We start from the raw sequence: 139,510 nt of genomic DNA, 5'->3' as shown, positions 1-139,510 counted from the left end.
CCAGGTGTGGTCACCTTTAAGAAGAAGTCTTTCTGGAAGGATTTTTAACAAGAAAAGCTGTGATTGTACACCATTTAAGTTCTACAGTGTCCAGGAGCAAATAGTTTAACTACATGGTCTATGAAGAACCACCTCTTTGTGTTCACTCTGACCTAGACAACAGCTGGGTCTTTCGCTGGAAGTAGAAATGCAGGTCGGTCCCTTCATGGCCTCTCCTTGACATTCATCATTCTTCAGATCCCTGGCATGTCTTCCCTCAGCCATTTTTTTTCCCAGCTGAAGGGATCTAGGCAAGTTAGCTTATTCTTTGTGCACGAGCTGGTCTGTGGCTTTGTTCCCCTTTCTGAGCCGTTTCCAGAGAGAGGAGCAGCACTGCAGGCACTTTGTAAGACAGTGGACACGCCACCCACCCACACCTTACACAAAAACCAACAAGCCTCAAGGAAGCCAAATTTTTCCTGGTGCTTTTAAACTGTCACGCTTGAGCAGGGAGAAGAGAAAACCTGGGAGGCGTCTGTGTGTTGGAGGGGGGGTGGTATCTTGTCTATATGGATATATATAAACCTGATGGGAGGGAGGGAATGAAGATGAGGGCACCAGGCCCTTCTCAAGAATGTGAACCAAGAGGACCAGAGGAAACGGGCACAAATTAACACTCATGATATTCCAGCTGCATATGAGAAAACAACTTTTTCCTGTCGGGATGGTTAAACCCTGGTACAGGTTGCCCAGGGAGGTTGCCTTGGAGGTGTTCAAAACCCAAGGGGAGATGGTCCTGGGCAACCTGCTGTAGGTGACCCTGCTTGAGCAGGCAGGTTGGACCAGATGAACTGCGCAGGCCCCTCCCAACCTCAGCCGTTCTGTGTGATTCTATGCTTTGGTTTGGCTCCTAAAGCTTCTGAACTCAGTCCTGATGCCTGCTGGAAAGGATTCTGGGACGAGGGATGATCCCAAAAGCCCTCCCTGAGGATTCATCGCAAAACAGCAGCTCTTGACTCCAGAATAGTCTACGGCAGACACAGTCAGAAGAGAGAAAACATCATTTTACTGGGAACAGCAAGCACGGGAGCCCAAGAGTCACGGGGGTTCAGCCACTAAGAGGCAACCGGCACCTACAATGACAGAGTCAGAAAGCACTGATAAACCCACAAAGGCAGGAAGAGGCATGACTTGGTTCCCCTTTCTTTGGGAAGCACAGTTGACAAGCTGTTTTCCCTGGAAATACGCACCGTGGCTAAAGACGGAGTCCTCTCGGTGGACACCAGCCAAGCTGGGGGAATGTCTCTAGCACGCATGCTGTGCCAGCTTTCCATCCCCAAGGCGCCGGAAGTAAGGCAAGTCCAACAGGAAGACAATTTGCTGGTTTTCCTGAAAGATGGAAGGAACCTCCAGCACCGAAGAGCCGTTCGTATCCTGCCAAGAGCCTCATGGGAACGGAATGAGTGACAGGCTTAGGCAGGAATGCTCAAGAGCAACACAATTGGGTGTTAAAGCTTTATCACGCTCAGGTGTTAAGGCTTTATCGTTGGCATACACAGCTGGAGGAGCACCAGAAAGGAGTCCTGCTCTGCTACCTATGACCTTCACCCACCGAGCGTCCAACACATCCGGGGACACGTTTGTGCGCACAGCCCTCCCCGTGGCAAAAAAAAAAAAAAAAGGATCCAAAGCCAGCTTTTGATGTCATGTGCTGGGTTTAATTGTTGACACTGAGCAATGCCTTGATTAAAATAGAAGCGATTAAGGGCATTAAAAACCTATCCCTTTTCAGGAAAAATGCAGGAAATCAGAGACGTTTACAAAAGTATTTTTTTGGTATTTCACACCCCAGCGAGAAACAGCATGGGGTCTGGTGGTGAATGCTCTAAAGGAAATTCAACACTTTGGGAAAAGGGGTGTAAAACCACTCTCCTGGGCAGCAAGTCACACACACACGGGGCCAGGCTGGGACTGGAGAGCCTTGGAGGGTCTCCAGGGTCCCAGCTTTCCCGCAGTGCTGACTGCTGTGGCCGCTGCCTGTTCTTTCTACAACACTGACTGCAGCCACCTGGTGGGGCCGTCCTTGGGGAGGGCACCAGAGCTGAGAAAGCCCCTGCGAGAGGTGGGGAGACAAGCTCTTCTCCAGAGATTTGTCAGAAACTCTCCAGAGCACCCCTTGTCCAGCCTGTGAGATGCTTTGTGTGACAAGGGGAGGTGCCCAGTGGTCCAATGTATGACACTCTGCAGGGCTTCCATCAGGGTCCTTTGACCTACCCATCCTCCAGCCGCCACTTCAGGGGCTGGGGGTCTCATGCAGGTCCCCTGACACATTCCATAGCCCCACTCAAGGTCTCACGCCCACAATGTGCTAGCAGGGCATGTTTCCTTCCCGCTGGCAAGGGCTGAATTCCAACTAAATGCCCCTGGGCAATCTGGAGCTAAGCGAACCTTTTTTCTACGGGTCACATTGCTTTGCAATCCATGTACATGATTCCTCTCCTGCATGGGAGCCGAGGACACGAGCTGACCTAGTTTGGAAACTGGCCTTTCTCCAGGCAACTCCAGTCCCCTGCTTTTCCCGTTGGCTTCTCCGGCCTGGTGATTTCCATCGTCGTCTTCTACCTATCCTACGTTAAGTGTCTCTATCACAGCTATTACTACAGTGACGCAGCACTAAAAATTGCACCAAAATTCAAATCACTAGTAAAGAAGAAGAAGGACACAGGAAAATAAAAGTTCTATTTTTCGAAATAGAAAAATCCCTTTTTTCCACCAGTGGATGAGGAAAAGGGGGAAAAAAATCAGGTCAGCAACAATGCTTGGTTTTAACTCTGAGCTTGTAATTTTGTGTCTGTTCTGGAATGTCTTACAGTGAAAGAAGATTTTTAAATTAAAACTGGCTTCCAACTTCCCTAGAAATGACTTTTGATTTATTTTGATGCCCTCAAACCTAGAATGGTTTCAGATGCCTTGATTAATTTTCCTCTAACACAGCAAAAGAAGAAAAAAGTGACGGAGTCACAAAAGCCTTTAGAGTCACTAAAAATGTATTCTCCTCCTCAACACGGGCAGCAAGAAAGACAAGGTTTGCCTGGCTTTTCTGGTTATGTCAGCCCTTGAAGAGCTGAGCACTGCACTGTTTCCTTTCTGGTTTGTGCCAGTAGGGAACCAAAAGATCAGACAGGAAAGCCAAGGGACTGCTAAGCGACCTGGCTGGGATGAGAGGAGGAACCTGCAGCTGAATTCACAATTAGGCACGGGCTTTCTAAATGTGAGCCCAGGAGAGAACCGGAGCACTGGCCTTTCTCTTCTAACTGTCAACTTTGACGAGCTGTCACGTCTCGCTATAACAGTTACCACAGCTCAATACCAAGTGGTGTTAGCATCCCAGATAGCAGACCACAAGTTATTTATGGAACAGATGGTCAGCGGGTTGTTTCCTGCTCAGGTTCTCCCAGTAGCCGCGGTTTTACAGGGCTCCACCATGTTTCCCAGCCCTGGGTGCTGCCGGGACAGCTGAGAATCCATCTCTGAAGACCACCCCATCTCAGCACTGCAGTGATTCAGAGCAGCACTGGGCCCCCACAGTTGCTCCAGTACAACCAAATTATTTAAGAGTAAGCCCCACTGGGGGAAGAGAGAAAGATCCTGTCTTCCAGGGCTGGGGACAGCCCCAAGTTAGGCTCAAATGAACCATCACCCCAGTGTCACATCTTTAACACCATCTCCACTCATCGGCTCCATCTGGCTCCTTTCTCTTCTCAGCGAGGCAACTGAAGGCGGTCAGTGGCCAGGCAAGTTACAGACCACCTCAAATAGGGGTCCCCAGCCACTCCACTATCTCTTAGCAGGATACACGATGGGTTAAAAACTTATTATTCTGAGAAAGATTGCAATGAGAACAGAAAATGGCATTGCATGGATCCATTCTTTTGATAAAGGTTGCAATGAGAAAGACAGGAGCGTTCAGGGTTGCTGTGTTAGCGCTGCAGATCTGTCCTCCTTGTCCTTGTCAGCATTAAGAAAGAAAATAACAGTTGCAACTTCTTTGGAGCAAAACAGATTTCTGGTTAGTTTCGCCATGAAGGAAATGTAAATATCTACAGATTTATTTCCACAGAACTGTGGAAACACTCCTGCAGTACAGCGGAAAGCCACCGATGTACTGGCAAAGCCAAAGGAAATACAAACTCCAAAGAGAAGCTGTGCAGCAGGCATCAAGCCTACCTAAGCAGCACCGTTTGCCAGACACCCACTTTTCTGCCTCCTCTGTGACGTCATGTAATTATACGACTCGGTGAATGACATCATCTTTCCCTGTTGTTTCCCTGCTTGGAGTGTGGAGCTGGCACCTCTCGTGCTTTCTGCAGCTCTCTTCCCCCCACCACGGCCCACTACAGACCGCCAGGTACAACTGCGGCCGCGTTCTCAGCCAGCTCCTCTGCCCCTGCCCGTCCCCTTCCACCGCACAAGCTGCAGGCACGCTGCCTGCCTGTGACCTCCTCCAAGCTGGGGCGAACCCAGTTCGTGGCAGGGTGGACTGTAACCCTCTTACCACAGCGGTCGCGGGAGCTGAGACTAGGAAGGGCACGCCAGGGTGTAGTGAGAAGACTAGATACAGGAGAAAATAAATACAGAAAGCGCGATGACGAGATGTGAATCCAGAACGAGAAGAAGGAAAGCTGGTAGAGGTCCATTCCTTTCCCCCATCTCTATGCCCCCAGTGAAACATCGCCAGTTTTAGATGGCGCCCAAGACATATTGCACGGTATATTGTAGAAATAGTGTCACGCACTTGATGGTACAGGCTCCTACTCTTTAGTGGCAGTTTTCCAAAAAAAGGCAGCTGGTTTTGCTAGCTATCAGACTGCTGGAAAGGCTTGTAAAAAATCTCTCTGCGCCTGCCTGAACACACCCGGAAGCCCTGACTCTTAAATTTTAAGGAAAAACTGGAAAACACAGCCGAAGTCAGTACAACTTTTCCGTAAGTACGGACAGATTTCAGAGAACCCGGATCCTGCTGTTGTACAAATACCTCCTGCAGGCTGAAGAGATATCAAGACAGGACTCTGGGCTGTAATCCAGAAGCGTGGGGAGCGGAGTGATGCTGGTATAAGGGCTGTGGGTAGGAGTCTCTTGCACGCTCTTGCACTCGCCTAGGGCAAGGTTTGCATTGAAACCCACGCCCGGGGCAAGCTGGGTGAACAGCCACGGGTCAGGGAATGGGCCAGTTCAGTGGCCCCCTTTCCAACCACGCTTTTTGCACCCAAAAGCCAGTGCAACAGCTAAAGCAGGTTCCCAGCTTCTCCTGGGAACGGGGCAGCCTTTGCAATGCTCTGACCCCATCTGCACTCCCAGTCTTTTCGGAAATGCGGAAACCCGTCCTTCCAGATGACTTCCACTGACAGTTTGCTTAGGGAGTTAGCAAATCTACATAACCACGTGAACACCAATTTACCTTTATTGTATATTGCACTGTTCGTGTCTATTGATGAAAGGGGCTATGGAACAATACCAGGTAATGAATATATTGAACCCAGCAGTAGATATATCTGGAATGTATAACTAGATTCTGCTTTGACTATTCAATTTTTCTGCACAAGCGTGGGAGTGCGGTGTGCATTCATCATGTACAATAGAACTAATACCAAGAACTGTCTGTTTGCAACATTTGTTACCTCTGGAGAATTTAAAAATTGAGTGAACGGAAATGTACTTTTGTTTGTAGAGTGTCAGCTGAGTCCTTCTGAATTTCAAAAGCTCAGACACAGGCAGGACCCGAAACATCAGCAACTCCTGCCTCTTTCTATACCTTGTTCCTTTCTTCAGAATTCAGATTTTTCTTTCTTCCTTTGTGGCTGTTGATTTCCTCCGCTGTTGCTGATGTGGGTTTCATCAGCAAGAAAGCTTTGAAAGCACCAGCATGGAGCTTGGATAGCCAAACACTCCAACCAGGATACCTGTAGGATACAAGTGCCTGGCAAGAAATAGATTGTTCCACGCAAGTACGCATCAACCGTGATACCTTGTTTTCTCTGGGTTTCAGAGGGCTGGGGTTTTTTTTTTTAAATAACAAGTTTTTTGTCCTTTGGGCAAAAAAATAACGTTCCTCTGTTATGAAAACAGAGTATTTCCTGAGCAGCTTCCACTTAGCTGGAAAGCCATGTGCCACTGAGCAGTATTTAGGTGGTCATCTGTCCTGCTCTGCCAGAGAGCTCATCGCCTGGGTTTTTCCTGCTGTTCCTGGCTTACATGAGCCACTCAAGCACAGCAGTACAGAAAGGGATCCGTTTGCTGCCATCCCTCGCTGGCCCCGGGAAGGAGGACAAACAGGTTCCACTTGCTGTGCCTTCCCTCCTGCGAGCCAGAGACGAGGAGAAGCACATCTGGGGAGAAAGCCAAAGCCGTGCTTCCCACCCCCAGCCTGCGGAAGGGATGAAGAGGAGGCTTTGTGGGTCATGCTCACAGGAGGATAAGGAGAAAAGGGAGAGAGGATGAGTAGGAGCAAGAGCACGGCCTGCACTTTATCACTAGGACAAGTACATCAGTGCCTTTAAAGGCTCCAGAAAGCCTCAGTGGGGCTCGTATCAGTTTCACACCCCCACCATCAACCTGAAATACTAGAAAGGGGCTCTTTGGCAGCTGTCTCGATTTGGATGAGGCACTAACCCATGTCAGACAGTGCTGGGCATGGCCAAAGTAAGCTCAGGCCGGCTGCTAAAAGCCCTGCGCAGCAATCACCGCTCTCCGGTTCCTGCTCTCTTCCCCGCCTTTTGTCTCTCGCCTTCATAGTGCCAACCCCAGACCCACAGGATGGGTGCTCTGCTGCACGCCCCGCTGTCAGCAACACTTGCCAAGCTAATAGAAATAAGAAACGTCTCTTTGCCTGGGGGTTTGGATCTGGTCACTCAAGAACCCAAGTTATCATTATTTAGGAAAAACAAACAAAGCAAACAAGGAAGCAGAAAGAGAGTCAAGCAATAGCAAGGCTCTGGGAATTTTGAGTAAACCACCTGGTATCAGACACGGGGAGAGCTGTCTTCCTCTCCAGCCATCAGCTCTGTGGCGAAAACCTCAGGGAGCTTCTGAGCATCCTTATATCCTGCACGCTGCAAATTCCAAAGCTAAAACAGCCCACGCTTGCAGAGGACTTTGAAACGCTCGGGTTTATTTCCATGCACTTGTGCTAAGTGTTTTTACTCTTGAAGATAATGGCTATTCATCCCAACGCAATTTTGTAAAAATCCAGTCATGGGAGGCAATCTTATCTCCAAGGATACATAGGTTTTTGTTTGAATACGATAAAACTACAGAGAAATTGATTTATTCTCTTGAAATAGTCTCTCTTTCTGTGTATATATGTACAGATATATATATATATGTATGTATGTATTTTTAGCTAATGAAACAAAAAGTACAAAGTTAGTTTAAAAATTCAGCTAACAGCATTATATGGTTTTATGAAGAGACAGAGCTTTTCAGCTCCTGCTGATTAGCATATCTCTGACTCTGATGGAGCAGTTTCAACTGGCTGAAAAACTAGCCCAAAAAAAGTGGCATTTAATTTTCTAACTTAATTTCAAGCTACAAATAGGACTTTCTGTTAGATTATTTACTTTTATTTTTAAATGATAAAGGAGTATTAAGGACTCGCGTTTTCCAAAATTTGTGGCTGCAGAAGTTCCTGAGACAAGGAGGCTTGGTTTTATCCTGATTCCTTCATGCGTTGCTTCTTGAAGGAAAAAAAAAAGACACAGGGAAACGAAGTTATTGAGGATAAAGCTTGAAGTGAAGATGAACACGCAACAAACGCCAAACAAAATAAGCAGAGTACGGCAAAGGAACTGCCAAGGTTGCCTTCTACAGGTTCTTAACATAAATAAAAAAGAGAAGTTTTTGCATCCTTACCTATTTCTTCTCCATGCTCTCTGTGGTGTTCCTTTGTGCCCAAAAGTTATACTTCTCAAACATCTTCCAGAATAACTTATTTCCCTAAGTTTCTCCAACTTTGGAGCTGCCAAGTAATCTTGTTCTCAGTATTAGATAAATTTTCAAAGTTTAGATATTTGAAGTCATAGAGTTCACCATGATTTTGTTGCAAAACTTCAAACTGCATGAAAATCTGCAAAACCCTCTGGTAAGTCAGACCAGTAGAGGGGAGCGTGGACAGAAGCGCCCACCAAGATCTGAGCGCTTGGTGCTGTGTATGTGTTTAGGAGAGACCGTATCTTCCTCCAAATAGACAGGAAAAGCAAAATAGTGATGGATCCAAGGACGTAACACCGCAGCTTTGTAGACAGGGCTTAGAGACACCAGTCACAAATAGGCTTCTCAGAAATATGAAGTTTGAAACCAAAGCCTCAGTCTCAGGAGTCTGGAAAACAGAGACTCCAAAATCACCCAGATTCTGCTGTAAAATGTCACCCCAAAGTGGTCCTCCTTTGCTTTACTACTCAGATGCAACACAAGCAAACAGGCTGTGAAGGCTTCCAGTCAAACCAATTCCACTTTCCAAAACAATAAAATACATTATGAACACACTCACATTCCCCCACCTTTCTTTCATGAAAGGTCATAAAGGTCTGGCTGTGCAAAGTCGGTTGAGGACCTGCTCCACCACCCAGTTTCTGAGGACCGCTGCCAAGAAAACAAGCAGAACTGCAGTTGTTTTGGTTAAACCATGCCTTTCTGATGCCAAGAGACGCTGCAAATTAGCTAAGCCTCATTCAGAGGAAATTTGGATCAATTTTCCGTCTCCAATGAGACCTGCGTGAGCAATTCCGGCTACGTGAAAAGGATGTTTGGCTGACAAATATCGTGGGAAGACAAGGGCCAAATGGAGCTGGCTCAGGCACCAGGTGAGGTGGTGGAAATATCTTCCCATAACACAGGCTAGCTGGAGTCCCACCAGGCTTTCCCCCTGGTCCTACAGCTGCCACGCGTGAACACGGCAAGGAGCAGACCCTGTGTCAGTGCCGCTAAAGCAGAGAAAACGCTTAAGAGATATTAGCTAATGTGCATGGGCAGCAGTGTGAAGAGCTGGGGCAGAAGTGTGCAGGGAAAGAGGGACGTTCCCAAGCAAGGACAGTCTCCAGACTTCCTCACACAAGGTGGTAGATAGGGTATAAATACCACAGACGTCTAGATATCTGTATAGATGTGGATATCAACACAAAACACACAGCATGGATGCTGCAGGCCTCCCCCCACTGCCTGAGGGATAAGGAGAAAAGCTGTGTCCCCTGTGGCGGTGACACCCAGCTCTGATGTATTTGGCCACCAAGGCTGGGCTGAAGACAGGCACGAAGCATTTAACAACAGAGACAATTAGTGATTTGGGGGGAGATATAAAAAAAAAAGGTCATTCGAGGAATTTGAAGTCACCTGCAGCTCCGTTTCCTAAATTGGTCTTGGGAAAGGTGGCTGAAGTTACACTTACTGCATCCAAAAGATGAACAAACGGGATTTCTGAGGTTGAAGGGAGGTGGTCTCCGAGGTGTTACCCACAAACATCAGCCTGTTCCTCTCCCTCCAGCTCCGCTATTCCCATGGGGCAGACTTCTGCTGAGTGAGAGATCACAAGCCCTCCAACCAGGCCAGGGAAGAAACCTGGATGTAGATGGGTACATGACAACAGGGTTAACTGGCTGGAGGCACTGCTGACCCATGGTTTTCAGTAATATCCACAAACAAGAAGGAAAATGGGTTTTAAAGTCCTGAGCTAAGGTAGCAGCCTCAAATTGTAGGCCTGCAGCTCCTGCAGGAAGAGGGGCTCGTAGCTGGTCAAAACCCCCGTGTCTCGGGGGCAGCTGCCCCAGTTCCAGCTGTTCTTGGTGGCATGTTTTCCTCCCATATGTCCTCTAGCTCTGGTGTTTGCGGCTGCTGCCCAAGTTAGGACGTACAGGTCATTAAAACTGAGCTCAGCATCATCAATATAAACCATCTGACAGTAATTTAGGCCATGTTCATCAGCAGTGGAGAACAATCGGTCATAGTCAGGTTATGTCTCACCCTGCAGACAGGGTGTCCTCTGCAGTCAAGTGCCTTTCCTCTCTCCCAGGCTCTCCCTACGCCCTGTGGGAAGCTCTGCTCCTTCTCAACTCCATGTGACATCTCCTGTTTGCTGAATAGGTGAAAGTGGGGAGAACTCTGTGCTGACCTCCACGACACCACATCCAGCTGCCTCTGACTGATGCAGGATAAGCCACCTCCTCACCTGTGAGAAGAGGCAGCTGTGGGGCACAAATTCCTCTCATCCCTCCAAGTGGCATGGCTGAGGCCACCTACACAAGACAGACCCTCTCCATCTAACGTGTTTCCACCTCTGTAAGTTGGCTGAACCTCTTAGAAGGGGACCCCGTCAGCATTCAGGTCCGACCCAGCCCACCTGATCAAGCTACGGGGGAGGCTGAATAGCAAAAGCCTTTGACTCCAGCATGAACACCAGCTCCAGCCTCCAGCGCAGCACTGCTGCAAGACATTTCCCTCTAATGTCTCCTCTACTGTGCGCCTTTCTCCTTCCCTAAGCTGCGTGTCTGGAAATTTTGACAGCCCACTGGCAATGAGAGAAGGTTATAACATACGAGACCGTTCCAGTAAGTAAGATGGGCAAAACCTGACCTCCTTTTGGCAAAAAAAAAAAAATAAAATCCACAAAGTTCTTCTATGGGAGACAGCCATCCCTGGTTAGCCTCCTGAGTGAATTTCCACCTTTCCCATGGCATCTTTTCCTCTCCCCTTCTTGAAAGGTGAAGGTATCTACCTGCCCTGCAGCCACTACCTCTGGTCAGAGGAGACTGCAGGCAGCGACACTAAGGAGGGTGAGAAGCTGCTCCGCTGAAGCAGCCGTGCCATGCGTCAGTATCTCAGCTGCCGCGTTAGAGCACATCAGCCTTCCTCATCTTTTTAACCACTGACACTGTGTACAGTGAGGAAGGCAACCTCTCTGCTCAGCCCTAGGAGGCATTATCCCAACGCTGGCATTTTTATGTAGCTTAGGGAGTAATCCAAAAGGATAATAGCACAAGTGGACAAAATAGCAGATTGGAAGAGGTCAGGTTAACAAGGGATTTCCAGGGAAAGCTGGGGAAAAAAAAGACATGGTCACAGGTGAACTTAGGGAAGTCTACACAGTAATAGAGGGGTGTGTAAACTCACCAAGCCTCCCTATACTGCTTATCAAAGCTGTCTTGCATCAGACAGCTGGGCAGTCTGCATCGATCGGGGTATTACTTTTGAACACACTGTGATCTTCCCTGTGCTGACTTATCATCCGGCAGGCAGGCAGAGAGCACATTATCCGTGAGGCATTACAACAGGTAATCTTTATTGACAGCTTTTAGAAGAAGGTCTCCTTAAGGCTGGCTTCCTACTGTCACTGCTAATGTGTTGGGCTTGGCTTTATTCTGGGCAGGTAATAAAGGTAAAGATGATGAGAAACTGCATTTAACGCCTTGGTTCCCATCAAAGTGAGCACCTTCATCTGGGTTTTTCTGGTTCACGCACTCCAAGAGACTAAGGACAGCTACAAATTGAAGAGCAGTCACATGAGTTGTCGATAATGCAGTAACCACCCATCATCCCCATCCCACCCCAAAGCCCCCGGGTTCTCAGTGCTATAAAAACACATCTCTGAATTTCTATTTCCTGCAAAACAACTGGCTTCAGTTCGGTTCCTTTCCATTCTCGGTGAGCATGAAACAGGTCAGATCGCGATTCCACCGCCTAACTAAGCCAGTCTCCTGATGCATCTGTTTGTCTTTCTAAGCGTCAGTTCATAGGTTACGTGACAAAGTCTTACCTCCAGCTCACAGAGGAAGAGTGGCAATAGGAAACACCAAAAGATACCCTTCCCCAGTTCCTCCCAGGGCTGTCGCAGGAGAGCCATCAGCTGGGGGGCAACCACCTCTGGGAGTCATAAGGGGGCTTACTGCCCAGGGGTACGGGACTCATTCAGGGTTGCAGAGAAAGAGCATTACCTGCTCTGTGAGGAGCCACCTGGCTCCTAGTGCCTTGGTGGGAGGTGCCCTGTGGGTCCCTAATATCAGGATGGCCCATTCTTGCACCTGGAGGACGCTGTACTTCAAGACGTGTCACCTTTCCTAAGCTCCTTTGCTCTTCAAACTGCCTCCCATGGCATCCCTTGTTCCGCTGCTCCGAGGCACTTCAGGGAGTCTGGTTTCTGAGAAATTACTTCTTCTGTCATCTCAGAGCAGCCCAGCCCGCCCAGCAGCCTCGGAGGGAAGTAATGTCTTGCCAATGTTGCAAAAACGCGAGCAGAGTGAAAGGGGTATGTAACATCAATCCAGGACAATGTTGTAGAAATCTCCACACAGGAGCCATTCTCTGAAGAATTAAAGAAGGGAATACAAGAAGGCAAATCAATCTGTTTTCATGGAAAATAGGGCTTGTCAAACAAACCCGATTTCACTCTGTGATGAGATTACAAATTTGGTTGATAAAGGGAACTGTCCAGATGTAATAGGCTTACATATTCTGAGGGCCTTTGACTTAGCATCAAATGACATTTGGTTTTAAAAAATTTGTACTATATAGCATCAATAAAGCATGAACTAAACAGATTAAGAACTGCCTACCTGACAGATATCAAGGAGCAACCAGCCAGGGGAAACCAGCATTAAAGAGGAACGGCTCTAGTGAGGTGGCACGAGGAGCAAGACTATGCCCGGAATGATTTGCTGCTTTCAGCTGTGCTCGGGGTGTCGATGCAGATAAAATTGGCCGGTGATGCAAATGCCAGCAGCTCAGCTGCTGCTGCTGACAACAAGGCTGCCATGCCAAGCCACCTGGGTCACTGGGGGAGCAGGGACCACTCACACAGAGGTGGTTTGAATACGCAAAGTCATGTGTCTAGCAAGCAGACACACTTAGGACTGGGACCGTACCCCAAAAGAGGGATTGCAATGACACGGGACTGAATGTGACCTCCCAGCGTGAGGATTTGGCAAAGAGACAGAATCCTTGTCTACCGATAGACCACATGTGACTTTTCATGCTGTGATGAGGAGACCAGTCCTGGGAGACTATGCAGCCTTCTGGCATCTGGAGATCAAGACAGCACAGAAAAGTCAAAGACAAGGTGGAAAAGAAGTCCAGGGGCTGGGGGACAGGGAGAGGAGTGCACTAGCAGAGAGCACATACAGCCAAGACCTTTGTGGCAGGCCCTCACCCTCACCATACGCACCCTCATTTCTTCTGAGCATTGCCCTTCAGCTTCAAGGACTCCTCTTTCTTCCTGATGGACAGCCAAGACGGTGACCAAAGGCCGTGTCCACCCACAGCCCTGTGACCATATGGAGTCTGCAGACCAGACCCAGCCTGTCACACACAGCTCCTTGCTGCAGGTAGGGGAGATCTACGGACGTCACTCGGAGCGCCTTGGTGATATTCAAGCATCAGCAGTGCCCAGTGTCACACAAGCAGGACTGGGAATAATGGGCTGTGCTACGTCTCTCTAATTTGCAGCATCGTAGCCATTCTAATTTGCAATTTTCCCCAAATGAGACACTTGCATGTCAATTGTCTGCTACCAATTACAAGATGGGCAGTGTCTGCCTTGAAAATGTAGCATCAGCCTCTACTGGGATCGTTAAAAGACAGCGTTGTAATCTCACCCAGGCATTTTAGGTGCTTAACAAACCAAAAAGGGCAGACTTTCCTGAAGAAAAGCAGCAAGAAGCTGCCAAATGTGTCTTTTAACCGAGTGGAGCTTGCCAAGGTGAGTTTAGCAGTGCTGTCTTGAGACCGCCAGACTGAATTACTTTGAAGGTTTCGTTGTTCCTTTGCTTTTGTTGCTTTTCTAAGGAAAAGGAAAAAAAAAAGATTAAGATAAAAGAGGAAATACAGTAAGAAAAGAGAAGGAGAATAGCAACCTACAGCCCTTCACTAAGAGAGCTGCAGCTCTTTGTTAAAAATACAAGCAGGAGGCTTTCTGGAGGACGCACAACAGCATCACAAGCTTGGACCCTGCAAATCGTTGTGTCCCTTATGTCATTCCATCCTTGCCATCCAGCTTCTTTACTTCACTTCTCCCACACACTCATCATATCTATGTGCCCTTCAGGAAGAGTTTTCCCTGCCTCAAGGCCATGAGGAGAGTGGAAAAGCCACCCTCTTGCTGCAGGTAGCAGAACAGGCTGCGGGGCAGGCAGGATGCTGTGCGCTTGGGTCACCTTCCAACACAGAGCCTGCTCGCTTTGGTTGTTTGGGATGTCATTGCCCCTTTCTGCTAGATGAAAACTCAGCTGTGAGGAGGCATCCCTCTTCCCACATGGATGGCCCTACCTGGGGAGCAGCGTTCTCTCCTTCTCCAGCTGCTGCAGGGAACAAGCCTTTAAGGTCCCCATGTGTGATGTGAGTCTTCCACTCCACTGGGCAGACCTCATGGATGCAATACGAAGCTCCTGGACCCTTGTTCTGCCAGAGAAGATGACATAAGGGAAATTAGGACCTCTGTGCTCCTCTTTACAGAAGTAGAACACTTCATGGATAGGGAGGCTGGTAATCAGCACATTTAAAAGGACAAGATGATTTTTCAGAGCATCACCCATGCATGGCTGGAGCTCATAGAATCATAGAATGGTTCAGGTTGGAAGGGACCTTAAAGGTCATCTAGTTCCAACCCCCTGCCCTGGGCAGGGACACCTCCCACTAGACCAGGCTGCTCAAAGCCCCATCCAGCCTGGCCTTGAACACTTCCAGGGATGGGGCAGCCACAGCTTCCCTGGGCAACCTGTTCCAGTGCCTCACCACCCTCACAGGAAAGAATTTCTTCCTAATATCTTATCTAAATCTCCCCTCTTCCAGTTTGAGGCTGTTCCCCGTCCTATCGCTCCACTCCCTGATAAAGAGTTCCTCCCCATCCTTCCTGTAGGCCCCCTTTAGGTACTCACCAAAGTCCTGGGCTGTGAGTCATTCCTGCTGGGCCAGCTGCTCCCCCAAGAGTCTGCGGGTCAGCGTGGCAATAACACTATAGTTCTTCTCCTTCTGGGCACAAAACATGCAACTCATGCACAGCAAACAAAGCTGAATGAGGTCTCCAGCAGCTCAAGCAATCACTGCTGCAAACTGTCCCCAACAACCGAAATGACTTGGAGCAACCCAAAGGAGGCTGAAATAAAACGATTGCAAGTGAAGGAAAAATGGGCACTATAAAGCCAAGTGGCTGCTTCTTCAAATATTTGAGAATTAACCTCCTTGTCACAGAGTCGGACAACAGAAGAGGTGAAACAGCAGAGGAACTTTGCTACCAAGCAGACCATGCCCAAATTTTGGCAGCTCTTCTTAACTGCACAACCAGGGACGAGGTCCTTCAGGAAGCTTTCATGTTTGGCCCTTCCTCATCAGCTCTCTGTTTGGTACCAAGCTGTCTGCCGTCCATGTCTTTCTCTCATTTCCCCCTCCAGCACCCAGGCTGCAGTCAGCATTACTTATGCAGGCCATGTTTTCCAGCAGACACCGACAACAGTTACTGTCTCAGGGAAGGCTAAATTGCAGTGGGATCTGCGGAAACAAACACGCTTGCTGCCCCGCAGTAATTATCAGGCATCACATCTTCATTATAATCAGGCCTTCATTGTTGGTGAACAATGAACTCATCACACTAGGGCACGTGTAGAAAATATCTCTGTTATGTCGGAGATCAAGTAAGAGGCTTTATTAAAAAAAAAAAAAAAAACCAAAAAAAAAACCATTAGAAATCCGACAGTTGCATTATCCCTGTCCGCGTGATTCAGGAGGGAATCGCATCAGGACTGGGCAGGTCACAGGACTGTCCATCAGGAGGAGTCTGGGTGGGATCTGCCAGAATTCAAATTCTAAATCAAAGCTGTCTATGGAGATGGCCAGGATGTTCTTCCTGCATATGGGTCAGCAGGGTTGAAATGGCAGCTGTATGGGATGATGCGGCAAGCTACGTCTGCATGCTCATAACCTGAAGCATCGCTTGGATGAAATCTTTTTTTTTAATCATACTTCTCATGAGAACAAACAGCTGCCCTATCGCCAGCCCTTGGACTTCCAAAACACGTGGTGCAGATCTTCCCTCAGGAACCTAAAGCGTAGAGCGCACAACACTGAAACTAGATGTTGGCCTGTACTTTCAAAATTCTGATTACAAATCCACCAAAACGTTTACAGAGGAAATTCTGAACATAATTATCACTGTAACCCAGGTCTCTTCTTGTTTCACTCATTTCTTGCTCAGTTTTAAATCTAGCCAACAATATTCACATTAGAAAAACCATTTAGAGCCATATTGGAAGTAAAAATATTACATTTTAATAGGGGACAAACAGGAGGAAACTTATTTTTCTTTACTTAATTTAGCGTGTGAAATCTATCATGCATGAAAGTCTTAAACCACTGTATGGTTTCGTATACTTAATAGGCAGCAACAGTAGACACTCCTGCAGGCTAGGACGGGTTTTTTTGACACCTCAAAGAAAAAGAACCTGAAAATATGAAAAATAGCTCTGAATTACAATAGCTTTTTAATGCACGCTTCTCTCGCAAGTAGATGGCATTTATGAAACATGAGTAAATACACACATCAAAAAAGCCTGCCTACTTCAGTCGTCGAGACTGAGCACGATTGCTTGTGAAAAGACCCTGCAAATCTTCCTCAGATGTTTGGCGGCCGATCGGCCTGAGAGTCAGCCCAGATTTCCAGTTTGCAAGCGATTTATAGGATGCTCGTAGAAGCTAAAGAAAGCGGAGTGCTAATTAAGTGCCTTTAACTGTCTGAACGACAGGTAGAACCCAAAGCGACTGCACTGCAGACTTTTTCCCTGCAATGGCCCACCGACACCTCCTGAAGGCTCCGGATGCAGCCAAGCTGAAAAACATATTTCTGCCTTTTGTGTTGTTCTTCGCTGGCTGAAGTGGCGGGGGCTGTGCAAAGCTGCGGCGTGCGTAAAACTGACTGATGCTCACCTACAAGCACAAAGGGCGGCAATTGCTCCTGAGCCATCGCGGATGGATTTCCCCTGCCGGAAACAAACAGCATCTCTATAGGTCTGAATTGCTATTAATAATGCGGAGAAGTCTCATTGTACACCATAAGGGCTCATTTGATCATGATAAAGACAGTGATGAAAGGAAGCACAGAGGCTTCTGAGCTCAGTGTGAATGCTGCACTTTAAATCACTAGAACAAATTAAATTCTAAGGGAAAAATGCTATAAGGCACTTGGCCAGGGTGCCTGAGCTGGAGGGTTATTTACACAGTTTCTTTCTTTCAACAAGTAAGTTTTCTGAGTGAAGCTAAGGCAAATATTCCCTGGAGAAACTAATTTGTAGTAGATCTTGAACACTGAAAAAAAAAGGAAGGCAAAGGAGATCAGACCTGCCAGAAAGAGATAGCTTCATCCATGTTTAAATTATTGAACCACTTTCTTCTGAATAAGCTCTCAAGAACAAGGCACAAAAGTTCAAACCAGGAAATCCAGACATGGGGGACACATGCCCCTCACACCGTACTCTATCCACAACCAACACGCTGCATTAGTGTATAGGAACTGAAGAAAGCGGGTGGCACTCTTATCTTCAAGAAAGAAAAGAAGGGGGCTCCAGGGAACAACAGGTCAGCCTCACCTCAGGGGTGTTCCAGCCACCAGAGTGGATGTTTCCTTGTAGCCTGTGGAGAGGACCTCCGTGGAGCAGGTATTTTCCCTGCACCCCGTGAAGAGGGCCACGCTGGAGCAGATATCCACACCGCATCCCATGGAGGACCCCACATTGGAGCAGATGGATATCCCCTGAAGGAACTGCAGCCTGTGGAGGCCCCATGCTGGAAAAGGTTCTCCTGACAGGAACTGTGGCCCGTGGAGGAGCCCACACTACAGCAGATTTTTCCCGAAGGATTGCAGCCCATGAAGAGGGCTCATGCAGGAGCAGCAGGAAAGCGTGAGGCGGAATGAGGGGCAGAGAGGAGCTGTTATGACCACCACAACCCCATTCTCCATCCCCCCTGCACTGCTCTGGGAGACGGGGGAGGCAGACGAGTCAGAAGCTGCAGTAAATTAGTTTTCATAAATTTGAGTCTATTTTGCCCGAAATGGTAACTGGTAAGCAATCTTCCTGTCTTTATCTCGACACACAAGCTTTCTTTCTAGTTCCTGGGGGTTTTGTTCTATTTTCTCCCTCATCCTGTTGGGGTTGGTGGGGGGTGAGCGCTGGGTGGGAGTTAGTCTGGGAGATCTGAAAGAGCAAAACTACCATCCCCTTCCTCACTTCAGAAAGAAGAGGATTATGACAAAAACACAACCTAAAACAGGACCGCTTGCAGGCTGCCTCTGAGGAACAAAAAGTCAGGGGCAAATAAACATGGTCTTCACAGGAGATCGAATAAGAGAGACCAAGGGCTGGACCAGTACACACACGTAAAGCAGACTGTCTCTGGATTTGAGCGATCCACGTTGAAGAAAAGAGAGACCCAACCTGGATCTCAAAGGTTCCCTCTGTTTCAGTGTTTCAGACGGCATTGGTTCAGGTCACACAGCATTGAGCACCTTGATCATTTTATCATTTGTCACGGGGCAGGGCTCCGTTCTGTAAGTTATCTGTTTGGGTTTTTTAAAATCGGTCTTCATCGGTTTGCTAAGGCACTTGAAAAAAATAAGTTGAAACTATTAAAAAATATGAAGCCAGCTGCTTAAGTGAATCCAGCAACTACAACTGTCAGCCTCAGAATAAAAACATGCTAACATGTTAAAACAACAACACAGCCTCAAATGACTCATATTCATAGAATTTTAGAACAGTTTAGGTTGGAAGGGACCTCCAGAGGTCAGCTAGCCCATCCATCTGCTCAAAACATGCCTAATCAGATCAAGGAATGCTTGTCAGCTCCTCATGCATATGCATTAGAGTCTATGTTTTCTAAAGTCTTTTCCACCCTCTAACTTCTAAGTTCATTACCGAGGAGAAGTCAGATACTATCCCTGCTATTTACAAGGGGAAACTGAGGAAATTTGGAAGAAACACAGTTTGTCTCATCAGAGCTGTAAACTAAACACAGGGTCTCCCCACGGTTTTATGTATCATCTCAATATCTGGTTCTTCTGGGTCATCCTTCCAAGATGACTGCTCAACATAAGATGGAGCTCAACATGGGGTGGATGCAATGACACTGGAGATGCTCTCCGGTCCTGCACCTTCTACATGCCTATCATCAGGCTGTGACATGACACCCAATGCAAGGCCTAGCACTCTTTGTGACCAGAGAAGATGATGGAGAAGAAAATCCAGACGTCAGCCTTTCATTTGATCAGAGCATCTCTCTTAGGTGCTGGTAACCACTAAGTGGGGTCCCAGAGCACAAAGGACTGAGACAAGAACTAGTGCTGCGATCACATGCAGCAATTCAATCTCCATCTTCTCCAGAAGAACTCAAGGTCATTAGCTAGTGTTGTCAAGGTTGTTAATGAGCTATTTACTTTCTTTGGTAATATGCCTCCCCACCTCAAAGACAGACTGGCAAAATAAATGGATCAAGAGAGGGAAAACAATGACCCAGTTATTTCACTTTTCTAATAGACAATGTCTCGCAAACCATGAGAGAAACAGAAAGGAGATAGAGAAGAGCAAAGAGCTCACCAAAAATAACCCTGTCTTCACAGAATGACAGTTTTCAGCAAAAACTTTGGCTGCCCTCAGATGAATTTTTGACTACAGAAGAAATAAATTCAAATCCAAACAAACAAACAAACAAAAAAAAGAAAACACAAAACCCCAAACAATTTCCTGCTGCTTCAGGCAAAATGGTTCTTGTCCAGCCGTAGGGAATACCAGATAGGAACAAAGCAGTTCTTCTAAATTATAACATATCCTGTATCTGTGTTTCCAGATGGAGGTTAAAGAAGAAAGAATTATTCACAAAAGAGCAAAAAAGCTCGTCAGACTTCTGGAAAAGGTGCCGTATAAAGAAAAATGTAGACCAAAGCTCTTGCCTGTATTAAATTATTTCGATGTGGATTATAAAAGTTACTGAGAAGTATGGATTCTTCCCTCTCCAAAAAAAAAAAACAACCCCAAAATACAGGTCAATACTGAAAGCTGAACACATCTAACAGTGAGGTAAATTGCTCCCTTGGCTGCTTCCCTCGGGACACAGCAGAATCACCACCACCTGAGGTCTACAGCCCGCTGGCTAAAGGATGCGTCCTAACTAAACCAGGAGCTATGGGCTGGATAGAGAAATTCCTGGGTAAAGTTTCAAGGCTTGAATCACTGTAGAAGGGCAGGATACAGACTCACAATGACCCCGTCCAGCCTTGAGATCTATGAACAATGCAATTACTTCTGCTTTCGTTTTAGCAGCTGCCATTGTCTTGGATGCAAGTCCCCAGCGCTCCACCGCGTAGACTGGATCTAAGCTGCGCAAGTGAGGATACCAGCTGAGGATACAGCTCACGGGATGGAAATTTACAGAAACGAAACAAATTAACAGCTTCCCAAGCTCAGCAGTATTCATCTGACTCTTCTGCTCTGAGTGCGCTGAGAAACACTTGCACTTTTATGGCTGTAATTATGCAGCCCTGCTCGTTGCTTCACTGCCTAGCCCAAGGTTTATAGAGCAACACGACATTTTTAGTTGTTAATCCTGGCTGTTAGTTACTGCTTTCATTTCATCTTACCACAATCACAACTGACGTTTATATTTACTACGTGCTTTATGAGGGTTTCGCAGTACTTTGTTAGGCACGGTTTCGATCTGGCAGCATTGCAGGCAAACCATCGTCCTTCTCACTTGGTCGGACCCTTTGACTCAAAGACAGGTTTGGAACCGCAAGTTGGGGAGATCAGCACAGATTCCCCATTCCTCAGGCCAACCTTGCTGGGCAAGGGAAGGCAATTCACCCTCTTTCCCATAGTCCAGTGTCTCTGACACTCCCTTTGGACCTTCTCCTTTCACCTAGCAGTTCCACAAGGTGATCTTCAAGGCACCCAGGACTGCTTCATCATTGCTTTGTAAATGGACACTTATCTTTTAATATCATGTGGTGATTGTACTGCAAACATGCATTACTCTTACATTATCAGCTGCCTCTGATTTATCAGCACATTTATTGCAGATCCATAACGGGCTCAGATTTATGCTTTCATCTCTTTTTACAGCTTAAAGAGACCAGTGCAGGTTTCGTTTTGCTCCGCTCCTGCTCTTCAACTGAGAGGCACTTCTTTCCTGCCTTCCAACCAGAGTTCTCTTCCAACCAAAATTTCCCTTGCTGCACAGGTAGTATACGCCACCGAAAGCAGTGCTTTTCTACACTGAGCAAATACTTTTGCCAAGAAGACAAAAAAAAAAAAAAAAGGAAAAAAAGGGAAAGGAAAAAGAGTCAAATGAGGAAAAATCCCAGTCACCACCACCCTACAGGCTAATGCGCCTAAGATGAGATTTGGGAGCCGCCTTAATTAACCACATCCGTAACAGTATTAATACCTCTAATTCAGCAGCTATTTTTTCACACATAAACCCCTACCCCTCTAAACTTGGCAAGAGAAACCCAACATGAAGCCGGGAGGGTTTTCACAACACATCTTTGTCCATCGTCTCACATAGCTCCTCAGCGTGAATTGCATCAGGAACCTCTGCTTGTTCCCATTTCCCCACAGTCTCACCTGAAACCTCATTTCAGCTGGGAACGGAAAAGAGAGCATATAGCAACGGAGACACAAGCCCCTTCCTGGATGTTCCTGGATGAAGCCAAGAGCTGCCAGGAAAGGAATGTCTTAGTGCTGCATCTAACAAGACTGTACAATATCAATTCCGGGAGAGACTGCAAAGTTATCCATCTCACACCGCTAGAGCACAACTGACTGCCCTTGGTAAGCTTAGGTTATGGTTAATAGACTCCTCTTTATTAAAGTATTGGAAATTTGTCTTCATTGCACTTCCAAAATGGAGAACGCCTTGATCGGAGTTTCTCCTCTGGCTTTAAACACTTCAGCATTATTTCCAAGCACAGTTTGCTCCTCTTTCCCTAGTGATTTCTCACTTGAGAAACACTAAATGCCTCCCCATGCTGCTCCCTCCATCAGCTGAATCTTTTTTATATGAGCATCCATCATTTCTCCCGTTCGCTAGATGGGTTCAAAGTCAAAAGGCTCACTGCCTGCCTGACAACGGAAAGCATTTGGGTTTTTTGAGAAGAAGCACCAGGGCAGCTGCACTGGGGCCCCATTTCAGCCCCGGATCCTGCTTGTCCTGGGTGCTGCCCACACGGTCCCCTTGCCCCGTTGGGCAGCGACTCTGAACATCACCACCGAGCTCCCCACGTACGTGCGGATTTTTGTGCACCCGTGGCTGCTGAACATGGAGAGGAGACGGCAGCGTGTTGGGCCCCTTCCTGGGCACCAGCAGGAGATGTCCTGATCTTTGCTGGGCAATGCCAGATCACAAAGACTGCTTTTAGCATAGAAAGCACCTCCAAATTCAATACCATTGGGCACGGCTGTGCTCCAGGACCCGTGAGCATTGCAATGAAATTAAGTTTACTCTTGCACAAGAAGGCTCACCACCGCTGCAGGCTCAGCAGTAAAACCCAGCCCTGAAAGGGAGTTTGGAAAATGCATTTACGCAGGGTCCCAGATGGGCCATGAGCCTCACCTCTGCGACGTCCCTGCTCTAGCAAAACTGACGTATTCCAAACCCACAAACCCTCCTGGCCCCTGCAAGGGACTGCCAGACCATTGCCACATCTACCAGCTGGTTCACACCGTTCCCTACCACTCAAACTGATACCATTAACCCCCAGCTGGACACTATGGGCCACAGCAATCAGGACAACCCTTCCGATTCAGCTGACAGCGGTCCACCAGGCCATACACAACACCATGGCCACACACAACACCATGGCCACAGGTCTCTTGCCCGGTCTCCATTAGCTAGCAGCTGGCCCGCTTTCCTGGAGCATGGGGTATTTATAAGTCTGAGAAGGGAAGACTTCAGTGGCCTATCATTTTACACATCTGGGGCTTCGTAAAATTCTAGGCTGAAGGCTGATTGCCTCCAATCACCCTAGACATCTATTATTGGTCCATAAAAACCACACAGTGCACCGCCCCGGAGTTGCTAATAGCAGCTCAATTATGAAGGAATTTGCACTGGAAGCAGAGAATCAGTCTCATTCTTGTGTGTGCCTCCACCCCAAAATTAAAGCACTTACTCGTGGCGCCCAGAATACATTTCCAGAGGCAGTCTATTCATTGGCATCTTACGGAAAGATTAAGAAGCTGCCTCTTTTGGGTCTTTCACTTGAACAAAGCATTCCCTCACTCTTGCTTAAAGCAAGCTGTGATGTGGGGAGCTGTCGCTTGAAATAGGACAGGTTCTAAGTACAAGAGACGAGGTAGGGCGTTTTGTCCACCCTCTGAGCTGTAGAGTCCTAGCTGCAATGCGCCGGGTGGAGGAAGCACATAACCAAACTGACAATAATCTCTGCAGCCGCCACCCTGAGACACAACCAATTGCACCCCATTGGGCTTCTGCTCTTCACCACCACTGCTGGCACCGGTGACAGACAGAAGTGTGAGGAGCAGGCAGCAGGCAACCACAAAGGAAAGGAAAACTAGCCAGAAATACCAATGTGGCAAGGAAGGAGAAAACAGTGACAACGAAGAGCACAACAAAGAAGTTTCTCCTGGGAGCACTGCAATGCAATACACTTTTTAGGTGGACATCCGTAAGGCACATTGACCAGGTCCCTCTCTGAGGTCTCTCTCCACCAGAACAACAATAAGAGATAGGCAGGACATTATTTTCATACTCTTCCCTCCACCAAAAAAAAATCAGAGTTTATAACAAACCAAAAGTATTCTTAGGGAAAGAGGCTGTTTTGATAACACAACTGCCATGTGCTATACCCACTCCTCCCCTTCCATCCTTTGCTTTCCGGTTTGGGATTGTTTCGAAATCAAAATGGATTAAGCTTCCTTTTTTAATCAAAGTGGGGGGGGGGGGGGATCAATGGCCAATTCCATAGCTCGTTGATTTGGGGTGATTCAGACAACAGCTGCAAAAATCCTCCACATTTCATACACAGAAATACAGATACTTCGGATATTTTCAGAAAACCTTTTCTCACCTTGTTTTATTTCCTACTTCTAAATAGAGGTTAGATTAGTTAAAATCAATAACACAGAACAAATATGAAGCGTTATCACCTTTCTTCAGCTGGCCTGAGCGATCCCTTGCCCTATTTCAAGGTGACAGGGAGTCCCCAAATAGCCCAGAGGGGGAGTGAAGATTGCTTCACCTTCTGAAGGGCTCACGCGTATACCTAACAGTGTGTACAACAAACTGTTGGATTTTATAGATGTTTGCATGCCGTACTGCGGCAGACACACAGAAGCTGTGCTTTCACAGGTGAGGATGCTGAAGCATGCAAAAACGCGTTTTCTTTCAACTGTCTTTCCCTGCTGCACAAAACTCAGAGCAGAGTCATGGCACCCATGCAGGGCTTAATAGCTTCAAACAAAGCAGCTCCGGTGGCGGTCCCTTGCGGCGTCAATTTATTTACGGCGTCAATTTATTTACGGCGTGACGACACAGGTTCTGGGAGGTATGCGCTCCGCAGCCCAGGAAACGTAACCCGTCTCTCAACACCCCTGCGTTCCCGCTCCCCTCTGGCCCATGAGCACGTGCACCCTCACGTCTGTTCACCTGTACAAGCTGCCACCAGGCTGTTCAGCCCCCTCTCCTCCTCCAGAAATCCTTAGCACAGTTCTTCCTTATTGCTGTTTTGGGGTCGGGGGAGAAAATTTTTGCCTGCCCCCCCACCCTTATTTTTTTTTTTTTCTTATGCTTTGGTGTGTGTTTGTTTCAGTGTGTTTTGCTCACTGCTCAATCGAGCCCAGAGAAGCATCGTGACAAGCCATGGCAGAACTGGAAAAGAACTGCCCGTTGCACAGGAACGCTCTCGGGAGCCTGTATTTTACAGTGGCTGCGATCCTCGACAGGCACAATTAAATCCTGGGGAAGCATAAGGCTTCCCTGGCTTCATGAGAAACTGGGAAATACTGAGTTTACTACCACAGGTTAATAGGAAGCTGGATTCTGATGAGACTACAGCCTTCCCTGAAACAAAAACAGGGGATGATACAATACAACCCCATTTACGGAAACCAGATAACACCCAAGTCAAGTCAGAAGTCACGAAACGGGGACACTGCTGACAAGGGTAATACCCAGCACTGCTGTTAGTGTGCAGCAACTTGATGCTTTTGGAGCCCAGAAAAGCAAAGGGCCTGGGACATGGCCGTTTCCCAGAGCTCCCGTGCAGTCAGGCTGTTCCTCAGAACCTGTCAGCTACAGGAGCTACCAGAGGCTTTCCATTTTCAATCCCGCAGTCTGCCTTTCTCTCCCAGATCTTCAACCCCTCACCAAAACTCCCACAGCGGTGTTGTCCAGAGCCCCTGGGGCAAAATTTCCACCTGATTTTTCTATCCTGTTGTTCCCATGGTTTTGCATGCTCCAATGTTATGAAGGGTTCCTCCTTACAAGCAATTGCCACTGGTGTGAGAATTACTCCCTCTGCCCCCCCTTTTTATTTGCCCCTTGTTTTGTTGCTTTTAGCTTACATTACAATAACACAAAAAATAAATCTTCGTCAGTAATAGTCATTTAAATCATAGAGTCATAGAATGGTTTGAGTTGGAAGGGACCTTAAAGACCACCTAGTTCCAACCCCCCTGCCGTGGGCAGGGACACCTCCCACTAGACCAGGCTGCTCAAAGCCCCATCCAGCCTGGCCTTGAACACCTCCAGGGATGGGGCAGCTGCAACTTCCCTGGCCAACCTCTTCCAGTGCCTCAGCACCCTCAGACTAAAAAATTTCTTCCTAATATCCAATCTAAATCTACCCTCTTTCAGTTTAAAGCTGTTACCCCTCATCCTATTGCTCCACTCCCTGATGAAGAGTGTCCCCCCATCTTTCCTGTTGGCCCCTAAAGGTCAGTACCTATAGGTCCTAGAAGGCTGCTATAACTCTGTCAGCCTGTCATCACAGAAGAGGTGCTCCAACCCTTTGATCACCTTCATGGCCCTCCTCTGGACTTGCTCCAACAGGTCCGTGTCCTTCTTCTGTTGGGGGCTCCAGAGCTGGACGCAGGACTGCAGGTGGGGTCTCACAAGAGCAGAGTAGAGGGGGAGAATCGCCTCCCTTGACCTGCTGGCCACGCTTCTTTCGATGCGGCGCAGGATACGGCTGGCTTCCTCTGCTGCAAAAATATCAAATGTTTATGTTGCCAGCTTTTCCTGCAGGGTCACCCACACTTGCCCCTGTCTCCTGCCGCACGCTACGGCTAACGGGGAGTCAGCACCGGGATGAGAGTGGGATGAGACTTGGGGGCTGCAGTCCATAGCTTGGCTGTCATTGCTAAAAGCTGACAACACTCAGTTTAGCACTTGGCCAGCAGGTAAGCGTCAGCGTCCATTGACTTTCACAGGCTAATTCCCTGCCACAAGCCAACGCAAGAATTAAAATTCAACAGCGGATCTGAGCTTTGCCTTTCCTTTTTCACCGTGTGAATAGCCTTTCAATAGCCTGTGAAAGGAGAGGCTGAGAAAGCCTCACTGCGATCTGAGGGGCAGCACGGAGGCAGCAAGAGGAAATCAGAGAAAACAAACAACAACAAAAAAGCCAGTAATGACCAAGAAGCGCAGGGGTTGGAAAGGAACTGCTGGTTTGCTGAGGGAACGGGGGTTGTTTAGCCTGGAGAAAAGGAGGCTGAGGGGAGACCTTATTGCTCCCTACAACGACCTGAAAGGAGGGTGTAGAGAGGTGGTGGTTGGTCTCTTCTCCCGAGTAACAGGCGATAGGACAAGAGGAAATGGCCTCGAGTTGCGCCAGGAGAGGTTTAGACTGGGTGTTAGGAAAAATTTTTACACTGAAAGGGTTATCAAGCATTGGAACAGGCTGCCCAGGGAAGTCATTGAGTCACCATCCCTGGCGGTATTTAAAAGACATTTAGATGTAGTGCTGAGCGACACGGTTTAGTGGTAACTTGCCATCGCTATGTTAATGGTTGGACACAATGATCTTAAAGGTCTCTTCCAACCAAAACGATTCTATGGTCCTGGGTACCAACTTGACTGACATCCAGGCCACGCTGTGTCAAGCCCAGAGAGGTGAAAGTCAATGAGCAAAGGGAGGCTGAAAGCCAGTTTAGCCAACAGATGCAGAACATTGATCCCCAGTTCACCCCAGGCCTAAGAAAGCACCCTCCTTTGCTGAGACCACGGCTGCCTGGAGCACCTCTATGAGGAAGCGAGCCCTCATCTCAAAATGTCTGCTAACAGGGAGGAGGATCAAAAGGCCATACAGACAGCAGGGAACAACACTAATAGGGAGGAGGATGGTTCAAATCCTCCTCGGCCATCAGCGGATGCAAAGCACTGCAGGATTATTGGTGAAATACAGCAGCCGGGAAAGGGCAGGAGGGCCCATCAGGCAAAAGGGAAACACCGTTGGGTTGGGCAGAGGGCTGGAGTTGTGCCTGGCCCCATCTGATGGGACACACAGCTTGGAGAGGATGAAGGCCTTCCATCTTCTGCACCTTCTCCTCCCTCCCCTACCTGCAAAACCTTGCCCCAGGCAATGGCTGATTAAACACCGCATACTGCATTATTTAAGACACTGTTGCCGTGATACAAACCTAACTTCTTTCAGAGGCAACACTTGACAAAAACAAGCATACAGAGATACTTAGAGCTCCTGGAGAAGGAATTTAAATTGGCCAGAAAGAGCCTCCGAAAAATAAAAATCAATGACAAAATCCATTTTGAAAAGCAACCCCATGGAGAACTCTGTTTTTACTCACACGATCCTCTCCATTGGCCTAAAATACACCCAAATATATTTTTTGTTATTGATAAGAAAAGCTAACTCAAAAAAGCCCATTTGCTTATGATTTTCTGGGTTTTCTGTAACTACCTAGAAATGAGGGAGGATACCCAAAAAAGGGACATACACCAATTTTATTTTTTTTTTTTTACTATGTCCACTTCATAATGCCAGTATTTTGGGAAAAAAAAAAAAAAACTTCAAGGTGAACCGACTAAATAAACTGCAAAGATTGCTGCAGGAATTATGATCCAAAACCCTTGGGGTAATTGCCAGGCGTGAAGGATGAATTCTTCCCTGATGTTAGGACAGGTCTGTTTGCTTCTGTGCGCCCCACAGTCAAAGGGCAAAGGAAAGCTTATAAGGGCCAGGGTCCGCGCAGGACAGGATGAAGACGGGAAGCTGATATGGAGAAAAGGAGGGTAAGAGGGAAGGTGGTCTCCCATTTTTGTTGTGGGTATATTCTGAAAATCAAGCTGTCTAAAGGTTTACTACCCACCAGAAACAGCATGAGTAGCTTAAACAAACTTCAGTTCTGCTTTCCTGCCATTTCCCCGTTACTAGTGGGCTAGCAGTCTCGCTGGAGGGGTAATCCCAGGAGACCAGCTCCTCAGGAACGGGGAATGCCAGCTGCACTTTTCCTCACCAGAAGTTAAGAAAATACATCAGACTATTTCTTTAAATCATAAGCTTTCCTTGGGTCACGACTGTCCCATCCTGAGCCTGCACAGCACTTATCACCCAGCTGCTAATTGCTAGTTTTGATTTGGGTCCAATAGAGACAGTTTGGAGGGAAAAAAAAAAAAAAAGAGTATTGAGAAGACAGTCACATTAACTTAGTTAGGTCAGCCTCTGAGAAGGGGCTGTAGCGCGCTCTGCACGGGTAATCGTGCTTCCCTCTCTCTTCTCCCTTTAACAGTTTTATTTTGTGGAGCTACAAGCCTTTTTTTCTCCCGCTGAGTGCTGGGTTAACAAATGCAGGAGGCATATATTAACAGTATTCTTTGGAGACCACCTACAGCACTGGGATGAACAATGGGCTTCGAACCGTTACTAATTTATAGCCCAGAAATATGGTGTATGAATATTTTTTAAATGTAAAACCATTAGTCACACTTAATAGTTTATTTGAACTAAAACCGTATTATTATCCCCTCATTATTTTACCTGGTATATTTTAGACCACTTATCTCAGGGGTTGCCATAGCTACCTGCTGAGTGCCTTTGACTGGAGTGTTTGCAGTAATCAAAATTAAAGACTTCTTACAAAAAGAAGTGCGCTCTGACTAAAGAGGAACCTGGGCAAGATTGCCCATAACGGCATTCTTTCACTCAGTGCTGCAGCTGTTGGGTGAGCAGTAGCTTGGTCCCCTCATTAGTCTCTGAAGAAGTATCCTTAAGGTACCGTCCTTAGGCACTGCCATAAAAATCACATGAAAATGAAAGTTCGGAAGGGCCTCTGGAAGTCTCTGGTCCAACCTCCAGCTCAAAGTGCGTCCAGCCAGGATCATGGCCTTGTCCAGACAGGTGTTGGAGATCTCCAAGGACAGAGAGGGTGCAAAGAAGATAGAGCCAGGCTCTTCTCAGTGATGCCCAATGACAGGAAAAGAGGCAATGGGCACAAACTGAAACACAGAAGGTTATGACCGAACATCAGTAAACACTTTTTCACTATGAGGGTGACCAAGCCCTGGCACAGTTTGCCCTGAGAGGTTGTGGAGTCTCCATCCTTGGGGATATTCAAAAGCCACCTGGATGTGGTCCTATGCAACCAGCTCTAGGTGACCCTACTTAAGCAAGGGAGTTGGACCAGATGGCTCCAGAGGTCCCTTCCAACCTCAAGCACTCTAAAATTCTGTGAGACTTCTAGAAACCCAAGAAGTCTATGTGAAGCTCTGCTCTGCTTTCTGAACTGACACAAAAAACACAGACATCTGATTTCCAGGAACACCTGCAAAGCAGCCTACACTCTCCAAACCACATTCAGCATCTCCCCGCGCCACCCACCACATATGCAAGGACACAGTGCAGGCCAGTTCCCAGCAAGACCCTCTCCAAACATCATATTCCTGTCCCCTAACGCTAGAACTGAGCATCTGGGAACCTTTGTCTCTGCAGGAGCCGAGCGAGGTAACTACACCAGCAGAGGTGGTGGCCTCACCAACAAGGATGCAGTCCCACATCTCCTAGTAAGGCTGGTAGGACAGACCCGGTGAGACCTTCAGCTTAAAAGCCAAATCCAACCAAAGGCATGGGGAGTCCCCACTGAGCTTCTTAGCAGCACCTCCTCCAACAGCTCTCTTCAAAGCCGAATGCCTGCACCTTACCTAAGATGACCCTGAACCAGGTAGCCGAACCCCGAGGAAGAGGGGGATGGACTCAAGCCCTGCCACTGCCCTCTGACACAGGGTAGGTCCCGGCCCTTCTCTCTCCTTCCGTTTCCTCGTCTGGCTAGCAGAGTGGACACCTCCCTGAGCCCTGACCAGTCAGCAAGCACTTGTGGGCATAGTGGGCAACTGCTTTTTTAGGCAGGGATTCCTGATGGTGTCCTGCCGTCTGCCAGCTGAAACCAGCACCCTTCTTCGGGTTTGGAGCAGAGGGTCAGAAGTTCAACCCCCATCACTTGATGTCTTCCCCTGTCCCTTGGAGCGCTGGCTCTAGGACAGCCCAGCCCAGGGGAAGTGCACCACTCGCTTTGCTGAAGTGCCATCCCCTCTTCCTGCTCCCTTTGCTTCAGCCACCCCTGCCCAGAGCATTCCCCGTGCAACATGAGCTGGGAAGTGCTGGAGCCCAGTATCACAGGTCAGGGACCTGGAGATAGCAACAACCAACCTCAAGTCCCCCAAGGCAGTAAGAAGTGAGGTGCCTCAGCTCTTCAATCCATCCCATCCCATAGCAGCGTTTCAGGATACCCCAGCATTTCACTCATGCAAAGAAGCGAGAGGAAGAAACTTAACACTTTTGGAAAGAAACCAGTCTTAATCAGAGCTAGCAGGCACTACTGGAATCATCCAAATGAACTGCAAGCAATTAGACAATCAAAGTGAAGGTCACTAGAAGTACACACTAAGCAGACATCCTGACAGAGCATTTAAATACAGAAGAGCTGGATACTGCAATTAAAACACTTTGCACAAACACAGCTCTGTTGGATTAGGGACTGGCTTCTCTAAACCCTACAGGAACGAATCAACAAGGCAACAGGATTCACACTGGTCGTACGCAGAAGACAGACTCCTTCCCTGCTGTGGCTAACAGCAGGTCTAGGATTTAGTGGATTTGAATGCCAGCAGCTTCTCCCTCCTTTACACACCCGGTTCCTGCACTGCTGGAACATCGCTTCCTTAGACAGAGTCATACGAGAAACCTGCCAGAGCGAAAGGCATTTGTCCCTTCACAGTTAACCAGTCCTATTCTACCACGCGGAAGAGCAGGGTGACCTTTCAAAAAAAGGGAAGATCGGGGCGTGGGACGCCAATGTTAAAGAGACGCTTTATCTCAAGTTTCACAGCAGACACCACTCCCCTGTTTGACCAGAGCACTTTTTCCCTTTTGGCTGGGGGGAGTGGCTTTGCCCCCCCCACGCCCGGTTTATCAGGAGTGGGTAAGTTCCCAGAATAACATGTAGGAAGACATGGAGAACGAAAACTCTGTAAAATCACAGTCACTCTCTTCTGGAGGTGCCCCAACTTGGGATTGCCGACCCTGGATCCAGGCATCCGAGTAGCAAAAGAAACCACCATCTACAAATTCTCTTCATCCTGCCCTGCAAAGATGTGACTAAACACCCAATCACTGTGACAAAGGGCAGTGGAAGGACACCCCAGCTCCTGATTTTGTTCAGCCACCCTGCTTGGAGCTGTGATATACTCCATGGAGACAACAAAGCTCCCAAGAACAGGCAGACTTGACAAAGAGGAAATAATGTCAACACTTTTATAATTTTCCTTTGCAACATGGTTGCTTTGCACTATAAAAGTCCAGTTTTCACCATCATAGGTTATCAGAGGAAACACCAGTCAGGCACCAGGATGCTGTTGTGCTAAACACCACACGCATGCACCCCGAAACAAGACACGTGGCTTGCTATGATTCCCCTTGGACAAACACAACTGATATCCTCAGGAATACTTCCACCGACAGTGCCTGGATCCATTCACCCAGCAAGATGTGGGGCTGGATTCCGCCCTTTCCCAGCCAAACCAGCTTGCACTTGTCAGAACCGACGTGCTCCCAAAGCACCTCTGAAATTCTCCCGCGGAAGCTGCAGAGCCCTGCTGTTTCCCCCTCTCAACTTGAAACCTCTCCGCACATCCTCGCTAGCGTCAAGGGAGCCGGGAGCAGATTCTCCGCTGGCAGATTCTCATTGCAAGAAACAAAATCTTCATTGCCGTCTGTCTCCTTTCCATCCCACAGGATTTAGAGCAGTCAATGACACAGAGTTCAGATTGGGTATATATGTGAAGCCATGCCTGCTACCTGCGCCTATAGCACTGTCTGGGCAGCTGGCGCTCTGGCACGGGAAAGAGAAGACAATCCGTGTTTCTCCCCAGGAACTTCAAGGTGCATCTTAAATGGAGACCGAGCAAGAACCCAGGGGTCTTGGCTGGCCCCTCCAGAGGGAGCCTGTCTGCCAGCGGTCAGGACATCCAGTCCCAGTTAATGTTGTACATCGAGAAACTGTTAATCTCAGAGGCTGAAGAGTTCAGGCAAAGCTCCTGCTCACCAGTGTGACCCATTCAAGGAACCTCTCCTTGTTGCTGGAAGTCCCGCTTGTTCGTAGGTGCTAGGTGACCTATTGATTTTAGCACATCTGAATGTATCAGAGAGCCCACACTCCTGGAGAAGTGTCAGAACCCTTTTGTATGCCCACCACGCACCAGGCAGCACAGTGAAGGGAAGCCTGCATGGAGAGCTAACGTTGATAGGCGACCCTGCATGGCATTCACCTCGGGGAGCCCTGGCCAGTACCGAGGAGAAAGCAGCCTCCGGAAACATACCCTTACCCAGAGCAGGAGACATTAAAAGTTTCCTTAATTTTACCAGATAAAACGCTTCACGCAAACCATGACAAAGCAGCCAGCTGGCAATGTGGGCAAGCAGGGGATTGCGACTCCCTTGGGGGAGAGCAGTCCCAGCTTGGAATACTCGACAGGTCCCTTGGCAGAGAACCGGACCCAGGACTACACAGCGCTGCCTCTCTCTGCCTTGTTCTGGAAGGAGCCACTTGTTCTTTACCTCCATTCAGCCTTTTGGAAATTTAAAAAAAAAAAAAACAAAAACAAAAAAAACCAAACCACAAAACAAAACCCAACACCTCTGCAGATTGTGTAGTTATGGGGCCTGACACATTAATAAGGCAGAAAAACATTTTCTGCTCTAAAAATCCGGAGCACATTTGTCTCCCGCCCACGTTAACAACCATTGTACCAGAAACAAACTATCTCCTGAAAGTCCTCTCCTCTGTGTGGAGTTTAGCAGCCCCAGCCACCTCTCCAGACTTGCAATCCCCAGCCGGCCTGGTCTCTAGACTGCCTGAAATTCCACTTTCCTCAGGCTTCTTAGATTACTTGCTTTAAAATTAATCTGAAGAGCACTACTGTGAATTACTCCTTGAAATGAGCTTTTTTGGAAAGTTAAATGTCAGCCTTTCCCAGTGCCCACTTCAGCACAGACTTTAAAAAGAGTTATCGCCTCCCCATACCAACGTAAAAAGCTAATAATCCTCATTCGGTTAACCCCTGCCATGTTGCCAAAGAGCCTGTTTGAGGGATTGTCCCAGTGAGGAAACCCTGGCACGTTCCCCAGGTCTCGTAGAGATCTATGTCCAAGGTACAGCTTGGTCCCAACAGCCGGGCGGAGGTTGTCACCCTGGCTGCCACACAAGTGCAAGCCAAGCGTGCAGCCCAAGCAGGAGTTCCAGCACCCTCCCGTGTCCCCTTTGTCCGGGTGACCAAGGCAGAAGCAGCCAAAGGCCCAACCCTGCACATGTCCAGATTTACTAAAAGAACCCACTGACCTGGTTCTTTATTTCACAGCCTGTTTGCAAGAAGCTCGTATACCCTTTGCACAGAGGAGAAGAGGACTCATTCATGAGTCTTTCTGCTCCCCGGTTGGTCAAAGAGCCCAGGGCCAGACGCTCATTAATTTGTCCTCTGCAGAGTCACGTCTAGACTTGCAAACCAGCTGTGCTTTGCCTGTGACACACCAACTTCAACAATCTTGCTGGAAAGCTCAACCCATTTGGCTTACTCATGCCCCTTGAAGCAAAGGAACTTGCGCTTCTACCTTCTGACAGATCCCATTGACTAGGTGACCGACAGAAACTCCTGCCGAGCCTCCCAACGTGCGCGGTGGCGCTGTCGAAACCATCCTGCTCCGTAACGTAACAGCAACCCCGTGCTCAGCAAAGGAAACTGGGGTGCAGACTGCTATGGGGCATTTCAACAACGAAAAGCAAGGCAGGGAAACCACAGCCAGCTGCTCCCTGTCTGGCATCCCTGAACCTCCCAGCCCCACCTCTGCTTGCTTGTGCCAAATCGTGCACGGCTGCGCAACACAAACAGCCAGTGAACCATCAGCACGGAGCTGCCTGCTCTTTGCAAACAGCATCAACACACATGCAGCCAGTAAGACTTCAAACGGTGCCTGAAAATCCAGCCCAGGACGTAGCAGTGCTAGGGATGCCTTCTCATCCTACTTCTTCGTGAAAGCAAGGCACTGTCCCAAGCACAAGACCGATCTAGAAAGGTTTCTCTTCTCATCGTGCTCCAAAGCGTATTTCTTCGCTCGCTCACTGCGAAGAGCACAGCCCACTTGCTTCACATAATGGGATTATATGGAAAGACTGACACGTCGCAGGAGATGGATTTTCGGCACGTGCTCAGAGACGCAATTTGTCCTGTCATAATCAGGAGCTGCTCTACCACATCTCTCAGCCCCGCCACTGAAATGCTGTTGTGCACCGTGCAAAATCCAATTAGCCACAGCAGAAAGTGAACTGCAACAGGCGCTGAAAGGGCTTCATCCTGATGAAGGGGGATGAGCAAAGGAGACTTGAGAACTCATTTGCCGGTGGAAAGGTGCCTAATTAGCGTGCAGTACCAACGCAGGGAAGGGAGGCCGGACTGCATTTTCTAGCCTTGTGTACCAGGACTGCATGATAATCCCGATGGCTCATCCAGCTGCTGGCCAAAACCCGCTCCATGCAGGAGCTGGTGGGTCAATACTTCTGCTCGCCACGCTTAATGGCTGTGGGGCATAAGGATATTACTTGAGGGGTAGAAAACATCCCATTGCTATCCCATGCTTTTACCTCCCTAGACTATTGGAGCCACTGCTGAGGGAGGAGGAAAGCAACATTTTGAGAGCACTGCTGTCACTGTGGGATGGTAGGAAGAGCGTATTTCCACAGCTCCCACCAACTTCTGAGCCCTGCCCTGTCCACCTCAGCTGGACTTGCCCAAATTACTAGAAAAAAGTAATTCATTCATCTTCTCCACCATGGAGAAATGTACTTCCAGCCGCCAGTTCAGCTGGTACCAGCCGGACCCTGAACCACTGCAGGGGATTTCCATCTGTAAGGGCAAAGCTTGGGGCTGCATGCAGGAGATTCAGCTTTTGTCAGTTTTGTCCCAGGCCTGGGTCTCACCAGCAGAAACAAGCATCTTCTAACTCACTCTCCGTCACGGGTGTCAGGAGCTACCAGTGTCCAAAAGGAAAAGAAAGGACACTGAAAGAAAGGGCATCAGGAAGATTAGGGAAGTTTTCCTTCCAGCACAACCTCAGTGAGTGAATCAAAGAGGCAGTGAGGAAAAGACCCCAGGAGCCTTGAGCTGAATTTTTCAGCCTCCACATCCTAGAGAAATTGTTCATGACCACAGGGCAGGCTCAGAGGACAACCCCAGGCCACTGAAGTGACTACAGAACTGATTGCTATCACTGAGAGTGCGAGGCTGGGTCAAAAGTATGGTCAAAAACTTCAGAACAGAAAAAAAAAACCAACACTGCAGCTTAAGTATTGATGGCCTTGCTTTTCCTCAAGTTGTCTTCCCCCTTCAGCCCAAGAGAGATTTGGAGATTACATTTTGTTAGGGCAGGAAGGTTGATCTATTCTGGTCAAGCCTGGGACCCACGACACCTGGGTGGGGGGGGTGTTTGATCCTGCTGCTGAGAAGATGAACTCAGATGCTCACGGGTGCTCGGAGGCTAGCCCTTGCTAACAGAGGGATCTCCAAAAGAAACCAACAAGGCTGGTCCCTTTTGGCTTGCCCCAAGAGAGATTTGGATGGAAATCTCCAAGAAGGGTCTTAATCCCTACAACACATAAGGAAAACAACAACAGCAAAACTCAGTCTGAGTTTTCACCTGAATATAAGGGAAAGGAGGTAACGCTCAGGCCCTAAAGCAATAGTCATTCAGCGGTCCATGCACACGACAAGAGTATTTCATGAAGATAAATGAAACGAGCCAGTGAGAAAAACTATAAATTTGTTCCTCTCAAAAATATATACCTTGGATTCCCAAAGAAAAGTTCTCTTCACAGTTCAGAAATCACCCAGGCTAGCCTCAGGCACTGAGAGCATAAATCAAGATTTCTCCACTTCCAGGGCTTACACTCTTGAAACAGTTGGATCTAATGGCTAATCCCTAAAGCAACCTTATGTATTTCTCTTAGGACACATCATCACAAGTACTGAAAAAAAATCACTTCGGAGTGAAACAGAGAGCAACTGAAATAAGCAAAAACTGAGTTTGGTAAACTGCCAAGTGACATTACCATTACACCGATCTAGAGAACATTAGTTTCCAGCAGTACCACCACTGTAACCTCATCTTCAGATGTTGGTTTTGTTCCACTTCTTGGCTCCCAAGGACAGACACACATCAAAGTAACTCGCAAGAACAGCGACGGAGGAAGAAATACTGAGCTACAAATAGACGGTAAACAAGCACATTTTTCTGGGGTGCTTTCCCAGGAGCTAAGGGTGTTCAGGCTTGGGATCTGACCCCAGCAAGCCCATGATCTGCAGTCCACATACCGTACAGATGAGTTTCAGCCTTGCTTATCCATTCCCACACTTTTGAAACTGCCCCTTGCGCTACACTGGCCACCAATCTCTCCTTAGCCCTTGTACCTTACACAGACACAACTGTGCGTTTAGGCACCGTGGAAATCAGCCCCTTCTTACCCCCAACACAGCAAGGCGGCCACCCCCTGCACTCCATGGAGGCCCATGGCTTCCAACGCACACCCACCCTGAGCCCCAGCTTTGAGACTGCTGCAAAAGTCTTTTACCCTTGACTTCTAGAGAACGGTGGCCATGAATTGTCCCTGCAGGAATCATGAAGGAACAGATGCAGATGAAGAAGGATGAGTCCAGGCTTTGGCATACGTTTGGTCTCACTCTTAGGTGTCGTAAGGTAGAGATAATAAAGCTGGTCTCCAACTCTGGAAAAGATCAGAGGAGAGGAAGAGTGTGAGCATAGGCTCACAGAAGCATTGGTGGGAAGGACATCTGCCAGGTCTCTAGTCCATTGTCTCTCTCAAAGCAGCACTAGCACCAAAACTAGATTGGATCAGTTGCAGCTTTGCCCAACAGAGTCCTGAAAACCTCCAAGGAAGGAGATCCCACCCCCTTACTCCCAGTCACCTGCCCCCAGGCTGATCCTGAAACCGACGCAACCTCTCACATCTCAACTTGTGGACGCTGTGGACATTTTCACGTTGTCCGGCGCTGCCTAAACAATTTAGCCCCATCATCCATGTAACTGCCCTTCAAGTAGCTGGTGGGGAAAATAAGACAGCAATCAGAAACTGATGTATATCAACAATCCTTATTATGAATAAACTATTCTTCACCTGTCACGGGTGAAAGTAGGACAGGGGTTCAGGAAAAAAAATTAGTCTTTAGTGAGCAATAATTTAAAGTAGCTAATAATTGTGACAGGCAATCCGCATATACACAAAGTATTTTGTATGTATTCAAGCATCAGCTGTTGGAAAACAATGTTTTGTTTTCCACACAGGAGGAGGAAAAGATAAACCTGCGCAGTCTGTTAAGCGCCTCCATTATAGCATGAAAACAGCACGGCAAGAGAGATTGTTTATTTAAAACAGCTTAACTGTAACATAACACCCAAATCTTTTTAGCTGATAATGGAAATGGCTTGGGCATGAATATCCATTTTAAACATGTTTATGTCACACTTCACAGAAAGGTCAAAATTAATGTTATACCAAAAGAATTTTTCAAAGTACAATTATCTTGACTCTTGGAGCAAAGAACATTCCTATTAGGTTTACCACCTGGGGTTTAAATTTCACATTTTTTATATTTTATTTTTTTTTAAACTAGATACCTCACAGATTATATTGGGAGCTGCATTAAAGAGATTTTATAGCTTCTAGCTATAAATGCCCACTAGCTGCTTTTCCCCACTAACCCACCAACCCTAATTCTCTGGGCGTTCACAAAATGATGTCTCCAAAGACCATGTGGAAGTTATTTTTTTGTCTGATTAGTCTGCCAGTCTCATTGCCACATTTCTTTTAGTTTAACTCAAAGACTCACGTCTCTCCTCTTGTAGGCATTTCCCCAGAAACAGTGGGAAGGGAGCAGATTGAAAAACCAGACGAACCAATCTCACGAACGCAACAGCCACACAGAAAAATCGTCATTTTTTCCTACACCCTGGAGCTTGCTGTTTCCCTCCTCATTTTCACAAGCTTCTCAAGACTATTTGTTGACATTCTTACAGCGATCCAATGCTCTCTGTGAGCAGATGGCATCAAGCTCAGAAATCTTACACATGCCATGTTACATTAAGCCCTGGCTGACTCGAAGCTAATCCCAGAGCGATATTATTGACTTTCTTGGAGGAAGCAGTAAACCCATCTTCGGAGTTTTTCAGGCTGTTGTATTAGCAAGAGCAAGCAAACTCATAAGCCAGATTTTTCTTGGAGGCTGATCTGTTTACAAAGAGCGTATCTCAACATCGTCCTTCTTCAAAGCACAGTTCAGAGAGAAAACAGTTTGTCTGCTAATTCCAAGCCTGCTTTTCCATCCCGTCCTCTGCCCAAAGAGTACGGTTGTCTTTCTCCGCTCATTACTACCAGAAGGATTCTTCCTTGCCTGTCCTCCACCTCTCTCTCCAGACGAGTTGTCTCTTCTCTCCCTCCTCACCCAAACAGACATGAAGATCATTGTGACCCGCTCAGTCCTCAGCTCCCACACCTTCATCCAGCCTAGCCTCTGGGTAGTAGCTTTCACTCATTCGGCCGCCACTGTGCGGAAAAGAATTTCATTGCTCCTTGCTGTCTGTGAAAGATACCCACAGGGACACATCAATATCAGCAAGGTCTACATTTGCAGATGGAAGAGAGCTGTTCTAGTTGGGACCCCACCACGACAGAGATACCTCTAAAACAGGCCAAACAAGTAGTTGAGATACTTCAGCACACCCCAGCCAGGAATGAGCCCGAATATAGCACAGAAACATCTCCTTCTTTATCACAGCTCTGGATGCGACTGCTTCTTAACCCATCAAACGCCATCTCAGATGTTGCACTTGCCTGCATTTTGGCACAGGAGTCATCAGTGTAATGCTCTCAGGAGCTAGGCATAGCGGAAGAAGAAAACTACTCCAGGCCTCTGCCCTACTGCAGTTAGTGCCTTACCAGTAAAGCAGCTACAACCATGCCGTGTTTGACCCGAGGAGGCCTGGCCAAGGTTTTGTGTGCCAGATGAGCGTCTAGGCCTGGGCTTTTATCAGCTGCATTGAAATGCAAGTAACAAAAAGGTGGTGAAGTTCCACATAGAGGCATCTACGCAGCCAGGAGGAGGTTGGAGGAGAACAAACCTGTGTTTGAGTCTTCCGCCTGCTCCATGATTTCCCTGCTCACAAACTTGGAAAAAGAAAGGCTTTCCATCTCCACCACTTGGAGTTTACATAACACCAAAAAAATCAGTCCCAGCTGCTGTAACAGAAGGTGCAAACAGATGTTCCAGTTTGCACAGAAGAGCACACAGAAGGGAGCCAGAAATTCTGCTGAGGACAGCGTATGTGTGCTCAGCAGTGGTGGTGATGCACCCCAGGGCACAGCCCAACACCAACAGCAACAACTACTCCTGGCACATCAGAGGCCTCAACACAGGCTGAGCTCCCAAGGAAGGATGCAGCACCACAGCACGTGCCTGGGGCCCCTCAACGAGGCTGAGGCAGGGGAAATTGTCGTCTGGCCTGCAGAAAGTGAGCGTTTGTTGAGGAGCTGCAGGAGGAGGTGGGAAGTCTGCACAGCATCAGAGATTATGAAAGAGGACAGGATCTTCTCAAAGATCCTGCAAGGGCCTGAACACCCAACTGTACAGATGGAGGAGCATTCAGAGTCTGTATTCATTGGGTTGGGAAAAGGAGACTCCCGTGATGGAAAAGGATGGAAGCTGGTGATTTCTGATACCAGGAGGGAGGCTGCTGCTCCACCTGCAGATCAGCAACTACAGAGTAGATTTGATGCCATGGTAGCAGGTGAGGGGCTGGGAGCTCTGTTCAGAGCAGCATTGGAGCCACCTGAGCCCAAATCACATGGCAGCACCAGGAGAAAGTGGTGAGTAATAGCAATAGGAGACTCCCTGCTGTGCAGGACGGAGGCCTCCATCTGCCAGCCTGACGCTACCTAGGGAGATTTGGTAGGATCCAGGACTTTGAGGATATTCGGAAGGCCAGAAAAGGCTCAGAAATCTATTATCCCCTGCTGCTTATCCATGTGGGCAGCGACAAAATTGCCTCTGGAGACCTGGAAAGTATCACGCAATACTACATGGATCTGGGAGTGATGGCCAAGGACATGGGTGCTGAAGTGGCATTCTCCTCGATCTCGCCTCTAAAAGGGAATGAGGAGAGGGGGGAAAAGCTTGAGGAAGAATGGATTGATACTGCAAATCAACAGCTTGTTGCAAAGCTGGAGATGACAACAGGGATTTGGCTTTTATGATCATGGACCCTATCTGAGGATAAAGGGCTGCTAGAGAGAGGTTGAACCCACCTAAGTGGAACAAAAGCATCTGTGCCAACAGGTTGGTCAACCTGCTGATGAGAGCTTTAAACTAGGAAGGATTGGGGGAAGGGGGGAATGACAACCTGCAGCTAAGAAAGTGGTGTAGTGGGTTGACCCCAAAGTCTGCAGGGTCATACAGACAAGAAAGACCTTATAATTAACAGTGCAGGGCTGAAGAGGGCTCAGTCCCAGAGTATGCACACAGTGAAGGAAGTTTCTACAGGACAGTATCATGGAGAAAACTCTTACACGTTCTCCCTTGAAATCAGCATGATGGGGTTCTTCTCTGAAGTGCCTGAACACTAATCCATGCAGCGTAAGGAATTAGAAGTCTGTGTGCAGTTACAGGGCTACAATCTCATTGGATCATGGAGAGACGGTGCCTCATGTGGTACCTCAAGGCTCACGTGCCTGGAGGACCGTGATGGATGGATACAGCTCTTTAGCCTGATCTGGCCAGAACAGCAAGAATGAGGAGATGCCTTTTCATAGAATGTGTTGAGTTGGAAGGTACCTTTAAAGGTTATCTAGTCCAACCCCCCTGCAGTAAGCAGGGACATCTTTAACTAGATCAGGTTGCTCAGAGCCTCATCAGGCCTGGCCTTGAATGTCTCCAGGGATGGGGCTTCCACCACCTCTCTGGGCAACCTGTGCCAGTGCCTCACCACCCTCATTGTAAAGAACTTCTTCCGAATGTCTAACCTAAACCTACCCCGCTCTAGCTTAAAACTATTGCCCCTCATCCTATTGCTACGTGCCCTTGCAAACAGCCCCTCCCCGTCTCTCCTGTAGGCCTCCTTTAAGTACTGGAAGGCTGCTATAACATCTCCCCGGCGTCTTCTCTTCTCCAGGCTGAATAACCCCAACTCTCTCAGCCTGTCTTCGTAGGAGAGGTGCTCCAGCCCTCTGATCATCCTTGTGGCCCTTTTATACAAGAGGAAAGCAGGAATGTATGAAGTTGTGCTTTGGGATGGATGATGAGCCAGCTGAGAGCTAATGGGTCAGGCCCTGAGCGACCTGATCTAGTTGATCCTGTTTTGGGACTTGGACTGGATAGTCTTCAGAGGTGCCTTCTGTGACTCTCTGATCTGTCAGCACATACTCCTGCATATTTGTCTAGGAGAAAGGCCATACACAGAAAATGAGACTTAGCTTCTCCCTACATACAGCACACGTGAGCCTTAACCTCCTTTTCTCCCCTCGTTCATAGGCTTTTTTTCTCTTTGGCTCCTTTCTGCTCAGAAAGGGAGAAAATTAAAGAACATGCCGTACCTGCTGAAAGAGAGGACTCCAGGGGACTCATTAACCATCCAAACCTGGGCATATCACACAGAGTTCTGCAAATGACGAAGGACAGTAGGTGTTCAATTAATTTGATCACAGGCTCAGAGAGTGTTCCCTACACAATACAAAGGTGAGGCCGAACACGTCATTTTAATGACCATGCCATGTGTGAACAATACTGTCTATTAGTTACACAAATCACAAACACGCCTACAATTTTACAGAGAGTTTTCAGAAGTCATTTTTTTGCGGGGTTTTCTGAGAGGTCTCTGTAACTGTATTCTTTACCCACCAGGTGCTACTGTCTGGCTAATGGACCATAAGAGTTATTTAAAGGTGGCTCTTTGTTACTTTGGCCTTGGCTTTTACACGTACAGTATGTACCTATTTCCCATTGCGCACGAAGCGTGTTACAGTAAAGCTAATGCTCCTTGTCAATAACGAAGCAGAGGAGCCAGCTAAGAAATCCTAATTCTCCAGGGACATTCATGTAAAAGTCTTCCACCTAATGGCTTTTGGATAAAATAGACCAAAAAGAACAAAATCACCAACCCCCCAGTTCAGATCCAGAAGCTTAGCACAGGTGGATATTTTAAGGAAAGGTTTTTAAGATCTGGGGTTCAGTGAAAAACAATGAATGATGCAATACTTGCTGGCTGGAAGGTTTGAACTGCTAGCCCAAGACACACAAAATGGTAGTAATTTCACCTCATGTATATTGTCAGGGAATCTGCTCCTGGAAAAACAAACCAAGATGGACAGATGACCTTTGAATTCACGAGACATGCAAGAAAGGGGAGTTATTCAGAGTTATTTGGCACACAAAGGCCTACAGTAATCACTACACTGAGAGAAGACAGGCTAACGAACGCCTACCTGGTACAGCCGTACCATCTGTCTCAACAGGTCCTACCCTAACTGCCAGAAACTGGGAAGAACCTTCAAAGAGAAATGACTGTTTGTGCACCTCGTTTCTTCTAGCCACTTCTGGTCAGAAAGAGAAGGTCGGGTCCACAAGAGCTCCCTTTCCTCAATATCCTTTTTTAACAAGGACAGTCCCACAATACCTGACGAAGGAGAGCAGAGCACATCCAATGCGAGCATCCAGGGACACCAGTGATTACCAGACACATCTGTAGCGATGAGAGAGGTTCAAGGTCAAGCAGGGAAGTCAAGTCAACATGGTGAGGTCAGGATCAGCAAGGTACAGGACCAGGCACAGGCACACCTACAGCACAGCTCAAGGAAAGGCCAAGGCAAAGAGCTCGAGCTTAAATATAACCCTTAGACAAAGGAGTGGTCTTTCCTACTCAGCTGTTTTCCCAACGGCATGATCCCTGGTGGCAGCTGCAGCGTATTGGAGCTGCTCTTGAGAACAAGCAGTCACACTCACAGGAGGAGGTGCAGAGTTTGCAGAGCCCATTTCTGTTTGCTCAGGGCAGCACTAGAAGCAAGAGAGAGTAACGATACAGACGGCATTATGCGGTGCCCAGGTAGGAGATATTCTGCAGAGGTGAGAGTGACCCCAGATCTCCCGAATCCTGATTTTGCCCCTCTACCAGGGCCTCTGCCACAGTACTATCTTAGCCAACTGGTACTGGTTAGAAAGAACAAAATAATGGTTCTTAAGATAAGGAAGTACAGGGAAAAAATTCACCTCACTTTTCTTGTCTCACCCCTTCACAGAGGGTGAAGTTATACTGCTTTGCATAGGGAGAATGGTACTTTGAGAGTACTTTGAAGTTCCTTTTATTATTAATGTATCAAAAAAGAAGTGTGAGAACTTCAAAGAGAGAAGACTGCAGGGCTGAAAGGACTAATTGGAGACAGATGGTCAGACATAGGCTCTTAAAAGCATGAAGACCAGCTAAGAACATCAGTCAGTCATCTGAAAATAGCTTGAAGTACTGAAAGAGGGAAATCACATCTTTCACCGTCAGTGCCTTGAATCCAGCTGCAGCCTCCAGTTGTAAAACCCAGCGCAGCCCAGTAGATGCGAATTTGGTCCTAACTAGCAAAGGACCACAGACTTTATGCTGACCTGCCAGTACAGGGTCTCAGCAAGAAACCCGTGAAAGAGCCAGCTGCTGTTGTTATTCCCTACTTCACCCCACCATTACCATTTTTAGCTGTATGTTTATATACCCGCCTAAAACTTCTTTCACTTTTCTTTCACAGTTAGCTTTTGGTTCAGATCTGTTCAGAATGACTTTAAAAGGACCAAAAGCTGTCACCTCTCGCCTTCTCTGAGCCAAGTCGCAGGGTGGGGGGAGCAAGGGACGGGGGGAGTCACCTGAAAAAGCAGCCAGCCGTGAAGTAAGCCCCAGATGCCTCCCTCGGAGCATGGCAGCATGGCTGTCTCCAGCATGCCTCACAATAGCCTTTGCACCGAATTTGGGTCTCCTCCAACTTGAAGTTAATTTAAGGGCACTGCTTCAGGCCTCACATTTTTCATTTGCTGTCACATGAGCTCGCCCTCTCCCATGGAGCCAAAAAAATTTCCCACTTAAATAAAGGCAGGCACAGCCTAAGGACATTGTGTGGCTTTTTGGGTCTCGGAAAACGGTTAGACACAACTCTGCACACTGGCTTTTCATTTAGCTATAAATTCTCCATGCTCTTTTGTTCCCCTGCACATAACCTTTCTTATTCTGGGGCCGAGTTAGTAGAAATACTTCAAGAGCATTTGGCACGAGCCCAGGAGCCTCATGTGCGATGTCTGTGTGAAGCATTCAGCCACCGGGACTGCGGTGCTGAGACTTTCAGCCCCTGATGCTCTGTGCTTTCCCAGAGAGCCCTAAACCCGCAGCAGGTCACAGTTGTCTCTCGCGGTCTGTACCTCCTCCTCAGCAAAGCTGCACCCTGCTATCCACCACTGCCACCGCAGCCTGATTCGAAAGGTCCACCCAACTTTTACACATCTGCTCATTGGAGAAGGGGTGACAGCAGGCCAGTGTGGACTGACCGTCCACCAGCCAAGGGAAGCGCTTCCCAAGTGGATTAAGACCCAGCCTCATGGGCAATACAGTGCATGTGGAGACTGTGATAGCCCCCATCAGTAACCCCATAACCTCCTGGACCCAGTCACCTTTCTGGTCCCAACCACGAGCACAAGGCTAGCTCTGCATTGAGACAACCACACGGTCTGGGACAGATGATATGGACTCACTCCTCCAGAGGAAGGTCAGATCCGCCCTCTCCGCTCCCAGTCTTGCTGCTGCTCCGCTGTCCTGGTTTGAGGTAAAACAGAACCAACTTTCTGTTCAGTAATTTCACTTCTTAGCTAAGCCTCTTCTAACGCTCTGAAACAGCATGTTGTGTCAAAAATGGTCCGTTCTCAGAGTGATGAGACCAATGTTTACAGTTTGTGCCAGGGAACGGCACGCAGAGAGGCTCTTGCTTACACTTATTGCTATAACAACCAAGGTCAGCTAATTTCATTATTTGCCCCATTGGAGGGTCGGAAATGGAAAAGCATAGAGGGGTCCCACCTGCAGGGAGGAGCAGACAGGACAGGGGACCCAAAATTGACCAACAGGGATATTGCATCCCATCTGCCCCATGCTCAGTATAAAAGCTGAGGGATAAAGGGTCAGCTCTCTCTTCAATGGCTGACACCCGAGGAGGACCCTGTCTGTTCATCTGCCTTTGATCCCAGTCTGTGGGTTCCTGACTCCAGCTCTGGAACCCAGTTCCCACCCGTCGCTGAGTCCAGCCCAGGACTTCCCCAGTGCCTGCCGGTGACGTAATCCTGGGAGCTTAATACGGTTTTGTATATACTGTATCTATTTCATTATTTTCCTTTTTATTTTATTATTAATATTTCATTAAAGTAGTTTAGCTTCTTCTAAACTCGTAAATCTCTTTATCTCTCCTCCTCCCCTCCGTGTATGAGAGGCTGGGGGGGAGCATCTGTCAACGGCCACTGGCCAATTTGGCCAAAACCACAACATCCCTGCAGACAACACCCGTACGGGACTGGGATTGCACAGCCAAGCACAAGGGATCCCAAAATGAAGGATCCCCACAGGCACTCAGTCACTGGACCAGTGGAGGAGAGGGCTGCAAGCGTCCCCACAAGCAGCACCGGAGATGTGAGGCTGCCCACGTCCCCAGCACGATGCCCAGCTACGGGAGAGCAGGCTCCCCCCCGGCACTGCCGCGCAGGCAGCTGCCTGACGCCTCCACAGCAGCCATAACCCCAGAGACGGGAGACCTTCGCGGCTGCAAATGGCACGGATCTTTCATGCTCCGAATGGGACAATCAATCTTGGGCTAACGTGGCTTGTTAAACCAGCAGCCATCGCTGATGAAGCAGCACAGCTTGTGTCCCGAAAGACTCAAAAGCGAGAATGTAGTTTCCTAGCTGCCACGTTGCGGGGGATGAGCCCAGAGGTCCCAGATAATTAGGCTACTATACAAATCCTAAAACACAGCAGACAAGCCTTACCCCAGCATCCCTGCCTACTCCCAAGGCTTTTTTTCCTCCTCCTTGTATTTCTTTGGCTATGAGCACACGCTATACTCCCTCCTTCCTGCTCCTGTGTTTAGTACAATTTCAGAAGCAGCATCTGTCAAGTTCACAAGTCAAATCCATCCTGGCAGAAATCTATAGCTCTTTGTAGCACATAAGACACACTGGAAAATCCTGTGTATTAGATTACCCCAGTTATCCCATACTACACTGAGCTTAGGGAAGTGATGCTGATCCTTTGGAGCCAGGCGGCCAAAGACCCAAATATGAGAAAGAAATATTACCAGGGAAATATGACCACAGCACAGGCAGGGGATGAAGCCAGAGCAAAAGGTATTCGGACATATAGACAGATCTGCTCTTTCTTGGTAGGGACACTGTGCCTGCCTGCCTGATGCTAATGCCTCTGCCATCCAAGATTTCTCTCCCCTCTCACTCCTCCTTCAATGTTTTCCTTTTGTTTGAGACTCCGTGCCATCAGACTTCCAATAGCGTGAGTTTCTTCGCAAACACACTGCTTGTCATGCTTCTTTTTGAAGCTCCTGTTAAGGATGTGACACAGCTCTGAACTTCTTCTTTTCTTTTGGGGGTGGGGGTTAATCACCAGATTTCAGATCTTTGCTGTTAAAATCCATCAAACAACAAATGAATCTAGGTAATGAGACAAGACTGTCACTTTGTTGGAAATCAATGTCATGGTGTTTTAGAAGCGAAATCCATTTACAATTACATTCCAAGAAAGAATATATCTGGGCCACTTATTTCAGCGTTGGTAATGCAAAACATTACCTTCCCAAGACACGCACCGTCAAACACCAGGTATACAGCACGTGCAGAAGATGAATATGAGCACACCATTTAGGTTTGGAAAATACAGTGCTAGACTGCCCTCCCCAAGATTTTCGGATGTGGACTTCCTGGGTTTTGTAGCTTACCAGTCAAGCTCAAAATTTTAACTGCAAATGGTCCCTGTTTAGTCCGGTTCCACAGGTCAGCTGGACTTGTTACCTTGTCCCGTAGCTGCAGCAAGTTGCTGATTCCACCTTGGAAATGCCTGTTCTGCAGAAGTCTGCCGTTCTTGCAACAAATCCTCCGTGAAAGCCACTACAGTACCAGGCTGAAATACATTCCCCAAGTGAGGAACTGGATTTTCCAAAGCTGATTCTAACAAGCATCACCTTAGGAGAAGCTGAACGCAGCGGGCTTGAAGACCCAAGGAGTTCCTCCTCACCAGTCTGCTTGCCACTTCACCAATTGGTGAGTGTCTCCACACAGCAAAGCACGTGGTGTCCCAAAGAGGCAGATGCACACAAAACACACACAACGGGGCACACCGACCAAGAGGGACAAAGAAGAGTGCCTTTACTGGCCCCCACCAAACCATCAGCAGCACTCACGTGAGCACAAACACGAGCAGCCCCACCTGTTCCTCCCTTCCCCGGTCCCCCAGTCGGGACTGAAGGTCACCAGTGGACACGCACGGTTCCTCACTCTCCTGATCCACAGGCACTCGTGCATCAGCAGAAACCTCCGACCCCAGACACTTACTCCATCCAGACTCCATACCAGGATCACGAGTCTCGCTTTCCCTATGTCCAGCCTTGGGCTTTCACATTCTGCTCTTTACTCACCAATTAGTCGAGCTTGAAGTCTGCCAGTGAAACGTACACATATTCACACGTACTGAGACAGAGAGAGAAAGGAAAAAAACTATGATTCAGGTTTAATATGAGGCCAGGCCAGGCTGAAGTGCAGACACAGGGCTCAGCCAGAAAAGCACACGGATCAGCAGCCTGCTTACACACAGTTGGACCTTTTTATCCCCTCTACTACCCATTCTCCCATGCTCGTTCCCCCCCAGTTTGCTTTGACCCCTCCTTTCCCCATCTCTGACCCTTCCCTTAAACATCCCATCATGTTCTGTACATTCTTACAATCCCCTTTAAGCATCCAATAATAAGCTTTACGCGATCCCGCTCGCCTCCTGAAACGGCCCATCACAGGTTTACTCTTTCCATGAGACCCACGATAATCTTCTTCCCCCTTTTTTTCAGTTACCAGGCTCGTGACTGAGAATTAAGCGCTAGGTTGGCCTTGGTCAAAAACCACATTGGGAATGTTAAAAATGTAATAGTAAGAGTGGCGGGAGAGTGCCTGGGAGCGTTGCCTTGCGCCGTTCCATTTATTAGTCTGCCCACGTGGCCTCTGTGCCTACGGCAGCCTGGGAGTTTCGCCTCTCAGTTGAGCTGGGAGACGGCGCGTGCGGACAGCCACCAGCGAACTTCCCAGCACCGCCGAGGGCAGCAGGCGTGTTCCTGCGTCACTGTAAATCCGTGTAGCCCCACTGAAATCATGGAGCAAGCTCTGGAGCGAACGGATGCGTCTTCAATAACCTCAACAGCATCTGGGCACCAAGCCCTGAGCTGCTCTGTGGACAGGCTTGCCTTTTCACCGAAACCGCAGGGAAGTAGCACCCCAGGGCAGGGACTGACACCCACAGCCACCCACCCACCTCGCCTTGTCCCTGCAGAAGGCCAAACAATGTTTTCCTGTGTCAGCAGGCACCACGAGCAGAGTTTCACAATCCCACAGTCAGTGAAAGTCAGCTAGTTATTCCTAGGACACTCCACTTCTTCCCTGCAGCACCATCTTTGGGTCTAGTAGCATGATTTTGGCCGGAGTCCTCCATCCCAGGGGCTGGTGCAAGATGTTGTGCAATCTGGGATTCAAGAGGTGGTTGCAGACAGGCTGAGCAAAGGCAGGGGCGGTGGCTCTCGACCTGCTGGGCACCAGCTGCCTCCGTCACCCAAACAAACACAGTGCGCCAAGCGGAAAAAAGAGCTTCTCTCCTTCCTGCCTTCGTTCCCAAAAGCGACAACCATTTCAGGACAACCCCGGCTTCACAGGGAACTTCCGTGGGTCAGCAGGCACACTCCTCCAGCAAAGCTGCCTTGACCTCAGTACAGACCGTGGAGAACATGAGCCCCGGAGACACGCTTGGGGCAGGCAAACAGCCCAAATGCTGAAGCCAAATCTCAGTCCTGACGATAAACCGCCGTTCATTCGCCAGCAGCCTGCCTTGCTTTTCCAGCCTCCCGGTACAGCCTGCAGTTTTCCCACATCCATCAAATTTAACGGCTTGAAATTCAGCCGCGTCTGACAGGAGGAGATGCTGTGCACATGGATCCCAGGGTCCCAGTTAACGGCATAAATTGTTGCCACCTCTCCGGCTTGCCGAGCAATCACAGTCGGAAAGCTATGAAAGGGACATAACTCTCAGCAGGCGCGCCCTTTGCAGAGCCCGGCGTTTGGGTTGTCCTGGTCTCCTCCTAGCAACGGCAAAACAGTAGTAGATGGCTTAGTTCAAGGCCACGTGAGTTCCCCACTGTTTCCTTTACCTCCCTGCCACCCACTTGCGGTCTGCCTTGGTAGCACAGAGTTCACTCCCGTTTCGCTACAGAAGAAATCACAAAGAACTTTTGGAAGTCCACAAGAGGGGTCAGGGTCTTTTCTTCTTTTGGATTTATTGCTGTTGCTGTTGTTGCTTTGCTTGTTTCGTTCTTCTGAGCCAAATATCCACTAAGAGAAGTTCTCGGTATCCTTTGCAGCAGCGTGTGATTTTTGCAAGTCACCTTTAAAGTCTTCGGGGCTGGATGTCTACTCTCCACCCGCCTGCAAACCTACAGCCCGGCTCACCAGATGGCCTGTGAAACGGGCTGCAAAGAACCGCGAAAGCTTGGTTGGTTATTGGCCACGCTATTCCGGGAGTCTAACAGCCTGGGTCAGGAAGCGTTTGCCGCTCCAGGGAGCAAACACAACGTTATCGCCAGGGGCAGTAACTGCGACAGCACCGAGCGTGAGGCTGCCCGTTCCCTGCACGACTGCTGGCGACAAGGGACGCTGCCACTCCAGGCGCCGATGCAGACAAAATCCCAGGAAACAGCTGGGTGCAGGGAAGCATCTCGTCTTTTCCCCAGCCTGGTCTGCTGCTGGGCTGAAGCCCGCGGGAGAGGACTGCCGTTTCACTGAAGGGAAACTGAGGAAAGAAGAGGCAGGTCGGCCTCGTCCCCCCGAGGTACACACACAACTTCATCTTAGAGCATCTTCACCGAGCACCCAGCGCGCTCTGCCCGGCCGAGGTGACAGTGCACGGAGGGTGCAGAGCAGCTGGGACCACCCGGGATCTCCTGGGAAAGAGTGGCCCTGCGTGTTTGATGTTTAAAATCCACATCTTCCTGACAGTCCCAGTTACCTGTAGTAAAGAGGCTTTGCTTTTAGCAGCTTTCGGAAAAGAACCTGTTGATTTGCTGTCTGTGAGCTACAGCCATCAGCCCAAGGACCATCCAACATTGAGAAGGACTATTAGACAGTTCTTTCTTGTGCCACGTAGACTGACTGATTTAGTGTAAGCACTAAGAAATATAGCTGCTCCTCCGCAGTGGCATTTTGGACCCGTGCTTTGGCTTCATCTCTTTGGAAACTACACAGAATTATTAAAAAAACAGACACAAACCCTATGGCCAGTGCAAAACGTTCTGTGTCTTTGATGAGCCAGCAGTGTGCCCAGGTGGCCAAGAAGGCCAACAGCATTCTGGCTTGTATCAGGAATAGCATGGCCAGCAGGAGCAGGGAAGTGATGGTGCCTCTGTACTCGGCACTGGTGAGGCCTCACCTCGAGTACTGTGTTCAGTTCTGGGCCCCTCTGTACAAGAGGGACATTGAAGTGCTGGAGCGGGTCCAGAGGAGAGCTGCCAGGCTGGTGAGGGGTCTGGAGACCAGGTCATATGAGGAGAGGCTGAGGGAGCTGGGCATGTTTAGCTTGGAGAAGAGGATGCTGAGGGGAGGGAGACCTCATTGCCCTCTACAACTCCCTGAAAGGTGCTTGTAGAGAGGTGGGTGTTGGCCTCTTCTCCCAGGTGAATAATGACAGGACCAGAGGAAATGGTCTGAAGCTGCGGCAGGGGAGGTTTAGATTAGATATCAGGAAGAATTACTTTACTGAAAGAGTGGTCAGGCACTGGAACAGCCTGCCCAGGGAGGTGGTGGAGTCACCGTCCCTAGAGGTGTTTAAGAAACGTCTAGCTGTGGCACTTCAGGGCATGCTCTGAAGGGCACAGATTGTAGGCCGTTGGGTTGGACTCGATGATCTTAAGGGTCCTTTCCACCCATGAAGATTCTGTGATTCTGTAATATTCATGGCCCTCACGCTTCCTTTGCCCAGGGCTTTGCACTGCAGCTGAATTTAGATCAGCCGCCTGCCCGCCACGATCCGCGAGTCAAACTAACCGCTGCTGCCCCCCTGGACTTCCCTGCTGTCAGCCTGCCGGCTGCGAGGGAGTCCCTTTGGGCCAGAGGCTGATGTTTTTATTCACGGCCATTTCCTCCCCCCACAGCTTGCTGCAGGCTCAGTGTAAAACCCGCTTCTGCTTCTGCACCACCTCCAATAGCATCTGACTCGCTTACAGCCCAAACGAAACCTCGGGGTCTGCTCGTGCAAGGAAGTCCCCCAAAAAGCTGATTAAAGCCCCACACAGGCTGATGCAGTCAAGCCACCTTTCTCCTGGAAGGGAACTTGTAAAGATCACAGGATTGTCCCCTCTCCATGAAACGACGTGTGTCCCCAGTGCGGAATCTGCCTGGATTTAAGTTCCCAGAACTGTGTCAGCGTGCCCTCTGTCGTCAGAAGCAGCGCGTTTGTCATCTGCAGACGGGCAGAACCATTTAGCTGCTAATGGAAGCAATTTTTGCTTCCCTGATGCTGATGTTTGTCCAGCCACGTGCTGCCCGAGGCTCTGACAGAGCAATGCTCCTTCATGGCTGCCCCGGCAGAGCAGCTCCCACCTGCACGGCAACACCCCCAGGAGTTTCCCGGCTAAATTTAATTACTGCAGAGCAGTGACCCAGAATTGCTTGCTAAGCTGAAGGTCTGCAGGGTCAGAGGCACAGCCCTATTTACACAAACTAGGTGTCTGCAGCAGTGTCTCCACGCTCAGCCGCAGTCTAAACATCTCCTGGGGTGTCGTCTGCGTGCATCCTAGCACTTGGTTTACCCAAGGAATGTCTCTGTGTCACCCACCCTCACCTCACCAGCCTGACTGCCAAATGCAACAGGAAAGCTGGAGATGCTCAAGATGTGAGCCAGGAGGCTGGTCTCCTTTTCCATGCCCTCTCCAGGGAGAGAAAGGCAGGCACCTTTCAAGAAAGGAGTGCGTCTGGAGGCACACACAAACCCCCCCCACGCCCCTCCACTGGTGGCAGCAAGATGGTCGGGGCAAGGCTTTACAAATAAGCACCGGAGAGGTCTGGATTTAGCATTTTAGCATTAGTCACATCTCTAGGGTTGTGGTCCTCTTCTGTTCCAGGAATTAAGTGGTTGTTTAGACCCACCATCCTAATGAGATGGAGTTGTCTAAGTAGAATCATACAATCATACAATCATTATAGCCGGTTTTCCAGCCAGTGGAAACGGCAGCAATTCTCTGTGCCCCACTTTACCCTTGCTGAAGGGCTCATTTATGGCCCAAGTGAGTTGGAAGAGACTTCATATTCTCCTCCCCTTGATTAAGTACTCCTCTTGAAAAGCAGGGTTAAGTGTTTATGAGCAGCATAGGACTTAAACTATTTCTCACATTCTACTACACTTTATGGCTTCCTGGACACAGCCAGAAGCAGCAATAAAAGCAAGGACCCTCCAGGAGGCATTCCTGCCAGCAGCAGAGACCATACATAGAATATTGTGCACGGACAGGCACGCACGGTCACGCAGAGCCCCACTGGTAAATTGCCAGTGCTGTCCCCATGCTTCGGCATGGGACAAGTGACAGTCCCAGACAAACCAACGCATGGGGCTCGCAGGATCCTGGGTGTCTCTCTGCCGAAACCACTGCCAGGGAACAGAGAGATGGGGAGTGGGGGGGCGTGATTTGCAAATAAACACCGCTCTGACTTTCAGTGACCCCGACATGTACCTAACCACCGACATTTTAAGAGGCGCTATATAACTAGTGAGTAAAAGTAACTTCTTTTAGGCCTATTGCCATGAAAAATGTGAAGGGACTTTATTGACTGGTGATTAAAATCTTATCCCTTCTGGTAGCATACGGCAACCAAGGAACAGGCATTTTTGTTAAGGGTATGGAAGCCAAACTGCATTAGCAATAACTCTGTTTTGCCTTCCTGGGAATGCACAATAAAAGATTGAGATCTTATAGCCGAACTTTGTAAAAGGCACCAGTAATCAAAAGTCAGCACGGAATCTTATCAAACATTAATTTTAAAGCTGCTAATATTTGAAGACGTGCGTTTGTGTCTGTCATTTTTATTCTGAGATGTTTTACTTGTCCCGTTTTAATGATCTGATGGTGAAACGGAGATGAAAATGGAGATGAAAATTGCCCAGAATTTCTCTTGAAGTTTGCCCAGTGTGACTAGCAAAAACACGCTGTGCTGCGCGTGCATGTGGGTCAGAGTGAGTTTTGGGGGATTATTGTTCTCAATGTGGATGGATCAAAAGATGAGAAAGAAAACCGTGGAAGGGATGGAAAAATTACAATAACTAGTGTTCCCAGTGCCGTGCTTAGTTTGAATGAGGAAACCATACATCAGTAAGAGCCCATTCCGAAGGCCGTCAGCAGCTATGCGAAGGCTCCTGCAGCATCGGAAGAGAAGGGGAAGGTCACAAATTGGGTTGGAGCCACTGCTTGTTGACAAGGCTGAAATAGCCACTACGTTTGGCCCTTCAGGATCTGAGTCTCGTGCCACCTGCACTTTTCAAGGCATCATTCGGCTGATCAGATGTCCTAAACTTTCACAGAGAGAAGGGTTTCATCCTGCTCTCCATCCCCTACAGCCCCTTATGGCCTTATTGGGGAATGAATTTTGCCACGTTCAGCAAAAAAAAAAGAGAGTTCTCTGCAGCAGTCCAATTTAAACCTTCCCAAATGCATTTCTACTTTTATTAAGCAAGCCTTTCCTAAGACTCTGCCAGAAGAGCCCAGATCGTGCATTCGTAAAGCTAAGATATTGCTACCAATAAAAATAAATAGATGGCAATTACTAAGGAATTACGCTTAGACCAAAACCAACTGAATTTATTACCCTCTGAATGTGTGCAGCATAAAATGCAGCAATAGAGAAGTTTAAGGAGAAGGGGTGGGCAAAGAAACTTCCCTTTCTTTTAATAATAAAAAGCTCAAATAATAACTGAAACCTGAAGCTGTAAGTGAAGAGCACCTCTAAGTACAGAGCTCGCGTACGGATAGCGGAGCAGTTCAGCAAGCCGCACAAAGCAAATAGATCAGAGACCACTACACATTAAGTGAGGACACCAGGCTGGGAAAGATCCTGTTGGAGACCTGTCTTCCGTTAAACTTTATGCTCTACAGCCAACAGGCTTTATCCAAAACCTACCGATGCTTTCCCCACTGAGGTACCCAGGCTTTGGCTACGAAGCCTTGTCGCAGGTCAAAGCTCTTCGCTTTGCCTGTTGAGTGTAATTCATGTGGGACGCCCTTGAAGGGCAGAGCGGGTTATCAAGCCCAAAAGTACTTCCAGGGGTATACGGGTCCCACCACTTCAGGAGGCAAAATCAACTGCCCTGGTGTAAAAGTGCTCTTCTACCTTTATCACTGCGTTTCTGCCTGTGGGCACCGTACGGTAAGCAGTAATGGGAACTGAGCGGTGGTATGCTCCCACACATACAGCCCAGACTGTTTCCAGATTAATAACACCAGCTTCTGACACTGCACGGGTTCTTTTAATACAACATTGCTAAAATACTATAGAAATATTATTATTTCTTTTAAAAAAAGACCATCTAAAAGCTGGGAAATTTTAAATGACAGTTCCCACAATTTATCTCTGAATTTGTACTCTCTGAAAACCTCGTATGACTTCCGTGGAAATGGCAGGTAAATATTTCTCTCCAAGTAGAATGGTTTCCTGGTTAGCAGTGGCAGTGCAATAGCTTATGAAAGACACAATAAAAGAGCTTCCAGTATGAAGAGGTCCTTGAAAAATCAAGAACTGTCCAAAAGCAAAGGTCGCACAGATTCTTTTACATCTGCCCCTTTGACTGACCTTGTGTCCACCCACCCTATTCAACGGCCCCATTAAGCCATTTGCTGGATAGCGGTGACTTTCAATGAATCTAGCAAACCCCGGCTCAGGCCCCCAGCTGGGAGTGGGAGAAGCCTTTATCTTCAGCACTCAGCATGTTCAAGTTCTCATTTTGCCCATAACAAGTGTTATTTTCCCGAAACACGGAGTTCAGACGAGGAACTGGACAACCCTTTAGTCACACGGCTCTGCTACCTCTGCTGACAGCCTCCTCTGCCCTTGCTCCCACCCAGCTGATCCAGGGATGTGGCCGTGGGGAAGCCTGATGTGCAGGTCTTCCCTTGCTTTGTTAAACGCCCGCTGCTAAGCTTCCTCACCTGCTTGATCCTGTCGGTCTTTCTCTTCCAGATGCATCCAACCCAAGATGGCCTCTGTCCTAGGAGCCCCGCTGGAGAGATGCAGCACTCCACATGCATACATGCAGACCGACTGCTCGGTCCTGTTGTATCTAACGCCCTTGCATGAAGTCCCAAAGTCCTCCTGCCATGGTCCTTGCAAGTTGTTAAAGACTCACAGTGATGGAGAACCCGGTCCCTTGAAAATCAGTGTCAATGACCAATTACTCTCACTCTTAAAAATCTACATTGTATTTCCAGGTTGGTTTTTGCTGACTTTAATTTCTAGACACTTGATATTGCATCTTTTCCTATTAAGCAGCCCTCTAAAACCTCCTCTACCTGGGTAGACATTTCATCAGACTTTTTTTTGACACAGTAAATAGGCTTGCAGTCATTGAGACACCACAACACAGAGGGTCCCAGTCCTGGCCCAGCTCCTCCTGCTCCTCTAGTTGCGCTCTAGCTCCAGGAATATATCTAGCTCCCATTTGGCAAGGACTAGGGCAGAAAAGACCACATGAAGTACAAATGAACCACAAAAAAGTGCTTTGTAATCAGACTATTGTTTCCCTAAAAGCGCCTGATTGTTGAGAGTTGCATAGGAATCATACGTAAGGGAACACCTCCCACTGTTGCAATGGGAACAGAGTGGGAGGGCCTGAAAGTCCCCTACTGGCCTTCTTAGGAAGATGCTGGGGTTTGCGAGTTGTTTGGTTTGGCTGTGAACATGGATCTGTCTAGCTGATACAGAAGAACCGTGGTTTCCATGAAGAAACCTGTATTCCTGTATCGCCATGTGGATGCAGCTAAAGCGATGAAATGCTGCTTGGGTACTCCGGTACTTTCCCTCCATTCCCCCAGGCAGAGCTGTACATCTTGCCCTCCCACAGGCAGGACATGAAGTGGGCATTTGGGGGAGCACCCATGCTCCGCTGACCGCAATGCCACCAAGGTCCTGTGCTTGGGGCCTTTGTTCTGATGTCTTGTACACAGACAGAGCCTGAAGAAAGGCTTTCTTCAAGGACTGTGGACATCTAGGACTGGAAGGGTATGACAACTTCTTCATGTACCTAACAAAAAGTCTCTGTTTGGCTTAGACTACCTACATACCAGCTTAACCTGCTCTCCCCAAAACTGCCTCAGCCACCTTCCTACCTTGGCATCTCTACACACCCGGGTATCTCAAGTTCTTCCTGGACCGGACAGCTGAAGACCCTGTCCCCAGCATTCCCCATCACACTGGGCTGAAGTGAGGTTCGAGGCCAACATCTGCAGCAGCATGATCAGGATGTTCTTACAGACAAGGACCGACACGCAGCAAGTGAAAAATGCTTCCTAAGAACACAGTGCCCTGCTGATTCAACCCACAATGGCACTGCAGGCTCCAGATCTCCTTCCCTATGGGCTTATCTGCACCAACTCCACCCACGTTCAACCTCTCCAACTTTCCAAAGACTTTCAGAAAGACCTGTTGACCACATCCTGCAGGGTCAGGAGGATTGAAAGCCTTATTAGAGACTTTGGCTTGCGTGGGCTTTCATGGTGTCCCCACAAGCCTGTGCCAAGGAGCACCAAGAGTGGGGCTCACCCTTCCATAGACGAGCTTGTGCACCAAACCTTTCAGGCCCTTATTGCACAAGTGCCGGACATATACACTTACCAGACACAGCATTTCTGTAACCCCTTTCTCCTGCTCTCCAGCAAGGCATTTTTAGGAGAGCTGGCCTCCTCCCAAGAGCATTCAAGGTCAGAAGGCCCCCAGATACGCTCCAATTCTTCCTCCAGCAGTGACATCCTCTCTGCCCTGCGGATCCAGCCTCAGATTTCCTCTCTAAATCAGCGTGCTCCCCCGTTCCTGCTCACAGCTCCATGCAGATCTTCTCGAGGTTATTTTACAGCTGGGCTTTGTGCGATCTGACCCTCCGTAGGCAAAACTCCCTCTGTGCAAAAACCATCCCCGCTTCCCCTGCTCCGCCGCAGGGGAGCAGCTCACAGCCCTGGATCCCTGAAGGATCAGAGCGCCTGGAAAGAGGGGGAGCTGGGGAGAGCCGCTGGCTGTGACTTTCTTAGGGGAGAAGGAGCAGGCAGGAGATATGGGCATGGAAAACATGCAGCCTGTTTGCTCAGAGCGCTGGCGCGGGCATTGCTTTCAGACACGGTTGCTCCTGGTTTGGTTTCCCAGCCTTTCCTCCTGCTTTTTTTCAGTAGTCAGGCCACACGGGCAGCACTTGCTGCTTGTCAGGGCACAGCTCGCCTGATTCCAGAGTCAGGCTGTCCCCGGTGTCCACCTTGTTCCCCCTTTCCAGCGACAGCACACACCCACCAGGTTTACAATTCCTCCTAGCAGGAACCAGTGTTGTCCCAGCCTCTGGATTTCTCCAGGTCACTTTTTTCCTTGCTTGGCCCTTGCTGGTGACAGTAACCTGCAGCTGTGCGCTCCCTGACTTATTGTCGGTCTTCCCAGCCCAAGTGGTGATGATTTGGCTTCACCCCTTCCAGATGAGCCGAGTCAGGGATAGGGTTTACTGCCATCCCCCAGCACACGTTTACCCCAGCCCAAGAGATATCCCTGACACGCTGTCCCACAGGCATTTATATACGGCCTGGATATTGCTTGGGAGAAGGTTTTCAAGCCTAATCCGGTGTCAGGGCAATCAGCAGGAGTTGTCAACGTGTTCACACTGTCTGCAACTGCTAATAACAGAGCTCAGGCCTCCGGACGGGGTTTTGTGTGCGCTAGGACTGAAACACCAGGCATCCCAGTAGTTTGACAGCTGGCTGCTCCGTTCCCGAAAGCTCCTCGTTAATAGCTGCACTTTCCGCGTAACAAAACGAAACAAATCCAAAACAAAAGCAAAAAGATTTCCTGTTCGCACACGCACGCAAGAGCCCTTCGTGAACTGGCTTTCAGTACTCAGTCGCTTCTCCCATTTAAACTGATCTACAGGAGACAGGCATAAAACAGAATTAAATAGGTACTGACTTGCAGGTCACAGGCCCTGTAAATCAAGAGAAAGCTCTCCTAGTCACTGACTCTGGCTTTCTTGCAGGTCTGCAGAGCTTAGCAGTGTGGTCCCAGAGCTGAGGTCGGGCAGACGCATCAAGCTATTGGAGATGATTTACCATTTGACGCTAATTAAATCTAAAGGAAGCTCTAGGATGGAAACTGCATTTGCATCCCGAGGAGGTTCACGTTCGGCTCAGCATTGAGTGCTTTCGCAGGCGATGCAGTTCCCGTTCCACACCTGGGAGTCCGGAGGGAGGGAAACGAACTCCTTGGCTGCTGGCTGAATCCCAAAAGGGTCTAGCCTTCTGTGTCAAGCTCTGCCTGCTCCAAGGTTAACACGTATCGTCTTTTATCAACGCCAGGAGGGACCCCTGTCCACAGAGCAGCGTGGGGCACACAGGGTCCTGGACTCTCAGCTCCGTTCTGGGCAGAAGTGCAGCTTACAGACTCTGAGTTAGCTCTGCTCCACCTTTTTCTTCTTACCCTGGTGTTTTACCAAGAAAAATGTGTTCACAGGAGGGAGAAAAGATAAACGTTCCCAGCTCTTCAGTGACACAACTGCTTCCCTGAGTTTTCCTGCAAGTCTTTTGGTTCCTTGGCTTTCTGAATGATGCCTTCCTACCAATAAGCAGCCCTTGACAAGAGAGCGTGTGCTCAGGTTAATGGACGAGGCCTCTCATTAGGCAAAGCCATACACATCCTGCAGGATGCGGGTACTTACGCAAAAGACATGTATACTTCCATAGGCCAAAGCTACTCTTGTTTAAGCCTCTCTAATGCTTGTAAACCTACCTTGTAAATCTCCAAGTTTGGGGTTTTTTTTCCCCAGGGTACTGCTGAACAAATTGGTAGCTGCACCTCGCTGCCCTGCCGTGGCAGATCCCTTGTTGTCTCTGCTGTCCCTCACCTTCGCAGGCTTCTAATGACGGACAACTCCTTTCTTCTCTCAGGATCTTCATCTCTGGGGCCTTTCGCCTAAGTGTGCGCTGATGGCATTATGAGACAACACTCATTCAGTGCCTCAAACCTGGCTGACGCTCCCCTCACCACTTCTCTTCAGTGCCAGCAGACACAGACTCACAGCCATGACATTACCCCGACCCCGAGTTCCCTCTGGGCAGTGTAAGTCCCACTCGCTGTCCCTTTTGTTAGCCATCCCCATCCCTCTCCCATCCTTTCTATTGGCCAAGTGCCGCTGGCACAAGTGTGGCGAGAAAGCGATGGGGACCAAGCCTCTGGCCCAGCACTGAGAGAAACTGCTGACTGGTGGAAGCATCCCATAGCTGTTGTCCCCATTTCGTCTGGCTCCTTAGGACACCAGGGTGGAGATGCCGGGCTGCCCAGCATAGGGAGGAGAAGTGCAATCTCCCTGAGCATCCAGGGGATTTTTCTCACATCTCAGCATTCACTTGAGATTCTCCAGCTCTTTTCTTCTCGCACAGAAACTCTGCAGAGTCTCAATCTCATTTTGCCTCGTTGCGTTGGCAATGGGTCTTCTCAGGCAGCTTGTGACAAAGTAATTGTGTTCTGCAGGGAAAAGCTGGTTATGACAGAGAAAGCCACTCACTGATCTCTGCTGAAATGCTCTAAGCCTGACATCCCGCTGTCTCAGAAAGGTCCGCAGTCGGAAGAAAGATATGGGGACACCTGGTCACCACAGCTGCTGAGGAGGCTGGAGAAGGTGAGCTTCAAGGAGGTCTGTTCCCCCCTTGCAGCTTTGCTCCCATTGCCAGAGATGGCTCCTCACTTTTTAGCACCTTTCACCCCCAGACACAGCCCAACAAAGCCAACGTGAAGGACCATAGGGCAACACTTCCACCACTGACACACAGGTTCCCACCACGTTGGTCTTGTACAGAAGAGACGTCCTTGAGCCAAAGCAGGGCCTGGGAGGAAGCGATGGAGCTCGGCTGCACCCAGGGCACGTACTGCAAAACGAGGTACCCCTAGGTGTGCTGGGAAACTGAGACGGCCCCAGAGAGAGATCAAAGCTAATGCACAGCTTTACGCCTTCCCGCACGGGCTGCCCTGTCTCCGCTGGCCGGCACACGGCGTGTCTCGTCACAGCTCCCTCGATGCGCTGCGGCAGCCCCGTTTAACGGCAGCACAACCCAGAGCACTCCGGTTTTCTCCGATTTTATATGTCTGGTGGAAAACAGAAGGGAAAAAAAAAATAAAATAAAAATCTAAGGTACCCGAAAGATCTCATTTCACAGGAATATATTTTGGCATTGCAAAAAAAACATTTTTCACAGAAAATTCCCAACCAGTGTCTCCGGCATGGCTAAATTCATTCTGCCAGTCTACAGCAGTGAGCAGCACTTTCTCCTTCCAAGAAAAGTGCAGAAATCCCATGGGACCTGAAGAGGGGGTAACCAAGCATCACGCTGGTCCCTGACCACCACTCCTCCACTCACACAGCGCCCTGCAGGCATGGAGGGTAGTGTCATTTCTGGATTCTTTTATAAAACTTAAGCACAGCTATTCCATCCTTGTTAACTACCTGGTTTGCTTCATCAACACTAATGAAGCAGGTGCCGTTCATGACCCTCAGCCCAGGTGGAGCTGGTTTTGAGAACTCCCTTTTCTCTGTTGACAAGGGCCTCGAAGCTCTAGCCTAGCGACAATGGTCAAAAACTTCCTCAAACTCTTCTCTGCGTCCTACTTCTGCGGGCAGCGGTCGGCAGAGGCCGTATCAGCAGCCCCACCGCGCTCTTTCCCAGAGAAAGATGTTACTGTTGATTCACACATCCCCCTCAGACTCCCCAAACTCCCCAAGTGCAAAACCAACAGTTTTGCTATATGTGAGCCGCGCCTTTTCTTTTTTCTTCTTCTCGAGGCAGATTTCTCTCCATTACGGCTCTTTTGTGTTGTAAGGACAATCTTTTCTCTATTAAGCTGATTATCTGCTGTTAAAGGGAAAAAAGCTGAACAAAGGAAAATATATACACCACCTTTCAGGGGGAGTGGAAGGGCAGGGATGAGAATTGCTGTGAAACGGCTCTTGTTGCGTTCCCGAAAGATAACGAAGCCCTGATTGATTCTTCATTTCTGCTGCTATGGAACTGGCTTAACCACATTTCTCAGTGACGGATTTCAGTAGATAACACTTGCTTTATGGGCCTTGGGTGGCAGTGTGGCTTTCCTGCCTCTGCCCGAACTGCAGAGAGATGCAGAGCGGCTGAGAAGGGAGAGAGACTTTATTTGCTGCCCTAATCCTGGGCACCCACGCGTACCTCTAATCGGAGAGGGGCAGCGCAAAGCTCTCCCTCTGCCTGGGGCGTCGAGGCAATGGACACCGCTCCGCTTGGTTTAAATTAGGTTCAGGACACAACAGTTTTCTGCTCTCCCTGGGAGAACACCTCCGACACCATCCTCCTTGCCTGGGGAGCATGTGTTGGTGTTGCCAACCTGCGTGTGAAATCACAGCTCAGCAACCCTTGAATCAGCTGACGGTTGTCTCCTCACGGATCTGAAGCACCGGGTAAGCGCTGGCAGTGGTGGTGAAAGAGAACGCAGCGCAGCAGAGGCAGACGGGGGCCGTCAGATCCAAGTCTCAGCAGCGCCGAGTACCCGGGCACCTGCCAGACGGAGAAGCTCCGTGGAGTTGGGTATGGGACCTTTAAGCACAGCTAGAGAGCACAGATTTGTCTCCCTTCGTAGCGGGAGACCTGCAGCCCGCGCTGCATTGCAGACACAGGCTTACGTTGCAGCACCAATATCCTCACTCCGTCTTGCACTTGCTTTTTCATAGCTTGTGCCAAGACTGAGCCTGAATGTAGAAGACCATGCCCCATCTGAAAAGCAATCCTAGACAGCTGCCAGCCTGGGACAGCCTCTCACTGTGACCCCTACTCTGGCCACCCCAATGGCTTTTTAGCAGCTCTGATCTCCTGCAGCGTCCCCCCACCCTGCCCCGTCCTTGCCCACAGGACACCATGGCAAATACTTTCAGAGCCAGGAGGTTGGTCAATTTTCCCCATAGAAGAGACCCGATCATCTCATTTAAAGAGGTGGAGAGTGAGCGCAGCCCACCCTGTCTTGGCTGAACCCCTCTGCCCCGAGAGCAGATGTTCCTGCCAAGCGTGGTTTTGAGCGGGGCATACGGCAGAGCGCAGGGACCCTGCATTTCAACGCCGCTTCCTGACACCCTGTTCTTAAACCAGAGCATAACACTTGCTGTTCTCTTGTCAACAACATCTGCCCTGTCCAGAGAGAACTATTGAACATGAGAGTGAGCAGTAAGGATGCCAGCAGATGGAAAGCGAGTGCAAGCAGAGCAGGGGACCCAGCAAAGGCCTGGACAATGGACTAACTGGTCCCAAGTCCCCAAAACGCGCTGCATCATTTCCCAAATGTCCAGTGGAGGCTGGGTGAATACACAAGACGTTTGCAAGACATCTAGGAAGAGAAATACCAAATCATCTGAAGCCACCCTTGCATCATACCCTTAGAGGACAAGAAGGGGCTTTCAGAGCGTCCCTCAGCCTTAACATGGCTTTAGCGGCAAGACACAACAAAGTCACCTTTATGCTTGTGTGTGCGTTCCCATGCAGACGCACCTGGAAGCAAAATCCAAGCAGACCGCGCTTCCCCTTTTTTCCAGCGTTAGCCACCCCTGTGGAGCTCATCTACCATCCCACAACCTCCCGCCTCCGCCGCTGAGACAACCCCTTCCCTCTTGGCAGAGGAACAACAGCGTCCCACTTCCTCCAGGGTTACAGGAGGGGAGGAAAAGCAGCGGTCACCCGGAGCTGCGGGTGTTACCACCAGCAAACTAGACTTGCTAATTACTTTTGAGTTGCCCACCGCGGTAGCTGGCGTCTAACAGGAAGAGTTCACAAGTTCATTTGGTTTGTGTCTTCCACGGACCTCTTGCCCAATAGACCCCAGCCCATGGCAGGGACCTCCAGCACTACTGAAACACAAGCCATTAGCAACACCAAGTGTCTGCCTAAGCCTACGCACCTCTGCCCAGGCACTTTCCAACGTGATAAAAAAAAAAAAAAAAAGAAGATCCATTTAACTAGTGGATTTCCTTCAGACAGGCCTCCAGGTCATCGGGTGGGCCAGTGCTTCTCTCAGTCACCTCTCAAGCCTTAATTAATTTGCGAAGGGGCCTGCACAGCTGTCTGTGGGTGGGGGCAACAGAGTGGAGTGAGAAGCCACTGCATGAGGACAGGCATTCGAGAAAACAAGGTGCCACAGGGGCAAGAGATAAACCAGCAGCACTTCATCGTTACTCATCTAAGTTATGATCTTGCCAAGAGGCTCCATCAAAAAGCAGGTTCTACCGGGTGCCAGGTGCTGTACAGAGTCCTCAAAAGAGATGGCCATTAGCAAAACAAGCAAAATGCAGAAGGGGTCAGTGGGGAAACTGAGGCAGGGAACATCTGCAGGGTCACCAACCTCTCTGATCAGGAGCTCCCAGAAAAAAATGTGGTCCCCAAATGGGACTGAGAACAAGGTAATTAACTGTATTTTAAATCCTTTCGGGGCGGGCTTAGGAGAACAATAATCCTCCCCTCCAGGCTGTGCTCCAAGAGAAGGTTCAGGGTTAAAGGGACCTTTGCTCTGGGCATCTGTATGTCACGTTCCCATTAGAAACAGAGGATTTGTTCTTACTGAGGTAATCAGGCTCTTGCCGATTTTAAATTCAAGTCGCCAACCTTGGATGCTGCAGTGGGAACAGCACCGGGATCTTAGTGAAACGCGTGTCTCCTTTCATTGCAGTGGTTGTAGAGAGGAGCAAGTTTGCCGCGGAAGACGACTACTTCAAATCTTCAGATGGAGAGGTAGGGAACGGGAGGTTCGTTCATCTCCAAATGAGCAGAACAGCCACAAGGTAAAATACGGAGGGGTTCTTACATGCATCCATCCCTTATAAACACCCCATAGTGCAAACTGTAGGCAATCTCTGCACACCAGTCGACAGTGCCGCTGGCAGACAGACTAGACAATGCCGCAGTTGTGCTCCCCACCTCAGCCCAGCCGTTCATTCGGGTCTCTCTTCTCTTCTTTAGAAACGTATGGTAAACAGATTATCCTCAAGTCTTCCAGCCCGCTTTCACGTTTGATTGAAATTCATCAGTTCAAAAGTTATTGCCGCTAGAAAAAACAGTTGCAACTGCATAAGCCTCGATCCCTTTGAAAAATCAGAGCCACTTCAGCTCTGGAAGTGGAGGCACAGGTGGGGTGTTGGTGAGCTCCAGAGCACCTGGCAGAAGAGACAAGGGAGCATAAGGAGACAAATTGCCCAGGTGAGGCCAACCTACCAGTGCCAAACCGCAAAAACGCCGAAACTGAACGCCAAAAACTGAAGTGTGGCGATTTCTCTCTTCCAGATGAGAGCGAAAAAAAGCATCCTCCTGCTCAGATCCTTCATTACAACACGGCCGACTAAATTAGCTGTCCTGGGGATCAGATGAAGGCCTGGAAAATGTAGAAAAGATTAAAGGGGGAAAAAAACCCAAGTATTGACACTGGTAAAAGTGTCTTAAATAAAAATTTTGAAAGCACGATTCAAACACACTCCGGTCATTCTCCAAGCCCCTGCAAAAGTCAACGAGGTGAATTTTCTTACAGTCCCCCAATGATCCGTGAAGTGCAAAGAGAGAGTCAGAACTGCAAATGAAAAACTGTGGGTGCAGGGCTAGATGCTGATTGCGTTTACAGGAGTGTAATTCCACCATGACCCCTTGCAGACCCCGCTGGCATTATTCCAGGAAGCCACGGTGGCAACTGCTGGGCTGGGCTGCGTGCCCAAAGGTCTGCCTTGAATGACAGAAGCAAAAAGTGATGCTGAAAAAAGTCCACCTCGTGCAGCAAATGTCACGAAAAAAAATCAAACTTCAGGTACTGTGGTTTTGCTTCTTCAGTAGAAAAGGAGGAGATAATTACATCTTTGATTTATGGATAATAAAAGTTGGGGGGGAGGGGGCATTTTTAATTTAAAAAAAAAAAAATAATCCCTCCAGACTTGCACACTGTTTCGAAGCCTCTAATAACCCAGCCCAACAGTGAAAGAATAACCAGGCTCTGCAAAACTCCCTTGCAGAAAAAGGGCATGGACTTGGTCTCTCACAACTTGCAAGAAACATTCCCTACTCACACAAAAACAAACACAAGGGTTCTTCAGGCGGGCAAGTCTTTTAAGATCTATTTAACCCAGCTTAATGCAGAAAGATCCCAAGCTTGATTTCGACTGGGTCAGGGCTGGCTATTTGCTTAAAGCAAACGTTCTGTTTACCCTGGGATAATCAGCCAGCCTTTCCTCGCCCATTTAGTTTCGTCTTCTCCCTGTTCAGGATTCCTGCTCACGCAGGGACAGCCACAGAGTGGGAAATTTAGAGAGTGAAAACCACCCCTCGTGCCCCGCGCTGGTCTGGAGGAGGTGGTCTACGTGTGCGTTCCAGGGAAAGTGGGAGAAATTCCCGTCAGTGACCTTGAGGGGGCTTCAATGTTTTCCTGGGTTGGATGTCAGATGAGACATCGTGCTGCTCCACGCTCCACGCCTCCTCCGGATGGATTTGGGGCACAGAGCAGCGTCCCAGGAGATGGCACCTGCTTGGAATGAGACATGTCAGGGGGACAACAGTCCCAGTCTCCAGACACAGAAATTCCCAAAGAACAATAACAAGTATTTGCATATTATGAGCTTGGAGAAGTTTGCTATTGTTTGACAGTTATCGGGGGAGAAGGGGAGTTTTTTGGTGGGATTTTTGGTGGGTTTTGTTGGGCTTTTTTTTTTACATAATAGTACCTAGCACTATTGATACTATGGCTTATTAATGAGCACTCTGTTACTTCCTAGGAGAAAAGAAGTGGAGAAACTACAAAAAAGACATTACAAAAAAAACTTGGAGATGCTGGAGCAGGTCCAGAGAAGGGCGATGAAGCTGGTGAGGGGTCTGGAGAACAAGTCTTATGAGGAGCGGCTGAGGGAATGGGGGTTGTTTAGCCTGGAGAAAAGGAGGCTGAGGGGAGACCTTATCGCTCTCTACAACTACCTGAAAGGAGGGTGTAGAGTGGTGGGGGTCAGTCTCTTCTCCCAAGTGACAGGCGATAGGACAAGAGAAAATGGCCTCAAGTTGCACCAGGGGAGGTTTAGACTGGATATTAGGACAAATTTTTTACACTGAAAGGGTTATTAAGCATTGGAACAGGCTGCCCAGGGAAGTGGTTGAGGCACCATCCCTGGAGGTATTTAAAAGATGAGTAGACGTGGTGCTTAGAAATATGGTTTAGTGATGGTTTTTGTCAGTGTTAGGTTGATGGTTGGACTAGATGATCTGAAAGGTTCCTTCCAAAATAGGCAATTCTATGATTCTATGAAACTTCCCAGTGGAGTCATAAAAGGGTCATTAAGAAAAGTTGATTTGGAAGAGCTGTAAATGAGCAATTTTACAGAAAGAAGGGGAGAGGGAAGAAGGCAGGAAAAATGTGCCTGCCTCTGCAGATGCACCCTGCTTTCTTAAGTCACTGCTGGGAGTTATAAACCCTGTTAACAGTGAAACCGTGCTCTTCAGGAAAGAGCCAGTCCTAGAGCAGGTCCTGAGCTCCCCAGGAGAAAGTCAGTGGCAGCACAGATGCCACCACAGCAGGAGAGCAGAAGGCAGAACAAGCCAGGTTTGCATCAGAGCATGGGCAGTCCCCTCTGCCCTGGGGCACCAACTCTCAGGCACCCAAGAGCTGATCTGTGAAAGCCACAGGCAACCTCCTAGGTAAGATGAGAGCCCAGGACATCACTAGTTTTGGATGAGGCTGAATCAGGGCCAGCGTCCCTGGGGGTCTGTCCCTACTCCACTGGGGACAACTGCGCTCTGCGTGAGGTTTGCTCTTGCCTTTGGCTTCTGTGCAGAGGAAGGGGCTCCACACAAGGGCACCCCAGTCTCCCCGGCACTCAGCTGCTGCTCGAGGTGCTCTGTGGGTGCCTGGACCAGGCAAGCTTGGGCTCCGGCACCGTGAATTACCTTCTGGTGCCCTCTAGTGCCACCAGCGAAGTTAGGTGGCCTCGCACAGAGCCGGGTGGGAGGAGGGCTGCGGGTGCTGGAGATGCATCTCGCCACCTTCTCTGCCTCCATTAGTCATGCTCCCCGCTCACACCAAACCCTGTCAGAGGGCTGCTAGGAGTGTCCCACAGTGCTCGTTTTAAGCAAGGAAAGAATCTACACTCTAGAAAAGTCCCCTACCCTCTAAAAAAATCCCCACAAATGCCTGAGTGGACCCTCACACCGGGCCCCTTTCGACACAAATCAAAAGGCTGTGAGCTCACCAGGAAGAAAAGAGAGCAGGGATTGAGCTCCTGCAGGAAGCCTGAACCCCCTTCTGGTGCATCATGTGGCAGGGTGACAAACCGGCTCTTGCAGCACACCAGAGATGTGTTGGGATCCAGTGACGAGAGTCCTGACCATCCCCTCTCTTGCGTGTTGCAGGAGGACTCAACTATAGGCTTACAAAGACACTCCCCCAGAGTCCCTCAGTGAGGTAGAAGTACAGAGTACTGTTCTTGAGGAGAAAGGGGATGGCTGAACATACCCGATTCAGCCATCTGTGCCACAGTGGAGGGTTAGGACATCGTGTGAGCTCAAAAAAAGGGGGGAGGAGGGCAAAAATGTCTCAAAGTTTTCCACAGGCTTTGGAGTTATTCAGAAGCTCTATACAAGTAGGACTGATGATAAATATGACTCACCATGTTTGCCCCATTCCTTCTTGATGGGATGTTTCAACAGAGGGTTTACCTAATCCCTTCCTACAAGGAAACACTAAGATTATTTTCCTCCAGCTTCTTATGCACCACCTACACTGGCCTACATTAGGCCTTTCCTTCTTTGCTCAGAAAGGAGCACAGTTCATTGCTGGGGCAAGTGAGAAGGCAACCACCATCTTCCTGCTCCCCAGAAACAAATGCCCACACGCAGTCCACCACACTCAGCCCTTCAGTGAGACATCAGTTCACCTCCCCAGTCTCCTGAATCTGGCAGCTGGTGATTTCACGTGCATGGCAAGGTCTGGCAACACACGCATGTCCCCAGACTTGTGAACTCCTCAGCATGGACCAACACTGCCTGGAGTTGACCCCTCTGGGATCCAACCCCAGAGCTGAAAATCTTTGCACTTCCCAGAGAGCCAAACTACCCCTCTCCTTGTGTTTCTCTTGCTCTCTGGGGAGCCCCTAGAGAAAACCTCACCTCCTCTGAGCCTAACACAGCCCTTCCCTGTTGTCAAAACACCTCTTGCTAATGTGGGGCACAATGTTCTCCTCTACCACCAAAACCAAAATCCTCTTCCTACTGGCTCTGCTCCACACAGCGCCCTCAGGTAGGGACCCCTAAAACTTCCTTGTCTCTCTCACCTAAGCCCCACATCTCCATGTCAGGGGAGTCAAGGCATTGGGCCCATCTTCTCTGTCAGAGGCTTCTCCACACACAGACACCCATACACAAGTCAAGAACTACATCCCCAGGGCTCACCGCCCAGTTCTTGGGGAATAAATTTCCCCATGAATATTAAAGCACATGAACGTTACTCTCCTCACCCCCACACCACTCCCCAGTGTTTCATCACGCATATCTGCCCACGCTTCTGCACAGCCCCTGAGGACCAGGAAGCAAAAATCCCCGCCTGATGCAGGACGGTGCTACTATCACCAAGCAAGAGTTTTGTGGTGGTGCTTCGAGGCGTGTGGTCATCAGCAGGAGACAAAGTCTGCATCAGAGCTGTGATGATTCAGGGGGTTTTAGGGTGATTTTTTTTTTCTTTGCTGCTAGCCAATAAGAGCACTCAAAGAGGCACATCTTCCCCTGCAGGAAGCAGGGCTGTCACTCCTCTCGCTGGCGGGCTCCTCTTCTGAAGCGGTGGAGATGGCGGTGAAGTTCACCTGCAGCCTCACCGCACTTTGCTGTTTAGCATTCTGGAGCTTCACCAGGACTTCAGATGGTAAGAGCGCAAAATAATTTCTGTTTTCCTTGTGCTTTAGGTCGTGCGGGTGCTGCTCTCTAACGCACCGTAAATAAGAGCCCTTCTCCAACTGCTGCCCCCGCTGGCTCAGCGCCGCAGGGTTCAGACGGCAGCTGAAAATCCAACCGCTTAAAAGACTTTCTCCCCCTGTAGCGACCCGTGTTATCCGGGGAGAGCATCTAAGGATTTTAAAGTCAACTTTTGGTTTTAACTTATTTGTCAGCGTTTAAACTCTGCATGACCTTGATTATTAAATCTAAAGGCTGTGGGTAACAATTTGACTGCTAAGTACAGATGGGCACTTGAGCGCTGATTAGCTGACTTTAATGAAACATTACTCAGTATCGTTTCTTTTCTTTGCTGAGCAAGGAAACTCTCTTGATTGCAGCTGGCCTTAAATCTTCGGAATGGGAGCTGCAGACAGGAATTTTTTCTCTCTGAAGGTTTTAGCTCCACTTCAGTTTTACTTTGGCTCCCCCAAACAAAGTACTAATCCACCCAGGGATCGGGGCTGGTTAGCCAGTAGCTTTTTGTTTCGGCTGCGGTTTCCTTTGGGGGTTGCAGAGGCACGCAGGAACTCTGCTGCGTCTTAAACGTAAAGATAAAGCCTAGCCTTGCTCCTAGTAACAGGGAGGAGGTTTTGAAACCATCCCGTGGAAAAAAAAAAATGAAAAGAAAACAAAAACGCAACAAACCAACAACCTGTTGCGATCCGCCTATTTGCTTCGCTGCAGGTTGGGAGAGGATTTCTCTCATACTGCAGGAACGGGGCCCCCAAATTATTCCTCAATGAGGAAAGCGCAAGAGAGAGCCTCTTAACATTCAACTCACCTCTGCAAGAACAGCTCTCTCTTCCTTAATAATGGGCAGTGGCCTGTTAACTCAGAGCAAGAAAAGTCTACCCTACTACCGTCCAACAGAAGGGAAGAGGAGAAGGGACAGATTTTTGCCCTCTCTTCACATTTTCAAACTCAGAAGCAAGGATGGGGTCTGAAATACAAATGCAAGAGCTGTTTTCCCAGGTCATGAGACCACATCCTCTGGGCCTCCGAGTATTGTAGGTGCCTGGCAGGTCATGCAGTACCTCTGATCCCACCCAGGCACGGACAACAAGCGTTTCACCAGTACTGGTATGCCTGCTGGATCTACCATGCACTGGAGTCAGGAACAAGGGCACTTTGGACTCTGCTTCTTGCTTTGAGGAACACATTTCATAGTTTTCTTCCCATGCACATGGTGTGACTTCAGCCAGCCTCACTCACCCTACCATCCCATGCCTAAAAAAAATGGAAAAAAAAAAAAAAAAGACGTCACCATGACTCAGGTGGTGTTGAGGGCTATTAAGCCACAAAGTGACTTTGCGCTAAGACTGAAAAAGCCTGCGGTTATCTCCTCCTACTACAAAGGACAATATCTGCTGTCAACATCCCCACCACTGCCACGTCTCACGTTCCAAGAGGTATAAGAGCACACATTCAAGCAAGGTCCTGGAGCGCAGACAGAAGAGCCCAGGCCAGTGTGCACACCACCATAACCCCCAGGCAAAGTCCCTGATCAGGACAAGAGGACAAACAGATGCTTTGGAAAGTCTTATCCACGAGCTGAGCACTGGATAAGATGTGCTGCCTGAGAAATGCCCTCAGTCCTTGGCTGCATGGTCATGAGTTTCCCACCTTTGCTGCAGCTCTATGCTATCTCATAGAGAAGAGTCTCAGGACATATAAGTGGATTCTGGGCTGTTAGGTGAAAAAACACTGCCAGGTTGCCCAGCACTGGCTGCACACTCAGTCCCAACGTAGATCAGAGATGTGGGACAAGAAAGCTTGTCACCTACACACCAGTCACAAAGCCACTTGCAGAACATCCGCTCCTCTCAGACACATGGCCTGGGTCTCTTGGCTCCCACCTGCAAGAAAACATGGGGGTCATTACTAATCAAAGATTACTAATCATTAAGGAAGCTGGGCTATCAGCCAGGAAAAGATGTGAATTTGGACATCCTTGGGTTGAGGAAGGACGTGGAACCAAGTCTCTCCTTTGCAGGTCAACACTCTAATCCCTGAGCAGTGTTACAAGACGGTGCAGCCATTACCACCTGCGGGGGAAGACGTAATAGCGTAACTAGGACGAACGTCAGCAACCTGAAAGTTGAATTTTTGCAGCCTCTTATGCCAATGATGGCACGTAATGCTGGGGTTTTGGTTTTTTTAAAATAGATTCTAGGTCACCAGGTTGCCCCTCTCTCTTCTACTTGGGTTTCTCAGTACGAACTGGCTTAAATACACAGTCTGTGCTCTGTGCTTGGCTGTAAGTGAGAGATGTAGCTGTGAAAAAAAAAATGGAGGTGACAAAAAGCTTGACTTTCACAGCAAATTTAGTATAAGCTCTCTGTGCACATGCTGGCTCACTACCTACACACACACATAGCGTGAACACCAAGGGCCACCTCCCGCACTGGCAGGTCTTGGCATCAGCAGTGGCTCCACGGCAACCTGCGCAGGTTGAGGACTTCTTCCTCGTGTTTGTATTTCAGAAGTGGAAAAATGGAGAGGAAGGCAAAAATAAAGGGGGAGGAAATAATGACATCAACTGTAAGCTTCGAGCTTCTTTTAAATTATTGAATAACCAAGCAGGGCATGAGGAAACTAGCCACACAACCAAGTAAGAATATATAGTAATAAAGGCTGTGCGGAAAGAACTGCTCAAACTTGAAAGCTCATGGGTCCCGTCCTCCCCCGCAACCTCCATTTCCCCCACACTTTGCTCCTCCACTTAATGGCTGTGATAATAAGATGGTCCTTGGCATTTGGGTCAGGGCAGCAGCGCTTCAGCACCCAAAGCAGCCCGTTCTCCAGGGCAGTGGGGAGCCAGTCCAAGTTCTGCCCCAGGCCCTTCCTTGCCCAGTTGGAGAACAGGGACAGCCTCTCCTTTGTCAGCATGTAGAGGGAGGGTATCTTCCCCCCAACTTTATCACCACTTAAATCCCTCTAGAGGGTTTCATTTTAGATGCCGTCAAAGGATTAAAGGGGGGGTGGGAAAGACTAATGCCTGCGAGTAAAACTTGGCATGCCAACTAAGAGCAGCAGGGTTCTGCCAGCCAGTGTTCAATAAGTTATCAAAGTTATACTGTACTTTGAGCAACATGACCTAGCTTTATAACTCGATTCAAAGTCGGGCCTTCTATGAGCCGGGAGTCGTACCAGAGATGTTCTAAATAACATTCATGATACCCTGGCTTCTTCTAAGTCAGTTTGAGCTCTGCTGCCACTTCGAGCAGCATCTGTTTCTGTCACTTCATTCCGCAGGATTGTTTCACCATTTCAAACACAAAGCAAAATTACGTTGCAGCGGATGTTAGCAGAGTTCTTCTGAAGCACAAGCGCGTGGGACAAGTAAGAAGGTTTAGCATGGTTTCAGCTTCACTCCCACCGTTTCAGGCATCTGATGTGTTTTGCACTCATGTTTTGTGTTGTTTCAGCTACGTATGTACCACCACCTCATTCGACCACGAAACCTGGCTTCCCTGTCCCGATGAACACGGACAATCCTGGTGTTCGCAAGGCAGCTCGCTTTGGGGTTTACAGATACAACAACAGTTCCAATGACCTCTTTCTGTTTAAGGAATCACAAATAACCAAAGCCATGGTACAGGTAAGAAGAGCCCAGACTACTGGTGGGCCTCCAAACCATTTACCAATTGACCTTCCTATAGAGCACACAAGACATGGGAGCCCTGATCCTCCTCAGGACTGATATGCATGCCTAAAGATAAACAGCACACGTCCCTCTGTCCCATTCAATTGCTCCAGAAGAGCACACACACCCCAGTAATTCAGCATAACACGCTTCTATTCACGCCACCACGCACAAATCACAGGTGTAGCATTTGGCTCCTAGCCAAAATTTTGGCATCCCCTTCCCCTGCCCTTACTTCAAAGGAGGAAACTACTTTCTCTAGATTGTCAGAGGGCTGAAATACATGCTCCACGTCGAAATCAGACGCACCGTGTGTGAGAAGAGGGAGCACTCCAACCTGGACAGCTGTCACTTCCAGAAGAAAAAAAGCCTGCAACAGGTATGTGTCCAGTTCCTTCAGGGTACCCAGTAACCACCGGTGATTCTTGGCCATCTCTAGCTGCATAGTCACCTTCAGACCAACTCTGTGATGTCCCCACAGATGTACGAGCCTCCTCTGTGTAGAACCAGCTGGGGTGAGGCAGGGTTATCAGTATAAGCAGCACAGGACCTCTCGTGCATCCAGGACCAGGTCCCATCTGCAAGGAGTTGAACCAGACCCAGCCATCCAGCCCATATTCCTGGATAAACGAGTAAAATTGTGCAGAAATAGAGTATGTGCTAAATAGAGAGATTTCCTGGGCAGAGGAAATCCTTACAGGGGCTTTCCCACTAAGACATGATTACTTAGCAAACAATACTTTTCCCAGGATAAAGGGGGGAGACAAAAAGATGCTGTTCTCTCCTACTCCCTCACGATCCACAATGCTGAGAACAACCAGCAGCCACCTGAACTTCATCACCGATTCCCCTTTTATTTGCAGATACTGAGGTGCTATTTTGAGGTCTGGATAACGCCTTGGTTAGATAAAGCATCTGTCCCCACTGCTGTCTGTGACTGACTCTCCTTTCCCATGAGAGCCTGACTTACGGGAGATCTACCACCGTGAGTTTTTCCTTGCCTGGACTGTTGAGGCCAAAACTGAAGCGAGGAATGGCTGTACAGAACTGCCACAGAACTTTTCTCTCAAATCACATGGTTGTTTTTCTCCCTTGGAAAGATGCTCAAAATCTGAGTGACAGAAAAAGACCTGCCTTGACTGCATTTATTGCTATCCAGTTGTGTATCTGTTTTTTCGAAAACTAAACTGCAGATGAGAGCGTGTTGTCATTCATTCAGTAGACAGCCATCCATGCTCTGGCTGAATTTCCGAGCAGTGTGAACACACCCGGGAAGTTCTGTTGGACTTGCTTTATTCTGTGATGAATCTTCATGCAGCTATTACATAAACAATTGTACATGTGACTGCAACATTGAGGAAAGCTTTACAACAATGGGATGTTTTGCCTGGGGACACAGACAGACAGACAGACAGACACAAAACCTTAAGAGTCTCCAGTGCCAGATAAAAGGTTAGACATATCTGTCATGAATGTGTGAAGTAGAGTTGTTCTTTCTTCAAGTCGAGAGTATGGATAAGGCTGTCTTGAAACACATCCGCAGCCCAGAAATTACACAAACTAGTGCTTCTACTTTAACCAAAAGCTAACCTATACCATGAAAGGGCATGATTGCAAAGGTAGCCCAGCAGCAGTTCAATTTCAACATCCACTGCTGGAGAGACAGCTGTGCTGCATCTTAGCTTTAGGGGCGGCAGTCTCTTAGCTAGAAAAAAAGAAGCGCTCAAAAGAAACCTCTGGAAGGGCCACGGATGGATGTAGTGCGGTACTACATTCATCTATCACACAAGCCACCAGACAGCCTGATGCCAAAGACAAGGAAAAAGAAAGCCAACTACGGCGTCTTGAGTTGTCCGCAAAGCAGGAAAGCCAAGCCGCCGCTAGATTTGTAAGAGGGCAAGAGGAGTCAGGAGGAGCTGCTCTCCGCATCTCAAGGGGTTAGCAACGGTCTCAGTCCCTCTTCCACTTCAGTTTGGCGTTTCACATGATGCCAAGGGCTTCCAACCAGGCTGTCAGCTCCAGGCAGCCTGGGCCCAGAACAGGCCAGACAGATCCACGTTTCTTCCTTCAGCCAGCAGGACAGGCTGGTGCTCAGTAACAGATGCCATCAGCCTTTCCACTTGCCACAGTGAGGGCAAGATGGCAGCACACAATCAGCTTAGGTCTGTGCAGAGATTCATGCACACCACAGAAGTCTCCCACGGGTCACCCGTTAAGCCCCTAGCATAAAGGGCTTCCTCTCAGCCCCCTCGCCGAGGCAATTCCCCATTTGTCAGAGAAACAAAAAAGTTAAAGCCAGGCGAACCTGGCATCATGCAGACTGACAAACCCAACGTGCTCTTGCTGCTCTCTCAATTAAAATGCAGCAGGATTGTTTGGAAGCATGTTTTACATAAAACTGTTGCCAGCGTTTACTGCAACACAGATGACCTCACTGCAAACAACACAGTGGGAAAGGAGACGAGCACCTTCTGAGAAAGGCAGATTAGCCTTATGTTTACAGCTGCAGCAAAGCGTTTACTATAGCATTACAATAAGAAAGGCACACTGGAATAGCAGCATCCATCATCCTGCCCCAGGTAACGGAGTTATGAGCACCAAAGAAAGGAGCAGAGCTAAGGTCAACTGAGCTCTTTGTACCACTCCAGAGCACTTCCTTCAGGAAGGATTTGGGCAATTAAAAGAGTCTTGCATCAGGAGAACACTGCTAGCACTGACCTAAAGAACTGCAGCTAAGTACCATTTAATCACAATGACACGCAGCAGTCACGAAACCAGTCTCTGCTCTCCGCATCCTTGCTAGAATTCACAACAAGGTTAACTGTTCACCAGTTCACTCCAGGGAGTTCATATCCTTGCAGAGCGTGCTGAGGCTCTGACTTCTCTTCCAGGCCACAAAGGCAATTAAATAAAGATTTCTAGTAAAGATTTGGGGCATAAGGAGAGAAGGGAAAGTTGTTCCTGCCAGCCCCAGACGCTGGAGAAAAAGGAACAATCCCAGCAGTGACACTAGGAGCTTCTGGGACACGCAAAGCTGATGCTTCAGAGGTTCATGCAGGAGTGCTACAAACAAGCTGGAGGAGCATCTTCCTTCAGCTTCAAATCTCTCTCCAGTGTGCTGGAAGCACTGGGCTCAGTGCATGACATAGTTTCTTGGCTCACCTGCTTATGGGGATACCTCGCCTCATCTGAACAAGAGAGTTCCCTGACAGTCTGCCAGAGGGACTGGCTGCACACTGAGGAGACCTCCGTGCACACAGCGCTACTCAAACCAAGCCAGCCCACATTTCATCAGAGCTTCACAGGGCCAATGATCCTCAGACAGAGATCTGCATTTCCTCAAAAGCTTTGCTATGCAAATATTTCTTCTCACACTCCTACTTTTTAAATTGCATAGGAAACAAACTGCCTGCCACCAAAATATAAAGCATTGCTGACTGACAGACTTCCCACTTCACATTCTCTTCACATCAGCCGCTCCACATTAAGGACCTGCAAAGGACCTTTCTGTACCAGTTGTACCCGATTTCACAACATGACTGAATTTTGGGACCCAGTGACAGCTGGGGGAGTCACGCATGCAGCTGCACAGAACCAAGACAAGGTTTAACTGTCAGCAGCTAGATAAGGAGACTTCTGCTGGCTGGGAGGAAAAAAACTTGTATATGGCTAAGTACAATCACCTACTGCTAAAATTTTCAGTCCTTACCTCAAACAGAGCAGCAAAATGAACTGCCCCATGTGCTTATTCTTTTACAGCACTCCGTTTTCTAAGCAAGCTAGATGAGAAGGTCCGAGAGTCAGCATCATCAGATCTCTGTTGTGAACACCGAGCAGACAGACCCAGAAGCTTAGACGCTCATTATATCATCTGCAAAGGTTACTGACACAAAGCAGATTCATGTTTAAAAGAACAGGATTTACACTTGGCAATCACTTTTCACAGTGAAATACCAACCTTTGTGTAAAAGTGTCAGGGGCATACATGAGCGATCTTCCAGCAGCTCTACTACAGAAGTTTGCTCCAGAAAAGGGACAGGGCAGTTAGCTGTGTAACAGCATTTTAAATAGCTTCAGCAACATCTTCTTGATACTTGTACCGTGCAGAAACATCTGTTCCACCAACAAGGCAAAACAAAACATATCTTTAAAATGCACAGCTGTGGTGTACTCCAGCTCAGTTTCTTTTCCTTAGGCTGTTTTACTGCAGGGCTTTACACTAAAGCAAAGATTTCTCCAAGCCCTTCAGGAGACCATGCACTGTTCTCCAATTCCACATCCCAAAAGAAGTTTGGGTAAGACACGGGAATTACCCTCAGGCTCTGCTGGAAGTTGTGCAGAGAAGGTTTCCTCCCTTCTTAGGGAGCCACAACCCCTTTCTCCTGCCACCAAAAAAACAATCTCGCCCTAACAAGATCTTTGGATACTGATGTAAATGCTCCTGCTTCTTCCAGTGTGGGCAAAGAGAAGAGCCAGCCTCAGAGCTGCAAGTGTCATGTCCCTGCACCGATACCATCAAGCAAGAAGACAGAGCTGTTTTTTTCCAAGGCTGACTTGTTCCAGCTTTCCCCATTGCTCAAGGCAGATGTGTCACCATCCATCTGAAACTGTAACATGCCACTGACTCACGCTTCTGTGGAAGCGGAACGAGCCCGTAAAAGCAGTCTTCACGGGAGCACCAAGAGGAGTTTATGCCCGTTTGTTCATTCCACAGGCATTTTAATGCTGCTGCATCACTCTGGGAGGATTGCATTTGAGAAACCATCAGGGATTAAAAGCACGTGAACTTCTGTGGCAATACTGTTCTTAAGCATCCCTTATGCTTAGTAATGAAAGAGCTGCGTGTCAGTCAACCTGTTCTACAGCAGACCACCCCACTTCTGCATACAAAGGATGGACTATCAGGATCCAGCACAGCGCCAGGAATGGGAGCCAACACCATCTGAGCTCAGGAAAGACACTCCTTTCGGCCTCTGCAGACTTTGGGTCTCCTTGGACTGGAGGTATGCAGACCCTGCATTCAGATAAATGTCATAAGATCATTAAACTGCACAATGAGACCGGGTACTGCAGTTCCACCCTGGTCCCCCACCAATGTTGCAGACATCATGACAGTAACTGGCCTCCTTTCAATTTTAGTGGCCATGGGGGCATCAGCAGTCTTGAGGCAGATATCTCTCTCACCAGAAAACATCAAGCCTACTGACTTTCTCTTAGACCTTGGTGCCTCACATGCCACCACCTCTAACTTGCAGGGCCGAGCACAGCACTGAAAAACCATGCAGACAAGTTTCAGGTCATAATCAAAACACAGGAGACAGCCAGATCACCTCCTTCTGAGGAAAAGACTGACCCATATTTATGTCCATAAAGCTCCAGCTAAAATGAAGTATTACGGTTCTTATGACAAATATAGCAATGGGCTGGTTAAGTAACCTGTCATCATGCAAAGTTTGTTGCTTAGAATGATATTAAGTTGTGCCACCTACCACAGTTTACATTTGGTGCTTTACAGATTTCAGTGGTCTTTATTTTTTTTTTTAAGGGAACTGCTGACTGACTGGACCTGTACCCAGAGAACTCTATTTGTACAGCCTGGACAGACAGGCTTTATTCATTCTGAGAAATTAAATTGAGAACTGCACACACTGTCCAAAGGCTTAACCTTTAGACAAACTCATTTAGACTGACAGCTACTCAGCTATTTTCCAACAAAGCACAGCCAAGAACAATGAAAAATTTCTATTGCCCAAGGCAAACACAATGACAGGCAGGGCAAGACATCAGAAACTATGATGACTTCTATGGGCACAAATTCCTTCTTGCCTCTGAACCTTACTGCCAGAATTCACCTCCTGCCCTCAGTGCGGAGCCTGCCTTTTGTCTGCCCGTGCTTATTTCTAAAGCGGCTGTATCTAGGAGCCCACTCTGCACAGCTGGAGAGGTCCATCCAGCAAAGAACCCAAAGCACTAGCCAGGAAGGAGAAGTAGTGACTGAACTCTCATGAGACACCAGGGCCAACAAAGAACTCAAGTGCCTAAGGCATCAGCTCAGCTTCCTCTGTGCTACAGCACTGGCCTTCACCACTCTCTTGCTGCATTTTATACGCAAATTGCTCCCCATAGGAAGACTCTTGTGCAGACAGCTCCGATATCTTCATGGTGTCCAGCTGCCTTTCCTTACCGTGGCACTTATCAAAACAACCCTTCCTGCTATCACAGGATTAAGAGAAGTGCTCAGGAGGCAAGAGCCCCAGTGAATAAGGACATTAGCTATCTTCAGGTTTGGGAAAGCTGCATCTAGGCTTCAATTCTGCCATGATTAACCATTTCTAGTCTTCTTGCACCTGATCCCGAGATACTTATGCCTGGCCACTGTCTGACAATTTGGACTAGACTGCTCAAAAGTCACACCACGCAAAGCCACACTCTATTAGATATCTCTCATATTTGGCATTCTCTTTTCCCCTTACCCAAGAAAAGCAGTTTATTCACATGACCTCTATGTCTGCTGTACTTGCTTCAGAGCTCAGAGAGACGTAAAGACTCAAGAACTTCCTGGTGGGACCACAGGATCATCAGTGTACTAAGTTAGTCTCCAGCAGCGGCCAGGAAAGAGTGAGGGGGTGGAAATGTAGAAAAAGAGATCAGAACCAAAAAACTCTCAAGAGACAGCTCTTCATGCATCTTGTCCCTATTGAGCATCAGCAGCACTATAACGTATTTTCTTTCCCACTTCATAACTACAGGGACAGTGTCTTGAAAGCGAATCAGTCGCGCAAAACCCATCACATTTGGCAGGCCAAACCAGCCAAGGTCTACTTAACTACAAAAGACAGCAGAAGTTATTCAGTTAGATACTTTGGCAAATGAATCACCAGAGGTAACTATGCGACAACAGGCAAAGCCGTGCTTGCCCCAAGGTTACCAAAGCAGCAGCATGAAACAAGCCCCACAACAAACTTGCTTTTACAACCTCAATTTAAGATCCCATCAAGTTCAACTTTCATATCCTACCAGAATGGGACAAATAGCTGCAAAGGCTGGCAGAGCAACGCTAACCAGCTGCTGTTTAAACAGCCTGCCCTGTGCTGGGTTTCCCCAGAAAGAGACGTTGCATGTCCCATTCTCAGCCCTTCAGAGTTCCAATAGCAAAAAGTCTGCCCCCCACCAGGCAGGTCACACCTCTCCAGCCTTTCAGACTTACCACAGTACCACTGTCCACAAGCTGTTAAGGGCTCATTAAGGGCTCCAGAGGGCTCAGCTGGACCTAAGGTCAGAGCCTGCAGCAACTCATCTACTAGGCTTCTTTTGTCTCTTACTGAGCTCCCTCCCAAATCCAGTGACCACCAGGCCAAGCAAAAGGGTTTGCAGCCCCTGTTCTGTACCGAACAAGTCAGCCTGATCCAGCAACCATCAGACGCAGGACTGCTGCAGCCCGGTAGTAACATAGAACAAGGTGACAAAAGCACTGACAGAAAAGCATCACTTTCATTTTCATATGCCTCCATTAATAAAGACACACACAGAAGGCCTGTGAAGCAGATAACGTTTTTAACATTATCTTCTCTTCTCTGGTGCTTTTCACTATTTATCAAGCAAGCCTTGATTATTTCCTCTTCAAAGGAGAGGAAATTAAGCAATAGTGGAAGTTTATGTTTGACTATCACCCAGTGGCAGAAAAAGAGAGAGCAGCAAAGTCTTCAGTCCCAGAGCATGAATCAATCCAGTAAATCACACAGCTGCTGAAGTAACCCCTTTATTTCTTCAAGACACAAAACCTCTTATTTAAGATGTAGCAGCACAGCCTTTCCTTTGTAGTAGTTGACAGAAAAGCATTTTCTGGATTTACCAAGCAGAGTATCTGTTAACTGAGGAAGTAAACCGAACCATTTCTTCTGAAGATGCCAGAAAGGATCCATGAGCTCCTACCGCATTCCAAGACTTTCCACCAAAGCCTTCCTTGTCCGCTATTACTATACTTTACAGGGGCCCTTTCAGTCCACATCTACCTTCAGACAACAATCGTCTCCAAAACCTTTACCAGTTCTCCATAAAAAGCATGCTGAAGAGGATTGCTGCAGCTGGCCCTCTTCCCTCCCACGTCTGTCAGGAATGGCAACCTACATAATGAGCAGGAGACTTACAGAACCTGGTAAACACGGAAGAAATACTACAGGTGGCCCTTTTTAAACCCGCTGGAACTAGTCTTTAATAACATAGAAAATGCAACTTTCATTCATCATCTGACTACATTTCTATAAAGAAACACAGGAGTCCACAGATAATGATCAAATTTGATTCTGCATGTTGATTAACAGTTAATTGTAGTGTCTGATGTTGATTACACAGGCTGGAATTGAAGAAACCCAAATGGTGTAACTAGATTTCTAGGCATGTTCTGGATGTTGCTGCCTCTACCACAGCACTATGGTATGACATTAGAACATGCACTGTAATCACTCCTAAACAGGAGGTTCCAAAACAGAAATAAACACATGCAAGACATCCTCTTCAATCCAAATCATACACAATTAAATTCCATACACCACAAATCCTTCCAGTGCAAGAAGACATCCAGTTGCATTAAAGGTGACAGATGATGTCTGTTTAAGACGACTCCAAACAGGCCTGGGCATGGAAAAGCAATGGATTTTCTTTAAGGAGCACATAACCGTATGAAGATGCCCCACCATACTCCTCAGATATTAACAATTATGCATGCCAACTCCAAAGCAAGAGATGTCAAACCAAGTAAGAGGACAGGTACCACAAGCTGTACATTTTCCTATGGCAACAGAACAGTGCTACTGCATGTTAACAGACTGTCTTTCGCTTTTTTGTCCTTGGTCACACACTGCACGTTTTTTCTTCATACCTCTGGAGTATTATAGGACAGTGGCACTTTATCGTGGATGGACAGTTAAACATGCTGAAGATTAAGTCTGCAAATAAACGGAGACCGGAAGGAGCCCAGGTAAAGATATCCATTGTGCTCATGTGCCTCGCTAACATAGGCTACCGTCACTCCATTGGGATCATGAAAGCTTCTTCTGTAGGATCCTGTCTCACTAAGTTCAACCACAAGGCTGTATTTGGGCACAAACTTTGTCACGGTTTCCTGACTCAGCAACTAAAAGAAAAAGAAAAGAAAAAAAAGAAAATTAACAAAAAGATTTTGCACTCCACAGTTAGATCTCAAGACACTTACACAATCAAAGACCATTCCACGCTCCTTGGACGAAGCGGCTAAGAACATAAGCACACATTTTGAGTAAACACTATTACACAGGCTTAATACATTAACAACTGAAAAGCCAACTTTAAAAACAAAACCAAACCAAAACAAAAAAGACCAGCAGAAACATACTCTACTTCAGCGCTAGGCTGAAAGGATGTCCACACAGGAGACACCACCTTGTTCTGGTGCAGCTGATGTCAAGCAGGAGACATCGTGCTCTGCTCCCCATAGCATCGGTTTGTTAAAGCTCCTGCACTGCACCAGGAGAGACAACAGGTTTTACAGGAACAACAAAGTTTGTTCAGCTGAAATGGCACTTCCATCCTAAACACTGCTTGTTGATTTTATTATTTCTTTTTTGAGAACAGACGTATTTTCAAGTCTTTGTATTGTTTAAAAAGCACCATGCTGTTTCTTTAGTATCAGATAGCCCTTACAAAATACATTACTCTTGCTCATCCTCATCCTATAGGGGGGTGTGACATAACGACAGGCATATTGAGTCAGAACCAAGTGTCACCTAGCAGCAGACATAACATACACATTCTCTCCTAGGATGCCTAGGGTAGTCATTAGAACAGGTCAGACTTCCCAGATGCTCTCCGGACACCTGGCAATAAGTAGTTTAGGCACTTCGGGTACAAAGGTGAAGTCTTCACATATCCAAATGGAGATCCTGTGTTGCTGCATGGCTAGGGCAGAGATAGTCTCTTTTTCTTTCCTGAGATCAAGGTGGAAGGCAACTTAAGAGATGTGTACCTGTTACTCAGAGAAGCAAATGTTAGTTTTACTACCTATGAATACAAAAGGACTGTTCTACCTGCAGACAGCCACAAGAGTTTTAACCACAACACTAAAAAAATTTTTTAAATCTTCCTGCAAAGAGTAAGAAACAGGACAAACATTTATCACTTCCATTCCTATACTAACGGTGATTTTTTAAAAATTCTTTCTAATTTTTTTTTTTTTTTACCTTAAATATCATCCTTTTAATCCATGGTTTTTCAGACAAGAAATCCAACAAAGAAAATCCAGGATTGGGCCGGACAGCTGACATAGCTACCCAATATCCTCCAGAGCTGCTTAACCTGATATTATCTGGAAGACCAGGCATATTCTCAACAAACATATCTGCTCCACCTTTCATCAGCCCAGACACATAATACCTGAAAGTTATAGACAGTAGGATTAGGACACCTTAAATCAAGCAGTCTAAGTAATAAATAAAAGGCTCAAAAGGAATTAACTTTTAAAAAAATAATTTTTTTTTTTTCTTATTTTGGTACAGGGAAATACAGCATAGCCACATTCCTCTCCCGAGAAAAAGTCAGCGTACTCCACTATGCTCAAGGAGCCCATGATGGAAAGATTATGCAGTCCAGATGTTTACAGTGACAGAAAAAATTAAGTATTGAGGAAGGCCACCTTCTTTGCCATTGATAACCAGGCATGAGTAGAGTGTAGTGTTTCTTCTGTCATTCAACTCATTTATTTAAACAATCTCTAAACAGAGAGTAGTAATAATTTCAGCAAAGTCATACTCACCTTCTGATTCTAGCCATGGTTGTCTCCTGCACCAGGACAAAGTCTTCTGCAGGAGAGAGCTGGACACCATTGGGAAACCTCAGCCCCACCATTAAGACTTTCACTTCTTTTGTTACCGTGTCATATTCAAGCAGGCTAAAAAGAAAGCATTGTATATGGTTTTGAGTGAAAACAAATATTTGTTCATCTTGGTTTCGTTCTCCAGGCATTCTATCTTCTCTCACATGCACTTAACCTAAGTTAAAAGTGCAGAATAGTGAGGAAGCATTTGTTTATGAACACAGGAGAAATACTAAGCCACTTGAGATTGGCAGCATTCATGAACGATTTAGGCTGAACGGAAGGCTAACACTTTCTCTTTTCATACAGATGTTCCATGCAAGCCCTCTTGAAGGAAAATAGGAATCTCATTTATTTTACTGCAGGTCTCGTTAGCAACATCCACACATTCTCTTACCCTCTCCTGCGCACTGCAGTGTTTGCACAGGTGGTTTATAAAGAGAAAAAACTTGAAGACCAAGGAAGTGGTGAAGTCCATTTCTACAGCTGAGCTTACAATAAGTTAAATGCCTTGGGGAAGTGATACTTGCCGCCCATCATCTGTGCCTTCCATAATCAAGAATAAGTAGTCCCGTCTTTGCCATTTGCTGCTGGAGTCAGTGAAGTAGATTTTCCTCCCATCCCGGGTCACTGTAAGATCATTCACAAATGACAACTTCTGACCTTCAATTAGTGTTTTGGATGACACAAGCATTTTTGTTTCACCTGGTTACAGAAAGAAATTAAAAGAAAAGACACACAAGACAAGCTTTTGTATGTCTTGCCATGGAAATGGCTTAAATACTAACATGAAATTAGCAAGCACTTCACAATTTTTTCCATTCGTGCTTCTATTAAGTAGTAAGGTTTCGGGTTGTAATGGAACAACTCAACATCAAACGTGAATGACCAGAACAAAAAACTCTTCAGAAAAACCGAAACAGTAGATGATGTTCCCTATTGATAAGTGCCAGACTTTTCACATTTCTGAAGCTCATACGCAGCCAAGTGCAAACTCAGGTCCCAACCTCGTAGAAGGATGCAGGCAAGCCAATCACTACTACCTCTTTCCCCATAAATCTGTAGGAAGAAGGAGTAGTACCTTCTAAACATTAAAACGCCAGCAAGTTCATTAAACAGCTCTGCCACAGTCAGCTCTGCCACCTACTACCAGGCACATTATTAAGGTCACATCTCTAAAAATGAACCAAAATCTGTTTAAGTCATCTTTAGGCACGGGGTTTGGGTTGGTTCATCTGCTTGGTTTTTGTCATGACTGAGCTAATACGGCAGCTGCATCATACCCTCCCAGGGCCACGCAGTCTGAGCCCTTCAGTTGTGTCTCACCTAGCATTTGGCCAGCCTCCCTCTCCCCAGCTGAAACCAATTTGGAGATGTAAACTGTCAGAAAATCAACCCTACATGAAAGCAACTATGGCTTTCTGACAGCACAGCTCCTAAAACTGAGATCTGGGTCAGGAACATACAACAAAGGGCATGATGCAACAGTGCCTTTTCAGCAGGAACAAGCCACTTGATCTTCAGCTGCACCAAAATACATCTTTTTTTCACTTTCTATAGATTGGGGTTACAGGGAAGTTAAGAGCTCTTTACTACGACACAGCGAGATCAAGCCAGAAACAAAAGTACAGAAACAGAAAGTTTATGTAACAGCAATACTTTTTCCCCTTTAAGAAAACTGAAACAGCTACGCAGAACTTTATTCATGGATCTTGAGGTACCAATTTTGACAACGAAAAGCATATGTCAACAGCAGATAAGCCACTGGTAACCCTGATCGAGACAGACAGATATAGAAAGGAAGTGATCGCTACAAGAAAATAAATACCAAGTTCGTGCATGGCATATTTCACCCAGACAGCTCCCAACCACTTTACAAAGGCAAGCATGGTTTTGCCTGCAGTGTCCGGCAAAATTGCAAATAAAGGCCAGATTTGTCAGTGGAAGAGAACTTCTAAGCAGAAAAGTCATACCTGTACCAGGATTAACTTCATAGAGTCCATAATAAGCATCTGCCACAAAAAGGGTATTATTTGGCCCCACTCTGATGCCAAGTGGTCTTCCACACGTTGGTTCATCTTCACGTGTTCCTTAGGAAACAATTTTAATATGGTTTTCCAAGTAGAAATAAATACAAGGCTACCTACATAGGTCAAACTCTAACAAAACTCTACAACCGGCACCACACACACTCATTAAAGAAATGATTCTTACTTTCCTAGGTGTGAGTGAAACAGGTATCCCCATGTTTTCACCAGTCTGGAGATAATCCTATCATTTGCCAGGCTGGTAGCGGGCTAACAGCTGGCCTGAGTAGGGATGAATGTCAGAAAATTGGATTTAACTAAATGCTTCTTCTCAGAAGGAATCAGTTTTCCTGCAGGTTTCTTTTTCTTTTCTTTTTTAAATAAAAAAAAAAAAAACACACCACACACCACCACCACCCCACCACCACCACCTTGGAACTTCCTTTTTTTGGAACGGTCTAACGCTGTCATGAAACAGCCAGTTTCTCAAGACATAGACACTAAAGACTTCTACATGAGGAAGAAGGGGAATACTGCAAACCTGAAAAATGTGTGTCTATTTGAGTCCGGAAGAACTAAGAACTTCAGAACATCTGTAGTTTGAAAGATAGCAAGAGAAGCTTCTGGACAGCATAATCCTCCCACCTCTCCCAAGCTATACAAGTCGAATGGAGATGAGCAATGGAAAGATGATTCTTCATATCCATCCCAACCCACATTCATACCTAAGCAGCAGCTGGAAGTCCAGCTTCCTACCAGCTAGCAGCAGGCTTCATTGGCTGTCCTACCTGTTAGGTAGCCAAGAGAGTGCTTCCAAATAAGCCTAATCATGTGAACATCCAAAAATTACACAGCTAAAACACTGAACGTGTCAACAAGAGATACATAAAGACAGCAATAGTTCCTGCCCATAATTTCTGTCTAACTGGCAACCAGAGCAGGGCTGCGAAACCTCATGCAAGTTTCTACATTGTTACCGTAAACAAAACCACCCACAGTCCCCACAAACACCAGCCAGGCTTCTCAGGCTGCCCAGGCAGTACTGAGATGCCTGATGTTAAGCTTCCCCATAGAAATAGTTCTGTTAATAAACAAGCCACTACCAGGTTTTCTCACTCAGTTACAGAAATCTCATTAAATGAAGCAAATAAGTGGTTCAGAAAGAGGAGGGAAATTCAACAAGAAACAACTGCAGGCCACTGGTGAGAAAACAGAAACATCATGACCAATGGAAGATCTCTGCTAAAGCAGGTGCAGCCACCACAACCCCCACACTGTACTCACAAACAGAGGAAGGGAAATTAGCACAAAAAAATGCAAGGCAAAGTTCTGTAGATGGCGAAGGTGATTTTTATTTTCAAAAATCTTTCCCACTCACACGTTATCTCAGAGTTCATTCACTCACACTTGGTTAGAAGTCCTCAGTTTTTATGGGGTGGCCCTTCAACTCAGAATCTCGCTGACTTCACTTTCCATAAATATTAGGCCAGGTTGCTGCCCATTTTTTTCTTATTTAGGATACGTGCTTTTTCTGGATGGACTAACAGGAAAAGGAACATTATTTGTGATGCACTTCCACCTCGTCTTCCTCCCAGCGTTAAGATGCAGGATCTTCTACCGACAGATCACCCATGCTGCAGCCTTACAGGAGTGCAGGCCTCATAGTCATGACATGAAACACCCACATTCCCAAATTTTACTCCTGGGAACACTGTCCTTTGTTATCGAAAGCACCCATTCCCATTCCTTTGGCCCTTTGTTCTGCTGTTCCTTCCAGTGCTTATATACATATTTCCACTCATACTTCATTCATACAAATATTAATATTTCTGTTACAAATCTCTACAGAAGAATATACGCACTTGCATGAGCGATCCAGACAGAACACCAGTTTAATCAACATAAGCCCTGACCCAGATGTTTTTAGGTACGCTATATTCAGGAGCTGTCACTCACCACAAGGACCATGGCCAATCCTGGCTATAGTTTGTATCTCCCCATCTTCAATTTTGATAATCTTCCCATCAGCTGTCCCAGTAAATAGCACATCTGCGAAAACAACGGGTGTGATTAGCTTGATCACAAAACCGTAGTGGTAAACATCCTTCTACGCGATCCTTCTACTAGCACGAAGTAGAATTCATGCTTAAGATACAGTAAAGTAGCAGTCTTCATTCATAACAAAAGAATAAAGAGGTGAAGGGAAAGATGAAGGCAAATAAGCGTATTTAGTTAGATTTCTTCCAACTCAAAAAGAAGAGGAAGGATTTAAGCCTTAGGAGTTACAAATATGGAATATGGAGCTTTTTACCCATAAGTGGTCCAAACCTTTGCTTAACAGCAGACATAACTTAATGGCCAGTCACTGGATTGATCCCTCTGGGCAAATTTCTACATCATAGTAAAATGTGATCAGTACTGCATCCATCTTGCCACTCTTCAAAGAGAGACTGACTAAATAAAACTTCTTATTCTGATGCAGTCCATATAGGCTGCTGGACACCTGCCAACGCTCACATTGTATTGGTTCTGGAGAAGAATTACAAAAACTGTAGCAACTGAACAATCAACAAGACCAAAAGCATTGCCAAATTACTGTATTCACGCCAAGCCATGTGATAGCATAAGACAGATTCACTGAATACAAACAACACACAAACTTTTCCATATTACCAAATTAAAGACTGTTGAATTAGCAGAGCCCATCGCTTGGACTTTTCCATCTCCATTTTAACTGAAGTTTTAAGTTTGCTAATTACACTTTTAAAAGGGAATAAGCAGACTTCAACATTTATTCATACAAAACTTATTCCCAGTCAGGTTGATTATTTCACCCATGGCTGTCCCTTGCAGGAAGGTTTCCTTAAAGAGTTTCCAATGAGACTTTTCTGAGGTAACAGAAAAGAATCAGTGGCTTCAGGTAATCACTTCAGCACATTGATAACAGAGATAGGCAGAAAAAGCATAATCTGAGGAAGGAATTTACAGTAGTTTCTTGCTGTAAAATAATTATAAAAGATATTTTACTCATTTATTAGAAGATATAGCAGAAGGAAAATAAGTGATATGGCTACTGAGCACCTCTTGTACTGAAGGATGTTTCAGTAAGGGCCTTGCTTGCAACTCCCAGACCCTTTTCTTTTCACATTAAAACAGTCAAGAACTCATGTCAAGAGTAATTTCTAGCCTTATCCCCTTCAGGAGACACAGGAACAACCCCTGCACAAAGCTGGTTTCCTACTGAGTGTCATGCCATTACAAGTCTCATTAAGAAACCCTTTAAGAAACTGCTCAGAGACGGAATAGGTTGGTGATTTGGTGAGAACACACATGCCATAATAGAGAAGTATAGGATGGCACCTGTAGTGCATGCAACAGCAGTAAAATGTAAATTTGTTATTCATCAATTTAAGATCTTTTACCGTCATATAAGTAAAAATTAACACCACAAAACGCGGCTCCCTCAGAGGAAATGGGTATTAAAAGCGTAGGTATTACCCTGTAAATATTAATTCCCACTTAAGAGCTAGTCAAATGAAAAATGGGACCACTTCCTCCAAACAAAAGTAGCCCCTGACTCCATTGCTGATGCTTTCAGTCCTGGAAGAATGGATTTTTTTAATCTGGCAACAAGGTTTAATTTATACTGGGGAAAGAGGAGAAGAGCAGTATATAGCAGCCAGGTTTTGCTGCATAACATAGTTATTTTAAAAAAACCTGCATATTCAAGAGAGCTTCCCGAGTTTATTACTTAAGAGCTATATTGCTGAACAAACCCGTATCGATGGAGCAACACTTAAAGACTTTAAAAGCTTATTTAGGCAGTGCTTACCCCCAATATTGGCAATGGACTCTGGTCCGACCAGCTGATTTTCCCATAACCGCTCAGCTTTTCGTAACTCGATATTGGGCTCTAGCACACCCGTCAGGAGGGGAGGTTCCTTCAAACTGCGAAACAGAACGCAGACCTCATGATCTTTTGCACAAATCTGCAAACACTCTTGAGCAACATATTGGATCGTTTTTTCCCTAGTTTGCCAGCTCCTGCAAACCTGACCTATGCTTAACATACAGCGTATTTCAAAAAGAGACATCACAGCTGACAAGCTGAAAGACTGACTCTTGTTCATCAAGGTTCATAATTTTCTGGTTTTGCTGATCAGAAAAGTTGTAGTTACGCATTCATAAGACATATCTGGAAATCTATACAGCTTCAAGGCCAACAATACATTCCCAGTTCATCTATTTTACACAAGCGCAAAGGATTTCAGCATTGCCACAACTCAAAAGAATAACTGCTTTCTTACTGAGCTGAATTAATTGTTTGTACCAGAATATTCTTCCTAAGTAGATATATGCATATTCCTAAACAAAAAGGTTTTAAAATGCAAAAGGCTAGCATTTTACAATACACCAAGATCTGACACCGCCTAACATTTTCATCATGGAGAAAAAATATTTTTTAATTACTAGTTAGCACACAACTTGTGAAAAAAGTGTTCCAGTAGTTTGAGCACTAGGACGCACATGCTTTCATACCATATTGAAACCTGTATTCTCATTGATGACTTGAATGCATTCCCATATAGAAAGACCAACTCAAAGGAATAAGTTGCACATAAACTTAAAGGGTATTGAACTGAAATCTCAAAATGACAAAATAAGGTCCAATCTTGCAAGTCCTTATCCACATAAATAGCCAGGTCCAAGCCAACGGCAGTTCCAATCAACTACAGAGATATGGAGAAGGGAAGTAGTAAGATGCCTACACAGCTTCAACTTAAATACCAGGCTCCAAAGCACTGTGCTTAAAAAATAGATTTAGCTGTGCTGACAAACCTGAACATATTTCAGTCTCTTACCTTCTTAAAAACACCCACATAAACCACCTCAGTCTCCATGAGTTAAGGATTTCAAGTTATTACTAAAGCTGCATACACAGCCAGGGCGGTAAGCTCATTAGGTGTTCGTTCAGAAGAGTATGCTAAAGCTCCCTAGGCCAAGTTTTGAAATGTGACCCTAAGCAAATGCCTTCCACCTGTAGAATTTTAAAAAGCCAAGGTTTGACTCCAAAACTTGCCCAGCTTCACAGCATCCAGAACCGATTTGTCACCAACAACGCTGCAACCCTACTGCTCATATGGTGAAAATCATTACAATTTCTAGAGCTTCAGCGACCGAGGCAAAAAGCAAACTGAAATTGCAAACTATAAAAGCCATGACAATTGAGAAAAACAGGTTCACACCACAAATGATTCAGAAGGAGAGAAAAACACATACTTTTATCTGTCTGGTTACGGACAGTAAACTTTCCTTTAAGCATGTATTACTGCAGTTGCAAAGCCAACTGAATTACTAGCTCCTGTCCACAGCAGATTTATAGCAGAGTTATCTTCACAATGCTAACACAAATACATTTTCCACCTCTTCTTCCAAGCATTAGAGAGTTCCAGATGAGGGTAACAGGCTTTAGATATGGAACTCATTTGCTGGGAACTTTGGACAGTTGTGTTTGCAAGCAGAAAATCCTCCCTCGGATCAATATTATCCGAGACGGGCTCATAGAGAAAGAACTTGAAATAAACCACAGTTGCAGGAGTTTCACAGATCACATCTGCTTTTTTCTCCACCCTCTTATTCCTCATTATTTCTAGTGGCTTACAGGAACAATATCACTATTGGAAAATGAGATTTCTATGTGTTCTTTTACTGAAGGGACTGGTTGAGACAGCATCTACCTCTCGAGCTTTTTCAAAAGATTTCATAAACATCACACAGAATCATTCTATCTACTGTACAGGCTGAGGCCGAACCACTTCTGGCAGTGAAACTAAGAAGCTAATTAAGAATGTACAGCAATGTAAGTCAGTGATTTGGGCAGCTTATGTCTAATAGCCTATTGGCAAGACTTGTAAGTACCACCCTACCATGTTACCAGTTTCTTTCAACTCTAGGGATATTTACAGTGTTGTCGTTCCTTTTCATTAAGGAATTATCAAGTTGATCACAAATATTTAGCAGACTGAGCATTTTCACTTACATCAAAATGCCAGGAGCACTACACAGCCTGACTCCACCCCATGCTGGCAGTCAAAGTGTCTCTCACACAACTTCACCCAACACAGGTCACACCTCGCATAGCTGATTCACTGTTATGCTAGAGATTTGATACAGACCTCGATTCAGATGTCTACGAATTCAGGCACGGCAGAAATCACCTAGCTGCACTGCTTTATGAGATCTGCATTTAAATATAACATCACCATATGGTTCCACTGGTACAAAGCACCAAATCAACCCGGTCAGGTTATCCATTTCAATTTTCATCCTCAGACAAACAGGCTGTCTTTGACAGAACTATAATAGCTGGGGTACTGCTTAGTCCTTAGTGAAAATGCAGTTATCTCACAGAAGGCAAGAGTGCCCATAAGTAATCACAAGCTCCACTGGCAGTTTAGACAGCAGAAAATCATTTTCTAGATTAACGATCAAAGTAATTCAGCTCCTTCAATGATCAGTAGTGACACACAACTGCACAAGATGGCTCAGAAACAGACTGGGTATACAAAGCAAGCCATGGCAATGGACAATACTGGAATCACTCCCCAATTTCTTAATCCAGTTAGAACCACTTTACACAGCTGACTCTTGTTTGCTGAAAAAAAAAAACAAACAGCCCCACAACAGAACACATACGAGTGTTATGCTTCAACAATATTTATTTCAAAACAAAGCAATAATTTACCTTATAGGCTGAGGGTCTATAGGACAATCCAGTAGAACAGTTACTCCAAGCAGGGGCACAGTGAGAGACGCAGCCAAAGTCAAGAAGGTAACACGGAACACCTTGCTGCTGTAAGTACTGCCAAAACCAGACAAGAAATAGAATTAACACGCTAAGCTGTTTTAATATACAATAGTCTTTAACAATTCTTTAACAGCCTATTTTCTTCACAAACAGAACCAGAGATACTTTTCCCCAACCACCATCTTGAATGACCCTTAGGGTCCAGTTTGAACTCATTAGGATAAGAGAAAAGGATATTTATCCAGTCTCAGCCTATTGGCATCATATGAGGCAGAGTATTCTCATGTACAGGTTTCATGCATGCTACAAGTTACAGATAACTAAAAAAAACCAAACCAAACGCAACCTCCAAGAAACTGGGTTGGGGGGGGGGGGGTTGGTGCTGTTTGGTTGAGGGTTTTTTAACTTGATCTTCAGTTTTGGCAATGGTTTCCATACCAGTGCAAACGCTCAACTAAAAGAACAAACATTAGAGGAAGTTAAATGAATGCTTGCTTAACTTAGTGAACATTGGTTTGAAATTCAAGCCCCAGCACACAGAAGAAATTAAGTATGTTCTATTTACCCATCAAAACACTCAACAAAAAAGCAAGAAATGTTATTCCACAGGAGAAAACCAGGTTTTGTTCTCAACAAGTTCAGAGGCATCAATCGGGCATTTACAGAGAGGAAGGCACAGGGCCATGCTTAACAAATCCTAGCCTTGAACAGGAAAGGCAGCTCCCACAATTTTAGCTGCTCTGAACCACGCACTGGCACAGCCAGCCGGTCTCCTTGCAGTATCAATTAAATAAAGAGAAACAGTGCCTGATGGTTCCGTAATAATCCTTGGACCACTTCCACTGTTTTGCCCTTCATTAGCCAATCATCCAGCCAGTAGGAAATATGAACTGCTGCCCAGAGCACAAACATCACAACTGGGGAACTAATGACATGTACTTACAGTACTGACAACAGCATCAAGGTAACCTTTGGGATTATCAGCTGGAACAGCTAGGGCAGAACTAGGCCTGGATTTGGTCACTGCCTGCATGCACAGAAGTTGGAATATTCATAATCCATCACAGCTTTTCCCTGGCAGCACAACTGCCGCCACCCCTTCTCTTCCGGCAGCAGACAGAGGTAGTTAGGATGGAGGCCTGCCCCAGTTTCCCCGGCTCTGCGTGCTACCCAACGGGCCACTGCAAGCCACTGCGCAAATCACCAGGCTGCGCCGAGGTGACTGCTACAAGGATGCCAACAGCCTGCCACGACAAGAGCTGCCGCTGCCGCTAGCCCAAAGCCACACAGTTCAGCCCCCTCCAAGAAATGTTGTTAGCGCTGCTGCTGTTGGTCACCAAGCATTCCCCACTCTCCCAAAGCACTCGCCACCTGCGACTACTTCCTTTCCACCAGCATGCTCAAGTATTCCTGCTCTCAGATAAATTAAGAAACAAATTTTATTTCTCACACTCAAGAGCGCAGCATTCCCATCACAAACTTCGGCAGTGTTACAGCACTAAGACTGTCTCCGCCTGAGCTGGACTAGGCTGGGAGACTGCTTCAAACAAGCCTTCTCATCTGCACTGACCTCTTCATACTTCCCAAGAGCCAGGCTGCCCTTGTAATTAATTAGAAGAATTCTGCACTTGCTGCTCTAACAGCAGATGTCTCGAGGAAGCAACAACCTCCCAGTCTGTCTCCCCTTGGATTTGGAATCAAGAGCGGGTGCTAGAGATATGAGGCAATCCCCAAGTTTACACAAAGACAAAGACTTCAGCTGGCAGCCTTGTCCTTCCACTGTCCTTCAAAAGATGAAGGCTCTATACTGTAAGATTAAAAGTACTGTCAGCAGACACCTAAGCATCCTTGTGACAGCTGAGAACAGCTCACACAAAAGAAGTGGATGAAGATGAATGGGAATTCATCTGCCAAAGCCAAGTTAATTAAAGCTCCTGAAAGCACGATTTAAGTAAAGGTCACATTTCTGATCCTCATTCAAACTTGCAAGGATTTGACAATAAAGGAAAAAGGCAGGAAGAATGAGGTGACAAGCAAACTCACACTTCAAGCTTGCAAACTGCAAGACCTATTTTACACACTGCTGAAACCACAAGAATTTAAATAAAACACAAAAGCTTAAAAAAAAAGTCAGCTTCTCAGAATCCTTATAAAAGCAAACAAACAAAATATACTCTAATATAGAATACAGACAACTGTAAGTTACTGACTGGTCACTGGAAAGAATCACTGAAGTAATGGCTCACCAATACTGGTTATCAAAACAGAAATCCTTAGTTAATTGTGTCTCCGATAATTAATCCTACACGGACTCCAGCCACAGTCTCAGTAATGCAACTTACCAGGACTCCAGCTATGATAAAGGCAATTTAGTTGTCACTAAGAACTAAAAAGAGAAGCCACTGCACCAATTCTTGAAGACAGACAGAAGGCTGGCAAGACGACACTACGGGCCACCATAGCGAGGAGTCCAGGTTGCCTCATCCTCTTGGCAGAACTACTGGGGGGCTGGAGGGGAAAGCAACTGTCATCAAGAGTTTCTGCCACACCTCCCAGCCAGAAAAAGGGCAGCCTCCAGAATGTCTTCCACTGGTTTCATGCAGGACAGTCTCATGAGAACAGAACCTGGGGATACTCTGGACCATTGCTGGAGCCCTAGAAATTCAAGTGATTTGAACAAAGTTACCAGGAGAGAATGAAACCAGGAAGAAGAGTCTCTCAAGCTGTGAGATGCTGATGCTGTCCTTCAAAAACGGGGCTATGTATGCAAGCCACCATACACAGTCTTTCATTCTGATGACCCTGAAGGGCAGATATAAGAATCTGCAAGGTACACAAGTCAGAAGAGACATAATAGATGGCGAACCAAAGTATTACAAGTCATCAACCACTTTATTCAGTGGTTTTCTTCAGCAAAGCAAACACCACCACTTTCTCGTTGCAGCTATTGCCTTTACTTACACCGAAGCTAATTTTGTATAAAATTCCTAAACAGAAAATTGTAAATGGAATCTTGTTTAACTTAGAATAAACTTAGCCGCAATCAAATAAACTGTTTATATCTCAGACACATATTGACTAGGCTTTAAAATGCAGATTACTCTTTAAACTATTGCCAAATATAAACAGACTAACCAGAGTCATACAGGACTTAAATCACACCCACAATAAGCCTGTGCAAGCCATAATGGCATAACTGTGGTTTCTTGACTAGCAAAAGATAAACTGTACTTAGACCCACTGGATAAAAGAAAACAACAACAAGCCAAACACCAGGACCAACCCCAAACAGCCACAAATTAAGCCATTTTGGAGGTTAAAAGGTCTCCCTGCAGCTCAGCAGAAGCAGGTGTCCAGGCCCTGCCCAGAACCCTCCTCCCTCTGCCAGCCGCCCCCAGCAGAAGCGCCAGCACTGGGGAGAGAAGCCCCCGCCGGGGTGCTGGGAGGCCGGGGGTCCCCACAGGCTGACACCCAGGGGTGCCCCAGCATCAACCTGTGCCGCCGACCAAGAGAGGGGCACCGGGGCCTCGGCTCCCCACGCCCGCGGTAGCCTGCTCAGCCCCGGGACAGCCAGCCTGCCCCTTCGACCCGCTCTAGCCCAGGACAGCCTCTCCCACGCCCAAACCAGGGCCTCCCCCACCCGGGTGAGGCCAGGCCAGCAGAGCCCCTTCCCCTCCCAGCCAGGTTTCCCTCAGGCCGGGCCCATTCGCGGCCCTACAGCCCCAGGCCAGGCCAGGCCAGGCCGGGCCCCCCAGACCACCCCACCTCGGCCATAGCGGCCCCTTCCCTCGGGTCAAACCGAACAGCCCTCCTCACCCCAGCCCGGCCCGGCCCCTCAGCACTGCCCGTCAACCGGCCACCGGGCCCTCCTGTCCTCACAGGCCGGGCCTGCCCTAACACTCACGGTCACGGCAGGCCCCTCTTCCCTCCCCGTCGAGGCCGGGTGGGGCGGACACACCACCGCGCTGGGCCCCACCTGCCCTCCTTGGCTTCCTGCGCCGGGCTGTCCTCGGTGATGACCTGCGGGCGAAAGGGCCGGCGCTGCCGCAGGCCCTCCGCCTCATTCATCCTGCCGCCGCCGCGCACCGGGGCTGCCGCCGCCGGCCACGCCCCCCTCCCGACACACCCCCATGGCCACGCCCCCCGCCCCGCACACGCCCATGGCCACGCCCCCGCGCGTTAGGCCCCGCCCTCCACGGATTAGGTCGCGCCCCCGATGGCACAGGCCACGCCCCCGACCGTCCCTCAGGCGGAAGGCGGCCCCGCTCCGCGGCGGGCGTGAGGCAAAGGGCGGCTTGATCCTTCCGCCGGGTCCGTGCCCGCCGTCACGGGGGGGCTCGGCGAGCTTCTACCGTGGCCTCCTGACCCCTTGAGGCTCCCGTGGGTGGTGGTCGGTGCTGCAGCCGTCCCTCCCCCGGGCGCGGCGTGGGCAGGCCGAGGCGCAGGGCCCGCAAGATGGCGCCAGGAGACCGCCAGGGAGCGATGGAGGGAGCGGTTTTCCCTCGGAGAGGCGGGGGAGATGGTCTCTCCGGTGGGACAGCGAGGCAGAGGGCAGCCCGGGGTGGGGGGGGCGGTGGCTCTGGGACGGGGAAGGCAAATCCCCCGCTGGCTCCCGGAGCCGGTTAGGGTGGGGTGAGCCGGCGGAGCTGCCGATCCCCCCGCTTTGTGCGCCCACGGGATGGCTTCACCCAGATGCGAGGGGCGACAGCCGCAGCCCCTGCCTTTGTCATCCCCCGGGCTCGCAGAACATCACCTTTGCGCCTCTCTTGGTGCAAAGAGATAGGTAACACAAAAAAAAAAAAGGGTAGCGCAACGTGCTGAGATTTTTCTGTCGCCTTTGCCTTGCTCGGGAGCAGGAGCGTTAGAAAAAGGAGCCTGGGTGCCAACGCCAAGGTGGGACCCGCGGCTTTGTCAACGCTGCAAAAAAAACAGCGTTTCGCAAGCGTAACTCGACAGACAGGGGCTGGAACAGGGGACCACCCCAGCTGCGCAGTGCCAAGGAGCGGGAAAGGCTCTTTGGCATCACGCCTAGTAAAGAAACGTGTGAGTTTTCCGCAGAGACGGGCTACAGCCAGGCAAAGAGCAGGGGGCATGGGGAGAGGGGGGGGCCTTTTCTCTTTGTTTGGGTTGAATTCAGGCAACAGGCTCAGCAGCTGCCAAAAAGCTTAGCAGCACTGTTCCCTAAAGGCACCCGCTTTCCTGAACAACCATTTCCCCCCAGGACCTTGTGAGTAGTAGTCCACAACCTCTCCTCCCAACTCTGCTGTGAGGTTACCGCTGTTCCCGGGGGTGTTGAGGGCTGAGGCACAGAGAAGTCAAATAGCATCCCTAAGGTCCGACAGGTAGAGAAAGAAACTTAAATTGAGTCTTCTGCATCCCAGGTGCAGGACAAGCACTAAAAAGCTCTGGGGTTTCCACTCTCCCACCCTCAACAGACCAAAAAGCCAAAGCTTTGTCGCTACAGACGCTGTGAGTCCAGGCAGATACATACCAGCTACAGAGGAACAGATGCAAGAGTGAAAAAGCTGCTGCAGCAGGTTCATTAATAGTGTTTGTAGGCTGGTAATTTTGCATAGCTGTGATCATTTCCACCCCAAAAGGTGGTTACATCCCCAGATCCTTCTATCCAGGACAAAGCAGGGATAGGCTCACTGCCATGAAAAACATGCTGTGCCTCCAGACTCAGCCAGAAGACAATTCCCTGTCTGGAATTGTCTTTTTTCAAGCTGAAAAAGAATCGTCTGTTCCCGCTTAGTTTAAAAGCAGAAACTTGGTGCTGAGATCAGATTCTGTGGTTTTAACTGTCCACAGAGACGGCCCCTGAATATAATTGTGCTAGGCTGGAAAACACAGTCTCCGTTTTACCAATAAATTCTCAGTAAATAAATCAGGGCTGCTGCAGTAGCAGAACACAAAGTGAGGAGCTGGGCACCTGCCTTTCTATCTAGCCTGTTCCGTGACTCGTCAGAGACACCTGCCAGAGGGTTGCAAGAGCCAAGTAAATTGGAGGCGTTCCAGAAGGAGCCGCTGGAGGTTAACAGGAGAAGTTGGCTAATGAGGATGTTCAGTGTCCGTCTCTGCATTGCAACTGTGGTGTTATCCATGTGGTACACAGAGGGTGAAACGCAATCTTCCTCACTTCTTAATGGACAAGGCGCCCTGCAGGGGATGCGTTCCTGGCACTTACAAGCAATCCGTGGCACCTGGAAACAAATTTCTTCTCTCATCTGCTCAGGTCGGGGGCAGCTACACGCTCACTTTCTACATAATGCTGTCTCTCGTGTTTGACACGCACATCCTGTTTTCAGTCCTTTTCTACTTGTGCATGCTGTGCACAAGACAAGGAGATTAGTATCTGAACCATCCATATCAACTAATGGTAATTAATTGTTCCCACTAACTGTTCTCTGTTTGCATCTCCCGGGAAAACGAGCGTAGAGCACTGGGACCTCGGGACTTACAGGAGACATGCCTCTAACTGACACGCAAATGCTCCTTCTCCAACTTTTTTGAGTTGTTCTGCAGTGGCAGTTTTCTGGCAGTAACTCATTTCCTGTGAGCTACTGTTTAGAGAGAAGCAGCAAAGCAAAACAGCAATTTGGACCACAAGATGACTCATCCTGATCTCGAACTCCTTTGCCTTTCTTTGCTCTGCGCTGGCAGACTAAAATAATCAGAACTGGCAGAAGCAGGCTGAAAGAACTGAAAGAGTCCCAGACCCTGCAGGGGATGGAGGGCCGGGCACCTATGACGCAAAGCCAACCCATCGCACAGAGAAAGATACTTCCTTTAATGAAAATATGAATACAGAGGTCATTGAAGAAGCTGGTTTTGGTCAAGGACAATAAAAGTGTGTAAAGCATGATTACAAGAATACAAAATGAAATTAAAGGCTTAACAGTAGACCGTACAACATACACCTCATCTCTAGAAAGAGGGATTTTCCCATCCTAAAATTAAGAAAATCATGGTGTGTCTCCAGTGGGGGAAAAGGCACCACGACTGGGTCTCGCTGGCAAAACTGAGTGAGGAAAAAAGCAAGCACATTTGCACTTTGCCACAAACTGCAAGCAGTGAATGTGACTCTGGCTCTCTTTTAATGAAGCTACAAAGGCAATGTGGCAAATAACCTGCACATTACTCATAGACACACAAAGGTTTAGAACAATTCAACAGTTTTGCTTTTCTAAACGAAGCAATTACCCCCAAGTTTGTCCCGCGATCCCACTGTAAAGTATTCCACGTATCATTACCTCCTTCGCTGATTAGTGAAGATCAGCTCTTAAGACTGCAGGCCCCGGCGTCTTTCGGACGCTACCTCCAGCCTGGCATTTCAAGAACTGAGGACATCAGTGCCAGTTCTGCAGGCTGAACCCCACACTGAACCACGAGCCTGGCGGGGGCATGAAATTGCTGCATGCGAAGCAGAAAGCACCGTCGCCGCGCACCAGTGCTGATGTTCGTGACATCCAGGGAGTAACGAAAATGCAAAGCTCAACTCAGGCTTGCACTGAAGATGCAACTGCTGCAGTTAGTAAAGATCATGGGGGAAGAGAAGGACGGGAGACTTCTCTGGCTGGAAAATTTCAGCTGTTTGGCAAAGCCGTCTATGAGTAGCCTACCCAGTGAAGCACAATATTCTTCTTTTTATAAGAAGTACCACTTCCAAGCCCTGTCTAGCTCTGTTTCCCAGGGTGGTATTAGAGAACTGAGCACAGGGTGTCAGCTCCAAGAGCGATGCTGCTGTACTCGCAGAAGGGCAGTTTTACCAGGAGAGGTGGGGGATGAGGCTGCCCAGCAGGAGCCGTGTCCACTGCAGAACACCACGTGGGCAGCACAACAGCCCCACGTCCTCTCTTTGAACACCTCGAGGTGGCCTCTGAGCAGATGGACATCCCAAGGACCACAGCTCAGCTGTGGAAATGCGCAAGGAAGAAACGGAGCAGCCATCGTGGTGGATGGCTGGCATGTGGCACACGCTGGTGACATGATTTTAGCAAAGGTAGCTTGTAAGGCTTCAGAAGTTCACAGTGTGAAGCTTGGTCTGTCCACACCATGGTTGCAATGGCTGTCAGTTTATTGGGGTGCTGCAGGTACCTGGTCAGTCTGTAACCTCCCTGGCAGCTGTGGTCCTTACGCCCGTGCAAGTTGAGACAGCAGGGACGCAGGTGAGGGAGTGGACCTAGCTCTCGTTTTCCCTGAGCAGAGGAACAGTATGACAAACGTCTCAAGGCACGCTGCTCCTCACATAGCTAGTCTTCGTGACACAGTTCAGCTGAATTAGACCACGGGTCTAATTAGATGAATTACACTGGGTCACACCTTGTCATGGAAATTTCAGGTCAACAGGACAAGGAAATTCTACATCCCTAATATAGGAAACGCTTTGTTGACTAAAAGGAAAGTGTGTAATCTTGTTCAAAAGTCATTTCTCTTCCTCCACGCTGTATTTCAGACTGCGTGGAGACAACTCATTTAAATAAGGGAGTCTACTTTTTCTGTCAAAAGCATTAACTCCTCGCTGCTTCCCACTTGAAAATCACTTAAGGAATTGAGTTTTTTTTTCTTTTGCAATGGCAATAGAAGATGTATGTAGGGGCTGTCTCCTAAAATATTAACATCTTGTCAATTCTATCAAACCTTCTGATTTTCGACTTCCTACAAAGTCCAGAGGGTGTCTACTTACCTTAAGCAAAAATGGATTGCAGTCAGAAGGATGGGAATGTTAACGAAGCATAATATTCCCTACGGTATTACCCAGTCCCTAGAGACGTTTAAAATAAACTTAAAAAAAAACCCCAACAGCAAATGCAGCTAGTGTACTCAGAGGAACTCTGGGATCTAAGACATGCCTGTTTCTGAGAACACATTGTACTGCGAGTAGTCTGCTTGCCTGTTTGGTACCAGAATCTCTGCTGGCCAAAGAACTCACCACTCCTCTCCCGGTCCTGCAGGATCACCTAGCCATTTCCTTCCTGCCTTTCCTGCCTCCAGTTAGGTGCACAGATTGTCTTTCCAGTACACAGCCCCACTGGTAAAGGCAGCGCTGCTCCCATTAAATTCAGCAATAAGTAACCCCTGTAAAACTACAGCAAAAATTGTCAATTCTGCCAATTACTCAGGGGTCTGGCGGGCCAAAACACACAGCTCCATGAAACTAAGCAGACTGTCACCTGAGAAAGACAGAGGCAGGACTGCAAGGTTTGATGGAGCGACCCCAGCCACAGTGCTGGAATGGTGGTTAGCACTCCTTTGGCTTAGGCAGGTTAAGGTGGAGAAGCTCTGCCTGCACCCTTGTGGCACACGCTCCCAGGATCAGCACTGTTGCACGCTACACTGGCGTATACCTTGAGCTTTTGCACCCAAGGAGAGGGGAGGAGTCCTCTACCATGCCTTCCTGGCATGCTTTGTGGCCCCTTCAACCACTCTGAACCCCTCAGCGAGCTTAAACCAAACTTAGCAGTGGCAGAACTCTCAAAGGCATCCAGCACCTACTGGCTTTTCCATGCCTTTCTGTGGCATAGGAGAGGACAGGAGATTTACTAGCAAATTCTTCCAAACAGCCCAAATATAAGGAGTGTTTCAATCAAAATGTGTTTGTGATAGAACAAGTCCAGAAATAAAACAGTGAATGTATTAGTTACAATTTTGAAAGCATATGAAAGCCAAAGGCTATTGTTCCCTGCTATTCTGAGGTTGCTGGTCTGGAATGCTATCATCGCTTTCCAGAAGGCATCTAAGAGGCACTTCCTTCTTCTTTGTAGATTGTGCAATTTGCGGGCACCCGCATTCAACTCTTTGGAAGATCAGCACGGCAGCATGTGGAAGGGGCAGACGTGGTAGGACCCAACTTGAAATAATAAGGATTAAGTCGTAACTTCTGACAGGAGAACCAACCTACCTCCAAACTGGGTGCTTGTCTTTGCTGGAGCAAACGAGATTACAGGCCATTTGGGAGTGGGCTAAAATAACCACGCCTTGGTCAGAAATCACACAGCCCAGCAAGTCACAATGAACCCTCCAGCACATCTCTCCCGGCTTCAAACCTCTCTCGACCACTTGAGGATTTCGTTTCCAAATGCTTCTCTGATAGACAGCAAGCAAACATCACCCCTTTTCATAGCAACTTCAAGAAACAAAGGCACCTACACCAATCACCAACTGGCAACAAAGATCTAGCAGTTGTAGACCACCGCTCCTAATATGCAGAAGTGAACCACAATGGACAACATTGATCCAGTTGTCATCACCGATGAGGAAGAGGACAGTTACTTTAAAAACCCAATTGGTGATCTCAGTTTCTCAAGGCAGAATAAAAACACATGGGACCAGGCCCCTCCTATGCAACTGGCAACACATTGAGGACATGTAGGAAGCCCAGCGGTAGCAGGCTTTGTGGCTCAGTTTTGCGGCTGGAAGTGCTAGTGCTGGGTTGCCTAGGTGGGACATGAAGGGACATGGGCTCACCATCTCTGGCAAGTGCCATGACATATAGTGGTAGGAACAAATCCATATGAAGAAAGCCAAAGGAGTTTTTAGAACAACGGGGTAAACACAAGAAAGAATTGTCAGACTTCTCATTTCACTAATAACACACGTGGAACATCTACTAGAATACCCAGCACTGCTAAAAAGGCACCGGAGTTGCAATGAAATACAGCTACTTGAACTCGGAAATCCAAGCTGAAGGAAAAATTGGAAAAGTGTATTCCAGGGCTTCTTTTAAAACAGCAAAAATGTTGTATAAAAACATTTCCCTGTACAGTAACATTAAAATGAGAAACATTAACGTCTGCATCTTGCTTCAGCTAGCTAGCATTAATTTCATCATAGCTAATGGAAACCACCAATGGCTGCTCTGCAACAGCCCTAAAAGCAATGAAAGGGAGCTCACTGACTGTGCAAAACTGCACGCTGCTCCTAGCTCTGTGCATCTCAAAATACGTTGTGGAGCGGAAAATCTTGTTCCCCTTGAAGGGGAGTTTTTTTTAAAAAACAGAGTTTTTAAAAAAACACCAAGACAGAACTATGTTGTTTGCATGACTATTCAGGACCTTCCACATTTCCAGACGAGAGAGATTCCAGAGATGCCTGTTATGAGGAACCCTTCTCCTTGTATTTCTGGTAAGCCTCCAATATCTCCTTGACCACACTGGGATCATCAAGTGTGGTGACATCTCCCATGTCTCTTGACTGTTCAGTGACTACTTTCCTCAGCAGCCTTCTCATGATCTTCCCCGATCGGGTTTTAGGAAGGCGTTTCACCACCTGCAGAGAAGGGAAAGACATACCTATGTTAGAACCTGGGTCCTGCTGGAAACCACAAGGGAATCTGGCTGAACTGTCCTAAGCATGGCACATTATCTCACAGCCACAGCTCCTTTGAGGCTCCTGGGAAATACCAGACCATTGAGCACACTGGTTTATGTCCAAGGAAAGGAGTGTCACTAGCATCAATTCCTTGTGCTACAAATTTTATTCTTATTTAAGTGGACTGTTGCTCCCCATTTACTCATTGCTGTGTATCTCCAGGCTGGGTGCTGCGGGACACACAGCTCTTTGGAGAATCAGGTCCTGAATAAGCTGTTAACTATTGAACTAGAAAGCTAGTTACACTTGAAAATTCAAGCGCTGATGATGACACACATCTCAACACATTACCAGAACAGACACTCATAGTCCCCATTACAGGGCAGGAATATAAAGCACACAATACTGCACGCTAGCTACAGGGTCACCTACTCAAGGGATAACTCCTCTCTGCTGATGTATCTCTCTGCCTGATTGTATCTGTCAGCCTACACGCCTTCCTTCATAACCAGAAGAATGTTAAATGTCTCGGCTATGCTTCCTGCAAAGGACTTAGCAGCCGATTCAAAGGCTTTAGCATAGACTTGAGCCTGGCAAAGAGTTCTCAGGCACTGAACAGAGACGCTAGGCAGGTCTCGCGTTTTGCTACATGATCAGGCCAGTGGGCTACAAAACTCCAAAGCATTAACTAACACACAAGGAAAGAGCTGTAGGACTTCTCTGCAGGACTGTCCCCAAACACAGGGAAACAGAGATGTTTCCTTGCAAACCTGCAAGTTCTGGGAGCTGCTCCAATCCACCAGGGATGTCTTGGGCTGTTCCAAGTTGAATGAGCCACCCTAGCCTGCTCCTGTTTGTAATTCTGTAACCTGTGTCTTGGTGTTCACCTTCCCAGGATGTGGCTAAAGCAGAGCCCCTCAAAAAAGTGGAGAGTGGCCACTCTCCAAGAAGAGAGCGGAATGGATGCAGATGGGCCTTGAGGGACAAACACACAAAGGGAGCTGCTGAAAGGTGAGGAGGCTTGAAACAGAGCCTGGAGTTCATCAGTGCTCCCAGGGCCAGGCTGAACAGCGTCTGAGCTACACAACAGAAACAGCCAGTGGTCTGGGATCTAGGATTGATGCTAACTATCAGCACAAAATATCTGGGCAGTGGGAAGTGTCACTCCGCCTCTCAATGACACTGAAGGTTGTGGCGTTTCTCTACGGTGTGGTGGGGTTTTATCTGACCCATTGCACAGGGCCACGGAGAGCAGAGCTACAGTGCTTCAGCAAGGGGTTAGCTGAGGGCGAGGGCTGTGCGGAGCAGTAATGCTGCCGCATGGTGAACAGGGACATCAAGTGCATCTTGAGGCACAGGGTGAACCTGTGGTTCCCCTTTGCCAGGGCTCTTGCCAAGTATCATGCTCTCAACACCCTCTGCATCCCATTTAAAGGATTGTTCAGCATTCGGCCCAAATGGAGCAGCCTCAGGGTAGCTCTAAACCACGCTCTGTAACAGCCCCACCAACAAGCTGCTCTGCAGGCTGGAGCAGCTGCAATGTCCGTCCCAGTGACCCCCTGGGTCACTGCTGATCCTCAGGGATGGAGAAGGACCACTGCATCTGCCCTCCCCTGCCTAGGGATCCCTCCAGCTAGTTCTGTTTTTCTGCTTCTTCAGCAACACTGCAGGCAGGAAGGTGAGGCTTGCTCAATGTCACCATGCCTGCTCCTGGTCCCAGTTACAGTCTCCCACTTACCAGAATGTGGTCAGGCACGGCATATTTTGCTATCTTGGAAGCCACTATGGTTTTGAGCTCTTCCTTGACACGGTCTATATGAGCTGTCTGCTCCTTTAGCACTATGAAAGCAAAGGCACCTGGGAGACAAATGAGCAGAAGGCACATACTTCATATTAGATCCCGGCTGGCAAGACGAGGGATGCTGATTCAAATCCTAAGGCAAGTTTCAAATCGTTCCTATGCACAATCTAGGGACTGCCAAGAAAACTATAGATCCTGTTTACAAAACAGAGTCAGACTCCAGCCCTCAGATGACGGCCCAGCCTTGTCTTGGCATCTATGGACCAGACTGATCTCAGTGACAATGACAATTCAACATAAATTACCAAAGTGTCACTGGGATCAAAAGCTGGCCAACGCAAATCAGCTATTCCCGTTCTGCTCAAAGGACATCTCTGAGCACAATCCTTTTTTAAGGAAGCTCTACCACATACGTAAACACTGTGTGAAAACAGTTTAGAGGAGTGATACCTGCACCCAGCTTAGGAACATGCAGTTGTTTTTGTGGCTGTCTTTGCCTCTTGGGGCTGCAACACCAGTCAACCCAAGGATAACTGCCCTCCCGTTCCCTAGGCACCTCCTGCCACGGAGCCCAGGTTAGAAATTAAGGGAAGTGTATGTAGGTGTCATGTCAGGACACTGCTTTTCACGTACCTTCTCCTTTGATCTTGTGTGGATACCCAATCACAGCGGTCTCAGGGACCTCAGGGTGATCAGCCTTCACAAAAAGTGAAACAAAAGTACACAGAGCGTTAACAACTGCTTCAGGCCCTGCAGAGTTTGTGCCAACTGCTCTGGGAACAAAACACCTTGCCATATCTCACCCTCCGCTTGGCAGATCCTGCTGAAAGCACAACAGGAAAGCTGGATGCCGCCTTCCTACTGCATGGTCAGCTGGTGGCCACGGGCATGGCCACGGCTCTGGGGGCAGAATTTACTCACTGGACTGTCCCTGCTTTTAAACATGCAAATAAGTACTTCTACATGCACTGCTAAGCCCGCTGCACACCGAGCTTGAATTTGCACCAGCTGGAAACCTGCTTTCTCTTTCTTTGTCTGTGCTCTTGTGTGTGCACGGCTACGGTCCCAAGTGGTGACTGGCCACGGCCAAATCATAAGCAAAACCAGTCCTGCGTTGCTCTGTGCCACAGGGGACTGTTGCCAGCAGAGCAAAAGTGAAGCTGCCAACATCACAGTCTACGTTTGACTGGTGTTTAGAAGTGCCCAAAGCACACCAGAAGGCAGAAAGATCAGGCTTCTTCATCTTCCCAGAAGGGGAAAAGGGCTGTTTTGCTTAATGCATTTTTTTTATTATTATGCTACACAACAGTGATTTATTCTGTCACATTTCAGAGTTTAATTTAAGATTCTTCTGCAGTAAGAAGACAATTTGGGTGTACAGACCAGAAGAAATCGCATCTCCGAATCCCACACCAAAGACTGGATTATGCTATTTTAAACTAGATTAAAATATGAAAGAAAACATCACAGAGCAATTAACCATATAAATATATTTGCATCACATGTATACACATAGATAGAGTGGGAGAGGAACTGCATCCTATATCTACAATCATAAACCCACACATATTAAAAAATCCCTCACCGAGGAGAAAGGAGGATCCTGTGTGCCAGCAGACACAGCTCAGGTTTACCAAATGTTACATTTAAGTGCCATTTGCAGGCAAGGCACATAATATAGAAATAAATATTCTGGTCAAGCTTTGAAGATAAATGCTCTGAGGACTTTTTGTTTTCAATTCCCTGAGCTAATATTATTTTCTCTCAAAATGACAGGCAAGCTTTGCAGCTGACATGAATCAAGGCTGCTCCGTATTTAACACTGCTGAATTCTCCGGCATACTCGGCTAGTTCGGACAAGCAAGAACCACAGGTTTGGGAAGGAGAGGTTAGGTGTTAGCAGAGGGGAAGGAAGAAACAGGAGAGACAATCCCTTACGGAGACTCCACCAGCATCCAAAATTACAACTGCAACAGTAAACCAACACTGAGAGGAAACACAGGTCTGACAGCTCGACTGCAGGGGCTGCCCACGGTGCGACTCCTCTCTCACTTGCCCGTTCGTTGTCTCCTTATTAAGGGAGCCGTTTCCTTTTGCACATTTGCTATTCGTTACACACCAAGCTGTGTGTGTGCAGGGGCAGGGGTTTGAAGACAAGCGACCCTGCGCTTGTTTAATTCCAAAAACTTCTTTGAAAGGGCCACCGTGCCCCACAGATATGCCCTGTCAAGGGACATCTACCTGCTTGGAACTTACCATCGCATCTTCTATCTCTGCCGTCCCGAGCCTGTGTCCGCTGATGTTAATGACATCATCCATGCGCCCCGTTATCTGGTAATAGCCTTTCTTGGTCCTGTAAGCACCATCCCCTGTGAAGTAGTAACCTACAGCAAAGACAGGTGGGTGGTCAGCAGCAGGAATTGCGCCAGCCTATTGCTTTGGGCTCTGACACAGCTCTAGGATGGCGAGTTGGGTAGCGTGGATCTGGCAGCTCGCAGGGCCTCCAAAGCTTACAGCTGCATGACTTGCCACACACCGTTTCCCACTTCCCTCTGCCATCTCCAACCTCCGTCTGCTCTGCCTGGGCTGCGCTGGCTCCTAGTAAGCACCTGAGCGGCACCAAGACAGTGGAGCTCAGATCTCTGCCGAGATGGGCAAAATCACTGCAGGCAATGAGCAGCAACCAGCGGCTGATGTCCCTGTAGTAAAGCCAAGTCCAGCAACACAACACGGTGATGCTTTGTCGGATTTATAAAACCAAGGGGGGCTCTCTGACCTCCCGAGGCTTTACATGCCTACAGCCGCGCAGCAACTGTGCGCGCAGGCCTGGTGCGCTAAGAGAAAACCACTTCAAATGCCATTTGCCATCATGCCGCGGGCTATTGGTCAAACTCGGGTCTGCTGCTAGCTGCACCTCAGCGCTCGTGGAAAACTACAACTGTTCAGCTGAAAGGGAGCAGTTCTATTACATTTTGTACATGGGAACACTGCCAGTTTTTTTAATCACTTACACTGGGATGGATGAAAAGCCTCCTGGCTAACAAAGATTCACATCTCAGATAACAGTCCCTCTCCAGCATGTCAGCGTGGCAGAAATACTGCTATCAGATTAGCTGAAAAAAATAGGCTGAATACAACGAGCACGGTGTTTGGAGAGTCTAAAACATTTGATGGAAACTGAAAAAGACCCAGTGGTTCCAGGAAACTCCAGTGTCATTGAGGACACATCTGGTGACACAGACTGTGTTGGCTCTTCATCAAAGCCACATCTGCATATGAATTGTTCCTGTGGCACTTCCGAGCAGCAGGAGGCACCTAGTGCTGTGAAATCCGAAGGTGGTTCTTGCCAGGACCCATTACTGGCCAATTCATAGTCTTTCAGTCATGCCTCCTGCCCTTCTAAATCAATTAAACAACTACCAACTACATATCAACAAGATTTCAGATGGGAACATGTAGTGAGTAATAAGGGACTATGGGCTCATTCAACTTCTACCAGTTTCCCATTCTTATTTTCCAACCCATTTTGTACAATTTGCAGGATTGTCTCTCTAATTCTTGTCTACCTTGTAGCTTTCAAATCCTCTTCAGTTGCTCCCCTGAGTGAAGACAGTGGTCTTGTCCAATCTCCTACAAAAAACGTTTCCCCGACACTTCTAATTACTTGCCAGGCACAACTTGACCATGTTTTAAAAAGGAAGGATGTAACACAGCCTGTGACAGCAGGGGTGAGATTCAGTGATGCAGGAGGTACTTTTCCATTCAATATGCTTATTTCCAAGTGATACACAAATGGCCCAAAGAAAAGGTATTTGGACTTTAAAATCTAGGCATTAAACTTTCTAAAAAATACACTCCTTTTTGACAGTTAGAAAGGTCAACGCTATCTACGACCATTAGCGTGTGCTTGCAACACGTGACACACGACCCCAGGCAACCAAGATCTGTCTGGTACAGAAATAACACAAAGTGCTGCTGAAAATATTCAGTGTGCTTATACTGCAGCCCAAACTGCCTTCCCTTGGCACTTTCCTTACCTGGGTAGGTTTTGAAATAGGCATCAACAAATCGCTGGTGATCTCCATAGATTGTTCTTGCCATGCCAGGCCACGGCTGGGCGATGCAGAGCGCACCGGACACATCATTGCCCTCTATTACCTTTCCCTGCAGGTTCAAGCACAGGAAGGATGATCAGGTGAACAAAATACGAACAATAAGGGCTTTTTGTCAGTGATCTGGCAAGAGTCACCCTGTTGCTCACCGCAGGCTGCCAGTGGAGGGCCACGGGTGGAGAAAATTAACACACTCGTGGAGCTATTACGCACTGGCTGTATCCTGCCTTCCTCACCCCTTGAGGCCAGCAGCACAGCAGGTAAGACTAAAGGAAAAGTGAGTCCTGTGATTCTCCGGAGGGCAATGCCAGCAAAGATGACAGCAGAGATGTGCCGAGCAGCCAGAGGATGCCAGGGATGGGGCTAGCAGGGAAATGCCTGGACCCCTGCCTGCCACTTTCCCTTTCGTTCACTCCCACATTCCCTTACCAAACTGTATTTGGAGGAGAATTACACGCTTCACTGTTTAACAGAGCACTGGAGCGCAGATGGGGATCGCCCTGCACAGCTTCACAGAGCAGCGCCAGTTTTCTCACAGGCACACGCAGTTGCAGGGCCTCATGCCTTGCATTTCCCTTGGAAAACTCCACCAGTCCCATCGGCTGTTCCAGTCTTGCCACTTCACTGGACGTTGCATCCAACTGTTCAGCTCCCTGCTTCCCGGGAGCTGTGCGACAGCAGCAGCTCTTAATCAGAAGCAGGGTAAGACCATAAAAGAGGTGCTGAAAATGCAAACGCTCCTCTGGAGATTTGCAGACAGCTTGCAACGCCCAGGCGACAGTCTGTACGGACATTTGAGATATGCTGAATATATAAATTGATCATCTATTCTACCATTTTAATGGAGGAACAAACATCCTTCCGGATCCTATTCCTCTGCCATCAGAAAGGCAATTAAGGCAGAAACACACACCAGCTTCTCTTTTGGGCACCCAGCACACCCTCAACTCACATTCTCATCCATCAGCACGGGCACAATCCCAAAGAAAGGTCTCATAGCCATAGCCGGAACGATCTCAGCTTTCTCCTCTGAAGGCCGTGGGGCAATGCAGATGCCACCAGTTTCTGGAAGAATAATGAAAAACAAAATATGTAGGGTCCATCCGGTGCTGGATGAAAGCAAATTCCAGCTCTTTTTAGTTAAAGAAGAGAACAGCTAAGCCACCTTGCAAGAAAAAGCAACTGAGAAGGAATTACACACCACCACGTAGCACAGCCGTCTGAAAGCAGCACAGATCTGATAAACCAAGAGCTCTTTGTGAATACAACAAAGACTTAAACATAGAAAAACATCTGGCAACCCAAGATGACACCACCAAGGCCTGTTCTGTCTACAGGGGACATTGCAGGTGGTAGAGAGCTGGGGAGAGCTGCTGGCAGGTCTCCCTTTGGTGAGCTCGGCTCAAGAACTACTCCTGCTCCCTGTTTGCATGTTCCCTTATTCAGTGCTGGCTGCAAAAATCACTGTCCCTTCTGTACACCGGTGACAAACCAGAGAGTGTGGCCAAGCAGCCACCACGGGGGAAGAGCAGCTTGCCATGCCCCAGAGCACGAGGATCGCTGGCATCCAGCTTAGCTCCTCGAAGGCTCAGAGGAGACCAGTACACAGTTCTACAGTAGTGGCTTTGCACCAGATGGCCTGCGGACCCTGCAGCAGGCGCCACAACGTCTACGTTCAACAGCCTTCCCACAGTCCCGTCCACGGCAAAGGAACCGGGCACAACGAAGACCCCATTGGTTCAGTCCACACGCTCTGATCCCTACGTCTGGCCCTCAGTCAGCTCACAGATAAACCCAGTCCTCCAGCCACCAACCAGCAACAGACACAGGCAGCTCTAACGCATACGTACAGCCTTGCAGGTCTTTCTCACACTTAACACGGCTGCCTGGGGGCGGGGGTGGGACCCACCAGCCCCATTTCCGAATCCAGAAGTGTTTTTACAGGGAAAGCATAAGCATGTCAGGGGATTTATCTCCCGACGCTGTTCTTACAGCTGCCTAAGGTTGGCATGAAAAGCACTTCAGGAGGTTGAATTACTATTATTACAGAGGATGAGACTAACCCACCCCTTACAGGTAGGTTGAGCTTATCTTCTATTCAAAATTGAACCTTTTAATCATCCTTTTTCATTCCTGCTGGGACGAACATTAAATAAGATTCCAACCTTAATCAGATCTTTTCTATTCTAAAACTAATCCAGAAACACAAGAGAGAGACAAAAGCAAAGGAGCATTAGGCTTTTAAAAATACAGCTCTATAAATGAAGGTATGTTCTGACGCTTGGAAAGTGCATTCCTCTACGGGCTTTGCTGAGGTTGTGAAAACTGAAACCAGGGGTTGGAAAGGCTGACTTTGACCCTGAATTTGCATCCAGCTGCCCTGACGTAGCTATAAGGAAGGGTCTCTTCGGGGATCCCTAAGCTTCAAACCTGCAGAAAATAGTTTCAGATGTGGCTTACACACAAAATTATTTCGCATTTCATTGATGGGCACGCATCCACTTCGCAATGTTTCTGCTTATTTTGAAAGGGTCATCTTGAATTTTTTCAGAAAAAGAAAAAAGCACCCCAGACACCTGGTGTTCTCTGTTTGCACAGACAAAAACCGCACCACAGCAGGGAACCTGATCAAAGCGCTGGTTGCTCTTCCTAAGCCAGTACTCGTTCTGAATACAGCACTGCAAGCTACGTTTCAACATGGGTTTTGACACTTCCTACACATCCTGCAGCCAGCTGCCCGTAAGGCAGTGAAGTCACATTCCAGAGGGAGCTGCATGGTGGAAAGGGTGCTTGAAAAATTATTTGCATGGTAAAGACCTATTTTAAACTGCTTTGAAAGTACTGACTTTAGCCACTGATAGATGACAGCTATCAAGACTTCTAAGCTCTGCCCCGTCTTTACGAAGTCTGTCTCTTTAGAGGCAGAGCTGGCAGAAGAAAAGCCGTGCTTCAACATTACCTGTGCCCACGCCGTCACCATGTCTCAAATCCACCCCAGACTTCAAGCAAGGACAGCAGAGTCTGAGTGGGGAGGGTGATGCGTGGAACCAGGCTCCCCTCTGCCGTGGGTGAATCACCGCTGGCAGCAGGGTGCAGCACCTACTCTCTGCCACCATGGTCTTCACCACCACAGACAGACTGGATTGACTACTGCGGGGGGGAATCCATCTCAGAAACACCAGCCCAGTCTAAATCACTGTAAGATGATGCCAAAAACAAAAGCTTCCAGGGCCTATTCGGAGATGTCTTTCAAAACCAGCTTTTGTTCACAGCTGCATGCAACAGCTGTACTTTTTTTATAAAACCAAGGACAAAAGTAAAACTACCAAGTGTCTCGTCTGCACTGTGAAGAACTACATGTGAAACTCAAACACAGCTTTGATTCTATTACTGTCAATCGCAGCACAGCACTACCTCATATTTTAGCAGTAAGACCCACAGGGATTTTCCATCTCTCTCTCATCTGCACATACCGCACTACTTAAATTGCTTCTCGTAATTACTGTCTCACTCATTTGCTCATTCAAAGACTTTCAAGTGGATTCTTAAATTACCATTTGCTGATCTTTACGCCTACCAGGCTTTATTAGCTGGCAACAGGTTGCTGCTTCAGAGAGCAACATACCGTAGAGGACACTGCATACAACACCGCAATTAACAAGCTATACTGAAATTGGCTGTGAGAGGTGACACTGCAGGACCACAAGCAGCATCCATCAAACTGCTTCTATGATCTCCTGCCACGCTCCCTTTACATTCAAATGGCACATATAATGTTTCCAAGGTTAATCTGGCTTCCTCTTTATTGGAAGCATCATCTGTGGAGAAAGATTGATTCTATTTTCTAACAAAATCAATTTAATGAATATTTATCATTCTATTATGCTTCCAGGGGCTGGTGGCTGTTTACCTGCAAAACTATGCCCGGTTCAAGGTAAGATCAAGCACTCTGCACTTGCTCTCTGCAGCAAACGTTCTTCAACCTCTCACCTGACAGTGGTTGCTCCAAAAACCCAGGAGAAATACAGTTTAATATAAGATCTAACCCTGTACTTCAGAGGAAATAGGAGACACTGCATGCACACTGCACGCACCAGTTAACTGAAGACAAACAAACAAAAACAATGTTAGGGCAAAAAAAGATTCTTCTCAACTCCGTCACTGTACAGTAATCAACTGCTGCTCCACGGTGTTTTATTTCAGAGCAGTGAAAAGGAAAGCGTATAGCACCCAGCCAGTCGGCTTTGCTTCTGCTCAGCATGAGAGAACCCAGGTGGTTTAAGAGTTCAGTAATCGAAGTAGACAGTAGTTAACATTGGTGCTCTGAATTCTGAGGTGGTTTTATTTCAAATCTGAAAATAAAAAGAGCCTGCAAGTCTGGTCTGGATTAAATGGAACTTGGTTGTATGCCAGAAGCTAATTCATCCCATTGAGATGGGGCATAGAGATCCTGAAGAGAGAGCCTGCGAGCAGGAATAAGGATGAAATCAGGAGCAGCTTGACTGGAAAGACAATGAATATTCTGGCCAATGGCAGCTAGAAATTTTAAGAGTAGGGTTGGATTTTTTTTCAGCAGAGGCAGAATTATAGAATCATAGAATGGTTCGGGTTGGAAGGGACCTTAAAGATCCTCTAGTTCCAACCCCCCTGCCCCGGGCAGGGACATCTCCCACTACATCAGGTTGCTCAGAGCCCCATCCAGCCGGGCCTTAAAAACTTCCAGGGATGGGGCATCCACCACCTCTCTGGGCAACCTGTTCCAGTGTTTCATCACCCTCATGGTGAAGAACCTCTTCCTAACGTCCAGTCTGAATCGACCCATCAGCTGTGCTGCATCCTTTAAGTCCATTGCTCCGTGGCAAACTGTGGTTCATGACTTGAGAAGGACATATTGCAAGACACCTCTTGAATGCTGGTGCCCAGAAGAGAGGTCCGGGTGCTGAGGAAGGAGACGGGAAGGAGCTGCAGGACTCCTTCAAGCACAGAGCTCCATCAGGCAGCACAGCCCCAGCCGGAATGCAGCGCCGTGGCCTCTCTCCGCTGCTGGCCACAGAGGGCAGGAGGCAGGGACCAGCTCTGCTCCAACCGGACAGGGACCTATGACAGCCAGTCACTCTGTCCAGCAGGTTGTAAATGGACAAAAAGCCTCAACTGATGCGCACAGCTGGGCCAAGCACGTTGCCAAAACAGAAGCACGCTCCTTTTTGAGGCACCAAAGGTCCAGGGCCAACGCAAGTACCGCGTACTACTTCTGGGAGAAGCTGCTCCCAGGCAGCCCTGCTGGGGGACAGCCACTGTCCCCTGCCCACCTGATGCACACGCCTCCGCTCGCTCCTTCCCAATCCGCCACAGCAGCTGCGCTAGGTCCCTTTGACTACACGGCTTAGTTTTCCACCCTCCTCTGACCATTCCCAGGAAGGGAAACAAAGCACACCTACGTACAGATTGTGGCTATACGGTGCTGTAAATGCCTTCTCACGATAAGACCATATCAAGGTCAGTACAGTTGGATAAATAATTGAAAATGAGGTTTCCAATTCAAGCTGCCTACTCCCAGCTTTGCCCAGAAATTCAACCTCTGCCTCCTGTTTCTAGAACCAATTGAGATTTTCCGGCATTCAAAACATCAAAGAACATTTAGAGGGGAAAAGAAAAAAAAACAACCTAACATTGCTATTGCTTTCATATTCTGTTACACTGCTATTATGTGCTGAAACTCCCCGGTGACTTTCAAAAGCTGATCAAAATGCCAGGAGAGGGTTTTTTTTTTGACGGACTCGTTGGATCGAATTGGAATGTATTAATCCTCCTCTACCCACCAAGCAACCCGTCCCCGCTCCCCGCGCGGATGCCTTTTACCTGTCTGCCACCATGTGTCCACGAGGGTGCAGCGCCCTTCTCCCACCACGTGGTAGAACCACTGCCACGCTTCGTTGTTGATGGGCTCTCCCACTAGACCGAAATAAGAAAGGAAGCAGCCTGAGACTCAGGGGGTTGGCAGGCAGTTAGTTCTCCCTTTTGGTGCACAACAAGCAGAACGCTGGCAGCATTTTGGCTGGGATGCGCAAAGGACTGCAATGCACTCATGGAACTGAGGACTGACTACTTCCAGAAAGACCAAAAGGCAAGCAATAAATATCACTGAAAGTATCTAATCAATGCAGGTCATGTGTAAGAACCTCTGGAATCCTAAATAATGCAGGAAAACGCTGTTTAGGTCACCTATGCCAGTAAAATTCAAAGTTATGTCATTTACCATTGGATAAATCTTTTTAGCAAAGAATGTAATCCTTCAAAATAAGCTAGGAAGCAGGCAATCACACTAAGGTTCAGTGACCCCAATTTCAGTTTGTTTCTCCTTCTGCTGAGAAGATATCTGAAAAGCCAGACAGGGAGCCTGCTTTATCATCTATTTTTAACCACATCCCATCTGGTCAGCCGAGCTCCTCTGGTACCTTCATTTCACCAGCTCGAACCCCCTGTCTTTTTCAGAAGAAGATTTCACGCCCCTTACCTGACCCCAAGGTCTTCAAGGAAGATCTGTCATATTTCTTCACCCACTCTTCTCCATAATTCAGCAGCAAGCGTATCGCCGTAGGTGCTCCATAAAACTGATTAATTTTCAACCTTTGTACCACTTCCCAGTAACGACCTGCAAGATCACAAACAGGCTTTTTTATCTGTCTGTCACTGACATACTGCCGCAAATGCGCAGGGGGAAGGTTAACAGCCAAAGCTAAAGCTGTGACTACTGTGAGTACACAGCAAAACCAATGGCAACTTTTTTTTTTTTTTTTCCCGCACCCTGGATGCACAGATGTTCCTGAATGTCATAGACACACGGTCCAAAGAAATGGAGCTCACCTCCCCTGAGCAGGCAGATCACACCGGGCAGGTTTCTAAGTCACCTTTGTCACGCTGCCATATCTAGCCAAACCTTTGCCCGCCACTTCCTCACCTGGGTCAGGATACACTGGAGTGCTTTCGAACAGGACAGAGGTGGCTCCATTGCAGAGTGGTCCATACACAACATAGCTATGTCCCGTGATCCAGCCAATGTCAGCCACACAGCCGAAAACATCGCCTTGCTGGTAGTCAAATACGTACTGCAAAGATAAATGTAAGGCCAGCTGACTTTCTGTTGGCAGGCTCAGAGCTTAAAGGTAAGCTGCTGGACCGGGCATCCACGCGAGAGCAAGAGAGCGCGCAGGGCGAGCGGAGCCAGGGACACAGGACACAGCAGTACAAAGGCCAGCCCAAGGCGAGGAAGCAAGTCAGAGGGACCAGTACCGGGGCTTCCAGGCTCCTGACTGCTTCTGCAAACGTACAGGGAGCATGGCTATACCAGGAAATGCTCAGATTTGAGCAACAAAGCTACAACCAAAGCCCAGAGCCCTGGATACCTAAGGTTGCCTACCCGAGGCAGTCCACATGGGAGAGCTAACCCTGAACCGCAAGGAAGCCGAAGGCCTCAGAAACTCAGACCCCTCACCAATGTCAACAGGTTTCCACAAGAAAGCTGGAGAAACTGGTATGTGCCCATGAAACATTTTCTGCAAACTGTTCTTAGCTGATCAGCTTCTCTATCAGTGTATCGCTTTCCAGATGCTCCCCTCTCCTTGCTCATCGAATCCAAGTTAAATATCTTGGAGAACTCGTTATCTTGTCTTGGTTATGGACAATGCCAACCGTATAGCGAAGAGGTCCTGACTCATAAGGGAGAGTCAGTTTTGTGTTTTAAATGAAATAAAGTGGATCAGAACTAAAAGAAAACCCCAGGAGTACGGGACAAGAGTGTCACACATGAGTACAAAGACCACAGAGGCCACACAGGCCAGCTGATCACTCTACCTAGGAGAGCTAATTCTCACCTTACCTTTGCAAGTGCCTTTCCCTGCCTCTCCCAAGGCTCCGAAGCACCACCACAGGGAGCGCAGCTGCATACAGTGCCTCCCTGCATGTCTGCACCAGGGTGCAGGATCTACCTTCTGGACTAAGAAAGGGAGAGATGTCACTTAGAAAGGCTGACGCAACAAATACCTTTCATGCACATACCTTCACTCGTACATTCCAATCTTCTAAAAATTCAACTGTGTCAGGCTAAAGAAAAAAAAAACCCGCTGCCTGAATTGTGTGTGATTACAAACAGGGTGATACCGCTAAAGCCAGGCGGAGATCTTTCACTGCAGTCCTCTCCACATTTCACGGTTACCTTTTCATATGCAGAGCTGAGACCAGAAGTTTGAAGAAGCAGTGCCTTGACTTTTTTTTTCATGAGAAAGGGGGTTAAACCATTTAGCCTGGATCACACAGAAAAGCAGCACAAAGGTGCAACAACCACAGAGCACGAATATCATTTTTGATCTTCAGACAAGAAGTGCTCTGCAGAGGTTGTTTTAAGAGTTCAGATCCTCTCTGACATAAAAAAGGCCAAACCACGACATACAGTAATATTCACATTACCAATGCCAGTAAGATACGTAGCAGAGTCTCCTCAACTGTATCACTTCAGTGTCTGCAAATTTTGACCTGCAACACTAGCACATTTTAAATGCAAAAGTAGCAGCAAGCGCAGTTTCCTTCCTTCCATAACTCTAGGCTCTGGTTTGCATAGTATTGTATTCCCCAGGAACAAATCCTGAAGATTAATTACATGTTCTCAGGTATTTTTCAGTTTGTTTACACCCAGTGAGCCAATTGGGCAGCGAACGGAGAATACAGCAACCCCCACCAGTCCAAGTCCCTCTGGTTAGTACTGCCGGAAGGTAAGCGAACCTTTTCCAGAGGATGCAGCGGAGTTACCTTGTGCGTGACAGCAGCGTACAGCAGGTATCCAGCCTGGCTGTGAACGATTCCTTTGGGTTTCCCAGTGCTGCCCGAGGTATACAGCATGAAAAGCGTGTCTTCGCTGTCCATGCTCTCTGGAGCGCATACAGAAGATGCCTTGGCCATCTCCTAAGGAAAAAAAGGTGGCAATGACAGGTAGACTTTGGCTATATGGAACCGATCAGTTTTCCATCTGTCAGCATGTCAGCAGTGTCCAGAGACAAGAATCACTGTTGCTGTTGCCCCCTCACAAACATCCGTAGATGTATCATAGGTTACACGTGCTCACCTGGTGGAAAGGCTCCTGTGGCTGCATAGCACCTCACCTCTCCGCCAATAGCTGTGCTAGGCACGGAAGTCGAGGGGAATTGGCCAGATAAAACAACATTTCAGGAAAAAAATGGTTAAGTCATATAGCTTACATTGCCAGCCTTTGCAAGCTGCTGGTAGAAAACCAAAGTGTGACTGCAAACATGAACCACGCTTGACAGCAGCAGCAGGGCTGACCGGCTGCTGTTCAGGACCCTCCTTTGCCTTTTAAACCTGCGGTGCTACGGTTAAACTGTGTGTTCATCTCCCTTCCCTGGCCCCAGCGGTGGATGACTGTCCTGGCCATTCGATCATCAACTTCTAATTGCTTCTACCCATGAGAAGGAGAGTGCTTTACGCTCCTTCCCCTGTCACTCTCCTCATACTCCACTGTTTGGCCAGGTCGGGGAGATCCTCTCCTCACCCCTACGCTCAGAACCACAGGAGGGAAGGATGCAACGTCCTCCTAGGTCAGAGCAAACTTTTGGCCCAGCTTGTGTGCCCAGTCCGGCAGAGGAAGGGGAAATAATGTGCTTGGAAAGAGATGCCTGTGGTCACTGCACCTTGCAGCAGCAGAGGGCTTGTCTGCCCCGACCGTAGATTTTTCCGGAAGAGGTTGAACATTTTTCTTATGCGTGTACAGACTTAATTACACACAGTAATCACCATGCGTTCCAGATGCTCAACATATGGCTGCAAAAAAAGGACAGCTGGCTTGCTTCTCTCAAGCTCTGTACTGTCCTAGATGAATAATGATTCCTGCAAGGGTTATTAGGTGGCTCTTTGAAGGGATTTCTAGGTACTGCCTTTCTACAAGCATACACTGTAAACATGCTATATTTACAAATGAACACCACCAACGGCAGGCCCAATTGTTTATAAGTGTCTGACAACAACGCTCAGTAAAATATGAAGAGTTGATAGGGTCAGATGTAATTCGTAGCCTCTGAGTTACGGCACTCCTGCTCATCTCAGGTATTTATTGTGACATTTCAGCCCTACCAATTCAGGCTGACTTGCCAGTTTTTGGAACTATGAAGGAGTTCTCCTATGCTCCATTACAACCTGAGGTCAAATTTTGCAGTAAGCCATTGCACAAAAGCTGGAAAGCACAACTGCCCTAAAGATCAGTAATGACAGAGTTAACAGCATTAATGGTTTAATTCTTGTTGTTTCAGACCCTACAACTGACAATGGGCTGAGCTCAGCTCTCAGACCACCAAAGCCTCCGGCTGTTTGCAGACTAGGGAAAATCATTCAGAATATGCTTTGTGGAGTAAGGAGGAAGACAATTTCCATATAAAACCTGCCTTCTCTGTTTAACTTACCCTAGTAGCTGCTCCTATCTCATATGACCAGCACAGGGACTCCTGAGTAATTATCTTGGCCGCAGACGGTTGATTTCCAGGCATTATTGTGATGAGTACTTTCTGTTTACTGCTGCTGGCAAACTGATAAAACTACTTCTGCATTGGGCTGCAGTCCCGTGTGTACCAGCTAAACACATTAAAACGACTGCTGTTTTCTTCCCCAGGAAGCACAGGTTCTAAATATTGCCAAGCCATCACTGTCCTCCCATCATGGGGTAACCACGACACTGTTCACAGGCTATGTTAAGTCTCTCCAGGAAGTTGATTATTTCTGCACTGCCTTTCGACAGTGCCCGCTCTGAGAGGACATATGACAAACCAGAACAGAGCGTCTGAACACAGTACAAGAGCAGCAGCCATGGTGTCAGTGCACTCTGGGCCTCAGGAAACACTCATTCCTTAAATCTCAGCACCGTTTGCAACATAGATTGAGCTGCTTCAACTCACAATCCCAGCAAACTGTAAATACAGGCGATCCATTTGAGGATGAAGATCCAGATGCCGTAAGGGGCATCTCCTCTTAATCTGCTGAAGTCGGGTCCAAAAGGCACAGATGGAGAGAAAGACGACCTAGCCAACACTCAGACCTATAAGGAGTTACGCGGAGCGCCAGTGAGCGTCTGCAGAGCTAGGTGACTGCAGGGACATACAGATGCTGTCACTGCAACTAGCTGTATCCATCAGCCCACTGGGGTACTGTGGCAGCATGGGAAGAGCAGCTCACACGGAAAACCTGCTCCAGGAACAGTGTAAAGGCCAGTCACTGCTGGCAGGTCTGGTGTGGCTGCACTAGGGGGCCAAGCTCCAGTGCAGCGGCTGCTTCATAGGCTTTTAGCTCAGCTCATGTACGCAAGGAAAGTATGGAGACTGCCCGATCCTCCTTGGCTGCCGATTCCCAGTGTAGCCCACAGCAGATCGAAGACCAGAGCCAAATATCAGAGTGTGCGCGATCTAAGCATTCAGCAAGACTCTCACACATATGTTCTGCACAGCCCTGCATCGGGTCTCTCAGAGATGTCTCTATTAGCTGGTCCCTACATTTATTAGTGCCCTTATTTCTCTCCCCCAGCACAGTAAACATCACATACTTCAAGAAACATCAGGGGAAACAGGCAAGGTTTACCAACACCAACATACCTCCTCAAGGGGAATATCACGGTCACCCATCTGGACTTTGTTATCTGTCCTCTGAGCCACAAAGACGTGTTTTACGCTTGGACAGTTCTTCACAGCTTCATCCACAGTTGTCTTCAGCTCTACGATTCGGCCTCCCCTGACTCCCTGGTTGTAGGTGATAACTGCTTTGCATCCAGCTAAAAAGAGAAAAAAACATCAGGCACACCACCCATTTTTCAGGCTAGTATGAGCACCCTGCTTTCATTACTTTTGTGGATGACGTATAGTACAACATGTGTGACACATACACAGAACTTCTGTCCATCAAAAACAGCATCACTGACGAAAACACTTTAAAACCTGAGACACACAGAGATCAGGGGCAGCAGAAACCTCCATAGGTTGTCTAGGCCACCGCCTCCCAAGGCAGGGACCACTCTAGCTTAACCATTTCTGAGACATGTCAGTCCAGTCGTCCTAAAACACCTCAATGGTTGCTATTCTACCCCTTCCCACCAGACCAGACCACTCCACTGCCTATCACGAACATGAGAAAGTCTTTCACAATGTCTCTCCTATGCATCACTCGCTGCAATTTAAATGCCTCAATTCCAGCCTAGCAAAGCCGACATGCGGAACAGCTTCTTCCCAATTACTTGTGTTATAGCAAATACTGCTGCTGTAACCCAACAGCTCACACGTTGAAACCAGTGCAAGACTTCTTACGACCTTAGTGAACAAGGACCTTCTTTACCCTTTCCCATCCTCTCTCCGGGACTGTCCATTGCAAACCGAAGGGAACAGCACCAAGCTCAGCAGCCTCTCGGAGGCGTTACCCTGCTCTGAGATACCTGCAGCCTTCTGAAACTCACCCGTACCTTGAGGGGAAGCCTCCTGGAAGCCATAGCACAGAGCAGCACTCTGGCAGAGCACTTCAAACCGTACCACACTGCGTTAAGTACAGAGCTGTGGCTGCAGAGAAATGGCTCTTTAGCCCATCACCTCCACACAAGTGGCGAAAAGCGAGGGATAACTGAAACATGTACTTGCTCTCTGTAAATTAACTCTACTGAAACAGAAAAAAAGCATGAAAATTTCTGTAAGATTTATTCCCTCACACTAGCCATAAAGAAACTGATGTGACTGCTAGGACATGAGCCACTTGCTGTTTTGTTCTTTTACTGGTATTTTTAGCATTACTTTTTACTTAATCACGCTACAAGCGCTTTGGGCTAAGAACATCTCTGTCTGTTGGTACACGGGCTAACAGAGCCGGGGCAGGCTGCCAGCACTTCCAGTGCTGTGCATAAATCACAGTATCACCATCGAGACTGCAGCATTAGCACTGTGCAGGAGTATCAAAGGAACGCTGCGATTAGACTGCGAAAGAACAAATCAGGTCCCATGCCTAAGCTCTGGTTTTCCCTCCAGCTTCACTGCTGTCTGGCAGTAACCCAGCGCAGGCTGAACTGTTAAGCAACTTATAAAGTATTGGACGGCCAGAGGATACTGCATCTGCCACTAAGGAAAAGGCTCTTCGCAGCGCGTTGCAAAGGAGAGTGAATTATCCTGACAGCTGGGAATGAACCTTTTCTCTTTCTGCCAAGAAAACACAGAATTGGGATATGTCTTGGAGCCCCATCCTGAGGGGTTCGTTTGCCAGTCTGCATCTACTTACAGTCCGTGATCCTCCCAGCCAAGGACTCCGCGCTGAATCCAGCGAAGACCACGGTGTGAACGGCACCAAGCCTGGCGCAAGCCAGCATGGCTGCCACAGACAAGGGAGACACGGACATGTAGATGGCCACCTTGTCCCCTTTCTGTATCCCATATTTCTTCAGGGTGTTGGCAAGACGGCAAGTCAGATCCAGAAGTTCCCTGCGGTACAGAAGCAACGTTGTCATGCAACCACATTATCTGTTTTATGTGGGAGAGCAAAAAAAGGATGAACTTGAACCGAGAAAGGCATCGCGACCACCTCTGGGCCTTGTCATCTCAGCAGTATAGGGCACGCCAGGTTTTACATCTTAAAGAAGGGTGGCCTGGGGTGTGGTGAGAGCCAGGCGGCTCCTGCCATTGGGGAGAGAAGAAGGATGAGCGAATGAGAGCTGCAGGCGCTGCCCGGAGCTGCCGGGCTCTGGCATGGGTAGAGCAGCCAGCAAGCCAGTGGCTCCAGAAGTCGGTGTCCATTTTAGCCATCCTTGATGCCTTTTTTACCCACGAGGCTCGGACAGAAGCAGCTACTGGGAACACGTGTGGGATAAACACAAGATGAAACGGAAGCCGTTGTCCAAAGACTCCCAGCACTGTTTATGTTGTGGAACTGCTGGAAGTGCTTCACAACTAGGAGCTTCTCTTTAAATTGCAAGGGTAAACTCCGCATTTGCATGCATAAGGAAGAAAAGGAGAAGTCCCCAGACACTTGTGTGAGTGGCAGATTTTAAGAGGCTCCCATCAAAGCCGGATCGCCCGCAGCCCGAATTCCTTCCCTGTCACTTCACCCTGCCATGCCACAGAGCCCAACAGTCTCGCAGAACGGAGACAGTGCTCCGAGTAAAACTGCGGCCACTCTTGCATAGAGAAACTTGGGAACATCGAGAACAGGAACAAAGGCTCTTTTCACAGGGCCTGCCGCTGCGACGTGCTGACTTAATAGCAGAAATGTTCCTCTAAGGAACGAAAAAGCAGTTTGCGGGCAAGGACTCGCACATACGCTTACTCTGATGGCTGCACGGGGGATAACGCGATTGCAGGCACACCTGGGACCAAGACGCTGTCATGAACGGAACAGGTCCGTATGCCTGCAGTGGAAGGGCTTTGAGAAGAAGACAGGTAACTGTGCCAGGGGAGGAGTGGTCTCACGCCAAGGAAGGAGGTGACCCTCACGAGGGGCAGCAGAGCACCCCTTACTGGTGGCAGTCATCAGCTCAGAGGAGAAGACTCGCAGAGTCCGCCAGGAATAAAAATTGTCCTCTGGGTCCAGGAACCCGCTGAGTACTGAGACCCAGAGGAGAGAGGTATCTTCTACTCCTCAGCACGCTCATCTTCAACCTGTCACCTGTGAACCCTTAGGGGTCTGTAAGCTATGACACCAAGGACTCCAAAAATTGTTAACAAATGAATTTCAGGGGTCTGCATTCCATAATAAGCTGTAAAGCATGAGTCTACCAATGTATCTTTATCTCCCAGAACCGGCCATAGCTGTGGAAAAACAAACAAAAACAGTTTTCAGCCAGTGGCTAAGCTGCAAACAAAATGAAATGTAGTTTCTGGTCCATTAAAAAGCTGTTTAGCTTCTTTTTTTAAACCAACGCAAGTTGGAAATAGGCAAAACCCAAGTGCTCCACTTTGGAAATGTCGTTAAAACCACGGGGTGAGAATAACTTGGCATGTTATTTCTTTAGGATAAAACTCCATCTGCGCTGTGAAGGCAGTGAAGCGACACAGCCATAAAGTACAAAGAGGATACAGGGATGGCTGGAGGGATACCACTCCCCTGTCACCTTTGGAAGGTAAGAAAACGAGCCTTCAACCCCAGCCACGGCACCCTGTGTAATTTATTTTAAGACTATTCCTGTGGCATCAAGTGGATAGGCCACTCCTGAAGCACAGGCGCTCAGAGAGGTGGCCAGATGTGCTCAGCGCCTGCTCTCTGGCAGCAGCTGGTAACAGCTGCCACCGCAGAGAGACCACAACCCTGCAGAAAGCAGATATGGAGCGTCTTTACCCCAGACTGAATTTCCTCCTAATCCCTAACAGCTAGCTATCAGCCTAAACTCTGAAGCACTTTCAATACCTTTTCCCAAGCGCCTTATGACCATGCACGTTCCTGCTATCTACATAAGGGCACAGACTGTTAGATGTATGATTTTGCTTACTTTTACTAAGTTCCTGAACTGAGTGACTCTGTCCAATAATGCATTCCCACCCAACGTTTGTTTTTGTGCCTTGTCCTAAAAGGTCACATTCTCTGGTCCAGAATTCATCCCATGCTGCATTAGAGAAAAATCTCGATGTGGATAAATACTCAAGAGCCAAAACAAAGTTGAGCTCTGATCAACTGCAGAGCACAGGAAGTGATACAACCCCCAGACAGGCAGTTGTGAGAAAGCAAAATAAACCCCACTTATCTGCGATGGAAAATACCCAAGTGCTTTCAGAGCTGCAGCCTCTTCCTCCCGAACAGAAATGCCAGAAGAGCTCTGGCTAGGGCGTCCTTCCTGACCAACTCCGTGGTTCGCTTGCTTACTTAGGACTCAGTGACCATGATGGCAGAAGCCCTCATTGTTTTTTTTACGATTAACCCCAACTTAACATTTGCTTAAGGAGAGCGCGTGAGCAAGCTGACCGACAATAAGGGCCAAGTCTTTACCCTCAGATCTATTCTCTTTGCTTTTTGCTCTGTGCTCTGAAAGGGCCTTGGAGGTCCCTTGGTGGTGCAACACATGGGGGAATGGACGTGAAGGCAAAGAGAAAGCCAAGAACTCCAACCAAGAAATACACAAATCCCTGAGCATCGGGTATGTCTTTTGGCTCCTGCAGCAGCAACTCAGGCTTCCCCTCCAGTTCAAGAAAGGGAGTTAGCAGAAATGCTGTGTCGGGAATCCTTCCCTTGACTCCCTCACTCCTTCACACACTTTTTGCTATCTAACGGGCAGGCAATTAGTCCATGCCAGCAAGTTACACATTTCCAGCACTTAACCTAGAGATGTCTCAGGGTGGAACGAGGACCCTGCAGAGTCGCTGCCCTGCAGAACTGGGTGGGACAGACCTAACCGAACTGAGCAGTAGGAAACCACGGTCATTACCCTCCCCACCCGCTACTGCTGCCAAGCTTGGCATTGTGGTCCCTCCATCACACAAGGTTAGAAGAACCAAAAGCAGTTCTGGCCTCAATCCCAGCACTGCCCCACCCTTGTCACAGAGGCAACGCCATCCAACGCCGGCAGGCTGCACACAGGGAAGGATCTGCCTCCCGTCCACCCCCAGGAGGTGTGTTGGTAGCAAGGCACATCTACTGAAAATATACATCATAGAATCACAGAATTGTCTAGGTTGGAAGGGACCTTAAAGATCATCGAGTCCAACCATCAGCCTAACACTGACAAAAGCACCACATCTACCCATCTTTTAAATACCTCCAAGGATGGTGATCCCGCCACTTCCCTGGGCAGCCTGTTCCAATGTCTGACAACCCTTTCAGTGAAGAAGTTCTTCCTAATATCCAATCTAAACCTCCCACGGCGCAACTTGAGCATGAGACGCTGAATAGAGCCAGACACTGTCACCCTGGAGCCTATGAGACGGTGCAAAAGGCGGCATCTTCACTTGGCTTCTTGTGGTCCCCTGTGCGTAAGCCGGGCAGACAACAGGAAGATCTCAGCAGAGCCGGTGAGGAGAAGGAAATGTGCTGCAACCAAAGGAAGTGCCCAGCCCCTCTGGAGAGAGACAGCCAAGAATCTACAAAGTCAGTTCACGTCACAACGGTCTGCAGCAACTCTGCAAAAGGTTTAGATTAGATATTATGAAGAATTACTTTACTGAAAGAGTGGTCAGGCACTGGAACAGCCTGCCCAGGGAGGTGGTTGAGTCACCATCATAGAATCATAGAATCATAGAATCATAGAATTGTTGAGGTTGGAAGGGACCTTTAAGATCATCGAGTCCAACCTTTAACCTACCCTGACAAGAGCCACTTCTAAACCATGTCCCTCAGTGCCCCATCTACCCTTTTTTTAAACACCTCCAGAGATGGTGAATCCACCACCTCCCTGGGCAGCCTATTCCAATGTTTAATAACCCTTTCAGTGAAAAGATGTCTCCTAATATCTAATCTAAACCTCCCCTGACCCTGATCCCTAGAGGTATTTAAGAAACATCTAGATGTGGCACTTTAGGGCATGCTCTAGTGGCAGAGATTGTAGGTTGATGGGGGTTTTTTTGTTTTCTTTAGGGTTTGGGGTGGGTTTTTTGGGGGGTTTTTTTTGTGTGTATGGTTGGACTCAATGATCTCAAAGGTCCTTTCCAACCATGAAGATTCTGTGATTCTATGAGTCTATGAAAAGCAGATCGTAAGAGCTGAGAGCAAATAAGAGAGCAAATCTGGCAGCAAGACGCCACTCCAGTGGGTAAAGTATCAGGGTGGAGCTGAGGAATGGGGAGGCAGCGACCAGTTGGACCCAGGAGGCGAGGCCGTTTGCACAGGAGAAAGAACAGTATCTGTAGAATGTGCTTTTAAAACAAAGCAAGCCAAGGAGACGGTAGGTGCATTAATGAACACGGGCAGGGAAGGTGAAAAATTATGATACATGGAAGAGATTCTGGACTTGCTTTCAGAAAACGTTATTTTTCAACTTAAATGCAGACAAGTCCAACCCATTCATTGTACTGCAGGTGTGTGGGTAGATAGCTGCTGAAGGTGGGTTTCCCGTGAAATTACCCCTCCCAACCCTGTACCTCCAAAATCAGAGGGAAGCACTGCCTGACCTCTGCTCACAGTGCAGGTGACACACTGACAGGCTTTAAACGCCACGCATGAGAGCTCTGCGGAGAGAGCTGGCTCTCCCCCCGTGCCAGCAGGCAACGTGAGCAGGGAGAGGCTGGGTTGCACGTAAATCCCCCCTTCCCTCCACATCCGTAACAACCACCCTGTCACAGAGCCACTCTCGGATTTGCTCTTCTGACCTGCTGTCCGCTGACTTCCGCCAGCTCTGCAGCAAGCCCTTCACGTAGCTGTTCCATGTCATGACCTGATGGAAAACCATCTCTTTTGCGGGACAGAGCAGTCTGCTCCTGTTGCGTCCCTGCAGCCCTGTAACATGGTACAGCCGTGGTGAGCTACATGTCACAGGCTTTGTAGTGAGTTTGCAAGGTCTCAGGAATGCAGCCTGCGATGCTCGCTCTGCCTGAGCGCTTCTTGACCTACCTGAAGATTTGTTTTGCTTGCTTTAGCTGCAACAGCAATTCTTTTACTTGATCCCGTAACCATGGCTAATTTTTTTTTATGCTTCTTTATCTTTTTATGCTACTGTCATAGGTTTACAACCCCAGCATAATGAGGTAGTATAAAGAAATACAGGCTTGGTATGGTAAGAGGCCTTGAGAAGTGGAGGCACAGGACGTGGTGATAAGGAGAACAGGCATGGGATGACAAGAGATAGAGCACAGGCTGGCACTGGTGGCCCCACGCTGTGAACGACAAGAAATGTGGACCTGATGCTGGAAGTGGTAACCAACAGGACCTCTTTCTTTCTTTTTCTGTAATAATTACATCTTGACTAATAAGCTTAGAATGTTAAGGGCTCAGTTATACTAAGAATAAACTCTTTGCTCTCTCTGTAAGGTGTGCTTCCTTTTTGCCCACAAACAAGACTTTGAGCATCAACAGTGTTGTCTGCTACAGACTCATCACCCTTTACGCAGGCGTCTCCTCGGCTACCACAGCACCACTTCTAAGCGCGAGACCTGCAAGGCTGAACCCTCAGCAGAGCCAGCAGATCACTGTTCAGGCCAGTACTTCTGTTTAATTTAACACACTCAGTGCTTCTATCCCTATCTTTACATCTCTAGTCAGAAACCACCAGACCATATTTCTCCCAGATATAGTGGTGCATGTGTTTCCAAAGCCCATCGCTCAATGTCTGGAACAACAACTCCTGTAAAACCCATCACCGACACATGGCATTTCTCTGACGCGTTTCAGGGATGCCTGGCAGAAACATTTTCCCAAGAAGTCTGATGCTATCTTTCACCACAGCAAGACAGCCTCCAGCTCCCTAAACAAAGGCAGGCAGCTCTTTTTGCATCCAAAAAAATAGCACCAAGACCTTCTCTGGGAAGCAGCCTCTTGCAAAGCATTGCTAGACATTTTCCTAATATATCCAATGCCGTGGGGGGGCTTTGACGGTGCCTGTTTAGGAGCTTCGGCACAAGCCACGTTCTCTCCTGTCCCAGCACTACAGCTGGGTTGAGTATTTCTTGCAGCAGCCTGTTTATTGCCTGGAAGCATAGTTTGTATCAGGCTGAAACTATCTGAAAATTTGGGTCAAATGTCCCAAAAAGGTTAGTGTTAAAAAAAAAAAAACAAAAAAACCCAACAAACAACTCAGATCTGGGCATCTCAGAGTCCAACACCCTCATATCTCACCTCCTAGCTGTTGCTCTACGTGAACTACTGTGGGGCAGGAGAGTTCGAAGCCCACCTCTGTACCTAGCGATCACAGCGCCATGGGTGGGTTCAAGTCCCCTGGGACACAGTAGGTCTTCCCACCCATCCCTCCTTCCTGGGTCTATGTTCTGGACACAAGGATAACGCACAAACCTGTTCACGCCTCACTGCAGCTTCTGTGACAGTGCCTCAGTTTAACCCTCCATTTCCCTCACTTTTTGCTAAATACAGAAAACGTGTGTTTCCTTTTTTTTCACCAAACGGAAAACTCAACATTTTTTCCATTGTAGTGAGAATAATTGAAGAATATAAAGCTCAACAAGAGGCTTTTTGGCTGTAGGTTCAATTGCTAAGCCGAGCACAATTGTCCAGTCTTCCTGCAGACATCCTGAACCCAAGGCAAGGAAAAGCCCTTGTGACCTTTTTCAGCTAAGAAAGTGAAAAGTCCCTGAGCTGTCTTGGACGGAGAAAGCCAAAAGCCTGGGCAAGATTTACGTGCAGCTTCAACTTAGAAAGCCAACACTGGAAAAGAAAGAAAAGAGTTTGCTGTCAATGAGAAACACTTTCCGCATTGCACAGCCTGGTGAGAACCCACGTGGCTTCTAGCTGCAGTTGTCGCTGTGATCTCTAATACAATTTCAACTATTTCAGCTCGGGTTGAGGAACCACCATCCGTCGTCGGCTTGTTAAAGGGATAGCTGTGATGTGGCTAACGAAGATGTCCAACCGATTCTCTCCCACCTACCCAGGACCCTACGAAAAGCTACCTAGGACCCTAATTTCTGGCCTCTCAGCTTCTGCTTTCCTCTTCCTACTTTGTATTTTGCATTTTGGACGTTCCCTTGGCCCGCAACATTTTCCGCACCGGAGTGAGCTCCTTCGTAAACTAAAACCCTTCTGTTGAGACCCAGCCCGCAATCCTTTGCAAAACCAGGTTAGCTAACACGTCCTGCTGCCCACTTCTTTGCACAGCTCCCTTTGGCAACATCCATAGGATTTTGCAGTGCTAGGAAATCCTGGCTCACAGGTGGCTAAATAGTAGAGACCGTGGTTAACAAGGGAACACCAGGGAGAATTAATAACCTCCATGTCGGACAGGGGGAGGTCTGGCTTAACTTTAGCTGCTGTCTTTAACATTCCCTGTTGCTGAGATTACAGAGGCTGCAACCCGACAGCTCCAGCCACCAGCTCCGCCGGCTTATATAAAGCACTTGATAATATAGTGCCCTTTAAAACCCAGGCTCAGCAACGCTTTGGGGAATTCCTCTGCAAGGTTTCAGAGCTCCTGGGCCCTGACAACCTCCACAGAGCAGGACAAAACACTCCCAGCCGGGTTGGACCCTTCTGCCAATAAATTCAGCCGGCTGCTCCGCAGCACCACGCTCCTGGGGGTTAACTGCTACGTCGCCGCTGCCCTACCAATGAGTTTATGGTGGTTCAGCCTCCGGAGAGCCAGACCTCTTTTGGTAACAGACTGGCATGATCTGTCCCCACTTTGCTGACTGCAGACACGAGGGTTGCATCCCTGTTGTCACAAAGCAGTAAAAAAAACAAGTCTCCTGCCTTCCCTTTTGAAGAGATAGTTTGAAAGAGATAGTGGAGATAGTTTGAAATTTAGCTGAATTCCTACTTAACAAAAATGAAAACCAGAGTTGGGGAAAAAGCACAAGAGGAGCCAGGGAACTTTTTATTCCCCCAAAAGGCTGAATTGCATCAGCTGGAGAGACAGGACAAAGCTCTTCAGTGAAAAAGATCATCACAACGAACTGAGCTTGTAAGGGAAGCAATCGTCATTCAAGCGAAACTGCAACGTTTCACCCATGGCTTTGTGTGTCTTTGCCAATGTGGAGACGTCTGGAGTCCTCTCCTCGTGCAGAGCACTTGAACTCAGCTGCAGCAACCGAACCCGCCTTGCTGACCAGCGTGTGTAGGGACGTAGGACGTCCCTTACGGCACGGCCCCACCAGCTCTTTGCCCACAGCAAGCTAGGCGCTTAGTGGGGCAGCAGAGGCAAACGGAGGCTCTTCTGCCTCCCAAGGATGAGCACGCCGGGACAGCACTTTGCAATGCAGCTGCGTTTCTTGCCAATGCATGGAGGAGGTCCCACTGATCGAGGCCCTTCCCTTCCTCAGGGAGGAGGAAGCCTGTTCCAGCCCTTTTCCTGCACAGCCACCTGCTTCCTTTGCAGGCTGTGATGGGAATGGGGCCAGCGCTCAGCTGGTTTCTTACCCCTGACGGCTCCCCAGAGGAGAAGGGAAAGCACCCATGTCTTTCCTTGTGCCACCCAGGACTTAACTACAAGGAGAAGAAGCTCACAGCAGCAAGCTTTGCAAAGAAGGTAATATAAAAAAACTGGCGCCTTGTACTTCTCTGCACATAAGCCCTGAACACACCCCTCAGCGGAGATTCCAGGACCTTCCTCAAGGCTGGTCCATAAGGCAGTGGCCATATTAAAGTCTTCACCTCCCTAGCGCATGACTTTAAGGTTGCTGCCCCATTACCAGCACATCCAGAACCTAAGCAAAGGGGCACATCTCCTCTGGCACAGACACCAGAGTTTGGGTCCTCCTGATATCCAGCATCCCTCTCATTCCCTCTGTATGCTGGGGCTGTCCTGCACTGAGACCAGCATGCAGAGACCACCCTGCTACAGAAGGCTCTCGGAGGATTACTCAAGCAGCATCACAGCTTCTGGGACACCTCTTTTTCTGATACGCTTTCTAGCTAAAAGAAGGCACTACTGCACAAAGATTTCAACTAAGCTCAGCCTCATAGGGAGGTCAGTGCCAACGCACCCTGGAAAACCCATTTAAAACCTTTAAAAATGCAGCCCAGAGATCACAGAAAAGGCAAAACTTTTGATTCTCTCCTTGCGTACACACCCACACAATACCGCTGTTTTCAACAAAGCTATTCCTGACTTAATGAGATAAGCAGAAAACCAAGTGACCTGTTTTACCACGTCTTAGGACCAAAGTCTCTTGTGGAACTGTGTCACTCAAACGCAGTCACACCTCACCAAGAGTATCAGGCGAAAACAGGACCGTGGCTCTCAAATACAAGCAGAAGTTCGATAATAGAGATTGCCAGCTTGTCTTTCACTTGCGTGTTCTGTCTGGTTGCTGATTACCTTATCTTTGTAAGGCTGCACAAAGGGGGATTCAGTGGGTTACTTGTCTTCAAGCCACAGCAATCACAGATCCACAGGCTGAAATGAAAGTATGCTTTCTTCCAAATACATTTTGGCATGGCCAGGAAAAAAGCAGTTTTGTTGCTGTTCAGAAAGGCCTTCTCATATCTCCAGAGATCCTGAGAAGATGCTTTGAGGGTCTGGAGCAGCTCAGCACATTTCAAGTAGCGCCGCCTAAGGGGGAGGCTAGAGCTGCCTTGAATGAAGCTGTGCTATCTGATGGACTGTCCTCCTTCTCAGGTTAATCACAGAACAATTCCTGCCTCTGACTTACCCCCAGTTTCACACCTGGGACATGAAGAGAGCGGTAAAAAGTACATACACCACCCCAGCCTCGGGGAGGAAGCTTCGGTTCTGTCTCCTTTTCTACCACCAGGATGGCAAAAGCAAAACTCGAAGCATTTGGCCAAGCTGCCCGGTTGGTTACAACACATTTATATCATAACATGCCTACACAGCCTGCCAAATAACAATACCAAGATTAAAACCAATACACTTATTCCACAGCTTTATATGATAGTGTCTATCGTACACCCGCTCCTACCTGCTGACCAGCTTCCTCACTCCAATGAATAATGTTGTCAGGAGCTTTAATAAATTCTGGAGGTGAACCAGACCACCAGAACCTTTTTAGACTCAAGGAGTTCCAGGAATCCCAACTATCAACAAGCTACAGAAAAACATTTTGTAAGACAGTCAGATGCCAGGACTTCCTAGGTCTCCTCTGCTTTCTGACGCGGCAGATCAAACATGTGGCTCCCTGAGATCCAGCAGATCAAACATCTGGCTCCCTAAAAGACATACTGAGAAAGGTACAAGTCTGGGAAACCTTTAGCTCTTACTAGAGAGAGTGATGATGTAAAAGGCCTTTTTCCAGACAGGCCTGTGTCCTAAATGAGGGAGAATGACACGGGAACAACACGACAGGGAGAAGAGAAATATGCTTGAAAACTGCCATATTCTAACAAACCCTACAATCTACAGCAGTAATTACAAGTTGGCATCACTCAGAGCAGCCATAAGGTTGTTCTAAACCGCACTGAGGATGGGGAAGAGGAACACGGGGAGCTTCAAACGCCCTCCAGCCAGGACTCGGTATCATGCTCTTGACCATCAACACAAGATGTTTGCACCAAGACATTTGCTGCTGTGCTGAAACCAAAAGCTGCTCACAGAAATTTTCCCATGAACGCATCTAACGAGCAAAAAGAAAACTGGCAGGTGAGAACATAAGCCAGGGAGAAAAAACAAGCATTTGTCTTCTAAAAGCCCCCACTTAGAGGGAATCTACAGGCAGGCCTGGTTAACACCATAACCAGAAGATGATGCCAGATCTCAATCTGAAGTTTCCAGTAGCTGTCACTAACGCACATCCCCTGTGCCTCTCACCCTGTAAGATGTTTATTATACAGGGGCCTAAGGTCGGGGACCCCTCTCTGTGAAGAGCCCAAGCGAAAAATAATTCCCATTTCTCGGAGGGAAGATGCCTCCGTTTTTCAGGAGCTACCTCACCATGACGCCACAACCTAGCTGCAGCACTGCAGCTGCACGCCCTACCTGCTGGAGTACCTTGGAAGAAAGCAGAGTTTCACAGAGGTCCGATTTCAGGGCAGCAGCTCTTCTCCCCACCCCACCACATTGCCCGGCATCGTACAGCATCATGAGAAGGCGCCGTACCTGTACGTGACGTGCACCGCAGTGCCAGGCTCATCTCTCTCCCAAATCAAAGCCACTCTGTTCGGAGACTTTTCGACGTGTCGATCCAAGCAATTCACTGTAAGAAAACAGAGGGTTAAACCAAGCCTGATCATATGCAAGGTGCTCCGTAAGCTTAGCCTGGCCAAGCGCAACAGCGAGCTAGAGTAAGATGAATCATCATTTGTCACTAGCTAGCCACACACTCGTTTATAACGCTGGGAGTGACAGCATCTGTAGCACTGGTAAAGCTGTCCTTCGCCATATCTGTAGTATGCAAATACGACAAATAGTGTAGTTAATTGGCACGGCTGCCTTAGAGATGGCATCCCCACGGGAGGCCTCAGCTGATTCAGCTCAGCTTAGCTCCACCGGCTAAGCTTAAACCAGCCCAAATCTCTCCCCCGCTCCCCGCAGCACAAAGACAAGACACTCTTTTGACGTTTTTGCTCCCCAGAGCGCTTCACGACATAAATCTGACAGACTGTCTTCCCCAGCTTGCATTTTAGCGCTTGGATTTTCTAATTAAAGCTCATGTGAAACATTTTTATTCCAGGGTACAACAGAAGAGCTGAACCTCAGCTGACTGAAAATACCTAAAACTTTAGGATCTAGGGTAAACTCACAGAGCACAGACATCTACACGTTACTGGACATCGGGGAACGACGAACATGTCTCAAGCTGTGTACTACACCTCCTGAAACTTAAAGGTATAAAATCACCTTCTGAAGGTGCATCGGTCCCCCCAACAACTTGAGGTAGAGGAAACCCGAACAACTACGTGAGCTGCTCAAGCGGACCGAGGGAAAGCACCCACACTGGAGAAAGTTATAGAGAATCAACCCAAGAAACCCGCCTGCATGCTCAACAGCAAGTTAGAAATTAACCTTGTAAAGTATTAATTTCAAGCCTAAACTATGCTTACTTATTTCATGACAGTCTTCCAAAGGCAGTTACTTTATTTCAATAGACAACTATTAAAAACCAGGCAGGCACGCTGCTGTATAACTCAGAGAAAGCCCTTAAAATTACTGCTGAGCTTCAGATCATATTTTGTGGAAACGTTAATACTGGGGGGGAAGGATTTCATTTCTCCAGATAAACCAAAGGCAACAAAAGCTGCCTATTGCCGTCACAATTTGTGAAGTTTAAGGGAACTGCAGCACAGGAGTAAGCTCCGGCTGTTCTGTGATCGCTTCTCTGATCGGAGCTGATTTGCACCACCGCAGGGTGGAATAAGCCCCCGAAGGTGTACAAAGAGAGAAATCCCTCAGAATTTGGTGTATTTCATTTCATTTCAAGACAACTGTCCATCTCAAAAATATAAACAAGCGCTCTTCAGCTGTTTAAAGTCTTTTACTTTTTAATGTAAATTCCTGCAGCGATACTATAAAAATAAAGGCGATACAGAGCCATTTCTTAGGCCATCCTAAGACGACATGGGAAGACAAAAGCTCTAATGGGGAATGCTTTAAGCAGCTAAACACTGGTTTCCTCCGCCATCCCTCCACAGGTAACTGGATCTGCTGTGGCTTGGTCCATGACCCTGAGCAACTCCCACCTCCGAGCTCGTTGCAGCAATGCCCTCACATATTGCGCCACACTGCAGTAAATCACATTAACGGGGATTCATTGCTCAAGCAGCATTTCTTACTCGGGAGCAGCCGTACTAGCTTTTCGGAGGGAATTTCTGTTGCAGAAAGCCCCAGCTGAGCCAAGTCATAGCTTTAGCTCTTGGCACAGTAAGAACCGGCAGGTGAACCGGGGCCAAATGCTGTTATTTCCTTCCTGATCTGAGGCTTACAAGAGCGTTTTGGTCATTTTACAAAATAGAAGTTAGTGACCTTCCCCTTACTGTTATACCCTAATGGTTTCTCCATACGTTTCTTGCCTCCTCAACAACGCTTGGAAACGATTCATTTCAGTAGGACATGCTCCCGAGAACCCACTGGTTGGAAGCGCAGTCATTTTTCAGGTTATTCTGCTGGCCAGGAGTTATGGTACAATAAACCCAGAAGTGCTGAAGCTCACAGCTCCCCCAAATCCTACCGCAAGGTCTCCCCAGGCACAAAGCAGCAGATGACTTGGTTGCCTGTGGTCCAGCCGTGCTGGGAGACGGGCGCACAGGATGCTCTGGATCAGGGACCTGAACTGTTGCCGTGTTTCTGTAACCAGTGTTCAAATCAAGAGAGCAAGGGACAAAACCAGAGCCTCTTAGCAGAGAACCAGCCACTCGACTGTGGTCGAGTACAATCTTCATCGCGCTTTAAAAGAACAAAACCAACAATAGCAAAACGGTTTAATCCTGTGCATCTATGTTTCAGAGGTCTGAGATTTCCTTTTACCTATGCAAAGAAAACTCAGTGGCAGTTAGTGCCTGCTGAAGAAGCAGACCCACGATACGATCTAAAATCGGGCCCAGCAATATCTGGATTTCAGACACTTGACCCATGTGGGATCCAGAAAGCGGTGATGATCCCACTCTACAGAGGAAAGAAACAGATCCCTGAAAGTCTCTGTGCTCAGCCAAGATCCTCCTTTCAACAGGAATCAATGAAAACAGAAATCTGGCTAAAATCCCCCTGACTGCTGGGTGCTGGAAGCAGGGCTGTACACACACCCCTGTCAACTTGGGATCCACTGCTGGGAACCATCTCCCGGGACGAGATGCTCCCCTATGTTCTCTGGAAGACCTGATGGTTTGCCCTTTTGCCGTGTAAAAAGGTGTCCAGAGATGTTCCAGTTCCTGCACTACCGAACTGGTGATTCAAGCGCTCTCCCAGGGATGAGACATGAAGGCAAGAAACATACATCACTGTTAAAAGACTTCACCACTGAGCTGTACCCTGGACGGGGCTGGGGTTTACTCCCACTGGATGAAGCAGGGTCACAGCACAGAAGAGGCGAGATATGGCCAGGAAGAAACTCAGAGGTGGTCAGGACTGTCATGGCAATTTTTTTCTTCCTTCGTGTAAGTGGCGAAGTTGGAGGAAAAGGCCCAGCTCCTCGTTTAAGACAGAAAAGAGGCTGCAGCCTCCACCATAAAAGACTGGGATTCGCACCGTCCCCCACCTTTGGTTCATCTTCTCATCGGCGCTGTGGACCCCACCGCGGGACCAAGCAGCACCCGGCCACCGGGGCTGAGGGTGGCAAAGCCAAGGTCAAGCCATCCCTGCCGGCATGGCGCCGGGGACGCCGCGTGCCAGCCCTTCGGCAGGCCTTCGCTCGCCTTCACCCTGCTCACACCCGAGGGCCACGTCGGGGCTGCGGCCGGCTCTCGGCCAAAGCCATGGGCGGCCGGCGGGGAAGCAGCGCCATGGGCGAGAGGCTTCGCCCGCCTCATCCCTGGCTTGGGAATCTTTCTCCCCGCTTCCCAGCAGGTCGCAACGCCCGGCGGATTTTCTCCGAGCGCTGCCCAACCGAAATCCTCGTGGGGCTGGTTTGGTTTTGGTTTTTTTCCCCTCTCAAAAAATGAGGGGCGAGGGTGGAAACGATCCCAGTGGGAAACCTCCCGGCCGGCCCGAGGGCGGGAGCCGGGCAGCACCGGCGGGGGATGTGGGGGCCGGGGGACGCCTTACCGGAGACGTTGAGGCGGCCGCCGAGGAACCAGCGGGTGTCGCCGGCGGCCGGGCCGGCCCGGCAGGCCGCGTGGAAGGGGCTGTCCCAGCGCAGGGCCCCCCGCGCCACCTCCGCCCAGAAACCGGCGGGGTCGCGGGCCGCCCGCTCCCGCCAGAGCCGGTACTCGCCGGGCGGCAGCTCAGCGGGGCCCTCCGCCTGGCGGCTGCTGCTGCTGCTGCCGCTGCAGCGAGCCCGGGGGGCCACCGGCAGCCCTCCCGCCGGCAGCGGGCGGCGGAGGGACCGCAGCACCCGCGCTCGGGCCGCCGCCAGCGCCATGGGGCAACGGCCCGCCGTCGGGGCCCCGCCGCGCCCGGGCCCGGCGCCGCCCCCGCCTCCGCCCGGCACAGGGAGGGAGGGAGAGAGAGAGAGAGAGAGACCGCCTGCGGGGAGGGGCTGCCCCCAGCGGGGCGGCTCCGGGAGACACCCGCCGCCCCCACGGACACCCGGCGGCGTCTCACACCCCCGGGGGCGCCCCAAGGGAAGCCCCCAGCGCTGCACCCCGGCGGCCCCGGGATCGCCCCGCTGCCGGGGACACCCC

The 139,510-nt window shown here is 48.1% G+C and overlaps 3 protein-coding genes across 4 annotated transcripts; 1 reads left to right on the top strand and 2 right to left on the bottom strand.

Moving 5' to 3' along the window:
- Positions 1 to 69,938: 69,938 nt before the first annotated feature.
- Positions 69,939 to 74,901, top strand: CST7 (cystatin F). The gene is made up of 4 exons (XM_063330980.1): positions 69,939 to 70,059; positions 73,559 to 73,731; positions 74,039 to 74,155; positions 74,640 to 74,901. Exons 1-4 carry the CDS (start codon positions 69,984 to 69,986, stop codon positions 74,715 to 74,717), a joined length of 444 nt encoding a protein of 147 aa, XP_063187050.1. The 5' UTR covers positions 69,939 to 69,983; the 3' UTR covers positions 74,718 to 74,901.
- A 6,621-nt stretch (positions 74,902 to 81,522) lies between these two features.
- Positions 81,523 to 97,605, bottom strand: APMAP (adipocyte plasma membrane associated protein). Of its 2 annotated transcripts, XM_063328027.1 has the most exons (10): positions 97,434 to 97,605; positions 93,395 to 93,511; positions 90,482 to 90,597; positions 88,606 to 88,698; positions 86,596 to 86,712; positions 85,153 to 85,327; positions 84,563 to 84,697; positions 83,991 to 84,183; positions 83,147 to 83,272; positions 82,771 to 82,909 (listed from the first exon to the last, which is right to left on the bottom strand). In XM_063328027.1, the coding sequence occupies exons 1-9, from the start codon at positions 97,523 to 97,525 to the stop codon at positions 83,159 to 83,161; spliced, it is 1,152 nt and encodes a 383-aa protein (XP_063184097.1). In that variant the 5' UTR covers positions 97,526 to 97,605; the 3' UTR covers positions 82,771 to 82,909; positions 83,147 to 83,158. The 2 variants fall into 2 exon arrangements, with proteins under 2 accessions (XP_063184094.1, XP_063184097.1); XM_063328024.1 differs by lacking the exon at positions 83,147 to 83,272 and having other exon boundaries at positions 81,523 to 82,909; positions 97,434 to 97,604.
- Positions 97,606 to 100,274: 2,669 nt separating this feature from the next.
- Positions 100,275 to 139,297, bottom strand: ACSS1 (acyl-CoA synthetase short chain family member 1). The gene is made up of 14 exons (XM_063328023.1): positions 138,933 to 139,297; positions 135,336 to 135,432; positions 123,980 to 124,179; positions 122,323 to 122,498; positions 119,483 to 119,635; positions 117,639 to 117,786; positions 117,195 to 117,332; positions 116,540 to 116,632; positions 111,633 to 111,745; positions 110,606 to 110,732; positions 108,825 to 108,952; positions 107,202 to 107,265; positions 106,506 to 106,624; positions 100,275 to 104,725 (listed from the first exon to the last, which is right to left on the bottom strand). Exons 1-14 carry the CDS (start codon positions 139,246 to 139,248, stop codon positions 104,552 to 104,554), a joined length of 2,046 nt encoding a protein of 681 aa, XP_063184093.1. The 5' UTR covers positions 139,249 to 139,297; the 3' UTR covers positions 100,275 to 104,551.
- Between the last annotated feature and the right edge of the window lie 213 nt (positions 139,298 to 139,510).

This window comes from Chroicocephalus ridibundus, chromosome 3, assembly GCF_963924245.1.
Source record: "Chroicocephalus ridibundus chromosome 3, bChrRid1.1, whole genome shotgun sequence".
NCBI lineage: Eukaryota > Metazoa > Chordata > Aves > Charadriiformes > Laridae > Chroicocephalus > Chroicocephalus ridibundus.
This window is presented reverse-complemented; position numbering and strand designations above follow the sequence as displayed.

What these genes read in the sequence shown, in the direction of transcription:
- CST7 (XM_063330980.1), top strand. Translation starts at nt 69,984, where the DNA reads ATGGCGGTGAAGTTCACCTGCAGCCTCACCGCACTTTGCTGTTTAGCA. An exon ending in CTTCACCAGGACTTCAGATG is followed by an intron (nt 70,060 to 73,558) that starts GTAAGAGCGCAA and finishes GTGTTGTTTCAG; the next exon opens with CTACGTATGTACCACCACCT. An exon ending in TAACCAAAGCCATGGTACAG is followed by an intron (nt 73,732 to 74,038) that starts GTAAGAAGAGCC and finishes TACTTTCTCTAG; the next exon opens with ATTGTCAGAGGGCTGAAATA.
- APMAP (XM_063328024.1), bottom strand. Translation starts at nt 97,525, where the DNA reads ATGAATGAGGCGGAGGGCCTGCGGCAGCGCCGGCCCTTTCGCCCGCAG. An exon ending in TGAAGTTAATCCTGGTACAG is followed by an intron (nt 85,328 to 86,595) that starts GTATGACTTTTC and finishes TTCTGTAACCAG; the next exon opens with GTGAAACAAAAATGCTTGTG. An exon ending in GAAGGCACAGATGATGGGCG is followed by an intron (nt 84,698 to 85,152) that starts GCAAGTATCACT and finishes CTTTCTTTTTAG; the next exon opens with CCTGCTTGAATATGACACGG.
- ACSS1 (XM_063328023.1), bottom strand. Translation starts at nt 139,248, where the DNA reads ATGGCGCTGGCGGCGGCCCGAGCGCGGGTGCTGCGGTCCCTCCGCCGC. An exon ending in CGGCCGCCTCAACGTCTCCG is followed by an intron (nt 135,433 to 138,932) that starts GTAAGGCGTCCC and finishes GTTTTCTTACAG; the next exon opens with TGAATTGCTTGGATCGACAC. An exon ending in CTTGAAGACCTTGGGGTCAG is followed by an intron (nt 116,633 to 117,194) that starts GTAAGGGGCGTG and finishes ATTTCGGTCTAG; the next exon opens with TGGGAGAGCCCATCAACAAC.